At 39.8% G+C, this 144,179-nt stretch overlaps 3 protein-coding genes across 14 annotated transcripts in view; 2 read left to right on the plus strand and 1 right to left on the minus strand.

Moving 5' to 3' along the window:
- The first annotated feature begins 386 nt into the window (after positions 1–386).
- Positions 387–79,878, plus strand: LNX1 (ligand of numb-protein X 1). Of its 5 annotated transcripts, none has more exons than XM_015624380.2 (12): positions 387–538; positions 13,404–13,884; positions 45,115–45,356; positions 46,939–47,094; positions 52,714–52,869; positions 56,080–56,282; positions 57,868–58,239; positions 63,247–63,378; positions 69,029–69,206; positions 71,099–71,327; positions 78,019–78,177; positions 79,174–79,878. In XM_015624380.2, the coding sequence occupies exons 2-12, from the start codon at positions 13,499–13,501 to the stop codon at positions 79,307–79,309; spliced, it is 2,349 nt and encodes a 782-aa protein (XP_015479866.1). In that variant the 5' UTR covers positions 387–538; positions 13,404–13,498; the 3' UTR covers positions 79,310–79,878. The 5 variants fall into 5 exon arrangements, with proteins under 5 accessions (XP_015479866.1, XP_015479869.1, XP_015479867.1 ...); XM_015624381.2 differs by lacking the exon at positions 387–538 and adding an exon at positions 9,318–9,372; XM_015624383.2 differs by lacking the exon at positions 52,714–52,869 and having other exon boundaries at positions 388–538.
- Positions 79,879–80,762: 884 nt separating this feature from the next.
- Positions 80,763–119,223, minus strand: FIP1L1 (factor interacting with PAPOLA and CPSF1). 7 transcript variants are annotated; one of them, XM_015624387.3, is made up of 18 exons: positions 119,093–119,223; positions 118,366–118,405; positions 115,958–116,015; positions 113,210–113,310; positions 110,886–110,947; positions 110,560–110,667; positions 109,286–109,416; positions 108,943–109,011; positions 106,606–106,715; positions 99,716–99,809; positions 98,598–98,751; positions 93,222–93,248; positions 92,586–92,640; positions 91,524–91,579; positions 87,346–87,435; positions 86,171–86,390; positions 81,821–81,958; positions 80,763–81,085 (listed from the first exon to the last, which is right to left on the minus strand). In XM_015624387.3, the coding sequence occupies exons 1-18, from the start codon at positions 119,172–119,174 to the stop codon at positions 80,938–80,940; spliced, it is 1,743 nt and encodes a 580-aa protein (XP_015479873.1). In that variant the 5' UTR covers positions 119,175–119,223; the 3' UTR covers positions 80,763–80,937. The 7 variants fall into 7 exon arrangements, with proteins under 7 accessions (XP_015479873.1, XP_015479872.1, XP_015479875.1 ...); XM_015624386.3 differs by having other exon boundaries at positions 113,210–113,313; XM_015624389.3 differs by lacking the exon at positions 108,943–109,011.
- Positions 119,224–122,568: 3,345 nt separating this feature from the next.
- Positions 122,569–144,179, plus strand: part of SCFD2 (sec1 family domain containing 2) — a 187,357-nt gene continuing 165,746 nt past the window's right edge. For both annotated transcript variants that reach the window (XR_002001651.1, XM_015624487.1), the window contains exons 1-2: positions 122,569–123,324; positions 127,847–128,015. Coding sequence is in view for 1 of the 2 variants with exons in the window: in XM_015624487.1 (XP_015479973.1) it covers positions 122,589–123,324; positions 127,847–128,015 (905 nt within the window). In the remaining variant the exon portion in view is untranslated. The remainder of the gene's footprint in view (positions 123,325–127,846; positions 128,016–144,179) is intronic.

Raw genomic sequence — 144,179 nt, forward strand, 5'->3', positions numbered from 1 at the left:
CACCAAGTATACAGGAACGTGGTGAAGATTCAGATGCCAAACTATTGATCTAGGTTAGAACTTGTGGACCCTGTCTTCCTTTTCAAAGGGGAAAGCCAACATGGATCTTCTGCCTTGAAGCAATTTTTAGGATGGTCCACTTGTATTTGTTAAACTTGAGCTATGTTGATCGTCAGGTTAAAAGAAGAAAAGAAATGCAAGGAAGAACCTGACTGAAAATGAACTTTGGTATATGCCGGAAAGAAAAGTAAAAGCCTCAAATTACACTATTGTATGAGCAGCCTGCACACGCTTATCTGCCTACGGGAGACATGACCGGGAGGGTGTGGTCTTTTAAACCTTAAATTGCTCAGGTTTATGCAATTCAGCTTTTCTGTACCTTCTGTCATGCCACAGGCTTCGCCATCTGACACGGGCACCGGCCGCGGTCTGCCTGCAGCTGAGGGGAGAGTGCAGGCCCTGCCCGGGCCGGGCCTGCAGCTTGTACACCCGCACGACTCTGCCAGCAGCGCCTGAGAGACACGGCAAAGCCTCACGTGTGAGTTTGAAGGACTTGTATCTTTGTGCTGCTCCTACTTTTCCCCTTGAGCTTGGTGTGAGTTGTTCCAGAGGAGCAAAGGTGGAAAGAATGCTCTGGTGAGCAAACCAGCGCTGTTTAGTGGCAGGGGAGTGGGCCCAAACCTCAGCCCTAGAGTGCCATGCAGCCAGGCAGTGATAAATACACTGTGTCTGTCATTAGTGATTTAGCTTCCCCATAACCTATTGCAGAGATTGTTTTCATAATCTAACAGAAAAGGCTATATAACATACTTGTAGGTTGCTGTGCTTCTTGGTAGGCAGTGTTAAAATAATACATATATACATGCTGGTATGGAAAAACACTGCTTAGTTCAAAACCTTTTTGTTAGCTAGATGTGCTTAGGTTTGTCTTTCTGTTTCTAAGAGGTCTATTTCTTCAGTAAAGCGTGTTGAAATCCAAACAATTATTTGTGGAGAGGTGCCATTTGTACTGCAGCTGCTTTAGCCCATTGCTTTATTAATCCTCTGGAAACCCATTTCTTCCCCTCCCCCAGGTTTAAACCCACAAAGTCTCACTGCAGCTGCAGGAGGCAAATTGAGGCTACATTCACCACTGCTGTATCTTCCTGCTTGATTTTATGCATATAACTTCATCTGAGATGAGGAAAGAAAGAAAACTTGATTTTATTTTTATCTTCATGTTCTTCACACTTAAACTTAACACTCAGTTCTTTACTCAAAACATCTTTTAATTCAGTACAGGTATATGCAGCAGTTGCAAATCTGTGAATATATATGAATAGGCATAACTTCTTATAAGTTTTATTTTTTATAAGACTGATTTTCCTGTGAGAAGGTGTTTATTCACAGTGCCAACACACAACCTGGAACAGCAATGAGCATACGTGGACACCCTCACTCAGCAAAATGCATACTTAGAGTACTCAGTAGACACAAGGTCCAAGTACATAAATCAAAAGGACCTGTTCATGTGTTTAAACTTCTTAATGTTTTGGGCTGTTTTTAATGACCAGGGATGGATTGCTTGCATCAAGCTCTCAGCCACTTTTACTTCTGCCAAGGAAAAACACAATAACCAGAAAGGTGCATATTAGACTTGTATGTCATGTTTTTCTATGATGCCTGATAACTAGGAAAGGGTTCCTTCAACAGCAGGAAAAGCAAGATAACCTTAGGTGCTGGGCACCTTAGTACTGGGCACTGTGCAAGGCACTTGTTTTCCCACAGTCTTTTGTACAAATGGAGCTCCCACTGCCCAAAACACTTTCCATTTGCTCATTCAGGCTCATGCAGAACAACATAAAGGCAGTTTCAACACTCCATTGAAACAGCAGTGTCTCTTATCTGCTGCTGTTGGAAAAGCACAAATGCTGATCTGCAAATAAAAGCCAGGAATCACTGTCAGGAATTTGGAAAGCTGCTGATGTTGTATCCTCAATACTCCCATCTACTTTCCTAAAATTGAAAATTCCTCTTAAGGAAGTGATCTGTTACTAATTTGCTATTTTATTCTTCCACCCCAAACCTCAGAGGCTATGTGTATTTTCCAAAGATATAAATTGAATCAATCTGGGAAAACTTGTCTCATCATTGTCTTATCCTGCCCCCCCTGAAAATACTCTCCCATTGTTAATTTCTTTTACTTGTTTGTGATCCTGTAGAAGTGTCCTCCCCTTTGCTCACATGGGTTCTGCTTTTGTAAGGGTATTGCAAGCCCATGTGTTTGAACATTAACTGCATCAGGACTTTGTTGTAGCATAGAGTTAGAAAGAGGAATGTTCCTGGCTCCGAGTTGTGATCATCTACTAGAAAAGAAAATTGAATTGTCTTTTGGAAGAGGTTTGAAGGTGCTGGCATCTTCCCCTAGCATAGCTTCTCTTTAGTAAAATGGAAATAAATTTTGCACACAGGATGAGATGATAGATTAGCTCCATTTCACTGCAAACCAGGAAATCAGGCAACATTGTTTCCAGAAGGAAAGTAAATTAATACAGGCTTTCAAATGTAGAGAGTCTCCTCAATGCTGGCTGCTGGAGGGAAGCAGTCCAGTATTTCTGGAGATGTCAGCCCCATCTGCAGGGCTGGCTGCTGCCACCTGGCTCTTCTCACTGTTTGGGCAGATGGAGGCCTGGGGTTGATTTGGAGGGACTCTGTGGCCAGAGCCTTTTGAGGAGGTAATGACACCCCACTCTTGTAAAATGGCTGGACACTGGTGTCCTGCAATGCTGCCCAACCTAGCACTTGTTTGCAGTGCATGTCCAGTTCTGTCACAGAAATTAGAAGCTGGGATAGACAAATATGCAGCTGATCTTTCCAAGGCTTTCCCTAAAGGCTCAACCTGAATCTGCAAAAGCAATCATTACCTGAATCATGGGATTCAAGAGGATTCAGCATAGAAGACAAACTGTCACCTTCAATACCTGTTCAGGGGATGGTTAGTTGGCAGTCAGTGCTTTACTACAAGATAAACTTCTACCTGTCTGTCTGCTTATGGTAACCCTCCCATTTGACCCTCCAAATTATCTTTAATACACCCACTACATTTTTACTGAAACTAAGAGTCTCAATAAAATAAATGGGTTTTATGTGCAAGTAATTTCTTATTAACAAATGCTTCCTATTTCTCTGTCTGGATTGGTAAATCTTTCAGAAAATGGCTTGTTTGAAAGCAGATAAATTTTGATTGATTTTGGATATATATCCTGTTTACTTTTTGCTTGTCTTTACCCTAGCTTTTTGTTTTCCACGCTTACAGCTATGTGGTATAGATTGTGTTGAAATGCTGATGTTAAAAAAGTATAGGTGATGCTATTATCTTATTTTATTTTCTACTACAAAGCTGATTTTGGACTATATATTTAACAGTATCAGTTCTTACAGGATTTTACAAGTAGAACCCAATGCTGGAAAGTAAGGTTTTGGGTTCTCATAGTTTCAGTCTGAGAACTCATCTAATCACACTACTGCTATTTAAAAGAATGTTTCCATTTAGATCCAGACAAAAAGTGTCTGAGGCACTAAAGGAGGAACTTCAAAGAATTTAAAAATCCCCTTGCCTGCCTGCACACAGCAGATGACATCTGATTGTGAGAAAGGATGCAGGAAGCAGGACAGTTTGAGCATGTAATTCCTAATTGGTTTCTCATCACAGGACTAAATAGCACACAATTGGTCTTCACACCCACAGAACCGGTTCTGGAGGCAGATATTAATTCAGCCACAGACATAACTATCTTTCTCAGGCTGGTGTCACTCGTGTGTCCTGGCTGACAAAACCTTAGTAAGCCTCTTGTTGTTAAGGGGACTATTACAAGGCCATCAGCAACACATGCATGTTAATTAGCAGTGGGATTTGGGGGAGTTCCCATGAAGCCCCAATTAAAGCAGTGATGAATAAAGTCCAGTGAGTAGTACCATACTCAGGGATGTTGTTTCCCAGCACTGAGCAGATGAAGGCAGAACCAAGCTCTACAGGATGTGTTTTGGTGGCTGAGGGCTTGGTCACTATAATAAACAAAATTTACTTGCTGAGACTTTTGTTGGGCAGGGAGCTTAGTCATTATCCTGCTAGAAAAAAAAAAAAAAAGTGCCCTGGACAGAAACTACTGCACAGCCTCATCTAGAGAGATTTTCTTCCTCTCCTGCTTGAACACTTTAGGTTTACCCAGTCCTTTCCATTTTAAACAGAGTGATAAGCTCTACTGCACACTTAACTCCAAAATGAGCAATAGGGACTATCAGCAGATATAAATGGACACTGTCAGCACTATTTCATGAGAGGTGTGTTCAAGAGCCAAAATGTAACTTATGTTAGCCCCAGAAAATTGATAGTCAGTCCACAGTAACTGGGCTGCTGGGTTCAGCCTCTTCAGTGTCCATGTATCTCCCTCTTTCCAAGAGTACATTTTTCTTAAATGTGAAACTCAGTACTCAGCATTGCAAAAAATTTGTAAGGTCATCAAAATCTCTTCTCCTTGCCCACTGAAATTTCTTATTTATGGCTGCATATTGTGTGTTTGCCCATTTTTTGGAGGCTGCTCCTAGGCTGTACCACTCCCTTAAGTTGTTGAATTTTACCTGCTGACTACCTTTTCAGGGCTTGTGCCCCCCCTTTTCCAGGTCTCTGAATGGGACTGGCACCAGCAGCTGTGACCCTGGGACTGAGTGGCAATGAATTTCAGGTTGTGCTGTTCTAAACAGTAGGGTGCCACTGAACTGTTTCTTCAACAGGGACTGGTTTTTCTGCTTAGGATTTGTTTATTCAGTCATTTTTGTGGACCCAAGTAGCAGGAAGAGGAAAGAGTTAGATACAAGTATAATTTAATTTATAGACATTTATAGACCTATAATTTTAATTGTATTAAATATATAATATTTAATAATAATTTGAATTATTATATATAATATAATAATTACATCTAAATCATAGTACAGGAGTTGGGTGCAACATAAATAAACTTGAGATACAGATGATTAAATCCTTGCTCCACTGAATTTGCTTAATTTTTCCTTTGAGTGCAGTGGGGCAGAAATTTTAACCCAAGCCTATACTTCTATTGTTTAGACAAGTTACTCTCAGGAGCCAAGTGCTGCAAGTCGCTGCTGTCCCGCCCATAGGTGCATGTCCATAAAGCGGAGGATGCAATCCTAGAAGTCAGGAGTTTCCCTCAGATCAGATCTAAGAGCATCTCTGTGGTCACCTTGCTGCACAAGGACTCCTGTGGCAGAATCTGGGCACTGGCCCCACTGGCATGGGAGCAGCCAGCTGCCCCTTCCCCTGCTCAACTAACCATGTGGGTTGCTTCTAAAAAAAGGTCCCCACAGGGTGTTGTGAGAACTCATTAAGTAGCTTGCCAAGTATGAAGAAACTCCTGGATCAGAGAAGCAGTTGTAAAGGCACAGTGTAATTAAAGCACAGTTTACTTTATTATGTATTATTAGCAGGGTTATCCATCACATGTTCCGCACTTTGTAGTTATGAAATGTTATCTCGTGGTCACATGTGAGAAGATGCTGTGTGGTCTGAGGGTGGCAGGTACCATGGCCATGGGAGCCAGGTTGAGGTGTAAGGTTTCAGTGTCCTGAGGGGAAGAAGTCCTCTATTTCTCTTTTGCTCCCTCTTCATAAGCTCTTCCAACCCCTGGCATTGGGAGGGCAGAGAAGTAGCATCACCCACCTCCCCTGCTGACCCACATGGAGCCCTGGGAGAGGATTTCAAAGACAGATTAAGATTTACTGTGAGGCTGTATTAAGATTTTCACAATCCCATGCAATTTACTCTGCCTATTGTATTGTTATTTTGAAGTTAAGTAGGGCAGCCCGCACAGAGAACACATGGTCTGCAATCCCTGTCGCAGAGACACAGCAGACACACCTGCAGCAAGAACCAGGGATGCTCTCCCTTGTGTAGTTTGCGTGTTGTACCTGCTCCCAGCTTACCAGCATCTTAGAAGGCAGCTGGGGCACATGGTTTTCCAGCCACAAAAATACAGTTCTGCCATCTGCTCAAATGGCTGAAAGCAAGCTTGTGGTATTTGTGAGGCTGCCAGTCTTGGCAAAGTCAGACGGAGCAATCAGCCAAATCAGAGTGGAAGCGCACCTTTTGTTACATAACTAGCCATGTAATTTTATAATTTAGTATGTGAAATGCCGATGGCATTTATTATGTCAATTAGGATGAGCATATGTTTAGGAAGCCCTTGAGGAGTCAATCATAATTGCTCACATAGCCCTGCTTTGACCACATGATTGACTTCCTTTGAGCAGGTAGACTGTGCCTTTGGGACGCAGTTACCCACAGCCTGCCCATTTTGCTACAGCTCATCTTTGCACTTGGAGTCTGAGCTTGTAGTTCTGGCATAAGCTGTTGGTCCAAGTCTGGGTTTACTGAGCTTTGAAAAAAATCAAGAAACAGAAATTACTACCTTAACCATCTATTTGACAACTAGAGGCATGCCAGCAAAAAGTCTTCTTGGAAGTACTACTTTCTGCTAAGGTGAGTTCATTCCTAGGACATTTTCCTTATAGTAAGGAATACTTAACCTGACGGGTATGTACTGTCTTACTCAGATCTTCTCTTCTTTCAGATCTTGTCCAGCTGTTCCTAATATTGTCAGTACTTCTGGGATGATTTTTTTTTTTTCCTTTTAACATGCTGACTAAAGTTTTGTATCCATTAAATCATCAGAAAGCAAAATGCAGGTTTGCGTGGGCATATGAGAGAGAGACAAAAAAGCAGAATATATTTCCATACATTCCTAACAGGCATTTCAGCTACATAATTCCACAACAAAAAAGTTTTTCCAGCATTGCTTTATTCTTTAAATTCCGGCATAGCCACAGAGAAAATAATTTTTTTTCAAACAGTCTGGTTCTGGTTTTAGAAGTTATTTTGTGTGCAGGCACAGTGTGACATTGCTGTTGGGTCTCACAGCTTGAGCCACAACTTAAAAAGTTGGGGTTATTCACCTACTGTACTGTACCATTGGATTTTCCTATTCAGTTGGAAATGCCTTTCATCACTAAAGGCTCTGCAAAGTGCTTTGATTGTTATAAGCTCTGAGAAGGACTTTTTGACTAATAATAACTTTGAAAAACCAGCTGTCTTAAAACTGGGGCCAGACAGAGGAAAGGTTTTGGAGCTCCTGTTTGTTGTCTCAGAGACATTCTGTACTGATGTACTGAACTTTTAAATACAATTATTTTCCTCTAAGAGCCAGTTCCAACAGTCTTCCCTATTGTCTTAAAAGTCAAGCTGAATTCTTACCCGTTAAATTGGTATCTCTGGGATCTGCAACTCTCCTCTAGCTACTGGTTTTTTACCTGGAGGTATGCATCTTGCCTCTGCCCATAACAAATTTCCATCTAATTACACATCAGGCAGAAAGAAAATGTGATTCTTCTGTAGTCAGAATAGATTTTAAAATAAGTGGAAAGGTAGGAAAGAAAGAGAGAGTAGGACATAGTAAGAGGAATTCTGGTTAAAAGACATGATGATAAGATTTTGGGCACCTTAGTGTTTTGTAACCTTTCTTCAAACAAAGTCTCAAGTCTAGGCAAACTGACTCACCCCTTTGGCCTTTAGTGAAGCTATGCTAAGATTGGTGCAAATTATTACATGATATTTTATAGCCAGGTCTTTGAAATGTGAATCACTGTATTTTTGAATCTAAAATAATGTATAATACATATTATTGAAGTGTGCATCACTCTATAATGTTTTCCACAACTATTGTATAGTACCACCTTGAACAGTAAAGCCAGTGTAATCTATAAAAAACTTCAACTGGCAAGAAGGTGTTGGTACAAACCATGGTAACGGGAAATCTGGAGGCTGTTAGCAGGGAAGACAGTTTGATGAAAGGTAGGAATACAGTTAACATTTTACTAATGGTAAATAGTTTTCTAGAAGTATTCAACCTCATACTTCATTATAAAACCCTGAATATGAAATAATTGATGTGATCTTGCAACTCAGATTCTGGCAGGAGCAGTAAGGTCGCAGCTAACCCTGCATAACCAGAGGAGTTATGGATGTGGGCTTTTGCTTGAGAGGGTGAAGGAGGACCTCTGCTCCTTCCTAGCCATGAGTCACTATTCTCCCCAGTGTGGGTGAGCCACTAGATGGGGACAATGCCCACATCTAACCTGCCCACATCTAGCCAGCGGCAGCTAGGCTGAGGCTTCATTAAAGAGCTAATTCTGTAACTGTGAAAGCTGTCGAGCCTCCTAGAAATTTGATGTGGATATTTTTTAACATGAACAGGCAAGATGGCAGTCTCCAAGCCCTGAGCAAAGAAGCTGATTATCAAGAAAGGCAGGTATTGGCTGCAGCATGCTCACAGCTAGGGTGGTGAAAGGAAGGCCAGGTAAAAGCATCTCTGGAAGAGTAATGAGCTCCTACCCTAACCTGGAAGCTGTGAATGCTGCTGTTGCAGAGTGGTTTCCTTGCACACCTGCACACCCCCTTTGGCCATACGGTGCCTTACTGACCCACATAAATGGATGGCTGTGAGTCACCCAGAGATGCACATTTGTAGGAGATAACAACCCATGCCGGGACTCGGGGAAGAATGCAGAATGACTTTGCTATCATAATTTAGCTAAGAAGAGCACAACAGGTCTGTCAAGTAGAACCTCCATCTCCTACAGGTTGTACAGCAGAGAAACAGGGTGTGAAAATGTATCTGTTTTAATCAGCAGATACAGGATTTGTTATATACATGCTCTGAGTGTGTATAAAACAGGAGCATTAGTAAAAGGTATCCCTTAAACACATAGAGAAAACCAAGGTAAAACAAACCCCAAATCAACTAATATTTGTCAATCTTACTGTGCTATTTAGAATCCATTTTCTTTATACATGCTGGCCACCCTTACCATTGACTGAAGATTTCATTACCACCAAGTTGTACTGCTTCAGAGCTACTGGAGCTAAACTCCTCTTACTATTCTCCAGCTCATGTCTTTTGCTCCTCTGTTTTCCAGTAACTCCTGCTCATAGGCTTATCTTTCTCCATTTGTGATTTAAGCTGGTAGCTCTTCCTCCAGGCTCCACGTCACTGTTTCTCTGGCCTTTAGGCATCTGTTTTATTCTTTCTGTGATAGCCACTTCCTCAATATCTTTCATCACTTAATTATTTTTCTTTTAGCTTTTGTTACTCATTTTTTGCTACCTGGAGTTGCTCCCATTTTGTGCCATGCAACTTCCAAGTGCCACCTCCTGAACTGCTGGGTTAATATTTGACTGTGGCTGGGCAGAGGCAGTGGGGTTCTGCCACTCTGCTTGGCAAGCCCTCTTCCTTCTACACTGCTGCCAGTGTAACCGTGGTGGTAAGTCAGTATTTAAGCTTAAGATTGGTTAAATGCTTCACTGGAATGGGACAGCTATGGGCTTGCTATTGCAAGCCCCCAACAGAGATGAAAGGCATTCTCTTTACCTACTCTTTGTGTTTACTGCCCAGGCTTTTTGTGTGGGTTTCTTCTGTTCTCTTAAATGTTTCTGGTGACTGCAAATTCCTAAGCAGTGAAGCCCAGTAAGATGCAAACTCCTTCAAATCAGTGCAGTCTGTTGGGTAACTTTTTAAAATGTGTTATCATGAGAGTGGTTTACACTGTGGTCACAACCCTGGGGTTATTTTATGCCCTGATGTGACCATTGTCATTAAACTTGTGGATGAAAACTTGGCAATATGGATATCTGGATAGCAATGTTCTTCCTTCATCATTTGCACTGTGTTCTTGTGCTTCAGGTCTCTGCCTTGGACTGAAGCTTGGTTCACCAGTGTCACAACACTGTGACATTCTTACAAATCAGTACTTGATTTTCTTTATCCAAGCCAATATGTGCTAAGTGCTGTAAAACTATGCTAAGTCTGGGACCTGACTTGTTGAAAACTTCCTGCACAGCAGGGAAGTGGCAAATGCTGGTGATGTCTGCTTTGGCATGGCACCACCACCACCTCTAAAAGCTTCTCCTGCCAATAATCCCTGCAAGAACTACCCTCTGTCAATATCACTCTGACTACAAGAAGCATGAGACTGCCAAGGTGACATCCTTGTCCCACTGACGCTGCCAGTGGTGGCTAACACCAACTCAAATGAACATAGGGTTCATCCCCTCTGTTTTCCCATCTCTTCCTCCCTCAAGGATGGGGCTTGAAGAATAGAGGTTCATCCAGGAAATTATTACCCTTCCTATTTCCCTATGGTTTACCATCTACCTGTGCAGGTTTTCTTGCTCCAAGTGTATTTTTTCTTTTATTAATCTGTAATGGAAGGAGTAGAAATATGCACTAGTAATCAATAGGTCGAATTTAAATCCCTTCTCCCCTCTCTTCTACAGTGTTCAAGAATTAAGACTTCAAGCTTCCTAAAAGGACATGTTATTAATTATGTAACTATTATATGATAGCACATAAATGTTATAAATACAAGTGACTGCAAACATTGCAAAGAACATCTGCCTCTGACTGAATCTGTGTAACAGTTCCATCACGCACCCTCCATGCTAACTCTTTTGGTGCTATAATGAGAGATGGCACTCATTCCATTTCTTGATATGTCCAGCAGTTTATGAAGGTTCATGGGTGAATGTAGACCAGATTAGCCAGAAGGGACTGAGATTTGTTGGTTTTTTTTCCCATAATTTATATTATTATGTAGTCAAAATTTTCTAAATAATAGATGTCATAGGACTTGAATTTCAAATTCTAAAAATTCAGTGCCTGTTACTAATAAATGTGGATAGTTTTGCTTCCCTGTGCTGTAACAAGTATTTGTAATTTACATAGCCATTGTAAAATTCAGGTACAGCTCCTCACACCTGCCCTTTCCCACTAGCATTGCATTAGTAGTATGTCAGATTGATAAAGAGTATCTGTAACATGGGCAGGACAGTGAGACTTTGCCTCCTCTGGGGCTTCTTTCATCTTTTTTCTGCAGCAGAACATGGCCTTAGGGCAGTGGTGCCTCTCTTTCTCTGTTGTCTTTGCAAAAATAATTGCAGTAGCTTTGGAGCTGTAGTACTGTTTCCAGCTGTACCTAAATTGTATCAGGTGTCTTGTTGTGTTGTAAATGTGGAAGCAGAGGAGGGGAACTCTCAGGGTTAGAGCATGAGGTTGGGAGGGGGCAGCTCAGATGCCCATGTTCCTGTTCCTGGGGGCTGCTCTTTCCTCAGAGCAGAGCTTTGGCTTTAGCTTTCTTTTTAGGTTGGCTGAGGGGAGCTGTGTGTTGGGTCTCCTGCCAGCAAGAAGCAAGAAATCTGTCCTTGAGAACATCCATAAGGCAACAAAATGTTGAAGTTGGCTGTATTTTGGTGTGTGGTGCATGGGGCGAGCACCCACATGGAAGTACCTGTGTGTGGTGGTACAAGAGGACATAGCAGGCAAGTGGAGAAACAGCATGATATTGCCCACAGTCCTGGTTACCCCAGGTGCAAGGCATTCTGAAAATGTAAGAGAAAACAAAGTTTATAGCACAGTGCAATTTTTGTCATGCTTTATTGGTTTCTAATTCATTTTACATCTATTTTAAGAATCATGCAAGCTCCCAAGCCATGTGTTGCCATTCTTGCACGCTGTTGACTTGAGATGGGTTCCTTCCATGAGAGAGGGATGTGGAGAGCAGCTGGACACCCGCTCAAAGCCACCCCACCTCATCTAGAAGTTATCCAAGAGCTTCCTATAGGAGCCTCTCACAGTGCCCAAATAGTCTCCACCACAGGCACTGACAATTCTTTATTTCATCTTATTTTACTGTGTCTCACCTTAGTAGAATTAAATAATAATTCCTATATTAAGATTACATCTGCACTATGCAGATATGTTTGTTTCTTCACAAATAGCTTTGCATAAAGCTCTGGTGAATATCTTTACAAAAAGAAACATTTGGCCCATTTTGGCAGATTTTAAATGTTTGCAAGGGTTCTAACAGGCAATGATTTTAATTCCAGTGAAGCTACTGCTAATCAGGAGACAGAGCTTATGCAGAAGTCTCTCTTGCAAGCAAAAACAGGCACTTAACATAATTGCTTCATAAGAATAGGATCTAGCAAAACACTGAAGAGAATGTTTGACATTTAAACATCTGGTTAGTGTTAGTGGGGCTATTATTTTACCTTCATGTCAGAAAAACCTACCATGTTAAAGTTTAATTTCTCAGGTTTAGAGCCCATGAGCTTTGCATAAAAATAAGGGTTTATTTATATGAAAATATGCTCTGTCATAGTCAGATTTTTCTTATTATTCTTTCCCTCATTTGCCCTCAGACAAGGGTGTCTGAGGCTGACACATTGTCTAGGCAAATTAAGTCAAGCTGAAAGCAAGGGTACAGTGTTAAGGCAGAGCAGCAAATAAGATTTAAATTTTCAAGCAAGAGCAGTAATTTGGCCATTGCATATTTTATATCTTCATGTTTATTTTTCAGAGTGGTGTATCAAATTAAGCATAGAAGTAATGAGGCATTAGTGTTCCAACAATCAGTTGGGGTTCATCAAGTAAAAATTACAAATTACTCTTCGGTTTTGCTGCCACCCAGAGAGTTTATATGTTTAAAATACCAGCAGGCAGGTGTTGTGACCAGAGCTAATTGGGTTTGTAGTTAGGGACATACTGTGTTTCTGTATTACAAACTATAAAGGGAATAGGCCTTCTTTTGAGCAATACACTACTTAGCATTGTGCTGTGGACTTCGCTATGAGAGGTGTTTGGTTCTTTGCAGAGCAAATGAAGTTTTGAACTTATTATGCTGGCACAGATGCTTGACTGAAGGCAGGCAAGCTTTGAATGCAGGGGTCCAGGTCCATTGCTGCTGTAGTATAAGAATGGTCTACAGGGCCCCAAGCTCTAAATTCTCATGACCCAAATTTTCCTCCCTCTGGCTACACATACAGTGTTTGTATGCTTGTATATATTAGGTGAAGCTGCTGCTCTCCCTTGCTGCGCTGAACAAGCAACTTGGCCAGCAACCTTTGTTCTTACCTGTATTTCTGCACACAGTCTTGCAGTGTTAGCCCACACACAATGCTAGTTTTTTGGCAGAAGTAATGTGGCCACAAAATTGTCTGACTGGAACTGTATGCTAATTTAAGGTTTTCAGCCATTAAATACCTGTAGTACTTCTCCCTGTCTTGATATCTTTCTTTACAATGAGAGTATCTGTGTAAATTAAGCTAGATTTATGGTAAAATAAGTCCCTGCAGCTAATTATCTTTTTTTCCTGCCCCCTTCTTTGCTTTACTCTCCAATCCCAAAGACACAACCCTTTCCTAATACCTGATATACTGCTTCATATCCAGATACATACTTCAAGTATGGTACAAAAACACAACCCAGAACATAATCCTTTGCTTTTCCTCCCCACAGATCTGACAGCACAAAAGCCTTGCTACAGCTGTCACAAATAGCAAACACATTGTGTATTCCCACCTGCCCCCTTTTGAATTGCATCAATTCTGATTATGAGCCAGAAAGAAGAAGAAATGGAGGACAGTTCCCCGCCACTCTGTGTCACCTGCGGCCAAGCGCATTTACCGGAAGAAAACCACTTGTACAGCTACACCGAAGAAGTAGATGATGATCTGATATGCCACATTTGCCTGCAACCTTTGCTTCAGCCATTAGACACGCTCTGTGGTCACACCTTCTGCACAGCCTGCCTTACAAACTTCCTTGTGGAAAAAGACTTCTGCCCCATGGACCGCAAGCTTGTGATTCTCCAGACGTGCAGGAAGTCCAGCATACTAGTGAATAACCTCCTGGATAAGCTAATGGTTAGCTGCCCTTTCACAGAACACTGCTCAGAGGTCGTGCAACGTGGTCACCTTGAACAGCATTTCCAAACCCAGTAAGTTGTTGTTGACAGACCTTTCTGCACTCTATTTTTTTGAGTAGAGGAAAAATGTCTTCAATTACTGATCAAAGTAGACAGTTAACATAAAGAAAGAGTTGTTGTTTTCACTCACAATGAACACAGTATCATTAATTTAGAGCTGAATTTAGTCCATTTATAGTCCAAGATATAGGCTATATCTTACTCTTTTTTAGAACCAAATACATTAATGCATGTAAGGTACTTCATGCTGTTGTTAGCAGTTCTGGGTGAATACCTTGTGGCTAGCTGCACAATGACGGTGTCTATGTGGTCCGAAGAGATCTGCGTGTTTTGGGAAGCTGAGCTATTATAAATATTTTAATAGCACATTAAGGGTTTTATAATTGCCCTTTCTTCAAATCTGTTTTGAATCACAAATGACCTATATGAGAAGTAGAGCAGAAAATATTCTGGTTTGGTATTGGTCTTTGAACCTAAGTGCTCCTTTCCTCCAGGTGAGCACTTACCCAGGGCACCATGGGGCTCACAGAGAGACAGAGTCTGGAAGAGTCTGGCTGGACTCCCCCTCTAGCCTTATCCCTCCTGGTAGCCAGGATAACCCTCCACCCTGCCTCTGGGAGAGACCTCTCCAGGGAGTGGTTTGGTTCCCCTGCAATGAGAGAACTGAATGATTTTCTGTTTTGCGGAGTAAAGAATGTGCTGATGCTTTTGTCGTGCATGTTCTGCCTTTTGTAAGGAAGGGAGAGGGGTAAAGAGGTACTTCCAGGGCTGTGATTTCTGACAGCAGACTAACCCTTTGGCATAGTCTGTGTAACAATACTACAGGTCTAAGGAGAGATGGGGTCTCAGATGTGCCCTTCTCTGTTAGCTGTATCTGCTGCCCAGTGAAATTACTTCCCCTGAAGTTTGCAGGTGTAAATTGTGTTGCTAGGTGTGTACATCTGCATGTGCAATGTGAAGGAAGTCTTGAGCAGCCAGCGCAGGGCTCCAGACTGCTGCTGGGGGCACATTCCTGCACAGACATGGCAGTACTGAGGACCAGAGTATCGCTGGTGAGCCAGAGGGTGGAGGTTTGTTCACACACTGCACACTCCACAGTCTGTGAGCCAGCAACTGGAAATGGCTCAGTGGCCTGCCATTCAAATATGTCCTCTGGAGACCTCATTTCCTGAAGCACCTGGATTCTCACTAGGAATTTATTCACTTGAAGATATTCACAAAGTTATGGCATCCTAACCAACCATAAATGCGATGATTTTGTATTAGTAAATCAAAAGAACCCCCATAACTTTAGCAATGGGTTTATTGTTCCCTTGCAAAGGTCGTGAGACCACTTTTCACATGCTGGAGGTTTGGTGGTTTTGGATTTGGGTGCCCTTGTCCCCAGACTTCTGGACCTGGCTTTCCCTGTAAGGGTGCTTCTGGCTCGTGGTGCAAGAGGCAGTGGCAGCCGGCCCCAGCCCAGGCTAGCAGTGCTCTGGGAGTTCCACTGTGTGCAGCTAAGAGGACAAAGTAACAAAGTTACTCACAATTTTCTGTCTTAGGCCAGTACTTCTCTAACAGGCCTCTAATGTTAATTTCAACAGAAATGTAGGTAAGGGAACTGTCAGTCAGTCTTCTGTGTGCTGCTGTCACTGAAATTATGTTGCTCTACAGATTCCAACCACAAAATCATGAAACCCTAGTGCATATGCCCTTTGCTATATATATATCTAGGTGAATTTAATGTGATATAGACCTTCCTGTTGGTCTTCATTTTTTTTGACATTATGATGCTGTGACCATAAAATTAGCAGGACATCCTTTCCCAATTTACCCCCAATAAGTAAGCAAACTGGAATATTGGTTTTTACATGAAAGCCACACAGCTAGCACAACTTTTGATTTCTAGTGTTGATTCTCTTATGTGAATACATGCAAGTCACTCCAATGTCTTCGTTTCTTCTCCTTAAGGTGGTTGTAAAGGTACCCTTCACTACATATTTTACAGAATTCCAGTGCTATAAACAATGATTTGGTCCTGTAAAACCTGGCAGGTTTTATTCCAGCACTTACTGTTGAATGTCAGTGGCTTGGCCTGGATCTTCCCATCAAGGATCTTCAAGATCCTGTGCTTCTGGATTTCTTGCCCTGAGCCCAGGCAGAGATAGAAAGAACTATCTCGGTAACATATTCCCACTATCTCTTGCTGTTCCCTCTTCCCTGTGTTAGGTTCCCTGCACCAAGCTCCCAGGTTTGCAAACCTCAGGAGCAGAAGACTGGAGAGATGGAGTAGGGTCCTCCTACCGTAAAGCCTTTAAAGTAATGACGTACACAGCATTGCTACGTAGGCTGGACATTTTCTTCTTTGCTACTCATGACATGGATTTTCCTTCCTCCGAATGGATGGGAAGGCTGCTTTACCTTAAGGCCAAAGGGCAGAGACAGGAGAACTGGAAACAGGGAAGTTCTGCTGTTGGGGGTTTCAACTTTACAGGGGATAGGTACTGTAACCTCACTAGCATTCCCACTTGAGGGAAGAAATACTTGAGGGAGGGAACATTCCGAGTGATCCTTAAAGGTGGACTTCTACATCCTTGTGATTGCAGGCACTGCACAGTACCTTTATTTTTTTTTAAGCACAGCATTAATTAATTATCATCTAAGGTATCTTATGCCTCTGCCTAATCTAATTGTTGGAAATGGAGAAAGCTCTCTTGCCACCCCATCTCCAATTAATGGCAAAGAGAAAGATATTGTGCTCTGTCATGTCTGGGGACAGATTAAACAGACTGAGCTGATGCTGTTTTCTTTAACTCTGGTGAATCAATAGAGGGAAGGGGAAATGTGTGACTTTGCTAATAAAACAAATACAATAATAATCATAAATATTTGGTGTCTGCAGTGAAAACAGTTCAGAGCCCACGTGGTATCTCCACAGAACATTATTGTGTTCCCAGTGAATAAATTAAAGTAGACTGTACTAGGGTCACCAGGGTGGTCAGCAGTCCTCACATTACGTGCATTATTCAGGTTCAGACCAGTCCTGGTTCTGAGAGAGAAAACAAAAGTTTGCCCTGGTCAGAGATGAGGTCACTGATGGGACAAGGTGAGCTTGCTGTTTTATGCTTTGTAATTGATGAGAGAACTTTACCATTTTTTTAAAAATACCGGTTACCATGGAGCAGTCCACTGAAAGCATCCTTATTTAAAATGTTTGCTCTTGCATCCTTCAAAAGAAACCCTGAGAAGAGACATGTCCTTGGATTATTACATGATTTATGTTTGTACAAAAACATCTGACTGGATTTGGGGAATTCAGACTGAGATGCAAACAGCCAGCACTTGTCTGTGATCTTTTGCAGTGTTTTACTTTAAAAAGGTGTGGTCTTCTGATATCGCCTGCTACAAGACTCCACGGGGGGCATTTTTTTCCCCCCCTTGTCAGACAGCTACACCCTTCCACGATGCAGTTTAGCTCGTAACCCATCTGCTTGTGGGCAGTGATGTAAACATACCAGCTGCCTCTGAAGAACCACTCTGAATCCTGCAGGAGGCAGGTCTCTTCCCCGAGCATCGCTCTCCTCTGCAGCATAAGTCACTGTCTCGCCAACCACGCTGTGCTGTCCCTAAACCCTCACATCTACCCATCCGAGAGTCAGATCGAGTAATCCTCTTACAGGTCAATGATTTTTGCAGTGTAGCTTCGTTTAGGGGATTTAAGCTCGATTCATAATGTGCTACCATTGCGTTGAAATGGAAAGGCTTGCTTAGAAGGGGCTTGGCTGGCACGAAAGCTTCTCGTTGTGTGTCCCACCAGCACAGAGAGACGGTGGGAAGGAGGAAACCTAGCAGCAGTGCCAGCACTGCACTGAAAATGAAGGCTCTCCTGTTACTGGTCCTACCTTGGCTAAGTCCTGCAAACTACATAGACAATGTGGGCAACCTGCACTTCTTGTACTCCGAGCTGTGAGTACGCACAGTCGCGCCAGCGTCGTGCTCTCTGTCTGTCTGTCTCACCTGAGTGGAGGGAAGGGGCTCGCCATGAGCGTTTTGGGGGGTCTGTCTGTCTGTGTGTCTGTGCCTGTGCATACGTGCAAAGAAAATCCTGCAAGGTCTTGCCAACAGCTTCACACTGTGCTGCTTCCCATCCGGAGGGCTAATAATAGCAGTACGTCCCCATTGCTTTCTGCTCTGGAAGCAGCTGAGACGTACTGAGTGAAGCTGCTTTTATCCTTATCAACTTGTTTTTCTATGCCGATGTTTAAGGTGTTTGTTAGTTTGGGGTTTATTTCCATTTCCAAATCTGTGTTTTCCCTTTATTTCCTGTAAATAGCCTTGTGGGGAGCTGGGAATAGGGGAGGGCATCAGGATAGACACCCCCAGTAGAGAACTGTCTGTGTACATACATAATGTTCTGTGTGTAAAGCTGCATGCCTGTAGCAAAACGCTGAGAAGCCTTTCACCAGAAATAATTCACTTGAGACAGAAGAGAATTTTCCCGTATTTCTGTTTTTTGCCCACAGCAGAATGTTATTTTTTCTGTAAAGCAAATTTAACTGTAGCAATCCATTCATATATCTTTGTGTTTTTAAAAAACCCACCTCAAACGACCCCATAGCTGGTCTTTCCAACCCATAAAACAAATATTCTATGATATCTTCTGTAAATGTTATTGCTTTAATTTGTACTTGAATGTTATTGTACTAGTTAGTGGAGCTTTTATGACTAGAAATAGATATTTATTTCATTATGTTTTTGTTAATTATGTGTTTGTATTTTAACAATTGTAAACTTTCAAGATCTTCGTTGAGATAATGAATTAAGTGTCTAATTCTCTCAAAAGCGAAAAATGACTGTAATTATGCCTACAGTGGGAATGTTTTAGTAACAGTTGTGATTAGTACCAAAGAGACTAATTTTCAAATTATTTTGTCTCTACTGTCAGACAAAAATAGTAGTGTTTTGCAGAAACACAAAGTCCCCTTTTGAAATCCTTGTTTGATGTGCACGGCAACAATTAATAATTTAGTCACAGTGCATACAACAGCTTAGGATTTCTGTGTGCTGTAGGTGTTTTTAAACATTTAACAAATCTAGTGTTGAGGGTTGCAGCTATGTCCTCATTTTAATTTACTGGCATTTTGTTTAAGAATGTTAATTAAAAAGAAAAACAACAAAAAACCACAAACAACAAACAAACAAAAAACAGTTAAGCTAAGCAGGCTACAGGAGCAATCAAGCTCAAAACAGGGCAGATGAACACTTATAATGGAAACAATGGCATCTGGGACATCTAGTTTCCAGGAAAACAAACCAATGAGATTAATCAGAGCACAGGCACAGATGCAGCCTACTTGCTTTTCTTGGGGAATTTAGGTTCACTGATTCTCCCAGGATAAAGGGCTATGATGCACGGTAGCTATTCATCTCTTATTTATTTAGCCTTCTAACCCACAGAGATGTTAGTTGTGCTCAATGTCGGCAGTTGTTCTAATGGAGTGGGTGTGGGCTGGGGCTTGGACGTGCATCTTCAGTTGTCAGCAATGGGAGGTGCACATCCCCTCTCCAGTGCCCAGCCCTGGATGCTATCTGGCATCCTGCTGCCAGGAGCCAGTGCTTAGGGCCTCCCACACCCCTTCATCTCTGGCCAGGGCAACAGAAAGTGGGATTTACTGGGGCTGACACAATCCAAAAGAGCACCAGGCAGTTTGACCTTCTTTCAGGAATTTCTGCTTCTCCTCCACGTGTAGCCTCTGGATGCCGCTGGATGCTGCACAAGGCATTGATATACTGATCAGTGGGATGGATTCAAGGTCCTTTCTAAGAACAGCAGCTGAAAGAAAAGGACAAAAACTGTTTTCAGTCCTGTTTAATCAGTTTATACAAATGTTATGACCTACAGGTTGCTACTTCAGTTGCTTGGGCACTTGGACATTTTTAATGCAAAGTTTTATGAGAGAAATGGATAAGCCACTGGTGTCCAGGACAGCCTGACACCCAGGACCACAGGTTAACTGCCACAGAACTTTTGTGCCCCAAACAAGCAACTTCACAGATCTCTCCCCACAGCTGCCTGAAGAGTCCCTGCTGTGTTTGCCCTGATGGCTTGCACCATAGCTCTAAACTAGACCATAGTAGGCAGAAAGCATTTTTTTTCATTATCGCACCATCTTTGATTGCTGACAAGTACAAATACTGGCCTCAGTCAGGATTTGGTATTTTCTTGGCTGTCAGCCACCAGAGATACCAGCTGAGAAGGAAGAGTGGGATGATGGATTTGCTAGCAACACGGAAAGAACTGGAGGATAGTGGGGGATGCAGTCACCATCACTGGTGCTGCCACAAGAGGAAGAATAAGGGTGCTAGGATTCACACTGCCCTCTCTCTCACACAATCTGTCTCTTCCCTTCTACTCTGTTCAAAGGTTATGTTATTTGTATTGCATTGCTGAGGTTTGCTTTTGTTCCAGGGCATTTTTGTTCCTAAATGTGGAACGGGCTACTTGGGGAATAGGGATTACAGCATAGCACAAAACCCATCTGGAGAGGCAGGCCCTGGAGTCCAGCTAAGAAATAAACAGATTTTAGGAGAATTGAAGAGAAACGAAGCTGGGGAAAGGCTGTGCCAGACCTTTGCATTTCAGCTGGGTGCCACACAGGTAGGAAAGAGAGGTGTGTGGATGTCTTGTAGAGGCACTTTATGGGATAGATATTGGGTGCCACTATCTTTAGTTTTCAATTAGCAGTCTGATAATTACAGGTATTCCCAGGATGCAAATACATGTCCCCTGATGTTGTCATCTGCACTAAAACCACTTCCCTCGCTATCGTCTGTTGTTCTTCCCTTAGCAAAGATCTTGACACAGATGTTGTTCCCATCTTTGCTCTTTGCCAAATCATGAAAAGCAGCATGTGGTTAGTCCAGGTTCTCCCTCTTGAGGAGAAGCCCATGGAAACATCTGACAGAAGAACAAGAGAAATCTGTGAGATCTACCTTGAGGAATCTCTGGGAGATGGTCTGATGTAGCCATACCTGCCCAGTGTCTCTCACCATTGTAAGAGTCTGCATGGGAGTTGAGGAAACCCTACCCCAGGGTCCATGCCTTCTTCTTTATATACCCATAAAGGCTTTGAAAGGCATCTGCTCTCTTTCTTTCTTATCTAACATATCTTCGGAGAGGAAATATTTGCCCCAGCATTCTTTAGGGTTGAGGTATGTTATTCCCTCTGGTTAAAAATATGTTATGTGGATGGAGAAGCAGCTTGTGGTCACTCTTAGGAGGTTTTCCTGAGTGTGATGACCTGGTGGCACTGTGAACACCATTGCTATCTCTCTCACTTCATAGGATGAGCTGTGCAGCTGGGTATTTCTCAATAGCAGGATTTTCTGTACCTTTAGTTCAAAGAGCCACTTAGAAATAAAATCGAGGGGAAGGAGATTGCAAGACTAGGCAATAAATAACCTCACCTTGTCTCCCTAAGGACATCAAACACATGACAGCATGGAGTGGTTCTCAACCTTATCCCAATTCAGCACATGGCCATGCTGACTGAGCGAGTGCCCGGGATGGTGCTGGTCATTGCGTGTGCTCAGCACAGGTCGAGCGCTGGGGAGTCCTTGGCAGCCACTCTTGCTGGCACTCTTTCCCTCAAAGGATTAAAAGCTCCTGGCCCTAGGCCCTGCTGGTAATACATCAGCTAGATCTACCCCACTAATCTGCATCAAGCCATTGTTTTTTAAAAGTTTTTGTTTGTTAGGTGGAAATGCACAACCTACTCCCACGTGTGAAAAAAGTACGTATTTTTTTCTTACTCTTCTTGAGCTTTGCATGAAACAGTCAAAGGAATGTCACCAAATTAACTGGATCGAGTTTCCCAATATAACTTTTATACAATAACTACTCTCTTAAACTTCTAATCAGCATTTTGAGCTGGAATAACCAGTAAAATTTAGTGTCTCTGTTTATTCAACTTAAAAAGAAGAGATGCAGGTGCCAGCTGTCTTCTAGTGCCATTGAGCACATCTTTTTTATGATAAAAACCATGTGGTGCACTCTCCCATCCCCCTTACAGAGCTGAACTTAACTGTGCAGCTAACTTCTTTAATTTCTGTTCAACTCAGTAGGGAAACTTGTGTCTGGCTTCAAGTCTCTCCTTGTGAAATTAGCCACACAGAGGCTGGGGAGCGCAGGACATGCAATACTCATGACAAAATTGGTAAGCCTGGAGCACCTTTTGGGCTCGTGTTAGTCCACTGCAAAAGCCACATTTTGTGGCCTCCTTACTCTGTGCAAAACAATGTTTATGGAAATCTGTGTCAAAGCTAAACTGTGAGGCTAATTAAAGCTGAAAGTGCTGGAAAGCAAGGCTTGAATTGAAATACTCTTGAATGAAAATATAAATGAAATATTTAGGATATCTACATTAAATAGCCAGGACAAAGAGCACTGAGATAAAATTCAGAGGATCTTTTCCAGGGTGTTAGAATTGGATGTCTCTTGGAAAGTAGAACTGAGGTGAATTAAAACAAAAAGGCATAAGTGTGTCAAGGGCTACTACTAGCTTCACCCCTATGCTGCAGCTTCACAAAGGGGCCAGACGTGGAGTTGGTTTTCCTTCAGAATTCAGAGCTCTACCCCAAAATATCCTGCAAAGACCTACTAGTGTGCCTTTCTCAGCTTAGTCCTTCACTGCAGTTAGTCTAACCCCTCTCTTCCAGCTCTCTCCCTTGTCCTTCTGTCTTCTGCTTCACACCTCTTCTGGTCCTTACCTTTGTTTATTACCTTCCTCTTTTGTGGCTTGGTCCTGCCTCTGTTGTTCTCCTTTCTATTTCCAGCCTTTTATTTGCACAGGAAAGCTTGAAATGTTAGTATAAATAAGGCCAAATAGCCCCCAAGTAGAATCTCATGTAGGTGAACTGCAAATATGCTGTATTATTGTTAAAAGTACAAAAGTACAAAAACAATTGTAATCTTAACTCTTAGTATTGAAGTGCCCAAAATGAATTTTTTTAAATATTGTGTTGCATTCAAGAATGTTTTATGTTAGCATAGGAGTGCAGCAGAAAGTTGTCATTCAATTGACTGTAAATGTCTGGGTCTGGTAACTCCAGCCAAAGATTAATTGCACTCCTTTAGCAGCACAGTGGGGTCTGGGTTTCTGCCCCACATTCTTCCACCCTCTCACAGAAATGGTACCTTTCCCCACCAGCATAACCCTCCTGGCTTCTCTGCAGAGGTTGGAGTGTGCTGAGTTTTTGTGGTATGATTAAGAGTTACTGGTTAGAATATTTTTCCCCAGCCCTGTGATTCTAGGTGCAGAAATAAATTTGTCTAGGAGAGCTCCAGAAACCAAAAACCCATGAGAGCATTAAGAATTTGTTGGTTCTGCCTGGGAATTTTGTGTGTAAGGAAAATTTATTTATTTAAGGAATTTTAGTTATACACTGAGAAAGATCCTGCTTCATTTCCTTCTATGCATGCAAGAAAGTTACCTTTACTCCATTCATAGCTACCTACACACACTTGAGATCAGAATTGGACCTTTTATTCTTCTGGATTGTTTTCTCAAGGCTCTTCACACCTTTGGAAAAGGCTGACATTGGCCAGTGTCAATATCTACAAACACATTTTGTAGCCAAAAGGAAAGCCTGAGCCAGCCAAAAAAACACTAAAACCCTGCCAAGATGGAAAGGCAATGCAACAACTATGGTTGGCAGAAAGGTTTCTTTCCATGAATGACTTTTGTCTCGATTATGTTTGATTTTTCTGTAAGTTGCTCAAAAGAAGGGTGCTTACATGCCTGGCCCACCTAACAGGAGCACGGAGGGGTCAAACTTTTACCCCACTTGGAGGCTCACACTTACACAGGTAATCCACTTTGGAATGGGGACCAAAGAGGGCAAAGCACACAATGTCTGGTGGGGTAAGAGGAAGGAATGAGGTGGTGGGAGTTGCAGGAGGTCGGCGATTGCTCACAAGCAGCAGCCTCTCGTTTCTTGTTTGACATTAAGCCACACAGGCCGTATGCTGCAAGTTTGGCCGACCTCCGCATCTCTCTGACAATTAACCTAGTTTAACACTGGCACTGGCAGCATGACAAGGATATTTTTCCTTGAGCTATTTCTCTGACAAGTCTGCCAGAACTGGGCTGTCCTGCAACGTGAGGATAAGCACTGCTCTCGCAGAGCTCTTATGCCTGTCGTAGCTTAAATCCTGCTCTGAACACTGGTACTGAGATCAGCCTCAGCACTGCTTGTTACACTGCAGGGAAGTAGACAAGTAGGTCTGAGGGTCTTCTTGGATATCTTTAACACTCTTGACCTTTTGGGGGAATCTGCCTTCAAGGTTCCAGTCCACAGAGTAGCCAACTGCATTTCATGACCTTCTCCATGATAAGAGCTGTTGTTCAGGAACTAAAACTGATTTTCTGCATCTTGGCATGTGACAGCATGTTTGAACTGCCTCCCTGAGCCATGCAGTAACTGGGCATTCAGGGATGCCAACAAGCACAGGACACAAACCCAGAGGTTTTGTAGTAATATCACCAGCAAAGCTAGACTAATAACAGTCTGTGTGGCAGCATGCAGGTGACTGCTTGGGGCTTCCCATTTGAAAAGGAGGGTGCAGGCTGGTCCCTCTATGTTGAGCTGGTACCTCAGGGAGGTATGTGTTAGTCAATGACATGTCACATGTCATGGCTAAACCCTCACTACCACCGAAGAATTCCTGGTTTGGATCTGAACTCTGTTTTGGGATTAAGAAAGTGAACGGTTTTGTAAGATCTTAAAAAGCTGAATGAACCCCTTGGCCTCAGCCAAGTTGCAGCTGGTAAAGACTGCATTTCACCAGTGAATCCTTGGACTCTCCCTAGAACATGCTTTATCCATTCATTTAATTTATTGATTGACAACAGATTCTGAATACCGATCAAGGCAAGTTCAGCAGCAGCCCAGTGAAACAGCTGGAGATTTCAACAGATGCGAAAGTTTTGCACAAAGAAAAAATTCTGTAAATCATCCAAAATTTTTACATGTTGTACAATATTTCCTCCCCATATTAAAGAAAGTAGGCTGACTGTAACAGTGGGCAAGTCAAATCATATATTCGGGAAGTTTCTTTGTCATTTTGGTTGAATTTCTGCTGCCAGCATCCTCAAATTTTACTGATAAACTGTTGTTCTCAGCAGTGTGGGCAGACAACCAGATTTCTAACAATGACACATTGCCATTGGCTGTATCCGCTCCCATTCTCTCTTTTTATCAAGGCATTGGGCTGAGTATAGAAGATACCCGGCAGAGGAATAAGAAATCACCATTGACTCCTTTGTTTTAATGGTGTTGTCTTGCTCCATAATGTTGCCGTGACACATGGTATGAAGTAGGCTAAGACAAAATATTTGTAGTTTCTGGAGCCATCTTGATCTTTATTTGCTTTTCTACTAACTCACTGCATATTATTTACCTGAATAATGTAAAATAAGTGAATAAAATGCCTTTAGAGGTATAAATTTCAGCTACAAATTTCAATCATTAGTGCATTACACTGTAACTTGTTTTTCTCTCCTCATCTCTCTTGAAATCACGTTGGCAGGAAGCAACTGTTTTAGATCAGCAAGTCATTTCATGTGCATGTATTGTGAAGCTTACATTCTCTCTGTATTATGCATTGCAGTTCCATCACTCACTAGACAGAGTGCAATATATTTTTAATGTAGAATTTCAATAATTTAGCAACCTCTTAAATAGAAGGCAAGGAAAATCTGCTCCAAGGGTTGTATTCTCCTTTCTCCTCTGCAGAACTTAGTGAATGGATAAGATTAGTAGTCTCATGGCCTAGGTTTTTTTTTTTTTTATTAAGAGCAGTACTAATTTTGAAAGGATAATTCAGGTATTTTCTTTTCTCCTCCCATATGTGATAAGCATTACTGTTATATGTTATTTTAATATCCAGTTAGCACTGGTGTTATTCCACAGGTTTTAACTTTCCTTCTCATATAAAAGTAGTGGGATGGTTTCGTAGAAATGTCCACAGAGACCTCTTCTATTGTGGATTTTATAATTCAACAGTATGAAAGGTCAGAAAGCATCCCTTGTGGAGCAGGCTTTTATGGACATAGGCATGATTGACCAAATCTGTCCTGTGATCCATGGGAGGCCACTGGAAACAGAGAGTGTGCTGTGCTGCTGCTATGATATGAGGATGTGTAGGTTGATATGGATGAGCAAGGCTGCTTCAGTTGATATGTACGAACATCTCCTGCCAAGAGGCTAAATTACAGTCAGAAATAAGCGCTCTGTATGAAAAGCACATGTTGTAACTCAGCCCTTTGCCAGGAAGGTTTTGCAGTGGGAGCAGAAATCCCAGGAGTTTGTTGTGGCTTGCCCTTGTCAGCTCCCAAAGGAGCATCACCTCTGGTTCTGATTTAAACAATTGGCACATGTCTCCTTCAGGCATTACTACCTGGTTTGTTTTTACAGCAGCAAGATGGCACTGCTGGAGAAAGGATGAATAAGATTCTTTTTCAAATGCAGTGTGTATATACTGGTGTTTCTTTTTTTGTTCCTGGCACTGCTGTGCCTGAGGCTGTCATTGGGATCTGTTGAGGGGATTCAGAATTCAAAGTGCCAATTGCTACTGCATCGCTCCAACCCAGACTGTGACGGAAATAATAATAATGATATCAGTAAATCAGTTTAGCTATGCTGAGAAGACTCTTCTGTGGATGTCCAGTGGTATCTACTGCAACCCATGCCATAGTTGTTCCCCCCTGCTGCAGCTTGGACCCTGCCATTAGACTGTCAGAATCTTGTGCATCCCACACAGCCCCCAGTGTTGGGAGCATGCTGTGTTCTCAACATCTGCTTTCTACCTGCATTGTGCTGTCATAGGTCAAGAATACAGCCAAACAAATGTGCTTTCCTTGGTGCCATATCTGTAAATTTTCTCAGTGTCCATTTTTAGATGGCATTTAAATTTTGCATACCTTGAATTTTAGTGGATTGAATATGCGCAGTTTCTAGCAAACGTGCTGCTTTCAGTTTCTTCCCTCAGAGGAGATTAAATTCCAGTACATTTTTTGTTTTATTCTTCCAAGGCATGAATGTAATGAAGTTGGACAGTAATGGTTGCTGCATTTCACTTTTTTTCTGCTCTTTCCCCAGTAGCCTAAGTATCTGTAAGTTTGAAGGCACTTGCAGTTATGGTCTTTGAGTTCAAAATAAATCAGAAGAGAACAGACCAAAACAGGACACAGCATCTAATAAGATACACTGTATACATATAAACTTGCACATAATATATTGAGTTGAGAAAGCAAACAAATGCAGCCTTGTAGATCTGCCTTTTATATAATCTAGGCTCAAATAATAGAGAAGTGACCCAAGTAAACAAAAGAAATTCACGAGAGGAGGCCAAGACCAAGTAACCCCCTTCTGGAGCTGATGAACTGTAATCCATACCAGATACATGAAAAAAACCCATTTGCTCCTGTTCCATTTACCTCACAACAAAGTGTCGTGTCCTCTCCTCTCCTCTTCTCACCTTTCCTCACCAGCAAACACTAAGTTACATCCTTCATATTTTTGCTAACTCAGTATTTGCAGAGAGTTAACAGTCTTTTTCTCAGAGAGAAAATGCATTTCACAGATTTGTTTTTTTGTTAAGGGCTGCTAATTGTTGCTCAGATCTTCCTGTGCTACATGTCTCGTCTGTTTTTCAAATCTCCAGCAAACAGAGGTTGACAACCAACACAAAAAATACCATAGTGATTTTGTGCCCTGTGGTGCTTTACAACACCAAGAGAACTCACAGCTGACACTAAAAAGGGTTTAGCCTGTGATGAAAGTGTTTGATTTGTTTGCATGTTGGGTAAAAGAACAGTTTGCTCTTAAATAGGTGCTTGCTTATTTTTTTGCAGTGTTACGTAAACTCTCTGGACGCTACCTGCCAAGTAGGAATTGGCTGCTTCTGCCCTATTTATATTTTAAGAAAAGATGCAAGTTTGAGTCTTTAAATAGGTTATTCTGTAGGTTCTCTTGGCAAGACTTGAAAAACTCATTTAGTCTCTCTCATCACCAGTACCAAGCTGTGTTTTGGTTTCTTTAGCCATTTTCCATGTGGTTGCTCCTGGCTACACTAAAGCTTTGTCTTTCTCTTGCTTTCTCTCAATTCCTGTTTTATTTACACCTCTTCTCTTGCTTCTTGCCTCTCTCACACTTCTGCCCCACTAGGTTCAACTATACCAAAGGATCGAGATTATCAGGGAATTGTGTCTTTTAACACTGAACAGCATGACAGGAACATGTTTCTTCTGTCTGGTAAAAGAGAACTGGACTGTTTTGAAAACATTAGGTGCTCTTGGGTTGAACTGCAAATAGAGATCACCAACTGTAATTTCAAAACCACTTGAAGTTGGTAGGTTCAATCAATCCATTGATACATGTCTGCTGAAGCTGCACAAGCTGTGTCCCCATTGTTGTAGTGGTGGCAAGACCCTATCTGCATCCTTCTCTCATCAATGTAATAGTGAAATAATCAGTGAAGGAATGATTCATTTGAATGTCTTGCCTTGTTGAAGGAGAGGAAGAAGAAAAGAGAGAAACTGGCTGACTTGATCTTTCAAGGACCCTTTTGGTTGACTCCATTAGTGCTGAAAACACCAAGCCATGTGCCCTGTATTTATATACCTTGCACTGTTGCAGCACTGCAAAACTCTGAGCTGATTATGTTTCTTACTTTAAATTTATGGATTAATGCATGAGTAATGTATTGTCAATTTAAGCTGTAGAACTTCAGCAAAACATGTGGAGCTGAAGTCTAAAAGCAAGGAAATCCTTATGGGTTGACCAGATTTGCTAAGACTCCCTTTATACTACTTTCACTTCAGCAATCTTGGTTAATTCTAAACATTTATCTGTTAGACTAAACATAGGTTAAGGCAGGCCATGGAAATTGCTCAGCTGAAGAGCTGACATCTAATCACAGTTTTATCAATTGATCCTCTGCCTAGTTAAATTACCATCTGGACTGAAATTCTTAAAAGAGTTGCAAACTGCCCTACAAAACTCACTACAAATGGTGAGAATAAAACAAGCAAAAAAAAAAAAATGGTCATAAGTTTTCTCCCTGCATAATTCAGTTCCTCTTGCTTAGTTGATTTGTTTTGTTCCAGAACCTTGCTCTAGCTGTTCTGTCTGCTATTCCAGTACCCAGACAGAGGATGCTATGGAAGAAATTACGAAAACAGCCACGTCAACAGTTGATTTTTAACCTCAACTTAGTTTTATACAGGTATTACTCCACTGACTTCAACAAATTACTCTCTTGAATTTAATTTGAATTAATTTGGAAGAAAACAAGGTTTTGCATACAGAGGAAAAGTTCTTCTTTTCACACCTGTATGGCAGAGAGAAAGAATAGTAGAGATCCAAAAAATTTTTAAGAAAGGAGCATCTAACCACACTAATTCACACCATGCAGTTTTTAGCAGAAACAGCAATTTTAAAAAACAGACCATCCCTTGAGGGCATGTGGGTGAGTGAGTTGAAACAATATGAATAAAATGTCATGGATTCCAGCTTCTGCAATCTTTGTGACAGCCTCCCCCTCCCTCAAAAAATGCACACCCCTGTGTGGGAGCTTTGTAAAACCTCAGACTGCACTTCTCCTGTCCCTTGTGACAATGGTAGTTGTATGACAACAGATCTTAAAAACAGTGACTTTTCTCATGCTTTTTTGTTTTGGTTTGTTTTTTTTTTGGTGGTTTTTTTTTTTTTTGGGTGGTTTTTTTTTTTTGTTTTTTTTTGTGAAATTTATAGCCCTGCATTGGCGAACACAAATTCCATGACTTTAACACTGACCAGGAAGTCCCTTTGGAGAGGGATGTTTTCAGGAGAGTAGCAGGACTTGGGATAAAACAGTGACCCACTGTTGAACAGTCAGATCTGCAGCTGAAGGGCCAGGGAAGGGTCCTTGTTTGTCTCCAGCTCTTTGTAAGGCCCATGCATGCCACCACAGAAGGCTTCAAGGGGTTTAGGGGTGAACAGACTTGCTGCCTTACAAATTATTGAAGGAGCTGTACTGCATAGCTATAGGCTAAGGATTAATCCTGGTCCCTTCTCACCACCTCTCATTGACAGCAGTGATGGGGATGAAGTTGGAATCAGTTTGATGTATCCATTTCACCTCAGCGTGCCAGGCATAAGGAAGCAGAGAGCTCAGGTTTGGTGGTTTTTTTTTCTGTTGACTGAAGGGAAAGTCTGGGCTTACAATTTCTTCATTCAAAATCTTCAGTGTGATTTTTTTTCCTCATGTCCTGACAGTGCCTGAGAGTGGGGTGAGTGTGACACACCTTCCTCAGTCTGTCCCCATCCTCCTTCCTGGGGAGGCTGTGAGCACAAAGAACAGGAGACAGCACATGTCCATCTGAGACCTGCTTTGGTTTGCTGCATGGGCATACAGTGGCAGTATTCCAAAACAACCTTGAGATAGTGTTTTGTCTCTGAAGGTGTGTTACTTCCTGCAGGACCCAGGAACAAACAGAATTTTGCTGTTTTCTCTGGGGCAACTGGCCAAAGCAGGCAGACATAGGAAGAGAGGTGGAGTCATGGGTATTACCTGAAATCCTCCTGGGACATTCTGTAGACATGGCTGTGACTGGGCAGGAGAGGGCTCATATAAGATTATCTCAGCTGCAGCATCTACACTGAGACATGACTATGCTCTCCTTTGTCAGAGACAAGCAGAGAAACTGGATGCTAAGTAATTTTGTAATTTACATGCCTGTTTTTCAAGCAGTGTTTGCCATTTGGAAAGTTAGTCAGGCTTGGGCTTTTTGAGCAATGTTTTCAAGAAAAGATTATGACTGTCTGAAGCATTATTCTGGAACCACCTATTGTACTTTCTGACGATGACAGCTCCCTCGGCACCTTTTTCCCCCCTCTCTGACATTTCCAAAAAGAACAGCTGTGCTGCTTATGGTCCCTTGTGCCAGGGAAGCAGTTGTTGATGTTATCCTCCCCTCCCTTCTGGCTGCTTTGCAGAGAATGCTTCTTCCAGGTCTTCTAAAAAAAGTCACATTGAGGAGAAATTGTCCTCACCCTTGCAAGCCATTGGTGAGTTGTCAGGTCCAGGCTGAGCACAGAAGTTCAGGTGACTCATGATTCTGCATCTTTAGCAACATGTGGATGCAGTGACATATTTAGTAATACATGGATGTTTGAAGTCTTTAACTCTTTTGTGCTTTTAGAAGGTAAATGGGTGTTACTTTCATTCTCCTCCTTCCTTTTTGCGAGAGATGCTGAGGGAATAAAAGTGCTGTTCCTACAGTTAGGGCTTTGTGGCAATGCTTTTAACTCTTGCTGCTTTTTGTGCCATGGTAGTTTAAAGAGCCAAATGCTGTGTTGTGGGGGACATTGGAAAGAAATCCATAGTAAGCAAAAAGAACTTTTCATTATATATTAAACAAAGCAGACTTAGTAACTAGTTTTCAAGATGTGGCATACTGAGGGGTAGATCCTGTCAAAGAGACCCAGGGCTTGACCAATGAGGCATTTGGTGTCCAGAAGAAAGGGCGGTGAAGAAAGGGCAGGAATTATCCTAAAAAAGGTGGTTTGAACACACAGGGAAGTTAATCTGTAATAAAGTTAGGTGTGAAGTGACAATGCTGTTCTTAGTCTAGGATAGGTTCTCTGGTGAATACTCTTAAGCTGGAATGGGGATGTATCCAGGGAAGCTATTCTCAGATATGTGTGTCTACACATATAATATACATAGTGTGCCTGAGGCATCATTCCACAAGCACCACAGTAATCATGTACTTCCCTGTTGCAGACAACCCTTAGGAAGCAGCACCACCTCTGTAAACTGAATGTGGTTAACCTTTACAGAACACTTTGTGCTCCATTTTGGAAGGTCATCTTAATGCCAGTATCTAAGTACTCAGAAAATCCTGCAACATGGTGCTGTAGCATCTTCAATTAGCTTTTAAAGAAAAATAATTTTCCATGAGGCTGTTCTGTTTACTATCACTATTTGTTAGGTATTTATTTACCTTTCTTCTTCCTCATTTTCTCTCTGTATTGCACTCTTATAAACACACAGAGCTGAGTAACTGGCTTTGTCCTTCAACATTGCTTTGTCCATGCAAACTTGCTTCAGGGCAGTTAAGGAAGTTCTTTGGAAGATGAAGATAGGTAAACTGCCAGCTACTGGTCTAAAATGTGAAAAATTACTACAACAGAAACCCACATCACAATGTCTAATATAAATATTTAAATGCACTACAAATTTTGTTTAGTCTGTCTACCCATTTTTTTTAATCCTCATTGTCCATGTCAGGCTGAGGTGGATATTTTATAACCATTGGGAAATTTCTCATTGTATCTGTAAGACTATTCTCTATTATATGGCCCATCAAGCCATCTGCATTAACAGCATGCTGTGGTTATATTTGCATGAAGCAAGTAGGATTTATTCTACATATATCTCAGTCAGGGCTGAAAATATGTCCAATGCCCCCAGCATGGTGCTGTCCACTGGACACAAGTATACATGCCCAGCTGGAGATCCTGTCTTTTGATGATGATGATGGTTTGGGTCACCTTCAATGATGCCTCTGATGTGAAAATTAGCAAATGATGAGGCATGGCATGAGCATGCTGCTGGAAGTTAGATTGCCAGCTGCCTTCTGAAGGACCAGGGTCATCTCAGTTTGAAGAAGACAGATACAATTATCCCCATCTCAGAGCTGATAATGAAATGACATCATTTCCAATGCCACCTTGGTTTTCCTTCAGGGAGTCCATCATTACTGCTAACAAGACCTAAGTCTACTTAAATTGTGACGTTAACAAAATCACAGCCTGGGCTGGAACAGCCTCAGGCACAGAGGCTGTCTGAGTCACCCAGATGCCACAAACTGTCACAGAGAATTCATGGTTTGGATTCATTTCAGGACAGGCTGTCGCACAGCAGCCCCAACCCATTTTGTGGGAGCAGCAAGGTCAGGCAGGATGTTCCTTCTCCTAGGACAGCAAGAGCAAGGCCACTGTCCTGTATCACCCAGGGAAATATAATTGCAGCTGATGTTCAAGGTTCAGGATGCCAAACATGCTGTTCAGGTTTTCACACCATGTTCTAGGTGCCCAGCTGTACACATGATATTTATATTTTAAAACTGAAAGCCAGACCAGTCATTAGAGCTTGAATATTGAAATGTCCAAGGCTGCAGTGTTGTAAAAGGGAAACTGCAGCTTCCTAAAGAACAATTTGTATTTTTTTCATTCTGTTTCCAGTATTTTAGTTGGATGAATACAAAGTTAATGTGTTTTGTGGCAGGACAGGATGAAATGACTGCCTCTTATCCTGAAGGGGCTGAATAATTAAAGAAAATAAAAGCAGAGAGAAAACACCCAGTATCTGAGTGGGGCCTACAGGGAAGTCAGAGAGGGATTTTGTCAGGGACTCTAGTGATAGAACAAAGAGTAATGGGTCCAAATTGAAAGAAGAAAAACTTAGGTTAGATATAAGGTAGAAATTCTTTACTGTGATAATGGTGAGACGCTGGAACAGCATTTGCCCAGAGAGGTTGTAGATGTCAGCAATGTTCAAGGATAGGTTGGATGGATAAGACCTTGAGCAACCTGGTCAAGTGAAGGTCCCTGTCCATGGAAGGTGGGGCTGGGACTAGAAGGTCTTTTAGTTTCATTCCAGCCTAAACCGTTTTATGATCTTATTTATACAATGCAAAAATAGCATGAAATCTGAAAGAATAGAAGTGACTAAGAAAACCTAAAGAAACATATAACCTCTGTAAGCTAAGGAATATGATCTAGCAACAGCCTGAGAAAAAATTGTTTAAAGGAAGGTACAGAGAAAAACCTGTTTTCTCCTATTTTTTTTTCACAGTGAGTACAATTATTCACTGGAACAATATCCCAAGGGATATAGTAGACTTCCCATCGCTTAAGGTTTTCAAGATGCTTAAGGTTAATCATTTCAGATAAAAGTTTTATCACTTAAAGTTTTGAAGAGGATGCTAGATAATCTCATCTAGGCTTCCTCTCCCATGAGAGGTTGGACAACATGGTTTGTTGGGATCTCTTCCACCCTAGGCTTTCTATGATTTTATGGTACTTTTCTTTGTCAGGGTATGCATTTTGTGTTGTTGGTAATATGGTACCCACTTCTGAAGGCATCTTCTGCCATTAAGGGCTTTCAAAGTTGAATTATTGCTTACTCTAATTTTTGTTTTATTCCTTGATTCACCAGTTATATCCTGTGATCTGAGAAAACAATACACAATTTTCCAGATTGATTCTCAGCCTCTCTCTGAAGCCTCTGAGCCCAATTCTTCAGCTTCAGACTGAAGATAGGCTTGTGTCTAGATGGTATTGCCAGACTTTCCCCAAGATACTGGCTGGACTAACAAGAGAGTGCCTTTCCTGTGAATCTCTCTCAAATTCAACTAAGTCACAGCAGGCTCTGAAGCAAGACTCAGTTTCTCCTTCCCTGTGTGCCAGTTTTTCATTTGGATGCAGCACTGGTCTCCTTCTTTCCTAATTCACCTCTCTGGATAAGTTTCAGTGGGAGGGGCAGAAATCAGCTTTATCCCAACCTGAGCTTTAGTTGTTAAAGCACTCCTGGAAGCTGAGGTGTGAAGGTGTGAGCTCCTTCAGCCTGCTCTGCCAAGTGAGAAGTGACAGTGGTCTGCGTACAACAGGAGGGAAGCCACACCGCTGCTGTCTTGGGTGCTTTCCATGATACTCAACACAACACTGCCTGTAGGGGGCTGTGTGGGGAGAAGGGTGAGTGGATTGGCCTTTTCTCAGATTTGGGTAAAGGAATAAAGTATTTCTGATAGTTCTGTTATTAAAGTGTGTTCCAAAAAAAATTAAAAAAAAGAAATTTTCACAATTTTTTACAGCATAAGTGGGCATTTCCTACTATGTGAGCTTTCAGGAGACTATAAACAACATTCCAGCCATACTTGTGCTGTGGCTGGATTTGGATTTTCTGAAGCCCTTAAAGGTTTTTACAATGTGTGTTTATTTTAATGGATGGGTGAAATATCTCACTGAAATATCTCATATTCAACTGGGTGGAACCCATAAAACACAAGCAGTGAAGATTTCTGCATGCCAAATGAGTCTTGGGGGATTTGTTCTGAAAACTGGCTTGTGATGTCCCTCTGATCCACCCTCTTCTAATCATATGTGCAAAAGAGAAGACTGCAATGCAGTTTGCTTATAGGGCTGATTTGGGGCCCTTGTTAAAAATTAGACATTATCAATTAGATAGATATATCAATTAGATTTGATAAGAATATGGGAAACATTTGTGACATCTTAAGAAGCTACTTAGTTGTACTGGCAGAGAGAATTGTTGAAGACTCAAACAGGCATCTGAGAGGGATCTTTGTGGTTTTTTAACTCCTGAGGTGTGCTGAGATGTCCTTTCTCATGACCTTCCCTATGAGGAAGCAAGATATGTTTAGAGCGTGTACCAAGATGTGTTAGCATATAATTTAGATATCCATGCTGACCTAAAAGGGATCTTACGTGACTTTTGGGTCAGAGAGGTCAGAGACAAGTGCCACCAGAGGATGGCTGTTCACAGCATGCTCTGTGAATAAGATGGTATAAAGACAGCATTTATTATTTGCTGAATGTAGCTCCATTATTTCCTGTAATTTCAAATTCCAGTGGACAACGTAGTAGTAAACCCAAGCCTTGGGTTGAAAATGTCTTGAAACTGAACACAGTGTTCCCTTTTTATTATACCTAGAGACTTATGGGCATGTGTTACTTCTTTTTGCCAGCAGAAGCCTCACACCTGCTCTCAGTAGTGCTGGCTTGTTGAGTCTGTGACATAGCAGATACTGTAATTTATTTTATTTTAAGAATAAATGCAGGCTAAGTGTATGTAAATACAAAGTTTCTGTCTGTCAGGCTTTTCTGTCTGTAGCTGCAAGAATTCAGGTTAAGCTGATCCTGTCAGTCTTGTTAAAAAACCAACCCCACTTGTCCAATTGCAAACATATTTTGCTCACTGCATCATATGGTTTTTATAGCATAGGTGGGGACAGTAGGAGGGAAACACAATGCTGAGATATTGAGTTCCAGGAGACTAGTTATACCTGTTGAATATAATCCAGTGACCAAGAGACTGAACAATAAATGTGAAAAGCATATGAATAAACAGATTGAATGCTTATTCTTAACATTAATTACATGTGTACCTAGATAATTTGAAAAATGTAGTGTACTGGATTGTGTGGTACCATGAGAAAGAGCATTGCAGTGCCTCAAGAGTTCCTTTGTCTTCACGTTTGTTATTTTTATCACAGATAACCTGATTTTAGTAGCAATTTTCGAGCCTTTGTGTATATATGCTGTGATTTTCCTTAGCTCATTTTTTAGTTAATGTTCTAAATGAGGAATATTTTTAGTGATCCTGCTACAGCTTCATTGCATACTATCTCAATTCCTAATGTAAAAAGGTTGTATTATCACTATTTTATTAGTATGGAGCAAAATCAGTGGTCAAGATTGTTGGATGAGTGCTAGTTTATTGAGTGTCTTGGATGGACTTGAAAAGCAGATATGAAGTTTAGAGCTGCTCATGGCAGTTCTTATGTTGCTTTCTAAATATCCAACTGATACACATTACTAGAGATTGCTCCCTCATGCACAACTTCTGTAAATAAAAGAATGTACAAATATCACTAAGTACCTACATTTTCCATGAAGAAAAATATATTTCTAATTTGTGTTTACTCATTTTCTTTTGGAAAAATGTTCAAGTTTGACTCTTCTTTAAGTGGTAAAAGCTGATTTTTTTTTTTACCACTTTAACATCTTAAGTATGTTTTATAGGTAATGATACAATTCTGAAAGGTGATGAAAGTAGTTGGTAAAGTTTTCATCAAGCTCCACTTCTTCTAAAGTTGGGAGAAGTGTTTAGTGCTTTAGTACTTTAATACAGCACTTGGACAGGTTTAGTGGGTTTAAATCATATATTATTTGTTGAATGCTGTAAGTATTATTACATCAGTAAGGTTTACTGGCGCTCACCAGCTCAAAACTGCTAGTCCCATGTATCTTCTTTTTCTCTCTTATTTTGCTCTGAATCTCCTAACCAAGTGCTCATAGGTGCCCTGCTGTGTCAGTACCTGAGCACCTACCTGGAATTAGAGATAGTGTGCTACCTCTGTTTTCCTTGCTTGTGTCAGCTGGTGTGAGTAGATTGCATGAGATATGTAGATCACTCTTTGGGAGCTTCAGTCTTTAATTAAATTCTGTATAAATAAATACTGCTGTTGTTTTGTATCACACAAGATCACTCTGGTACTGTACATCTGGCCAGTATCTTCTCTGTGATGACAAATATTTGTTTAGGAGTAATGTTGGCAAATTTGTTTGTTTGTAATCTAGGAGTAAATAATGAATAATAGACTGACTGCAGTCTTCCACCCTGCTTAACTCCTCAATTTTGTAGCTCCAGGTCTACTTGTGCTCTACAAGCATTACATTTAAAGGCAATATTGAAATAAGTAGAGGCTCTAGATGCAATTCAAGGCTCATGTGAGCAGTGGGAATAGTCTGCTGATGCCTTTGTGCATTTGTTACTTGAACTCAAAGCATTTGTTACTTGAACAAAGACGAAAGTGGCATGGAAGGTGAAGCAAAAGCAATGTTCACAAAGTCAATTGTGAATACTGGCTTCTCTAAAGAAGTAGTTATGATAAGCAAAAACAAGGTGTGCTAACCTGTAAAAAAATGTTGAATTTCCAACCTGGGTGCAAACATGCCCAGTTCAGCTCTCTAGCAATTTACAACTCCATTCTCCTATGTGTAAATCACAAAATCTGTTGGATTGCTTTAAGATTAGAAGTTGAAATGATAATTCCACCTTGAAGAGAAATCAGTACAGTGGTGATTTCAAATCATCAGTGACAAAATAATGGCCTAAAAGAAGTGTCAGTAGAAAGAGAACATGATCTGGACCAACAGTTTGTACTTAGTCCCAACAATTACTGGGATCATTTCACAATAATTCAAGCCATGCTTTTTGTCTGTAATTGCAGGCAACTAATATTGTTTTCCAATTTCTTCTAATTCCCTGTTCCCATGACAGATGCTAATGGGACTTTTAAAAGGTTTCATAATAGAAGCTCAAGATGGTGGTTGAAATATAACTTTCTGAGTTTTAAAGAGAAGGGAGGAAAAGTCTTAAATATAATCTCATGTTAGACAATACTTTGCTAGCATACACATGAAATTTAAGCTCTCCATTATATTTAAGATTAAAAATGTGTTCCAAGTTCTTTCAACTCTCCTGAAAACTAGTAGGAAATATGGAGATTTCTTCCTTTTTTCAGTATGAGCAGTCAAATATGAAATAGGTATTTGTTTTTCATTGAATGCTTGTTTAGTTTTTGTCTTATATCCAGTCTTTGTCCATTGGTAGTTTTGGGAACTGTGGGGTCTGAACTCTGAACTGCAATTCTGTTCTTCATCAATGCAAAATACTTTCAAGGGCCTGAAACGTGATGACAAGCCATGCTTGTCCTCCTGCTCAGCAAACAAAACACAGAAATGGGAGTATGTCACTATAGCTGATGACTAAATTGTAATTATAAAGAATGCTCAATATTTTTTTTTCCTCACATGCTTAGGAAATCTTACCTTTTTAATCTATGAGAACTGTAACTCCTTTTTCTAGTGGTGGACCCAAATTCATACGGAGTAGCTGACATGGAAATATAAGTATACAGATACTCCTGTGCACGTTCCTTATATAATGCACAAATATATTTTGTTTGACAGCACCTTAGTGCAAAAGCATTGTGAAAATGACAGTCCTTCCCTGGGGTCAGATCTTTACAGACAGGACAAAACACAGTTTTAGGCTTTGCTAGTAAGGTAGTTTTCCAGAATGTTTTGAATTGTGATGTCTTCATTAATACAAAAAGTATGGAAAAAACCCTTAGGAAACTGTAATGGGAATATGCAGAAATTAAACTGAAGAAGATAAATATGTGAGAGGTTTTCCTATCTTGTGGGAAAGAAGTTAAGCTAAATAACTTTAGCTTAAAACAATAAATGTTATGAGGACCTTTATAAATATTTAGAGACTACTAATGCAGAAATACAGAACCACTAAATCTGTTACATGCTTTTACTATAGCAAAGGCCTCTGGCTGACAATAGAGAGCAAATAACATGAGAAAATCTCTCTGACAGCTGAACAGAGAAGCCATTTGCCTCAGCTTCTATCATAGCTATCTCTATGCTGACACCGAGAAGAGCAGTGTTTATGAAACAGGAAGGAATTGCTGATCCTCAGCCCTCCAGAGGCAGCAGGGATCATGCCACTGGCCCATGCTGCCCTCCCAGCCAGCCCTGATGCCCCAGGTGTCTGGAAGCTGTTTCTAAAAGGCTTTTGTTTACAGGGTTATTAAAGTGAAAGAGCAGTGGAAACTGGGACAATTTCCGTTTAAGTGAAAAATATACTTTTTTTCCCCCCAAACAAGATGTTGAGTCTCTGACACTGAGAGATCATCAGGGAGAGGATACCCAAGTACATCAGTGCAAGGGTACAGAGTGCACAGAACAGCAGTGGCAAGCACCTGGAAATATTGCTGGCATTATGAAATTCAAGTGCAGGTGCAGATGAACCTGTTTCTGGTTGCCTGCTTAGATATGGGTTTTGCAACCTGTCTTTCAGCAAATATTCACTGGAAACTGTAATCCAGAAGTTTAAGCTTTGCATTTTATATGGCTCATTCCCCTCTTTATCAGTACTGAGTAAGGTTTAATGTAGGCAGGACCTTCCTAGCCATAGCTGATGATTACAGCGGCTTGAAGATTGTTCTTGACATGAGACAGTTCTTTATAAAAAGCACATGCTTAAAAAAAAAATAAAAAAAATCAGGTACTTATAAAGCTTTTTTCCATATGCAACACTCACACAATAGTTAATCCTTGCAGGAGTTCAGAATTACCAAGGAAAAATAATTTCTGTGAGGTCCTCTGGTCCAGGATTGATTTCTCTATATAGAAGAAAAAGAAAAAAAGAGAAATTTCGTAAATAGGATCAGGATTCACAGAAACCAATTTTCTGAGCAAGGATGTTACAATGGCATCAGGTTTAAAGAACAGCAGGTGAGTGGTCACTTCACTGCCAAAGATATTGATGTCTCTGACATCTTAAGCACCAGTATGGTTGGACTGGATGGAAGATCATGTATTTGCTGCATTTTAGCTTTTATCTGTAACATTGGGATGCAGTGGGAGTTCAGGTACCTTGCTTCTTTTTGTATTTGACTCCCTTTCTTGGTGCACTCTTGGCTAAAGTGCGATGAGAAGAGTTGATGTTACCTCTGTCTGAGGACTGATCAAGTCACTTCGCTCCCTTGTGATGGAGTTTCAGAAAACTTTAGAGTTTAAGTGTTTGGCCTGAAATCCATGAGGATCCTAATGCACACACAATGTGAATGGTTCCTGTGGGGCAGGAATGGTCAGCACCTTCATGTGAGTCAGCCTCTCCATTTAAACCCCATCTCTCCTTTCTTCCCAGGCACAGCAGGCACCTCTCACCAGGGTCTCACAAGCAAGGTTGTCAGCACCACTTTATCCAGGATGCTCCTTGTTAATCAGCTTTGGTTTCTCCATCATTGTTTCCACTGGATTAGTTTATGGGTGCTAGAATGTTCAGGGAGTTTGTGTAACTGGGGTATGATACACACTGTTGATACTTTGGACCCCAGCTTGTGTCAAGACCAAATTACACAGGGATGAGAATGCTTGCAGTGAGACCATAGCTGAAACATACTTGTCTACCGTGATCAGGGTTAGCTTTGGAACAACAGTGATAGCCCATTATGCAGTATTTTCTTACAATGGGCAATCTTAAGTGCTTTGTATGCATTATTCTTAATTGTATTCCCACAATGTGTCCACTACTTCTGCACTAAAGCAAAACAGCTCCAAAACATAAGTGGCGCTGGAAGTGAGGTTGAGAAAACGCTACTTGAACTGGGCAGGGGAGGGTTCCTGCTGTGTTTATTTGTGTTGGGCCTGGGTCACAACCACTGTGACTCTTCAGATTCACTTTTTTCCCCTGTTTCATGCCCAGGCAGAGTCTGTGACATTGCACAGAAGGCAGGGCATTTTAAAGAACACATGAACACATAAGTCATAGAACAGTTTTTGTTGGAAGGAACCGTAAAGATCATCTAGTTCCAGTCCCCCTGCCATGGACAAACATATGCATATATTTTTTACCTGTGGAATTGTTTTATTTAGATCACTAGAAGAGAAGTGAAAAAATCCATGCAGTTGTCCTTTGTTATGTTTTGGCTTTACATTTTTTGCCTATGTCAGCCTGGGTAATTGAAGTCCTTGAGGTCAATCTTACTTTCAGTTCCTCCTTTGCTGTGCAAGTCGGGGATGCTGCAAGGAGAACTCTCTTTTCAAACCACTGTTCTAATTGAATTTCAAATGATGTGGATATGTTTCTGTTGGCCTTGAGTTTAACCGAAGGTTGTTTTCACAAATGGTAGGACCAAGTTAAGGCAGCCACAGGGTTTTGGATCCCCTTGCTCCAGTTCTTGGGGTGTGCTGCTCTTGAAGCCTGGAGTACAGCCTCCCTTGAATGTGAAACAGGGTGCAGGGCAAAGATTGCCCTGTGGCTGCCAGTGTTAATACCAGCCAGAATTGCAGCCCTGGGTGAAATTTCAGCAGCCACCACTGCTCTCAAACCATTCAGTGGTTAGGTCATAAAGCCAGAATTTTAGACAGTAGCTATCTCCTTCATAAAAAAGGCTGTGGAAACAGAAGAAACTATTTTCTCAGTTTCCTGTATGCACCTAATGACATTACTTTAATGGCATGAACTGTACAACACACACTATTCATGTCTGTTTATCTCTCTGAGGTTTGGCCTTCAAATTGTTTCAGTATCTTACGGCTGTACGGATGTACTCACTGTCCAGCACGACTGAGAAGGAACATAAATCTGCAGTTCACCTTGGCCTGCAGACAGTGTTGGGTTCACTTTCTGCCTGGCTATGTGAATCAGGTATCCCACTCTTCCAGCTGCAAATCAGGCATTGTGATTAATACTCAAAATGAGAGAGCTAATTACTACTGGCATGTAGCTGTTTTATGTTTCTCTCTTTTCTGGAAGCCAAATCTAACCATATGGAAAAATGTAGCTTAGACACTATAAATATGATTCCACTTAGACAGTCATCTCTTCTGTTTTCTGTTATCACAGCAGTGTCAGCACAAGCAAAACAATGAAAGTGAAGAGATGCTGTCGCAAATTTTATTACAAGTTTGAGGTCTTGGGGCTTTTTTTTTTTTCTTCTTCAAGGACACTGTGTTAATCTGAAGAAAGAGGGCTTGATTTGTGTTCATTTATGCCTGCCACAATTATTTAAGAAATAGCTTCAGTGATCATACTTGAAGAGCTCTGGTTCTTTAACTATTTCTGGCAGAGCTAGAAAGATATGCTTTGTGCTTTGTATCATGACAACTTGTCTTCTCCAATAAGCCACATTTTAAATTGTGTCAGTACTCTCTACATTCAAAGTAGCTGTCTTCTGTTCATTGCTGTTGGAATGAAGCTGTTGGCTGTGTGTCTGCAGTGCAGCCAGCAGCAGCAAGTGAGGATTTCCACAGAAAGTGAAGGCTGTAGCAGCAAATGACAGATGGGCACCAGGCAGTGATTGAATCCAAATAGCTAGGAATCTTGGGGCAGAGCCACTTCTGATTTTCATATTGATCTTCATAGAACCTACCAAATAAAAAAAATATTTGCATTGGAGAACCCATTCACAAGGCTGGTGTTCTAGTATCAGCCACTGAAACTTTACGGACATGGGAAAAGCACAGGCAAGTTAAATAAAATGAGGAGGAGTAGGAATATCTCTTATCATACTCTGAATCTCTGCGAGATTGTTGTAAAGCAGAGACTGTCTTCTGAGAACAGCAAAGAGTTCTCCCCAAAGCCACTTCTTTGTGTTGGGTTTTTAGACTATTTTTAAACTATTTTGTCAAGCATTCTTAGGCTGGATTAGCAAATATGACTTTACTGAAAGAGGGAGATGTCAAGGATGGGTTTCCAAAACACTGTGTTGAAGGAGTTTAGGTGAGGAGCAAGAGCGAAAGGCCTTTGTGCTTCTGCTTCCCATGAAATCTAAAGGAGAGCATCCTGCCATGGTTTAGGGTTCTAGGGGAGTGAAAAAATCTGGAAAGAAATAGAAAAATACCTGCTGCAATGGAGGCAGGGGAGCCCTTCCTTTCCTTTTCTTTACTGTTGCAGTCTTGCCTTGCAATGGATGTCTCAAAGAGGTTTCCATTGATCTTTTGAAGTAGTTGACTTTCTCTTCCATAAGAGTATTTTCTTCTGAGATGCCTCATTTTGTTTGTGAAAAGTTTCAGAAATAACTTCTGTTACAGCTTCCTATCCAAGCCTTAAAGCATATACATAGCCCTTACACAGTTGCATCAATATGACAGAGTTTGGTTTGGGCATGTTTCCCCACTTTAAGATAAAAGTTGTCAGAAGTAAGAATGAAGTAAACTATGGTAAACCATAATCTAGTGCTAAAAAAAGGTTCTAATTCAATTGTCTCATCAAAAGCTAGTATCATGATAGAAATTAAACCACTGCTCTGAAGTTGAGAACTCTATGACATCTCATATCATCTTTCTGTCTCAAGAGCTGCTTCCATAATCATTTCTCTTCCAAGTCTTCTGTTCAGTGTACTACTTCTTTTGACACTTAACCCACTAGCGTTGTGTACTGTATGTATTATGCATTGCCTTTTGTGCATGCCATATATTACAAAGAGCTTTCTATCCCTAAGGGTTTCTGCAGCTATTTCTGTGAGTTTGTCCTACAGGGCACTTTCATGAAAGTCATCAGTTAGCCTTCGCTGTGAAGAAAGGGATAATAGTAACTGAAAGTAGGCCAAGCTCATTAGATTATGATTAAAAGGCAGATTATTTTTTTTGTGCACTGAATGTGGTTCCAGTGGGTGGGCACTGGGCAGAAGTGGTGCTGGTGAAGTCACAGGTGCTGCATCCTTGGTCAGTCTGTATTTTCAGTTATTTTATAGCTTTAATTGAATACTGACTCATGAACACGACAGTGACCTTTAATTTCATTCAAGTGACTTTCTTTCCTGAGTCTTGAAAAAGAAATGCCATGTATGATCCTGCCTTTGCTGTCTAGGATGAATCTAAAGCAGACAGTTGGAAGCATAACTAAGTTTGTTTCAAAGCAGGCTTATAATTTGCCCCTTATAATGCTGTATCTTCAGCTCATTTGGGAGCATGTGTTTCTCCACTAGAAACAGGGGATTTTCCCCCAGAAGTAGTTTAGAACCTGCCTTGAGGTCCCCAGGCTGGTGAAGTCCCAGGCTGGCCCAAGGACCCTGGCATGAGGACCTGGTCCCAGCCCATTGGTGGGAGCTCTGTACTCCCTGCTTGACTCTGGTGAGGCTGCAGGGTCAGTGGGACCCCCTATCCCCACTTTCACCTCTTCCTCTGTCAAGGCAATGACCTGCCTATTTTAGTGTCTCAACTGAGCTGGAATAGCAGGGTTGGCAACTTCATCTCTGTGGCTGAATTTGAAAACAATTCATGAGATGCAGTTCGAGTAGTAAATCGTCTGTACAGGCGCTGTGTGGGGCCTGGGTTCCTGCAGCCCACGGGTGCTCAGCTCCCACCTGCAGCTCTCTCTTTACTGTTTGCTCTGGTCTCTTCAGACACAGTGCAGTGCTCCACATGTGGCTGCCTTGGTGGCTGGGAGAGTTTCTCAGGAGGTGGGACTGGGTAAGGTATGTTTTATTTCACTAGCAAACCCAGAAAAGCTGCAAGGCCTCACCCTCCTCTCCTTTGTCAATCAGAAGCAAGTAGGAAATTACAGATTGTAGCTTCTGTCTTAATTAGCGTCCTGCTATTCTTGTTCTCTTGCATCCACAGTAACTATTTATACACATAAGCCTACACACAAGCCTGAGGCTCCCTATTTTTCCTTGACCAGCAGTACTCTTCCTATGTAAGGTGGTAACTCACCTCTTTTGAAACACACACTGGCATTTTTCTCTCTTGTTAATCATCCATATTTCACTGGTCACCATGATCATCACAGGTTGTACTCCAAGTGATTCCTTGATTTCCATGAGTACGCAGTATTTAAACACAACTTGCTATCATGTCTCTCTTTCCCTCCTTTCTCCTTAGATGTAAAGGAGCATCCCACTATGGCCTTACCAAGGAACGGAAGAGGCGTTCCCAGGACTGCTCTCCGGACCACGGCTCCAGCTTAGCGGTAGCTGCCCTGGGCCCTGAGCTCTCAGCAGCTGCGGCCATCGCCTTAATGACAGATGAGCCAGGGCTGGTGAACCCGGCGTTCAGCCCCACCTCAGAGGACAGCCAGCTGGGGAGCAGCCCCGGAGACCTGCACCGCAGCAACCGGAACAGAAGTAAGAGCCAGCCACGGTGGCTTCGGAGCCTGGTAGCCCCTTGGAACATTTGTTTTTCTGTTAAATATATGTCACTGGAGGGTTAAAAAAATACAAATAAAGAAAAAGGGGTGGGGGAAGTGAAAGCTTTCATTTTACATGGTTTATCAAATTGTGCACTCGGTGACCCAATGGATTTGAGGTAAAAAAAAATGGCTTGGCCAGGGGCAGAATCAAGCTGAAGATGGACTAGCTGCACACTTGTAAACTGAAAATCTTTAGAAAGATTATTTAGGTAAGTCAGCTCAGTTGGAAGACTGAATGTTATGTGTGATGGGCTGGGGAGATGGTGTAGCTGAGTAATGTCTTCACTAAAACTTGGTGGCCCAAGTAACCCCCACAGACATGGGCACCTACCCAAAATCCTGTTTTGCATTTGCCAAGTATTTTCAGAAAAAAAAATCCTTAAGAATTTCCTTAGGAGCTTGGGAGACATGTGCCAGCTTCTTGGGAAGGTGCAGTTTGGAGGAACTGGTCCTGCTGAAATAGCAACAGTCAGGGACAAGCTGCATCAGGAAACTTTGCCTTGATCTTTCACCTTGTGACACTGCACCTGTCTCTGATGAGTGTCATGTGTGAAAAACATGGCCTGGCCAAAGCCAGAGTCAGAAGTGTTTATGGTGAGTTCAAAGCATGTATTTGAGGATTCTGAAGCTAAAATGGAACCTTGTGTGCTGCCAGTTGCATGTTGGGAAAAGGGATGAAGGGATAAAGAAAGACTAGGAAATGAGAAGCATTATCCTTTTGTTGTGCCAGGGTTTAGAGAGGTGAGGAAAGGAAGGGTGCAAGAAGAGAGCACCAGAATCTCAATAAATTCTGTCAGTTTTATTGAGTGTAGAGGCCACAGTCTGGTTTGAGGGAATGTTGTATTATTAGATTACAATATTTGGCTAGCATGCAGAGCTGGAACAGACAGAACAGCAACAGCCATGAAGATATCTTTAGCAGGATGGAAAAGAGCAACATTTTTTGAAAGTATTATGACTTTTGTTTTGTATTGCCATACCTGAGTCAGAATATGTGAATTTTTTGATCCCTCCCACCTGATAATATTTGAATTTTTTTACTTTAAATAGTTGGCAATTATTTGTGGCTTTAGAAGCATTGCAAGGTTTTGAGGCAGTTGTGGGGATTTTTTTCAAGAAGTTTTTAATGACTTGCAGCTATTTTTGGTCAAACGTGTAGCTTAGGAAGGGTGGTGCTTCTTCCTTTTATATGTATTTTTCACAGAATTGCTGCTGATTCTGTCTTATGGAGGACTATTCTTTCCAAGGCTACCACACTCACAGGAGATTTCTCCATGTGGTTGGCAAAACAGACAGGAAGGTGGCAATTTGAGGGTGTGGGGCTGAGTAGGGTGATTGTACCCACATTCAGGTGGGTGCAGCCTTGAAGTATCAGCAGGACTCAGGGGAAAAGGTGAAGTACTGGCAGCCCTGACATTGATGTTACATCCCATCATTTGCCAAAGACTGCAGAAATGCTGCGGTCCTAGACCAGAACTGCTGAACTGTATTGATTTCGTTTCTTCCTGCTGTTGCAGCTCGACACTTTGAACGTTCCACTATAAGAAGCAGATCTTTTAAAAAAATAAACAAGGCATTCAGTGTTCTTCGAAGGACAAAAAGTGGAAGTGCCGTTTCCAACCAGACTGACCGGGAGAGGGAGACTGTTGGAAACTCTGCTGCTGGAGACGAAGGTAATGTTTTGTTCATCTTGTGTTATCACTTAAAATGGGGTAGGGGGCTCTATCCACGTGGGAACTGGATATCCGTAACTGACGTGCCTTTCATCTGGTGAGCTGTGCATGATTAAAACAAACAGACCAGAAAACACAATCTTTCCTTATTTTCTTCTTTCAAAAGATGGTACTGACTGGCAGGCAAGAGTGTTGCTGGGGTGTGAGGGATCTCACATAGGGCTGTTCTGGTAACAGCCTGCATGCTATAGCCAGCCCTGTATCAAGCCCACGGGATGTGGGATTTGGGCATCTGGGATCTATTGCTGGAGCTGTCATTGATTTGCTCTGTAATTTTGTTCAAGTCTCTTCATTGGAATGTGCCTGTCCCTCTAAAGCAAATGGATAACAGTAATCATACTTTAGAGGAACTTAATGAGTTTTGGCTAATGTTTATGAAGCACTGGAAATTCCCAATAGGAGTATGGTATGAAAGTGCAAAGTACTGTAATTATTCCAGCATTTCTGTGGGCTCCTTTATTACCTCAGCCAGGCAGGTGATGAAGAATGCTGTGCTCTTAAACAGCAGGGAGAGGCAAGTTTTTCTGATGTATGTCAGGGATGAGGGGTCTGGCAGGTAATAACACTTAACATTTGGCATTCTCAAAGCAATAAGCAAATGTTACTAATCGGTTTGGACCATAATTATGAAACCAACAGTGGCATTCATGCATCAAGAGGAAGTGATGATAGAGTGGGAATCAATGCCTCAATCAAGTTCTTCACTAAGCTTATTATTATTCCTTTGCTTGATGCCTCATGTCTCTTCCCAGATCAAATATTCAGGATGCAGGCTTTAAGAATACAAAAGATCCAACTTCTTTTTGCTCTGTATTCAAGTTCTCATTGAAACACGCACAAAATAAGCACAAAAGGCTGCCAAGTGCTACTTTCAGGCATCATTTATGCCATTGTGAATAGTGGTGAATCAGAGAACCATGTTCAATATTCTGCTTTATTTGCTTATACCTTCAGGAGAGTTTCACTGTGTTACTCTGTTCTTGGTACTTATTCTCCTACTTCACATATTTGCTGATAGAGCTGAAAAAAAATCTGGTAATTCAAAATCATGAACCTTTTCCATAAAAGGAATGTGAATATACTCCTTGATCTGGAAACATAATGAATAATTGTACTATATTTTAAATAATTTTCAATAATTTTTATTATTAAAAATAATATTTTATTATTTTTCTCCGAGTAAAATTCTGCGTGTAAATTGTTTTTATCTCTGAGCAGGCAGATATATTTCTCATTCCAAAGCAGCTCTTCAAGCCACTGTAAGCAAAAGCTTGCCGTTTTTTAGAATGATTGAAATGCTCCATGCTTCAAGTTTATATTTTTCAAAAGACATCTCTTCAGGTTGACATACCAGACCACTTTCTACCTAGACATATAGCTGACATTAGTAATAGTTCCACAGAAAACTTGGCTTCATGTCCAGAGTCTGCGGATGATCTGGATGTCAACAGCACCCATCAAGTAGCCCAGTGCAATCCAGATGTTAACAGAAAAGTGTGAAGATGACACTGATCTTCACATTTCCAGCAAATGAAAAGCATTGTTGTCTCTGTAAGGGATGTATAATGGCAATCACTCCAGGGTCCCACTGACAGTGTCAGGATTGTCCTTCTCTCCTTGGCTCTGCTTGTGGTTTCATTCCTCTGCACCAAGCACGCCTGTAAACTTCCAAATGTATTCTGCTGCACTGGAAAAACCAGGTAGGCATGTAATTACTTAATAAGCAGTTACTCTTAAGCATGAGATCACAGAAGCTGGGTACCTAAATTACTTTATTAATTACATTTTCAAAGAATGCATTTTGATTACACAGTTCTGGAATTTGGTCTTTAAAAATATACAAGCAAGTAACTTGAAGCAATACAAATGCAACTTAAACAAGGATTTCTATTCAGTCCTTTGCAACAGGTGCTTTGTGTATGCCAACTCAAATGCCACTCAGTTTCTTCTTCTTGGAGGAAGAAATGAATGTACTTTTTGTAGAAATTATCACCATTCTGCCAGCTGGGGGTAGGTTTTCTTCCCCAGTTGTGTATGTTTTCTTCTTTTATTTATTTTTTCTAAACCTCAGCTGCTCTGAGCAGTCTGCAGCTAGCATTCTGATTAGACCTGTTAGTCTGTCTTTAGGAATTGCTGCCATATGCACTGCCCTGTGCTCACTAAAAGTCTTGTCTATTGAAGAAAAGGAGCCCTGCATGTGTCTTACTATTGCCACTCTCCTGGGAATGGGGGTGCACCTGTGGGGTGAATGATACAGCTCCTGACTTCAGAGGTCCCCACACACAGTGGGAAAGCTGCTGCTGCTGCTTTGCCCAAAGTTTCACAGGTTTGGGTCTGGGACCATCTGAGAACACAATTCAGCCATGATTCATTGCCCCAGAAGATCAGACAGCACCTCACCAACTCTCTGGAGACCACTTTTGCTCACCAGGTATAGTCAGTGCATGAGAGGAATAAAGCTGAGACTATACCAGCCTCACTATGAGCACAGAGTGATATAAGCCCCTTCTTGATGATAACCTCTTCTTAATAAAGGAGAGGTAAGATCATCTAGCAAAGCTCAATGTATAATTCATCTGACTCCAGTTTCCAGAATGCCCCATCTTAATTCACATGTCTCTGTTTAATATTTTTTTGCCTGTATTTTGGTCAAAGGAGCTCTGAGAATGAACACCATAACAAGTAGCCATGTATTAGCCGTCAGCAGCCCTTCATGCAGAGTGTGTAGGTGCCTTTAATCTGAAGCTGCTCTGTTTGTTGAGTCAGTGCTCAGTTGCAATATGACTGTGAGAGAATAAGACAAAATAAAAGTTTCTGATGAGGAAGAAAAAACATTCAAATTCTTAACTTGCAGCTGAATCTAGTACTGGTTTTGGAAAATTCTTTGACTCTCGAGGACATTGTGAAATATGATGTACAATATCAAACGTGTTTCTGTTATAACTACAGTAGAGAAATAGTTACAGTCTAATGCTATCTGATACCTGGAGCTGGAAGCCATCCTGAACTGTGGAGATTGCTTCACAATTTATGCTTATATCCTGTGCTTTGATTCGTCTAAACAATATTTTATGTTCTCAATTTGGATTTAAATGATTCAGGCTTTCTTTCTTTCTCTGTTTTTGTGACATTTTCAGTAGAGAATTGTTAAATGTCCAAATCAAAGGAAATGTTAGAGGTGAATGAAAAGTACACACACTAATGAGAAAATATTTTGGGGGAAAGAACTGTTAAGATTTTCTCATTTTTAATTCTTTGTTATTTGTAAAATCCCATGCAAAGAAATATTTGTCTGTAGGCAGTACCCAAGCTTGTGATATTTATCTGAGAGCAATTTCATTGACAGTATTTACAGCTACAAATAGCTTTCCAGGTCTAAAGTAGAAGTTTAGAAAGTTCAGAAAGTTTAAAAGAATGGAATCTTCATTATGAGATGTGAGGGAAGGTGACAGGGACATGCTTATGGCACTGATGCATTTAAGATGTAATATCTTCTGACGAGATCTACTAGTGTAAGTCACCTTGACAATCTACTTAAATGATAAAATATCTCCAAGCAAAGACTGCTCCAGCTTTGTTATTCTTATTTGTATCACCATGCTCTTAGTTTGGCTTTAGACTTTAGTTAGACTTTAGACTTTAGAACCTCAGTTCCAAGAAAGAATATATGTATATGTATGTATGCATAATATATACTTTTTACTCAAACTGATCTACAAATACGAGTTGTAAATCAGGTAATGGTTTAGGAGGAAATAATTTGCAGGTACAATTAAAAAAAACCTCCATGCAGTTTTAGAGTAAAAGAGCTGTGGTTTTGACTTTCAAAAACATTCATTAATTTCATTTTGCAGTCAAGCCATTGTAAAAGAAACTTAATTTAGGATTGCTTGGGGATGGCAAATGTTTTTCAAAGTCAAACTCAGTCTCGTAGTGGATGCAGTTTTACCATCTGTTATTGCTTTGCAGCAGTCAAGCAGGCACTGGCAGAACCACAGAACAGGCATCCCTCTTGTACTGCTCAGTGTGAACCCTGCTGTATTTTTGATAGGTAGGTAGGTAGATAGGTAGGTAGATAGGTAGGTAGGTAGATAGATAGATAGATAGATAGATAGATAGATAGATAGATAGATAGATAGATAGATAGATAGATAGATAGATAGATAGATATTATAAATACTTCAGTGTCTGGAAAAGTACATGAGGAAAAAGAATGTAAGTGAAACACAAAAGGTATCAACCATTTCATGGTATTAAGGCTTTCTATATGCAAACAAAAAGTAGCTTGTACAGGCCCAGGAGAAGACACTACAGCCCATCTTCTGTCTCAGGAAGGCTGCACTCCACAGAAATCCTGCACTGTTCCGTATTTTCTCATATTTGATTCAATTGCCATTCTGATTTCCCAAAACAGCTGTTACAGAACTTGTTCAAAGTACTCTGCTCTGGAATGATAAGCCAGGAAATTTCCCAAAGATGGGGACTGTCTCTGTAGCATTTCCTCTACTGCAGAGTGATAAATTTGCCTGCTGTAAATAAAAGTCACAATTCTTTAGAGACACAGTCAACTCAGCAACAGTTTCTTTTCTGTTCTTTTGAGACTCCTTTGGTGAGAGAAATGTCCAGAAGCAAGAAGAGATATTAGAACTGGCAACACCTTCTACCCGGCAACACCATTCTCCCTCTATTGGAGAAATTTCACTGGAGAGTTAATAGAAGGCATTAAATCAAAGTTATTGCAAACCTCTGGGAGAATGGCATGAAAATGAAAATCTGTTGGGAAGGAAAATTTTCAGAATAAAGTTCCTCACCAGTACAAGGGCATGTGACACTCACAGACACATGAATTTTCCAAGACTAGGTTACACAAGCTTAATTTAAATTCTGGTGTCCAGATGCTGGGAAGCATGAGTGTGTGTTCCTGCAGATGGTCCTATTTGTGGGGGTGAGCTGGCACATTAGTCAGGCTGCTTGATGTAAATGAGGACTTGCAACCACAGACACAAGTTTTGTTTACAGTGACCTTTGATTAATCTGGACTCAAGAGTCCCAGCAGACATTGCACATTGTCACACTGAATCCTGGGAATGAAGGCAGAACTTACTCTCATGGCAGCACTGTTGGAAGGAACATGATAAGCAGAAGTCAGCAGAAACCTGAGCACTGAAGGAACGCTACCATTAAATATTTTATACTGTGGGGAAAAAATAGTAAGCATACTTAAAATTTTGTAATACTCTGTCATGGCTACTATACTAACAAATGCTCAGTTTCCCACATTGTGCCAAGATAAGTGGAGTTCATGGTGAAAAACTGGTCTCTCCTATGTTGTTACCATAATGTGACGTATGAAAGTATTGATAAAATTGCACACTAATACTAAGAGAACACTGCTTGAGAAAAAAGCCCACACAGTCTTGCTGAATGCAGGTGCACCAATGCACCAACTAATGTAGTGGTCAAGAAATAAAAATAGAGATCCAAAACCACTACATTTCATGGATGTTTCTGCCAGGTTTAACCAAAATGCTTCAAGGTGACATTTTATTATATTGACAGATTCAGAATGCTCCATACAACCCCCCGTGACAAAAACACAACACTCTGTGGGAAAACCTGGAAGAATCACCAAAAACAAGACAGAAAGTTTCCTTCTTTCTAGATTCAGCAGCTCTTCGATATTTAAGGACTGGAAATATAAAATGGTAAAGAAAGGTATGCAATACTCCTGGGTTTTCCTGCTGTGGAAAACCTGACCAAAGAAAATGGAGAATTTTAAATAAGAGTGTAAGGGCTGGAAAATGGAATCTGTGAAAAATAATACTCCAGCCTCACAAAAGAACATATATATGTCTGAAAGGTAGAAGCCCTCAATTCAGTTGGAGTTCCTTCACTTGGGCTCCTGAGACCCTAGTCATTGTATGCAACAGGATTGCATGCTGAAGCAGGGTCTACCTTTTCTGGGTATGGTCTGTACATAAAAAATTCATTTGGAAGACATTGCTTTCTAGACATCATCATGAAATTTGCATGGTAAGTTTTCATCAAACTGCACACAACGTATGCAGACTTTTTGGTGAAAAAGCAACTATGAATTTTCTTATTTTAAAAAAGCATATTTGTGTACTTTATATATTTAGATTGCCAGACTTACTGTTAGTTTATCAAAATAGGCATTGGCCTTTTACTTACAAAAGTCTAGGTTATTGATAATACAAATGTCCATGCATGTGTCTGGCCTGAAAAGAAGAGGCAAATCTTCAATTAAGAGAGCAGAAATTAATGGATCATAGAGGAGTTATTTTGGTTGCTTAACCCATCTAAGGAGAAAATATTTCTGTTTATTATGTATATTTGATAAAGAACACAAATCAAATGAAGACAGGAAGTGAGGCAGTACAGCTTGCTAACTATGAAAGAGTGACATTAGAGACTTGCTGATCAGCAAAAGAAGTGTTTTGAAAATTTTGGGTTGTTGTAGACTGCATTTTCCAGAAGGAAGCTAGACATTAAAAAAATCCTCTAAAAGAATCTGCATAAAGTCATATTGAAAGTCAGCCAAGTAGCACTGCAAGGCTTAACAAACCAGGTAAGGCATTGTTCAAAATGCAAAGAAATCGCTTAATGTTCATATGTATGTAAAGATGTAGATAAGTCTTGTACAAGTGTAGAGACTTGTTTACTGCCATGCTTCCCTGATTTTGCTCTGGGATAAGTACAGGTTGAAATAACATGAGAGTGTCAATAGTTTTTCAGTCCACGATTCTCCATGGACAAGAAATGCAACTGGATAATTTCTTTAGAAGAGTTTTTAGAATGAGCTATGGTAAAATGAACATCAGTGTCAAAAAGCATAGTTTGTTAGGATGTGAAGGGAGCATCATAATAGAAGTAGGTCTATAATAGCACTGTTTCAGTAGTCTTCAATATATACATGTATATTAATATATTTGCATGCAGGGAAGATCTAGATGTCCTGATTTTCATTTGTATTTTTACATATAACTGCCCTTACAGCCACACCGAGCTGTGACATGTGCATGCTTATTCTGATGTGGGGATCAGGCTTTTATTGTCTGACTTTAAGCACCCCATGAGATGCCAGAGTTAATTGCCTCTTTTCTTACACAGCAGTGGGGAATGTTTGGCACCTCCAGGGGTGATTTGGCACAGGAATCTCTCTCTTTGGGTGCCTCTGCACTACAAATGAAGTCAGAGCAAGTAGATCACCAAACTGTGCATTTGAGGCCTGGATTGAGATCAAGTGAATACACCCTTCAGGCTAGAGAGAATAGAGAAAATTACAGCCTGAGCAAACGGTGTTTAGAAAATAGAGGAGCATGGGGGAAATGAAGCACCTTCCATTCCTGAGACATTAAAATTGCCTGCAAAACTGAAGTAAACATGTATCAGTACAGAAACTGTAATTACAAGAATAAATGGTTGAGTATTAGGTGGGTGAAGGCTGTGCAGTTATCTAGACAGACTTTTACTGCCTATCAAGTCTGTGTAAAACCACAAAGTCGAAGTCTGTGCCACTGGTAGGTGCTTTTTACAGACGTGGAGGAGGACAGCTTCCCACCCTGAAGACCATATGATCAAAGAAGTGGTAAGGGATGCAACGTGGTGTTTCTCAATATTTTTTTTTTCCCTGTTCTTTCTTTCCCTTTGCTCTCTCTCAAAAGGTTTTGGTGCCTTGTTGGTTTGTTGCCTGCTAATTCTGTAGTAGCAAATATTTATTCTATCTCAGATTCTGGTCTATTAAGTTTCATTTTACACTTAACCACTATTCATTAACACTGTACCTTCATTTCTAAAATAGGTATTGAAAACATTTTAGCAGTTAATTTTTTGACTTACAGGTTTGTCATATAACCACTGGATTGGACTTACATGCAAAAAGTTTAAATGCTTTCTCTCATCTTTGGGGGATTCAAAATAATTGAAGACTGCTATGCGTGGGCTGGAAAATTCACTGCTGCTTTTACTTCAGCTTTGCTCACTGCTGAATATGGATTAAAATTTTGAATTGACCTAGAAGGAAAGAAAGTATTAGTGACATGCTGTGAAATCAGATATGCCAGTTGAAAAGTAGGGTTTGGAAGACAATACTCTTATCGAGTGCATTATAAATACAAAAAGGACCCCTGCCCACCATTAGGCCCTCCTTCCCACAGCCAGATTGCCAGAGCCAGCAGAGATCTTTCCCTCCAGGTACTTTGAGCATACTGTGGTTTTAATAAAGTAAATAAATCTATCTTACATCACAGTAAGTGCCACTCATTCCTACTTCCTAGAGTTCAAGCGGTGATGAAAGGAGAGGGATCTAGTAGGGGAACTACTGTGTGCTTTGTTTTGTCAAAAAAATATTATCTTTCTGGTAGCTAAAGATAAATAGAAGGCTTCCTTGAATGTCACAAGACAAGAGCCCAGTCCTCCACTGTGACACCAAAAATGGAGAAAACAGGGAAGCCTGGGATGTTACCAGTGAGATAGGGTTTACAACCCAGCACAGCAGGGATGGATGTTTGTTGAGTTCCCATGCCCATCTGTTCTAGGGCCAGCAAGAAACTGTGACCTGGTTCTGAAGTGTCTGTGGTGACCAGAAATGTATTTTACATATATTTCCCTTAAAATACTGACATGTATAACTGTAAATACTTTTCATCTGTCTGGATTGCATCAAAGGTTTAAGGTCATATTTTTTTGGGGAAAAAGGAAGTTTAAATATATCAATTGTAAAAATATCCCTTCAAGTCCATTCAGCAAGCTTACCTATTCTTTCCTTCCCACTTGGTATAAATCATATCCATGCATAAAACCTAGCTTGACTAACTGGCAGGTACTTGAGGTCGTGCAGTGCATGTTTCAACAAAAAAAAAAAGCTGTGTTGTCAAATAAATACCTTACAATATCCATTTCCAGGTTTTCCCAGGTTGTATCACCTGATTCCAGATGGAGAAATAACCTGTATTAAGATCAGTCGTACTGATCCCCATGAAAATCTGGCCATCAGGATTGTGGGAGGCAGTGAGACCCCTTTGGTTCACATTATTATACAGCATATTTATCAAGATGGGGTAATTGCCAGAGATGGAAGATTGCTGCCTGGAGACATGATACTAAAGGTATGGTACTGTGGAGGTACAAGATAGAAAAAGCCTGATGAAGAATAAGATGGTTTAAGTTCATCCTGACGAGATTTGCAATGTTGCATGCAGAAAGACATTCTGAAGTCCAGAGCACAAGCTAATTAAAGAACTATGATTTCCTAGCTTTTGCTGACCCCAGTGTAGCTGAGGACACTTGAGGCATGCCAAGGTTGTGCCATGCCTTCTGCTTGTGGCCAGACAGACTTGGCCAAAGGGATTTCCCAGGATCACAATGTGGGCATACTTCACTCTAGTAGTGAATAAAAATGCTTCTGTATGGCAGCTCCCAGCAGCAACTGGATAAGTATCCACCACCCAGAAACCCAAGTGTTTCAGGGAGCCTTTTTGTCCTGGTGCCAGCACTGAGCAGAAGAGTTAATGGCACAGCTAAAACAAAGCTGTTCCTGCAAGGCACATCCAAACTGCACAATGAAGCTGTGACTGTAGCATGGATGGGCCCAGCCTAGCTCTTCCCAGCTGTGTCTGACTGCCCAGGATTTATAAAGCATTCCTGTGAATTTCAGCCCCATGCTGGTGCAGCTTATGCTGTTTGTGGTACCCAAGGTAGCAACTTAAAGCTACTTGAGCTGTGTCTCTCTGGGTGCAGTTGTCCCCACCAGATTGCAGCAGAACAACCCCATTGTGCCCTCACAGGCAATCTGCAAAAGCAAACACCAGCCAAATGCTTTTGTCCATGCTGGGGAGTATTTCTCTTACATTTTGGAGATGTTTCTTAATACTTAAATGGTTCAACCTGTGCAATGTAAAGCTACATGGAAATAACTTGTCTGACTCAGGATTTCTAGCCAGTGATGAAATACAATCTTGCAACTGGTTTTCATTTAGCAATATAAAGTGCAATGCCTAGTCACTCTTTCACATATGAGCATGATGGGATTGACTGGAAACTCTTTTTTCCTCTTTCTTTTCCTCAGCTAAATTTAAAAAGCGGTAGTTATACAGTTTTACTGTCATCCAAATTAAATCTTACCTGGAAAACACTGAGAAAAAATGAAAGTCTGATTCTCTGGTGTGGTAAATCAGCATAATTGTTAGTAAATATCCAGGGCATTTAAACTTCTACTTGAGGCTCTTTCCTTCTTTGTAATTAGAGAATCATAAGTGAAAAGAATTTTTTTTTTACTGTACCTAGAACAGCTGGGAGATAAAGAAGAAAAGACACAGCAGGAAAACAGTGGGAGTAAAAGGAAAGGCTGGCAAGGCAATTTGAAATCAGAAGCCTGTGGAATAAAACTAAGATATATGAAAGGATATTAAAGCTTGGGAAAGAGCAGTAAGAAAGATGAAAACTAACATGTATGTCTGGAGACTATCAGGGAGAAAGGGGAACAAAAAGGACAAAAGCTGTCTGTGCAGTGCATCCTTTCCTTGGAGAGAAGGTTGTTCTGCACTGCAAGAACATTTGGCCTTCTGTGTGACACAGTTTGGAATAGCACATGTCACTTCATATGAAGACATCTGTGTATATAGATCTGCCCTCCTCAGTGCCAGGGCAGAATAGACCATCTTTCAGCTGCTGATTTACACTTCTCACTTCCAGGTAAATGGCATGGACATCAAAAATGTGCCTCACAACTATGCCCTGTCAATCCTGAAGCAACCTTGCCACGTGCTCCGACTGACGGTGCTCCGAGAGCAGAGGTACCGATGCCGAAACAGCGGACTTTCCCTTGATGCTCACTGCATTAGGGATGACAGCTTCCATGTTGTGCTAAACAAGAGCAGCCCAGATGAGCAGCTGGGAATAAAGCTGGTCCGCAAGGCCGACGAGCCAGGGGTATTTATCTTCAACTTGCTGGAAGGTGGCATGGCTGCCCGTGATGGACAGCTGCAGGAGAACGACCGGGTGCTGGCCATCAACGGGCACGACCATCGCTATGGCAGCCCAGAGAGTGCAGCCCAGCTGATTCAGGTTAGTCACCCCCACTTTAACCACGAGGTCTGAACTGTGCAAAAACCAAGAAGTGTTTTTTCACCATCCATTGCAAAGCAGGGGTCAAACACGGAGTCTCTGTATTTGGAAGAGGGAAGGAGTCACGGTCGGGTGGGAAGTTAATCCTCTGAGAGCTCCTTGGCTTTACCGTGAGGATGAGTGTGAACATGGGCATGGACTCTCACAGAGGTGCCTGCTACCATCAGGTTTTGGAATGTGAAGATCAATGCAAACATCTATATACACTGATCATCACTGGAGTGATGCCAGCTGCCAGAAGGCATGCCAGCCTGCACCCTGGCAGCACGGGTTCCAGCAGAATCCGACTCCTCGGGCTCAGAAGGTATCACAGTGCTCTCTGGTTCAGCCCTGGAGCAAACCAGAGTAGCCTAAGGCAGTGGATGGCATGTTTCAGGATGATCACCCTCCCAGACTCAGTGATTTCCCATGGATGTGGTTTACAACTGAAGGTAGTCCACACCTTATAGATATTTCTTGCCTTAATCCAGTATATGGAAATCCAGAAGTTTTAGAAAAATGGCTGTAGTTTTTATTAATCTCTCTTCAGACTCATGTGGAGTACTAAATGGGTGCTAACACAGAACTGCCAGATGAAAAAAAAACCCATGCCTTTCTCAGCTACAGAATTGGTCAGCTTCTTCCTAATTTTCCTTTCACAACCAATTTGGGTTTTTTGTTTACAGACTATGTTTTTAGAAAACTTCAACATAAAAAGCAAAGCCAAGACTCTTTTGTTGCTTTTATCCTGTATTTATAGCTGTTATTATACTTGTGCAATTTTGAATTTAATTTGGAGGCATGTTGGAGGCATGTAGAATGTTCCCATATCGAAGGATTTCATAGGCTTCAATAACAAGATGTCAAATGAGGCCAGCTGCTTCTTTCTGACAGGTATAATCAGGGTAATATCAGTCAAACTGAAACAAACAAGTTAAATCCATGCATTTTGTAGAAAGGATTTCTCGGTTGGTTGGTTGGTTGTAGTTAGATTAGTTGGATAATAGATTGTAGCTAGATACAAACTACATAGATTTGTAGTTAGATAAGTTGGTTGTAGCCAGCTTTTATTGTGAAGTTTATAACATAGGTGAAGAAAATGTCATCCCCTTACATAATGCCAGTTGTTGAAATTCTGGTCCAGCATCTTTCTGGATTACCTTATGTAGCTCACTAACTGGGAACAGAAGGCAGAAGGGGGAAGGTTTAAATTCTGAGAGCAACGAGTCTGGAATGAAGAATTTTCTAAAAGAACTATTATTCTTGGAAAAGTTCTTTATAGCTACAAAACAAGGCATCAGTGCTTTATAAGCAAAAAACACATGAGATGAAGTGGAAAAAATTCCTAACATGAGTATTCGCATACAAGCATCCAAAAGCGCAACTAAAGCCCTTATTGGTCTCCAAAAAGTGGATGTTATTTATAATAATGCTTGAAATGCACACCAGTACCTGGGAATTTAAACAAGTCCATCAAAGGGGGAAACTCAGGTTTCCAAACATCCAGGATTACATTGCATTGATGTGAGCTCTATGAATCATGTTTGTCTTATGCAAAATTCCTGGAACCTGTGTCTTTTTTGTTATGTTTTTCATCAATTATTATTTGCCTTTTCTGTTTCCATGTCATGCCAGAGAAAAACCTTTATACTGAAGCCACAAGTGTTTTACATTTGCTTCTTACACGGAGGGCTATTTCACTGTGTCCTCTGATTTCTCAACAGCATCCTTCCTGCCTGTTGAGAGCTCAGCATGTCACTTGCAATGCACTGAGGCCTTCTAATTTTTGGTGGTGAAAACTACAAATATACCATCAGTTCCTTTAAAAACAGAACATTCATTAAAAGTGCAGTGACTTCTTATACCAAGCACAGCTGGAAGACTGTCAGATTTTCATGTAATCTGATTATTTTTGATTTTTAAATAATGAATAATGGAGACAAATCTGATTCTTGAGGCCTATAGAAACTATACACTAGCATATGTGAAGCAGTTGCTAATCAGTAGATTAGATGTCTGGCTGTTTATAAGGTCTAAGCTCTGTCACAAGAACTGAAATGAAGAAAATGTTTAAGTGCTAATTAGGAACATGCACACATCATAACACTTGGGAATTTGCTGCCTCCTGTTTGTCACATTATCTTAAGCCATGGCCTTGTGTCAGAAGTGGCACTTTTAATCTAAATAATGAGACATTCCACATCTGTTTTCCATGAGACTGACAAGAAAAGGAGCAAGGTAACAGATATGGGGTGCTCACGTGAGCATATCAAGCTACATGGGTTGAGTCAGACTTTACTGACCCTGGATGTTCACCCTCCTCCTCACCTCCTTCCCCCACCATAGTTTGGAGCAGCTGCTAGGAACAGGTGAGCAGCTCTTCTTCTCAACCACTGCCTCTGACAAGCAGGTTGTGATGTGGAGCATATCTGTGCTCCGTCATCCTTGTGAGAGATGGGGCAGATTCTGCCAGGAGCAGCGCTGCTGCCTCTTTCTAAAATGTACTTGCCTACTAGGTGCTCAGAAGTTGCCACTGTATCTCTGCCTTCCTGCTCAATTTGCCTTGGCTGTAACAGATTTTAATTCTGGTTGATTGTTTCAACTCTTACTTGCATTTGGTATCAAGGCTAACCTCCTTTCTTTAATTTTCACTTCGGCATAAAATACAGAGAAAGAATTGTGGGAAAAGGCACTGGTAAGAGGGAGGGAGAGATCAGAATGAATCAGCCATAAATAATCTGATCAGTAGTAACATTAATGGGTTTTCGTATGTAAATACAAAAGTTGTTCTTGTTGTTTGGATAACTTTCTAAACCACTCTAACTTCTGAGAAACTACTCAGATTGACTGGCCTGTAGACAAATGTGCCATTGCAACAGAGACTCTTGTTGAACTTTTGCTGGTTGTTCTATGAGAATTAATCATGTTTTACAACCTTTCTTTAAATAACCAGCTTTGAGGCTTACCATGTGGCAGCAGATGAATTTTAAAAAGAAGTTGTGTTAAGTTGAAACCGTTCATTTTAGAGAAAACTGTATTTTCATAGGGCCACGTGCCCTTGGGAGGTTTAATCTTATATTGTTCACTTTCACCTCAGTCATATTACAAACTAGGGACAAGGGTGGTTTCCTTTCTCCCAACATACAGAATTCTGCTTTTGGGTACCAGTTGAGTCCAGAGCCCATTAATTAATATTCAATAAAACCATATCTGTTAAAAATGCCTAGAAAGTTATTTTGAAATATGTGTATATGCACCAAATTATATATTATGAATCTGAAGACTTGAGTCAAAAAAATAGCATCTCCCAAGATATTGGGAAAGTAACAAAAATGTGCACATTTTTTACTTCACTGAAAATAGCGTGGCTTGAACATGTTTATTTCAAGCTTGAAGCTGGAGGTTTAGGAGAGGTAGATTGCTTTTTAACTTAAATTTTTGCAAAGCTTTTTTTAATTCTCAGCTACAGCTATTGAATTCAGCTCCACAAAGGGCAAACCAAGCTATAAAAACAAAATTCCCAGAAGCTTCCTCTGGCTTCTGTTAATTGTCTGTGGGAGATTTGATTTCAACAGCGCAACTGGATCCGGGTTTGGTTTTCAGCTGCGTTTTCAATGGCAGCTTTCCTTGGAGCTTCTCCCCAGCGAGCAGGGCACATCACCGTGCCAGCAAGGGAGCCCCCGGGGGCTGCGGTACCAAGCATTGCAGCTGCAGCCCCAGGGGCATCAGGCCTCCAGATGTGTTTGTGGGGGCTTCACACTAGATACTGAGCAGTTCCTCCGGTATAACATGAGAGCAAGTCCCTCTGCAGATTGGTCATTAAGAGCCCCTCCTTCCTGGCACAACAGCAGGGCCTTTAGCCTAGAGAGGAGATTCAAGGATTAATTTTTACATCTTCTGAGTATGCTTCCATAGCACTGAGGTTATTTCTACACTATTCTTCATTTCAGTTCAGTATATTGGTTTATGGTGGGCATCTGTGATCTGGCCAGGTAAACCCCACTCCCTCTCAGCTTTATTTTTGTATCACTGTTGTCTTGAACAGATTCATATGAGCCTCACTGAGGGGCAAATGAAGCCATTTGCTTCTAAGGAAACGGTGTCAATTCAATAAGACAGAAAAAACCCCTACCTGTACACAGAATTAACACTAATATCAGGCACACACAAAGAATCCCCTAAAAATAACAAGCAAACATTACCCCAGTAGAAGGTAATTGCAGCATCTCTCAGGCACACAAGTATTCTGACTGCATCGTGAAAAGAGGCCTAGAAGTTCTATGAGCTTGGGTTATTTCCTTTTGAAGCTGCTCTTCCTAGAGTGAGAGTTTGAGCTACTTTCCTTTCCTAAACCCCTGTCTGCTTATGCCCACCCTCTTTCCCTGTACTCTGCTACAATAGGATTTTTTTTCACAAAATAAAATCCCTTTTCTCCCTTTCTTTAAGCTTCCTTACATATGTTGTACCCATTGCATGCAGGTGGACTTAATTACATTGTTTATTCCCCACTTTCACTGGGCAAGGCATAAGCACATCCCTGGGTTCAGGGTTAATTGTATCTTTTTTAGTTTTCCCATGCATTGGGCTGCAATAGCTCTGGTTGTCTGTCTGTCTGTCTCTCTACCATGGCAGGCAAATTGCTGCTTTGCAGTGGTATACACAGGTATAGGTGAGAGCTGATCAGCACTCACTGTGGTGGATCGCTGCTTCCAGCCAAATTTGGGGCAGGTAGAAAGCATTTTTTAGAGTTAACACCAAATTTTCAAGAGAAATATTAAGTAGCTGGCAGTAAACTTTTATGAACTTCATTGACCTGAACTGATGCATCTGCTTTATGTCATAGCAACCTCATAAATTGGAAATCCAACCAACATTCAAGTGGTTCCCACATTGCACAGACACTGGGGCTGAGGTGCAGGGGTTTGTGGCACTGGGGCCATGGGATTCACACTGTGCCTCCTCCCACAGGCCAGCGAGAAGCAGGTCCACTTTGTGGTGTCGCGGCAGACCAGGCAGCAGACCCCTGACCTCCTGCAGGAGACCGGCTGGAGTTACAGTGCTGGCAGCTCTTCTCCCGCCGAGAGAAACAACCCCGGCAAGGTGAGGGCACTCGTGTGGTTTCTCTGCCATCCATGGGACAGGGGAATGGGAGGGCAGCTAGTGTTTCAGGTCTAAGGAGGTTAACTCTGGCTTCTGTGGCCAGAAAAACATGTCTTACTTGGCGATGGAAACACAAAAGCTGTGCTGCTCATTATTTATCCACTGGTTCTGCCCGGCGTGGGGAGGGAAAGAGAGGGCAATGGGCAGTGGTGGGGCAGGTGCTGATGTGCACACAGTATCCTGGCCACGGCCACAGATCTGACCAGCAGTGTGAACCAGCAAGGGACAATGAGCTCCAACGAAAAGAAAATTTTTTCTAAAGCTTCTCCATCTCTAGCATAGTCTTCAGACAAAAAGCTTTCATATGCTGGCCTGAAAGATTCCCATAAGCTACTTAAAAATTATGGTCATTATTGGGATGTTATTCATTTGTTAAAATGCCCATGCCCTGACCCAGCTGGCAGTTTGGCAGCAGACAGCAGCTCTGGTCTCCCTGGCTACTGGGAGAATAAGGACTTTCTGTGGAGCTTTAGACCCAAAGCATGTTAGTTCTGCTCTGGCAGTGCCTGGAACTTGCATGGTGGGGGTCTGCAAGGGCTGCCAGTGTGCAGCACGGCTGGACCCAACCCAGCACTGAGCAGCCATCCCACCCAGGTAAGGCTGTGGTTATCAAACTGTTCCCCAGCTGCCCCTCTGTGCCTGCTCAGAGAGCGTGTTTAGTGCATCTAGACTCACAGTATGCTCTTTGCATAAGGCAGAGAGATGCTGATGCTCAAACATACGAGGTTTTAAGTAGGAACCAACACAGCTAGAGTTTTGAAAATGTGTTTTCTGATCTTACTCAGTGATATTCTTTCCACTTTAGAGCAAGGCATGTCCTTGCAGGAGGAACTGAATTTATTTCACTAAATTTGAAGTCACATGTCTGGTTAATTTACATTAATCACCCTGAGTGTCACCACTTATGCAAACCCATGCAAGCCTGACCCTAGCCACTGGTGACAGGGGTGTATCAGGGAGGTGTGCAGGCAGGGCTTAAGTTCATCCTGCTTGATGGATAGGCAGTTGTGTCCTTAAAGGGACCTCTGGACCAAATATCAGGCACACAGCTGTCAGCCAGGAGGCAAGTCTAGCTCTGGATATTTAATATATTAAAATATTAAAATATACCCATTTTTGCAGGTCTTTTAAAACTACATTATTCAGTGGTTTTGTGTGTTAAAAATACTAGTATATATTTACCTATTATTAGTTTTCCTTTTCCACAAAGTCACAATCACAGCTCTTGCTATGAGGTGGGATCAGATTAGCAGGAGTTAAAGCAGAAAGCAGTCAGTGTTCAGTAGCTACTACCAAGTAGCAAGTAGTGCCCAACTAATCATGCATCTGCAAGGCGTTGCTTTCTAATGAAGCAATTATTTCCTTAGGAAGATATGTGTAGGACAGAATTAGCTTGTGCTGCTAGTGTATGCATCCTAGGGAAGATCCAAGCACCTGCTTAGTCTACCACGTTGGTCTTAGTAATTAATTGATACCACATGAGATTATTTGGGAGCAGGACTTGTCTCTCTGCCCTGAGATCCTCCTTTTCTCTTCCTGTACCAAGAGGTATTGGATGGGAGCTCTTGGCAAGTCCAACAATATTTTGGGTAACTGTGAGATAGAAGGCACAATGCTGGCTTTGTAATAGTCCTTTAAAGACTAATGAGTAAGTGCTGTAGATATGAATGAATCATCTCTTGCTGGATAGGCCACAGATTTTAGGGGGATTTCCACAGGAGATGAGTACTGCCTATGCACATGAGTAGGTGTACTGCTGTGGGCAGTGCCACCATTTGGGCACTTTCCAGGGAAGATCATAGCCAAAAAAAAAGAAAATTCTGAACTGTTCCTACCTCCCTTTAGCTTTGTGTGTATGTAGTAGAGGGCTTCTATCAGAGAAAATGGTCTGGCAATAGATCAGGAGTTCAGTACAGCTAGTAGACACAACGAGCTTCAGGCACTGTAGACATTTGCTCTGAAACAAACATTACTGGAGTTGCCCTTTTATAAGGCATGACTGTGACAGTTTAAATATTTCATGATATTTTGCTGAAGGCTTAACTGAACATAATTTGCAATTCAAGATCTTTAAACTGGCTTTGAAAGATTAAAAAATATTATTTACTTTAAATAGGCATTAGTGCAGGAGTAATGCTTGCAAGCCTAAGGCCTGTACAGTGTCCTAATACAGCACATGCTCCTGCCCAAAATCAAGGTAATGCTTGTTGGCTGGACTTCACTCTCAGGGGAGTCTCCTATCAGTGTGTGTTTTGATGAGTCTGCTACCCACTGCCATCAGTGGGATTGCTTTACTATGTGTGATTAATAGAGGATTGCTAGCTGCCTTGAATTCTGGTTAATTTTAAGGTGTTTTTTGTCCCCTGAGTCAGGAATGCTCTCTTTGAGGGAAACTGCTCTTGCTGTAGAGCATGTATGCATACATGAGCTGAAATCTGCTCTCAACCCTTGTCTGTATTCAGCATCAAGAATAAACTCTAGCTTCCAGCAGCTGTCTGGCTCGTGCAGTAGCTCAGGAACCGCTTTGGGCCAAGCTGTTGTCCTCAGGACAGCCAACCTCCATCTGCACATCATGAGGAGGTGCCTCTCTTTCAGGCCAGTGGTAACCAGCCAGCTTGCCCACAAGGCTCTGGATAAGAGGAGGATAGTCTCTTGTGATGATGATGTGAAGGATGTCCTTCTCTGGTGGCCATGCCAGGTGTATGGTGTGCCAAGAGATTGGTCCTGCCCAGGGTCTCATGGATCTGTTTTCCTCTGTACAGAGACTGGGGAAGCACAGCCCAGACTGTTCTGGCTGCTGCCTGGATTCAGAAAAGAGATGTCACAAACACTTTCTTGTGCAGCTGAGGTTGCGAAGCCAGGCTGTAACACATAAACAGGCCCGATTCAATTCCTTTGAAGTCAGTGGGAGCTTTGCCATTAATTAAATAACACTTGTTTTTAATTGAAATTGTTTTCTTACTTCTTTCAAATTAATTGCCTAATATTCAAAGCGAAGAAAATGTTTCTGGAACAGGCAATGTTTCCTGACCATATGAGCAGGTTAACCTTCAGGTGAAGTACATTTTCCAAACAGATGCAGCGATGTTTTTTGCCTGCAAGACACGTGTCATTGCTTTGATGTTGTGATAATCAGCTGTAAATATTTATTTTCCAGTAAATATACAGAAAAGAAGGAAAAAAATAAAAAAAAGGAGGAGATGAACTGTTATGTTTTTCTTCTCCTGACCTCCAAGGTCACTTCAAAATGACAGAGAAGGACAATTGTTTAGAAGAGAATGCACTGAAATGCAGTCACTGATAAACACTGCCTTTTAACTGGTTTACTTGCTATTGATTATACCTCCAAGAAAGTTCTACATGTGTTTACTAAAAAAGGCTTTGCTTTCCTTTCATCACTGCCTTTGTCTCAGTCAAGTCACCCCAAATCCTTTCTGTCTGCAGCCATGTAAAAAATGACATGGGAAAGAGTATCTTCAAAGGAAAACTGGTCCTTTGTGGTTCAGCATACAAGTACTGGTACTTCTATAATTCTTCACTGAAATGCAACACGGCAATTTGTTCCCAAGCACTACTTTGAAATCTTTCTCTCTGTGCTGATTCCTCAAAAAACTGTGATAAACCAGCTCTAATGGTTTTGCTGTCTGAGACTGGATGTATGCTGCATAAGTAACAGGACTGCTCTCTCGCTCAGAGCACAAATAGAATCCAAATTTCATATTTTGCTACAAAATTTCAGATTGTAATTTGTGAAAATTGGTAGTGCCCCTATCCCACATGTTTCAGGAAGTGGCCTCTTCCCAATGGAAAGGTATTGCTTTTCAAGGGAAAAAGGATATTTTTGCAAAACATAGATGAAACTATGATTAAAAATGATTAAGTTTAATTTGCATAAAGATGGAACTACTATGTTTAAAATATTTACACCTTAAAGCCAAAGATGAAAGGTTAAAATTATCTTGATCAGAATGTAAAATGTATCTGAAACAGAACATTTTCTGAAGGTTTTAAAATCTTCAGAAGTTCTTAGGTTTGTTTGCAAGCCATAAGCCAAATTATTCTGATATAGTGTCTGTGTTCAGCATGGACCAGGTCTAATATGTCCAAACTGTGCTGTCTGGTTTCCTCCTTGAGACTGAGAGAATTCCTCTTTCCACTGAGCTCTTTGCCTTTTTGTTTCTGGAGCTCTGTAGCAGCTACTGTTCATCTGCTCAAGCACGGAGAAATTCTTTGCTGAAGGTTCTTTTGCTAGAAGGTCCTGTGTTTTGTTGATAACATTGCATCAAAGAAATCTTGATGTGGAGTTAGTTCCACCAAACATCCCTCCAAAAAAAACCACGAAGCAAAGACATAGTCTGCCCTAGTCCCATAAAAATGTTCATGCTGTAGTCTTCCTTTGTCCATCATTGTCACACAGGGAGACCTTGTGGATTCATCTGCTCCATTTTCCATGCTGCTGGCCCAGGAACCAATGTAAAATGTCTTTGTGAGATGTCAGATTTCTAAGAAGAGATTAATGTGGCTTTAAATGAGTTTTACGGATTATTTTTGCATGTTACAAATGTGAGGTCATATTTTTGAATAAGAGTCTTTTAAATCTGCATTTGAAATGTAGAAATGTGCTATTATATATGAGCTTGGGGTGGATGATGCTCTTCCTGCAAGAGGGGCTGGGATTGTCAGGAGTTGATGTCAGGAGCACTGCTTATGAAATTCTTTAAGAAAGCAAAGCAATTAACATTTAAATCCGGGTTTTATTTGCATTTTGAACTCTTCTGTAAGAACTGAGTGCATGGTAAACATAACATTCAGTTCACAGGTTTTGTTGAAGCTTTCATTGCAGCGGTCCCCATCCTGAGTGCAGCTGTGGGTTTGTTTCACCCTCACTGGTGCACTAGTTATTGCATGAGCAGCTGTGTGTATTTAACTTTTCCTGTTCAGGGGCAGAAATAGAAGGACGACTCTCCTGAAAAGAAGGATGACCTTTCAAGCATAAGGACTAAGAGCACCCTGGAAACTGCTGGCTCTTCACTGTAAATGTCCTTCTCTTTTCCTGAACAGAAACACTTTTTCTTCAAGAGTATTTCCACCCATAACTTACACAGAAACACAGATATCTGGAAGACCAAATGACATATGTCTTTTCTAATATGTCCCCAATGGTTTAATTCCTCAAACCCAAAAGGACTATTTCTCACTAACTATACAGATGATGCTCAGACTGCAAGCAGCAAGATAAGAAGCACAACCTGATAGTCTGAGAGATGATGACCACTAGTGATATTATTATCAAGAACTTTTGTTTTTCTTTTAAAATCAAATTGCTTATTTACATTTCAAGGACCTGATTCTATTAGCCTTAGCACTAAAACAACTGGCTTTTGTGGGAGCAGTGCCTAACTTCAACTATTAAAGCACAGTTACCTTGCTGGTAGCTCTGACTGCAGATGCTTAAGCCCCCAAGGGAGTCCTGCCTGCCATCAGGCCAGGTGGCTGGGAAGGGTTTGGTGTTACTTCCATGAATATTTATTTTGATAGAAAATGCCAAAGCTGCCCATGCAATTTGTTGTTGCTATTTTCTCCATCACAGAGCACTCTTCACACTGTCACCTGTCATGAGAAGGTGGTGGCTGTCCGGAAAGATCACACAGAATCGCTGGGGATGACGGTGGCAGGTGGAGCATCTAACCGGGAATGGGATTTGCCTATCTATGTGATAAGTGTGGAACCCGGAGGAGTGATCAGCAGAGACAGCAGGATAAAAACAGGTAAAAAGATGGGATTTTGAAAGCCTACTTTAAATGGAGAGCTTCTTTTGAAAACAGAGGGATAGTGAAAGAGCTTCACATTTCTGAAGACATCTTCAGCAATCCTATAGATTTTGGGATGTGTCAGATTAGAGGGTCTCAAGTCAGCTGCCAGAAAAGGGATAATATGCAGCAGTAATCATCTCTGTGAAGTAGGCTGTAGGAATATTCTGGTAGGAAAAAAAAAGATAAATAGCTTTTCAGAGGAAAATTAGCTTGCACCACGATCTCCTAAATCTTGATACATTCATTGTGCGACCTTAATGTGCTTTTTAAGTCATTTTTTGTGCTTATTTGTCATTGCATTCATAAATTTGAATGAAATATACAGGAGCAAAATCCCCATTATATATGAAGCCACATTAGTGCTTATGGCTCAACATCATGTCTGGAAACATTGGCTTCCTAACCCCTAACTGCTACTGATGTAACAGTGATAAAGCTAATAGTCCCTTCTGCATGAATAAGCTTTTATAGCAAGATGAGGAACATTTTTTATCAGTTGGTTTCGTGGGAATAGCTGGGCAGCAGAGGAAAGATGAAACAGACAGGTTTCAGGATATTGTATCTTCAAGAACCAAGTCCCTCAGTAGCATGCATCCAGCAATGGCACAGCTCACTTACCCTTCATCCCCTATGTTCTCCTTCAGTCCAGTCACTGCCTGGAAGCTGGAGGGAAAACCTGAGTTTGAGGGAAGTGAAGGCACCCAAAAAAGGGGCAGAATCGATGCAACCCGGTCAGACCCCACAAGCCTGGGTCTCAGTGCCCAGCATTGACACACACTTCTTTGTGTCTGCTCAACAAAACTCACGTGAGAACACGACAACAGGAGCAAAACAGCAGGTTTCCCCTTTCCCCCTGCTGGGAAATGACTGCCTCTCAGTGGGATACACTTTCCAGAAAAATATTCATCATAAGGCAGCATGGAAAACTCTGCCTAGTTAATTTGATAAAATTAGAAACAAATGAATATGTGATGTTATAATAGTGCCAAAGGCCTCTGATTTAGAGCAGCTCTTAGGCTGTTGTCCTTCTCACTGGGGGCACGCCACAAGAAGAGGTTAATGTTCATAGTGCAGTGCCTGGACTGCCAGTGATACGTCCCTGCTTGGAGAAGCATCCAGGCCAAGCACAGAGGGCACTCAGGAAAGCCTTGGCATGGGAGCCTGCTATGAAGGGTAGCAGAGCACTTGGCACTATGGCTGCTTGCATGACATCAGGGAAGTCTTTATCGTTCTTCCTGTAGTAATTGAGGTCATCTTTGCATTCTTCTCTGTAGCTGATGTGCCTATATTATAAATAAGGCATACAGATAAATGGTTTGGCTTGCAGCCATTCAAACAGACATTAATATGAAAATAATAACATGTTATTCCACAAAAAAAAACTAGGAAGAGCCAGTTGGACAGGCAGTCCTCAACTAAGGGAGAACTGGGAGAAAAAACATCATTGAGCTGTCAGGTTTCAAGCTTAGGTTGGATACAAATGTTAGCTGGAAGTGGACTCCAGAGACCTGGACCAGTATTAGGCACCGGTACCAAAGCTTGTTGGTACAGCAGGACTCCAGCTGTTTGTTTAGCTCCAGATGTAGGACAGGATGTGAAAAGAAACCAGGACAAATCTTCTGTCCAGCCATGCAAAGCTTCTGTGTACAGGAATCGAGACCCTTCCCTCATGCCTGTGGCATGTGTACTAGCATACTCTTCACAGCCATGTTAAACAGCGGGATTAACAAAAAGCCTCATCCGGCATCCAGTTCTGGCCATGGATTTGACTCACTTGTTTGTGGAGGTGGGGAGGGGATCCTGGAAACACTTGCAGGGTTTTTTATCATCCATTTTATCGGTCTCAGGTGACATCCTCCTGAACGTGAATGGCATTGATCTGACGGGAGTTAGCCGGAGTGAGGCTGTCGCCCTGCTGAAGAACACCAACTCCTCAGTGGTGCTCAAAGCCCTGGAGATGAGAGCATGTGAAGCCCAGGAGGAGCGGGGTCACCTTCCACCCCCTGAAGAGACACAGGTGACCTCCGAGAGCAGCGAGTGGTCACCATCCTGGGTGATGTGGCTGGGGCTGCCACGGTAAGTCCACAGATTGCAACCTCTTGCTGAGGGGGAGTGGGAGGAAAGATTTGTATTTTCTGGCAATTCTTTCTTTTGGCTTGATTCATTGCACTGACATCTTAATTAAATCCAGGCTCTGTCACTGACTTGACTGTAAATACCTCCCTTTTGTTAATGGGTACGTGTACATGGCAAAATTGACATGCAGTTCCTCTTGCAAGGGAGGATAGGATACTGAATTGTTTCAATCTTGTAAATATATCTGGCACTTAGGGAGTGAAAGGAAGATCTTGGAGGGATACAGGAGCTTGCTGAACTGGAGCTCAACCACCCTGCAGAAGGCAGAGATACCCCTCCTACAACACTCAAGCTGCACAGCCTTTCCCCTTAGCCAAATCCAGCTGAATTGTTTGACTTTACCCAGATGTTGCAAAGTTTGTGCAGTTGGCCAGTATCTCCAAATCACCTCTTTTAACCCCACCCCCGCCTGAAAGAAGTCCATTTGTCATATACAGGAAGCAGCTGTGTTGTCATTTCAGCAAGGGTAGTAAGAGCCACATCGCCTGTCTCTAAGTTCTCAGTGTGCATGGTGTAATACCTAGAGCTTCTGCGACATTCCAGAAAGTAAGAAATGAGGAACATATTGGAAATCTGAATATGCAAAGCTGGGATCACAGAGCTGAAACTGATACTCAGTTTTAAGGAAGGAAGAATTTATCTTTTAAGATCCCCTTGACTGTACTCCTAACTCTGGCAGCAGTTCAGTGTCTCTCTTTTACAGGAGGGCAGGAAAAAACGGTCTGCAGAACAGGTGGGCTTTTCTCTAGGCACTGTTTCAGGACTCCTCTTCATTTCCTACTCTAGCATAACAGGTTTCCCTCTTTCTAGCTGAAGCCATTTTGAGCTCATTCACCTTGCAGCAAGATCTGCTGTGAGGGCCAGATATTTTTCAGGGGTTGATCTGCTGCAGATGACTGTATAATGTGCTGAAGCACTGTGAGAGCAGAAGGCAGGCTGTGTGTCTGCCACCCACAGGCAAAATGTTCCTCCTCTAGTGGAGAGGACTACATCTTTATACCTGTGAAAGAAAAGCAGTAAAAAGAAAATGCAATTAATGGATGCTCTTTAACTTGCTATCCTAGGGAATGGTAAATTTTCCTCACTCAGTCTCTCTGAAGACAGGCAGGCCCAGGGAGATCCTCATTCCTGCTAACTTCTGCACTCCTGAGCTTGACCAGCACCACAGTGAATGTACTAGAGCATGGGCAATGCTCCCAGTGAAGAGACAGCCACAGACTAGAGGTCTTATAGATGCTGCAATCTGCAGTGCTGAGTCTATCACCATCCATTGCTAGATGGACTGAAACAAACACACCCTGCCTATGTCACCTTCATTGGGCAGTGCTGAAAACCTGAACTGCCTGGTCATCATCTACTCACAGCTGCCTGAAGTTCCACTACCATAGCAAGGTAGAGGACATGAAGGACTGAGCTCCATAGTACTGCAGGCTTGCACCCAGAGTTCACATCGGTCAGTTCCGCTTTGCAGTTTGCCAATAAAATGGGTTTTCCCATTTTAGGAACAGTTTCTGAGCTCACTTTAGCCTTCCTCCTCTGAAGGCTGCATGTGTGAAGGCATTCCAACTCTTTTTGTCTGAAGGAAAATCAGCCCCAGTGTCAGCAAGGCTGAAAACAAGAGTTCATTGTAACTCTATCCCCAGCTGTGAGGCCGTGCACAGAGCACAGCATGGCCCTTCTCCTTCAAAGAGACATGGGGACATTGGTATGCTGAGTGGGGACACCGCTCTGAACATCAGACCAGTGCCTGGGACAGGGACCAATGCACATCAGATGGGACAGTAACAAAGGTGTTCTGTTTTCTTATTAGTAGCTGATTGGCTGAATGGGGGCACAGGAGGATCAGGTTTGGGCTTGCTCCCTAGGTATTAATAGACCCTTCAGCCTTCCCCAGCATAAGTGTGCTCACCCACTTACCACTCTGCTTCTCCAGAGCCCATATGAGATGTGTGAAAGTCCTTCAACAAGTTCTCTTACAAAGATGTGTGTCATGTTAACTCATTGTGCTCCAGGTTGAGCATTTAGCCTTTCTCTGGCTTTCAGTTTTCTCTTGGCAAGGATCACATCTCACTAGATCCCAAGATATTGTCAGCAGTCTCATGACATTTTCCAGGCTATTAGAGAAAATTATACTGTGTCTAAATACACATCTGACAGGTCAATCTTGGAAACAGTGCCTGAAGTGCAGTTATGGGACAAAATGTTGAGGAATCTCCTACTTTAATTAAAACTATTTACTTGAAGGACTGCTCCAAGACATGAGAGTAGAATGTTTGGTACAGCTAATAGAAAGGTAGAAATATCAAAATCATGATTGTGCAGGATCATGAAAAGTACTTGGGAAGATGGGTAGGAAGTGGCACACCTATGTAAGGCAAACTGAACATACAGATAAAGGCAGTAAAACTGGTAGGCCAGGAAAAGGCATGGTTTTAAAAAGAGGAGGCTGGATAGTAGATTATTTAAATTCTTGTGAGAAGGGAAAGATGTGGTTCAAGACAAGCCCTATCTGTTCACAGCAAGCAAGGTGAGGTGCTCAGAGGCAGCTACATCACACAACTTAGAGTGGGATGTTCAAGCTCAGGAAACTGAGGGGACAGTAGTGTCTTTCCTTCTTTGTTCCAAATCCATGAAATTTTGAGGAAAATCCTGTGAATGGTAGCATAAAATGTGCTGAGTTGAACTAATGCTACAGCATGTCTACAGATTTCTGTCCATGACCAGTGAAGTAGAAAACAGGCTAATATCAATAACAGTTACATGATTTACTGTAAATGCCTGATTTTTCCATACTAGAACAGAACTCTTTCTTTCCTAGGGACTGCATGCATATTACAGAGATGGGCACAGACAAAAGACATAAATATTGAGACTTAGGGAATTATATAATTTTTCTGGATGATGTTGACAGAAGCAGAATCAGACAAGTTATCTGATCCCCTTGCACTGGAACTCAAAGACTTGGAAAAGCCAGCTTGTTCATTTAACATATCTCACTTATATTTTGTCCTTTTCTTGAGAGATCTTAGAATTGAGTTTTCTCCCTTTTGTGTGGGTTAATAGTACATAAACAGCGCCTCTGTTCTTTCTGTAGTACAATCCAATACGTGGTGGTTATAAAATACGTGCACATGTGCATCTGACATCTGTCAAAACTTGGCCTGCACGCAAGCGGAGGGGCTGCGGGCTGGGCGGCGGGAGGAAACAGTGATGCAGGGCCTTAAGCATTCTCACCTAAAGACTTATTTCAGGGTAGCTAATTTAATTGTTTGTTGTTTAGGGAGACAGAACTCCTTTATTGGTAGAGGGACATGTTGTTGTGAAGCATGCACAAAGGAAATAATAGGGAACAGCTGGCAAAAAGCATTTCCCCAGATCTGTGATGCTGCTTCTACCCTTGCTTGTTTTCCCACTCTACTCACATTTTCTTCCCTCAGCTAGTACTCTAGAATACTTTTTAGATCATCCTGTCATAACATTTACAAACATTAGTACTTCACACAAGTACTTTTCTTCATCTGTAAAGCGAGATGAGGAGACAAGGTGGCCAAAGTCATTTTGCAAACCTGGGGTAGAACAAGATGGAAAACATGAAATTAGGACAGAAACACTTCCAAAGTAACTCAGTCCGGGCTGTAGGATGCTGGTGGAAGCAATTCTCAAATTGTATTTACTTGGCTGCCATCTGTGTACTGTAATGGGGAGGGAGGAGGGAGTTATCCTTTCCATAGCTGTTCCTGAAATCCTCCTGCAGTTTACTGGTTTTCATTCCTGGAGCATAAGGATACTTGTACTTTTTGAAAATCAGAAGGGAACTGTATATTTAACTAGTTAAAAACAGGCACTTTTAAATTCTTCATGCATCAGTAACTCATGCTTAGCTGTAGTATTGCTTAGGATGGGACCCTGTGGGTAGACACTGTATATCCCCAAATCTTGTATCTGAGGCAGGTTCACACATAAATTATTCCTTATCCTCATCTTCTGGAGTATTTAGCAATAAAAGCAGAAGACTGTGAGCTGCTCTTTTCCGAGGAGATGGGTCTCCTTAGACTGGCTGTTTAGTGGGTTACAGCAGTTTGACTGGGTCAAAACACCCGGACTGGGGCTTTGATTATCACAGAAATATAAGCTACTCAAACACACTAAGCCTCTTCATATGATTGTATTTTTTTTTCATTGGTACTTTGTAGCTTGTCTTCATGATTAAACACCCCTAAAAGAATGGAGTCCCTTTGGGCTGCTCTCTGCTTAGGCATTGAACTGTTTGGAGCAAGCGGTACCAGCATTACATACAGCTCAGCTTTGCCTGCCAGAATCCTTTTCACAGTTGTGACAGTGCTGACAAACAGATGGATGAATGCACTGCCATGCTTATACCTCTATCCCATAGGATGGAGATAAGAAAATGTCAAGTTAAAGGCATAAACACATCCTAGACTTTCCTATTCTTTCAAAAGTCAGTCTCTAGCCATGGCTGTTGTGATGGGTTGGACCTGCCTGCACCAACACCCACAGCAGGGTGAGTGAAAAGGGGAAGAGTGAGTAAATTCATTGCTCAAGACAGGGAAATCCCTCACTCATTATTGTTGTGGCCAAAACAGACTTGGCTTTCAGGACTGAAAACATTTAATTACCAATTTGGGTATTGGGAACCAAAGAAGACAAGCTTGTAAATGCTTGTGAAAAGGGAGTTTCCCAAACTGACCATCACACAGCACCTCTTCTCCTGACTTCCATGTCTCCACTGCCTTCTCGTCCACAGGTTACACCTAGTCCCTTTGGTGAGGCAAAAGGCAGCACAGGGGCCTGGGGTCACAAGAGTGGTTGCTCTCTCCTGTTCCTTGGTTTCCATGAGTTTGCTCTGGCAGAGAGAACAAGGCCAAAGCTATTATGCTGTGTCTATTTTACTTAAATTTATCATACATATTGACAGTAAATAGGTATTTATGCTTTCTGCACTGATGGAGATCATGCAACTAATAACCTTATAGACTGCATGTATAGAATGCACACAAGGCATGTTTGGCTTCACTGCCTTTTATCCTCATGTCTTTACCTGCTTGCCTACTACTTTTCTATGGCATTAGGTTTTAGCTGGTTACCTTTCAATGTCAGGAAATGTGCTCCTTATGGAAGTGAGTGTAGCACTGGGCAGCAGAGACCTCTGCCCCAAAATCAACACTGAATTATAACAGTAATGTCTGAATCCTGGCACTGTTTGGTCATGACCTTGATAAGTACCATTAAACATAGAGGGTTTAAGTGATTTTGCACGTTGAAGAAGTCCACAGACGGTAAAGCAATAATGCCTGGCTGCTGAGGAAGAAGCAAATGTCACCTGTTCCTTACATTAGCAACCAGTGAATTCTTGTGCAAATATTACATACCTACCATCCTGGAAGCAGGTGAATATTTGTAGGCCCTGGAGAACTAATCTAGTATTACTGGTGTGAAAGACAGCAAATGCACTATATAAAACATAATTATAAAAATGCTAGGCATACCAGTGTTTAAGATAAAAGCTATTTATCCTCCTATAGAAGTGTCAAGTGCTTCTTAGAAACCTAAAGACTCTGAATAGCACTTGTAATAGTTGCCTGCTGTAGGTCAGCCTACATTTTAATATTTGGAGTAGCAAATACATTTTTATTCATTCAGTAATTTCAGTCATTTCTGGGGACACCACTAATGCTAAGCTGGTCAAGTACTATGGGCAGAAATTTCTATCACCTACTCTCCAACAAATGGAATTAATTTGATTTAAAAAAAAAACCCAGAAATTAATGTACTTGGAGCATTAAGCAACATTTAGGTCTAATAACACTATACTTGTTTTCCCCTATTCCCCTGGTTTTGGAACCTAGGCTTTGATGAGCATAACATACAGTATCATAAAATACATTCAAAAGATAAATGGAGGGAGAAGCAGATTTCAGTCCTCTTACCACAGAATCTTATGTTAATCATTACAGTAAGGACAAGCTATCTTCTTGACAGCAGACTCAAAGCACTGAGTACTCCAAAGCACTGACTCACATGGCTAAGTTTCTCTCATCTTCCATGCTGTGACTTATCAGATTACTTAACAAGAAAAGCTTAGGATCCCTAATTCCACCAGTACCTGTCTTTGTGTCATCTGTCATTTTTGTAGTTCATTCCATTGGCCTTAAAATTATTTGACGTTGACATGCACCACAGTATTAAGTGCCTGAGCACTTTGACATAATTAATCACATACAGGCTTGTATCTGGAAGATAAACAAGTCATTGGGCTGTACAAGGTAGAAGAAATACAGGTTTTTGAATTGCTGATTTACAAACATTAAATCCAGGCTCAAGTGTTTTCTCCCTCATATCAATTAGATCATTTGAAAATATTTCTGCCCTATAAAAAAAAAACTTATTTAATACTTAATCCCAAGACTATTTGGGATAATTTGTTATCTGGTTGTAACAGGAAAGCAATACTACAGAGACAGAAATGTAGGTGCTTAATACAGTGAAAATATGGCACTACTTTAACTCTTAAAAACACTCTATGGGTGCATGAAAAGGCAGATTTATTATTAATGGTTCATCAGAATCTAAAGTTAACTGTAAGACATTTAATTAAACTGGTTTATTTCAGGTATTTGTACAGCTGCAAAGAAATTGTATTACGAAGAAATACATCTGGAAGTCTTGGCTTCAGCATCGTAGGAGGTTATGAAGAACATACTGGGAACAAACCATTCTTTATCAAATCCATTGTTGGGGGAACACCAGCATATAATGATGGCAGAATTAGGTAATAATTCCTATCTAAAAAAAAAGTAGCATTTAAGTAAGTTTTTCTTCTGGTTAACTTGTTTTTAAAATACATATTTTCATTCAGGTGTGGCAGGGATGGGGGTAGGACTCACTGATACAGAACTAACTCTAGGAGATCTGCAAACAGGACATAAATATCCTGAATAATAAGATCTGCCTTCATAGCAGAATGTTTTCAGAAGTCTAGCAATCCACTAGTATGTGAGTTAAAAGAGTCAATTTATCTCTGGGGTGGTACAAAGCATGCCAGCACAGAGGTTTCCCACATATCCAGTTCTAAACAGCCCAACCAATCGCCTTCCCCACAAACACCAATACACTTGAAGAGAGTAAATGCACAATCATGGCACAAACTTCCATCAATTAACAAGGCTTAAAATTACAGTTGTTCAGAACACAGATCATTCTAGTATCTAAAGAGGGCCTACAAAAAAGCTAGAAAGGGACTTTTTACAAGGGTATGTAGTGCTAGGACGAGGGACAATGGCTTTAAACTGGAAGTACGTTTAGACCAGAATCAATTATTTACATTTTAATTAAAAAGAAATTATTTCATGTGAACTGGAACAAGTTTCCCAGAGAAGCTGTGGATGCCTCCTCATTATTCAGGGACAGGTTGGCTGGGGCTTTGAGCAACCTGGTCTAGTATGTGTCCCTACCCAGAGCCAAGGGGTTTGGAATCTTTGAAGTCCCTTCAAACCCTTCTATGATTCTGTGATGATGAATGAACATCAGAAGAACAATATAATTTTTGCTTTCAAATATGTCTAATTAATTACAAATTTGTAAGAAACTCAAACAATTGAAATATTTTCACCTGCTTTATTCCCTTATTCATGAACAGTAGTCAGCCAGAGAAAGAACCATAATACTCATTTCTACCCCTTTCCCCAGCTTAAAGATGTGCTTTGGCATTTGAAAACATTTAAGATAAGAAGTCACTTTGATTGTTGTCTTGAATTTGTTTTTTCAGGTGCGGAGACATCCTCCTTGCTGTCAATGGCAGGAACACATCAGGAATGATGCATGCCTGCTTGGCAAGGATGCTCAAAGAACTAAAAGGAAAAATTACTCTCACAATTGTGTCGTGGCCTGGCACATTTTTATAAAACAAGTCTTCGTGGAAAGTATGACAAGTATCTTAACATGGGGAAAAAATTTAAAAAAGGAACATTAGTCTTGGTTTTTTTGGGGGGTCAAGTATGTATTTATAAAGAAAAGGTTTGTGAAATTTCAACCTGCATGTCAAGAAAAGTCAAGTTTAGGCCAAGCAGTGACACCTGTCAGAAAATCACTTGGAGTGATCCAAGCTACAGACTTAAGTCCTTCTTTCCCTGTGTTCTTAAGGATTTTTTGTTGTTTTTTTATACATATCTATATATCTATTTAATGCATTAAAATAATAATGAAATTTAAGGAGCAACAGCTTCTGCACACCCACTTTATTTTGATTTACAAAAAGAAAACCTCAAATAACTTATGGAAATATTTCTTGCAATTTTTCTAGTTGCAATAATCAGGTGAAGGTTTTTATCCAACACATTAATAGCACTTTGATTATGTGTACCTTTTCATGGTCAGCATGAAGCTGGTATTTTCAAGACTTTCAAGTACTGTTTGTTAGTCTGTAAAACTGTGAATGAAATTTCTAAAATAATTAAAAATAATTGTAACTGTGTACTTGTACAGACATTATTTTCATCCAAAACCAAATTACCTCGTTTCCCTGGTTTGTTCTGATGAATACTATTATTAATACTATTAAATCTGGGATTTTTATATAGAATATTACTTTTAAGGAAGTACACTGCACCCTGCTAATGCCATCAAATAAGTCTTTTGAATAGCAGTAAAATTTCTGTGGGATTGCCTTATCAATCACACTTGATACCGTTCTGCATGAAGTAAATCTAAAAATGATGGTGGTCTTATATGTCTTTTAAAATAGCCCTTTGTCTTTCTTTGCAAATCACTCATGTTCCACAGTCTTGTTTTTATCTCACAAGCTTGCAGTGGGAAGAGGATATGTTTGTTAATCTTTATCGTGTTAAGGGCAGCTGTTCCCCTAGAACAAAGACTAAAATGAACTCTCTCTTAAGCCACTGAAAAGCAGCAGGGATGCTTATCCAGCTTAATTCATCCTTATGCACCCACACAAACCAGACATAATTACCAAGTGTATCATCACCATGCTCAGTGTTCCATTCAACTAAGAACAATCAGCACCTTTCCCACTTTCCCTAGTTTTTTTTTGCTCCACATTATTACACAGCTTTTGAAGAGCCTGCAGTTCCTGTGTGTCCCTGTAGTAAAAGATGACCTTTCCAAATATGACTCCAAAAGCTTTGCTAAACCCACACTGTTCCAGATGTTGGGTATATAATAAAATGAATGCACACTGTTTCTAAAGTCAGTAAAAGAATGACCTTCCCGTCGGCTTATGAAAAAAGGAGACAATTTAATACAAAGAATTTAAGCCCTACTTATATTGTAAGAGCATAAGCCTCTAGCTGTAAGATGTTTTTTCACTGTTTCTTAAAAGACAAAGTCAGTCCAAGAATCTTAACATGAAAAATTCGTTCTTTTATTTTCAAAAAAAAACCAAAGTAACCTTTGATTTCAAACTAACAGAACAAGATTAAGAGCAAATTATTATAATTCCCAGAAAAATAACAAGATTTATAGTAATCTATTTCTGGCACTAATATATATGCAAGTAGGCAAAAATCACACAAGCCTATTCCACAGGGGCAGCTTCAGTGTTTTCCTGTTCAGGAGCAGGTTCACCACTGGCTTCTTTTCCTTCTTTGCTTCTTTTGGACTTCTTGTGTTTGTGCCTTCTGTGGCTATCCCCTTCTTCACTGTCATGACGACGTCTGCTGTTACTAATTAGAGAGAAAACATGCCTCAAACACTTGACACTTCAGGTCCTATTTAATTACAAATTACCAAAAAAACAGCTTCTGCATTCACATTTTAAAACTGGCATCTGATCCCAACTCAGTTTTTTGATGTCAGTGCACAACTGAATTTTTCCTGGAATGGAAGATACATCTATCCATCCTGTACTTTTTGTGGGGAAAATTGAATGATTTTTCACATTTGTAATCCATATTCTAATAGCAATACTTTTAGCAATGTCACGAACCTATTGGCATTCTTTAATAATTTGACATTCTTGTTGACCTCATTTTCTGGACTTAACTTTTATTTCTAACTTAAAATGGATCATGTACAACAATTTCTATCAGGTGACTCTGAGGATTATTTGACATACCGAGAATGACTGTTAAATTGTTCTGTTCATGCTGCTGAATGTCAGCTTCATTCCACCTCTTTCTGACTCACCATTTTTACCCTTCTTTCCCCAATGTCCTAGTTACTGTTCACATACCGACTGTCACATGCATCACTCAATACAAGGTTACCCAGGGTCAGTATTGCTTTTTGTCTGTTCACGTTTTATATGGCAGACTTGTTCCAAGTAGCACATTCAAGTGTTTACAGTCTTGCCACAAAAACTCCTGTTTGTTTGGGGTTCTTTTAAAAGTCTACTTTTTTTTTTATTTTTTTAAACTGGACAAGTCTTTCATATCCTATTAAAAAAAGAGAAATCAAACCTTCGAGATGACTTGTGTCGACTCTCTTCTTTCTCTCTGTGTCTCCTGTCTCTGTGTCTGTCTTCTTTCTCTCTACTTGTCCTATGGCGGTCATAGCCCCTCTCTGCGTAGTCTCTGTATCTGTAGCGTTCTTCATCACTGATTCACAAAGAAGAGATTTTCAGGACAGTAAGACCAAGGAGTGTAGCAATAACAAGCTAAATGACAGGAAAATCTTAATAATGCTTCTGGATGTCTACATGAGTTCCAGTGCTTAAAGGACAATAAAGTTCTTCATGTTACACACTAGACTTGTGCAGTTAATGCAATTTTGAAAGGAAACTGTTCTTTAAAAATGAAAGAAAAAAGAACACAACAGTGAAACATTAAGTTTGTATAGGAGTTACCAAGCTGTTAGCTTGAACCTGTATATAACTGGGAAGGAAATACAACCCTACATAAACTTCAGTAATGTTTTCAGGTCAGTGCTTGAAACATTCAACACTTAGCAGCACACTATTTGACTATTATACAATTTGGGTAAATTAAAATTAGATTTTGGTACAGTTATCTATTTCCTTACACCCACTTCAAGAAAAGGAAAAGCTAAGTACAAAGAGTAAAATATGCTAAATATTTTGGCTGCTTTTGAAATTAATTTTTCTTAGTGCTAGTCCTATCTCTACTTGCACTTCTCACTTGGATTGCCATGAAATGCTGCCCTGCCACAATGTTGGTAAAGACCCCTAAATATCATGACAAGATGTCATATATGTCTTGTCCATATTCTATGGACAAGAATTCAAAGGCTTTACTTAAAAACATTTTTTTGTATTTTTGACTTGATGAAAAGGGCAGTTCTAAGAGTTTACTGAAATCTAAATTGTTAGCCTACACCAATCAAATGCTACATTAGCATAGCTCAAAAAGGCATGATCATTTCATCATTTCTCAACTAAGAAAATCCTACCCAGCAGCATTTAACAGTGCAACTTCAATACAAACAAACTTAGTGTAATTATTTACATATCACATTAAGTCTTCTCTACCCGTACTTTGGGAGATCCCTACGAAGTCTTAAAGAAAGGCACAGTCTAACAGTCTTTCTAAAGTTAAACCAGTAACAATTTAGATACTGTTGACCTAACAAAAGGCAAGTGTTTTTGTTTCTGCCAACATTCACCATGAAAGAAACTATCTTCCTGAAGTCCCTGCAGCAGCAGAACAGACCAGACACATCATAGGGAGAACAGCTCAACTCCTCATGTCCTGGTGCAGTGAGAACTGAGATCAAACCCATTTTATCTGCCACAACTTGGATCCTCTGGCCATTTCCCAAGTGAGGATATTACATTAATGATTATTACAGTTATGCATGAAAACTCAGAGTGAGAAGGGGGAACACCTGAAGCAACAACACTAGTCTTTTTATGAAACCCTGTATGATTACATCATTAGGCAAATGTCAGAAATTAGTAATTTAAGACACTGTGGAGAAGCATTAACCGCTCCATAGAAAATTCTATTTTTCTAAGGGACACAAAAAATATTCACACATCAAAACCAGGAAAACTACAGCTACAAATACAGAACTCAAAACTATGATTTGCCACTGCGTGACACAACTTCATGGATTTAATAATGCATTTATAACCTCAGAGCTGAGAGTAAGCTGATTGAATCCTGCAAAGCACATTTGTCATCAAATGGCACAAAACCTGAGGTTCGAAGGCATGAGTAGAGGTCACCAGGACCAAACCCCAGCTAAAGCAGGGCCATCAGTACCAGCTGACTAGTACCATGTCCAGACAGCTTCAGGATATCTTCATGCATGGAGACTCCCCAGCCACTCTGTGCAACTGTATTTTCCTCCCATATCTGATATTGCTTACCAAAACTAGTATTTTGATGATCAGTATCTAACTAAAAAGTTAAAATCTGAATATCTACCACTAACTTCTGATAAGCTTGCCATGGGAAATTAGATGGCTACTTGTAGACTAAGGTTTTGTTTCAAAAATGAGATCCAAGGTCCTTAATAGTAACTCACACTCTACATTTGTTCTGTTACCCATTTATTTTAAAGCAGTCCAGAAAAGGTTAAAAATATTACTGATACTCCCTTTTAAACCTTATTTCGGCAAACTACTAAAGAACCATGACAGCTTGTAAGTGTGTCTAATGAAAATAAACAACCTCTCTAACTAAAGCAAAAAATCAGTTTGCAAGACCAGTGTGTTGGGAGCTTTCAGGAACACTCTAATGCTGCTCAGTGTTTCTGACCTTTATTGCACACTGATCATGGAGTCTCGTTCAGTTTGTTGACCACAGACACCAAATCCTGTAAAGCTGCAAGCCAAGCCAGCCAGACCCTCATCTGCTCTTCTGCACGAGATTACTAAATTCCAGGACCTTAGAAACACAGTTGCTGGATTTTGTGTTTTTTTATTGTTTTGGGGGTTTTTGTTTGTTTGTTTTTTTAATTTTTCAAATTGCTGAGGCATAACCACAAAGTAGTAACATATCAATCACATTCCAATGTCTACATTGTCACAAAACAAAACAAAAAAACAACAAAAAACCTCAAGCAAACAATATAAAGTCCCAACCTTTGCAGAAGGGAAACAGCCCAAAAATAATGGCATCTTCTTAAGGAGGCAGAGTGAGATGCATTGTAAAAATGTATACTTTTCTCTGAGGATAGCAGAGTAAAAGCAGAACAGAATAAAAAGACAGCTGAAAGTTCATTTTTAAACCACATTTTGGTTATAATAGAATAAGAATAATCCTATTTTCCTATAATTTTAAGAAATGCTGTAGCAAAAACACAGGCTATTCATATGGAAAACAACTGCTAAAAGCATTGAAAGCCATAATTTCTAAGCAGTAAAATGCTAAACCTGATGCTTACTACAAACCCCACCAAGACCCCTTGATCAAAGTTTAAACAAAGGGAATATAAATAAAAGCTATACATCTGTGCAGTCTTTAAAACAGTTCACATTCTCTTCCCCAAAGCTCCATTCATTCTATTTTCATAAGTGCACAGAATTGAAAATAAACCTTCTTAAGAAATATTATATCTGCATGGTCTTTCTTAAGCCTCTCCCACCTCTTCTGATTCCCAAACCAACTTATCCTAGTTAAGGGCCTCCCATTTTCTTACACAGCCATGTGGCAACAGCTTTGCTACAGATGGTGGATAATTTAGTCACATAAAAAAGTCGAGGCCTGCTCTTCCCCCTCCTTTACAGATAACTCTGGCAGCAGCACAGAGATTTCTTGAGGCCTGGAAGCTATTAAGGTTCATTTCAAGCACCCTTGAATGACCAGGGCTCTTTCTGGCCTTCAATCAAGCTGTCTGAAAAACAGATGTTTAGATAGATCTTCAGCCTATCTGACTCTGGAATGAAGCACATGCCCACAGGAGAGGACATCACCACACCAGCACATGTGGAAAATCCCCCAGCTTGCACCCAGTTTGGGTCTTCAGCTAACAATCATCATGCAAAAATGTCATCTCTCAACCACAGTAACGTTGACTTTCAGTGCTCTCATTCCCTTCAGCTTAAAACCATTAGTAAAAACAATCTGCCTAATAGCTAACATACATATTCTGCAAAAAATTTAAGCTTAACAGCAAACACTGAAAAAGTGTCAGCTATTTACCCCAAAAAGCTTAGTAGATAACAAGCAGGGGAAATTTAGAAAAGTCTGGCTAACCAATAGACCTCTGTTCTATGGAGCCACAGCGAGCTCAACATCAAATGCTTTGTACTTGAGCACATGAACCACGGAACAGTTGCAGCTTCATTTTTAAAGAAATTAGAAAGCTGAATAAAGTTATCTGACATAATTTTTGTCATCTACATCAAAATGAAAGTTCTTGACCTTGAAATAATAGTTTTAAAAAGGAGAGGAAATATTATTATCCAGCCATTTTAAACAACAATATTAACCATTTTAGCAGGTATTTAACACCATTAATTAAGGTCAAATGTTGCAACACGTCACTCTTAATCCCGAATTGGCAACAAAAGTTCATTTGGTACTTCTCTGTAGGTTTTTTCCTAGACCTACTGATGTCAAAAATAGATGGATATTTCAGACATTTTCAAGACTTAAATCACCCTTAACTTGTAAAGCACTATGATCAATTTGGATGTATACTGTCTTTTTTTTCCTGCTTCTGTTTTACATGTAGAAATTTAGGAATTATCGTTTCCAAGAGAAAAGGGTGAAGGTGAGGAAGCCATACGACCCAGCTCCTTAGAATATGCAGCAGAACACTAAACTTGAATGCTGAAGTACACTGTACAACAGAGACAAGGGTTTTAAGCAGTTACAGCACGTTTAGGACATTTCACTGACCTGTTGAACGCACTTGAAGACGGACTGTGATCTCGGTCCCTTTCCCTGTCTCTGGTACGGTCTCGATCCCTGTCTCGGTCCCGGTCACGATCCCGATCTCGGGATCTCTCTCTCTCACGTTCCCTGTCCTTCTCTCTTCGTGCATAGTAATCCCACTGTTTGCTGGTGTCCAGAAGACTAGACCATGAGGGTGCAGAACCTGCAGGGTGTGGAAAGGTGACTAAAGAAAGAGATGTAGTTATTAGAAAGGACAAAATCAAATACCATATGGAAACTTATGCATGAAAACATTTGTCAGTTTCCTCCAATGACATTTTTTAATCTTCCCCTTTCACGTTAGAGTTAATTCTAAGCAAACACTGCATATTTTCCATTATGATTACAAAAGCTTCTGGCACTCATTTAAATACTTCTTAAGAGGATGTACAAAACCAGGGTACATACCCCAAAGACTGTCTAAACACTTTTGGGGGGGAAAAAAAATAATTGTGCAAATACTTGCTCGAAGAATCTGATTCTATGCAGTCAAATGGCTTTATTTTGGGGGAACAACAGAACAAAAACAAGCAGAAAACAGAAGTGCCTTTGAAACTCAGGTGCTCTGAAAACACAGTTCAGAAAAAGGATGCTTCCAGCCTTGTATTTAAATGCTATTATTTTTATCTTTTGTACTTTAAAATCATTATATTTAAAATATAGTGCTAGCTATGAAGTTCTCACTTGCTAATTTATATTGCAATGTGCTCTGTCATACTTTTCTGACTACAGAGGTAAAAGGAGCTTTAGAAATAAATTCACTCTGGGGAGAAAAAATAATGCTCCCACTTGTGCTTTGTACAAGAACATTTATGAATGCTCAGCACAAACACTAATACCACTAAAATATAACAGTTTAAGAAAATGAGGCATAGTCTTAATCTAGAAGTGACATGTTAAGATGCTAAGAAGGAAGTCTTATCAGTGTCTCCCAACCTTTTTAGATAGCTAGAAATAAAGAGAAGGAACATGCTTCTCCACTGCTTTTTGCCAGCTTCAGTGTAATACAGAACTGCTACTTCTAATGCCCCAATTATTCTGTCCCGCCCTCCCTCGCCAGAAGTCCCGTGAACACATCCTGTAAAGGAAAAACAAGGGCTGAGTATTCAGCTGGAAACAGCACTCTCTAGTGGACTTACAGTACTGAGGACTTCTCCCTTTCTGCTTATCTGCCTTGCTAGCTTTCCTAACTTTCAATAAATCGTTTGTTTTGAGCTCCACTTCATCATCTATAATACGAGAACAATATTTACTTGACTTCATGGTGTCACAAAGAGATTAACAGAACAATTAACATCAATACTCACTGAACAATGTAAAGTGTGTTACTGGTGCTGTATTTAATACTGTTGAGTTATAAAACCAGTGGCCTCTGCTGACAGCTATGTTCAGACTGCCTTGCCTGTAACGTCTGGAGTATGCCTGCCCCAGAAAGCTTTGGCAGAAGCTTAAGAGAGGAGTTTGCCAAGCTTCCAGAGCAGAAATACAAAAGACCTTTACAGCAGGCAGTGAAGCAGGAAAAAACACTTCATTGTTAAAATACATTTGCAATGAAAAGTATTATAATTCCTTAAAAAAGCATTTTACAAGTTTTTGCCTCTAATAAAATGCTTGACACTGTTTAACTTCAGGTCTACAAGCAAAATTAAGGGTTAACAGAAAAAATGTCCTAATACAATATTATGCTGTTGATTATACTGCCAAGACCTGAAATTCATCGAAGGAAAGCAGCCAGAAATAGCAAAAAAACCCAGCTGGACTTAAAAGACTGCTAATTTCCTTGACTTGCCACTATGTCAACAACACATGTATGGTATATGAGACACTGGCTGCTAGCGTATTCTGATGTAAAGTTTAAACTTAAACTTAGCTTTAAATGTATACCAGTTATTAATGGTAATACAAACTTTACATTAAATTTTGGATACTTCATCACATCTTGAGTAATTCTCATCAGACAGAAGTATTTCTCCCCAGTAACATGAGATAAAACAGTAATTAGACACACTGCACATTTTTATATCTACATTTTCACCAGGAATTATTTACTGTACACAAGACGCTTACTTTCTAGTATCAACTGGTATTCCACTTTTACTTTTTTATTGAATGAAGGAATTTGTCATTTCTGTTATTTCTACATAGATTATTCCAATAATTTCTACAAGAAGAAAGACACTTCAAAAATTCAACTCTGATTTTATTTTTAAAACAGGAAGAGAGCTTTGAATAATTACTGGTTTTGGAGACACGAACCTTGTTTTGGATTGTTTAAAAACTTAAAGCTTCATGGCATAAGGCAAATTATTTAATGCTTGTTCCTTATGCCTCAAAAAATACTGACTCTCAGACTGTTTCTATAGTGTTAAATGTCTTGCAAGTTCCTAAGATATAAAGAACATTTAGAGCACAGACCAGAGAACTGCTTGAGGAAAAGCAAACAAGCATATGATAAAAGGCGCTTCAGTGGCTGATCAAATGCAGCTCAAGCAAAGCCAAAGATAAGATGACAAAGGTAGTGTGAATTGTGAAAGGATTTAAGTGCAAATTGATGAAACCATATTGATGTGGTGGAAGAGCACAAAAACAAAACAGACATTCTTGAAGTTGTAAGTTAAGATATTGTTTTACTACATAACCTTCCTAAAGGGTTTGCAATGGGAAACCCAACAGACCACATGGGAAGAGACACCAAAACATGAGCTAAGGAATTTGAATAGGCAGAAGAAGGGCTAGTAATCAATCTTAATCAAGACTGGTACTTTCTGCAATGTGTTCCATTTGCACATCTTCCCCAGCAATTTTGACAAAGCTAGGAAATGTACAGACTGTCAAAGAAGACAACAGGTTGGAGATTCAGCACTATGATCCAAAGCAATTATTAAATAAATACACTTATTTAAATGACTGTAAATCCGTACCCTGCTGTACTGTGGAGCTCTCAATGTCTCCCAAGTTCTGATTCACAGAGGACTGCTAAACACTGACCAGTGATCACATTGCACAGCGGGGACTGTGAGAGTATGATGCTGACTAGGAAAACATCTCTTTTAAGAGATGATCAACAGTGATAAAACGCCATGGAGTCCCTACAGATTCAAAAATCCCTGACACAGACAGCTTTGAGACAGACAATTGTATTGTGCAGCAAATACAAAAGCTTTTGCTGCAACAGGGATACCAGATTTGTTGGAAGTACACTGGGAAGACAGGAGTGGACTCTGCTCCTTGGTCTCCATAATCATATAAAGGCAAACAATTTTTTAATCATGCTCAAGAAATTCAAATACAATGTTGGCATGATCATGCTAACAGTCATCCTTTAAAACTGGTGCTGCAACACAAGCATGCCATCACCTCTAAAGGTCAACATAAAACTTGGAAATATTCTTATATCCCTGACAATACTTGACAGAATAGAAAATTCTAACAGAAGAGACACCAAAGTGAAAAACATTCTACACTGGAGACTAGGTAATAGATGACACATACATACATTAATATGTCTTAGTAAGACTGCTTTCCTTCTGATGCTCTGCATGGCTTTAGCTGTACATCGCAGCTTTTACCTTTTTGCTAAAACACAATTAAATTACTGCTAAAAAAGAAGTCTGTGTAAAGCCAATGTTTATGAATTCTTTTTCAATAATGCTTAAAATCATAGCAAGCTTCCAATGCATGAAAGCAAACAATAACTGATGAGGATCCTTACAATGTCAACAAAGTACTGCTTATTACTCCATGAACTGCTACAACTTCAAGAAATTGCAAGTCATTACAAAATGTCATTTGTATATCCATGCTTAAGATTTGGATCATTTGGGAAATAGATTTGCTGAATATCTGATCTATGCTGAACATCACATCCTCAGAAACAGACAAAACCTTCCCTACAATTTCTCCTCTCACCAGCTAGGGTTCAAGGGAACAAGGAGCAAGGCAATAGAATTTAGCTGAAAGAAAAGGCACTAGGTATGAGGCTGGATGGCAGATGTACTGAAGGCAGAGGTAGTGACTGGCAACGTGCAAGGTCCTGCATCTGGGTGGGGCAGTCCTCAATGTCAGTACAAACTGGTGATGAACTGATTCAAAGCAAACCTTATATGAGCCCACAGTGTGAGTCTGCAGCTCAGGAAGCCACCTGTATCCTGGCTGGATCAAAAGGAAGAGTGCCCAGCAGGTTGAGGGAGGTGGTTCTTTGTGTGCCCTTGTGAGACTACACTTGGAGTATTGCATCCAGCTCTTGGGACCCAGTACAACAAAGATATGTTAGAGCAAGTCCAGAGGAGGGCCACAGAAAATTATCAGAGGGCTGGAACATCTCTCCTATGATGTTTAGGTTGTTCACCCTGGAGAAGAGAAGGCTCTAGGCACACCTTATTGTAGATTTTCAATACTGCAAAGGGACTTAGGAGAAAGCTGGAGAGAGACTTTTTGACAGAGCCTGTAGCAACAGGACAATGGTCTGTGGTTTTACTCCGAGAAATGGTAGGTTTAGATTGGACATAAGGGAGAAATTCTTTATGATGATGGTGGTGGAGCACAGGTTGCCCAGAGAAGTTGTGGATGCCCCACCATTAGAAGTGTTCAAAGCCAGGTTGGACAGGACTCAAAGCAAACTCATCTAGTGAAAGGTACTCTTGCTCATGGCAGGAAGGCTTGAAATAGATAATCTTTGATGATTCCCTCCAACCCAAATACTTTATCTTCTTATTTTCTACTTCAGATCAAGAAGCAGAGCTGTGCTAGGTAACAGTTCTAAACTCAGCATACATTCTGTGGATGCCCATTTGGTGGCACATGACAAAGCTTTTATTTTAGTTCACTCTTATTGCACTTTTACTGGAAAAAACATGCAATAGGATAGCTGAAGGTTATAGTGTCTTAGAAAAATGCTTTTTCAGGGGAGAGGTACATCATCAGGATTTCTGAATGATTTGTCTTAGTAATTAAAATTCTGATGATATCTCAACAGTAATTGTTCTGCTTTTAAATTCTTGAAAAATTCTCCCTGACTTGCAGTCCATATTATGGTATATAATGCTTCAAAATCACAGTTCTGCAAAAGCAGCAGGAAAATATGTCTAGTATATAAATTAATAAGCAAAACAATAGTATTTACCAACAGTGATTATATTTGCAACAGCATGTATCTATTTACAATGGTCAGCAATGAGCTTTCATAATGAAATACTGATAGGACCTACTTAGTCTTCTAGCTAAAATCCTCATATATGTATCAAACAATCTGATATCACTTATCAATTGATAATCAATCTGGTCAAAATTTCCAAAGCCAGCAAGCTTGCTTACTTACCACTGCCATATGAAAATGCACGAACGGAACGACCATCATAGCCAGAAGAATGTCCACTGTAGAAAATACACAAAAAACCAGTTTCAGGATATTAAAGATAAATGTTAAAAATCAGCTTTAGCAACAAAGCTACCTCCTGCAATAAATAGATACATTTATACATAATATATATATTGTATACAATATATATAATCAGAAGCAGAACTCATTCACAGCAACTGTCAGTACAAAGTAATAAACATACTTTCATGCACATGATACATTAGGATAGGATAGGATTCTCAATTAAATCATATGAAGATTTTCTCAGAGATTTTCCATCATCCTCCTGTATCATGTATTTTAACAGAATTTTCAATTTCAAAGGAACAGATCTTCCTTCAGTGAGATCCAGAGGACTGACAAGGGCTTGTACCATCTTAAGTGAGTTTTGTATATGACCTACTTTTGGCCTCCAGCAAAATACACATATTACTCAAAGACTGTGCTAGCCAACCTTTTCCCTCCTTTAATATATTTATATCTATATATATATGTATGCTTATAAATAAAAATATAAATGCATATAAAAAACTGTATTGAAAAAGTACAGTTAGGCCTGTTACAGCTGAACACTTAGAATAGAATAGAAATAACAATTTGGATTCTGTGGAACTCTGGCACTTCTTATAGTTTACGAGGGCTTGAAACTGTGTTAAAATTTTTGTGTACATAGCTGGAAAGTATACAGTTCACATAAATAAGCCTTCAAACTACTAAAGAATACTTTAACAATCAACCCCTTAGGTCTTGGCATTGATTTACCATCAAAACTCTAATTAATTTGATATTTTGATACTGTGTCATAACTAAACTAGGAAGTGGCCAAGTAACCTACTCAAAGAATATGTTGAGATGTGAGACTAGTAACATTTCTGTAAAGCTACTGTAAAAATCTGAAGCTGTCTCCCCTTTCCCAATTGCAAATTCATTAAAGACTGGGCAATGCAAGAGAGCTTATTCATTTATTTCAGTTACAGAATACTGATAGATTATTTAGCAAGATTTCAAACAGATAATCACCTGTCTATTGTGGGTATGAGGGAAGGTGGAGGACCGCCAGGTGGTGGTGGAAAACCTGTAACAATAAATTAGGTAAGGAGGGGAGAAAGTAGAAATCTATCACCCATAAACACATAAAAGAACTAGGCTAAGCATATAATGGCAAACAAATTCCAGAGAGAACACAGAGAGAACAATCAAGAACTGTTTCCATGTAAATGGGTTTTTATTTTGTAAGACTAAGAACTACTTTTCAGCTTGAAAAAGGCAAAACATTAAACATGACTTATCAGTGCTTCAAATTATAAACTTTATCATTCTTAAAAATATGGTGATGTAGAAGTATGGGCAAATTCAAACCATACTTAATAAGCAACAGTCAAAACTATTCACTGCATAGCTGGGAAAAAATGATTTTAAAGAAGGAAATATACATCCGAGTATAGACGAATATAGAAAACAGGTTGATTAGGTCCACTCAACAGCATTTTCACACAATTTCTCTTCTTCTTGGCATCAAAATAACTGAGCTTACATATACATACATAGTTGACTATACAAAATCCTTTATCTATATAATTGAAAAGAAGTTGGTAAGCTGCACATCAGTCAAGTTTTCATCTCTTAAATGTGGAAAAAAAATCTAAGTAAATTTACCTGGTGGTGGCACTGTTATTGGTATACCTAAAAAGACAACAAATATCAGTTATAGAAATAGTTTATTACCTGCAGATCTAAACCAGATTGAGCTTTCACTACCTACAAGATCAAGAAGAATGACAACACATTTTCTGTGTCCTCAGATCAAGACGTCACATTAATATTGATTGTTAAAATTTTATACAAGCCTTGTGAAATCTAGCTTTTTATTTAAATTCCTATACTTTAAGATCTTACTTATTTAGAAGCAAAAATAGTGATGAATGACTCTGGGTCTCAAGGTTTGAATTAAATTCATAATCCTAAAACACTTAGTACACAGAAGGAAAGCAACATCCTATAGACTACATTTGCTTTATTTTACATTCCATGGCTGGATGGAAGGAAATGCAATTGGCCTCTGACCTTCAACAGCTTGGCACTGGAAACAGTAGGTCTGCATGAACAAAGTATTCAGGCAGCAGCAAGCAATACAGATGTCTGAGTCAGTGCTATGACACTGCAGTTCATCATTCAGTAGCTAAGTGGAGGGAAAAAGATTGTTTTGTTCTCTGTTTTCTTGTAACTATCTGAGAAAGGAGCATCCTTTAACAGAAATGTGCAATAATTACTCTAACCTGATTTTCAGATTTAGCTAAGCTATGAATCTAACTAAAAAGTTAGATTATTAAAAAGTTATGGATCTAAATAAAAGCTGACAAAATTGTTCCCAACTAAATTACCTGACCTAATAAAATATACTGCCTCAACATATAAACCTATCTTACTGATTATGAAAGGAATGATTATAAGGTAAAAATAACTTATCTTGTCATGCTTTGCAAAGAACTAGCTTTACCTGAACTGAACACATAACACTGCTACATAGTAAACTGGGCTAAAACAATACTGTTTTAGCAGAAAATAGACTTCACCAGGCATAAAGCACTTTCAGTTTTCAACAATTCTGCTTCCATTAAAAAGTATGTAAATTCAATCTGACAGTTTATAGCAAAACTTTGGGGAAGGAGAGAACAGAAAATTCTGGCAAGTGCTTTCATCAGTGTTGACATAGCTGCATAAACATTCACAGAGTACAGTACTGGTCACTGCATGACAAAATTTACATATATCTCATTAGTTCAACATTAAAATTAAGACTATTGTATGGCAGCAGCATTTTACTAAATCTAAGTATTTATAATGCCTAGAAATGCCAGCTGCTCCCAGACTGCCTTGATAGAAGGACAGAATGAAGGAATATGCAAGCAGATGAACAGTGATCAATATCAAAGCTCACTAATTGTGATTTCTCTGACATGAATTCCTAACAGTATTAATCCTATAGGTTTAAACACATGATGAAATATAATTGAAATTTCCGTCTAGTCTGGAAGATTTAAAATCTGATCTCTTAGCTGAAATGTAAATCAGGAGACAGTGAACTCCAACAGCCAAATTTCTAAACTGCATGAGCCATTTTCTCTTCATCAGCACACAAGCTTTCCAAGAGACAGTTGGAATGTTGTTAAAAACACAAATTTTATTGTGTTTTATCACACAATAAAATTTTTGACAGTGTAACATTTAAAAGACCAAACACTCCTGATGAAAATTCCTGAAAGAAAATCAAGATTAAGAACTCAAACTGTTGCACAGCCAAAATGTTTACCATTAATCTGTTTGGGTTAATTGTTCTAATTAAGAGATCATTCATGAGCCTAAAACATAGAAAAAATATATACAATATATAAATGTTAAGCATGTATCTATTATATACTACAGCAATGTTAAGAACTTAAGCTAGAAAAATACCAGAAGTTCTCTTAAAGTGATTTATTAGCTCCACCTTATACTAAAAAGGATTTCAATTGCTGCACTAAAACCAGTATATTGCTAGCACTGCACATGGCACCCAGCACTATCCAGAGAATTGCCTAGAAATCCATCAGCTAACTCCTCTTTACAAAAAGGAAAAACTTTGTATTAAACAATTAATATATTCCTCATTTTCAAGAATGTTATCTTGTGCAGAATTAAAAGTAAAAATATCACCACAAGACCAAAAACCAAATGAAAAATTTCATTTAACAACCATTCCAACAAAATTAAGACAGACTGAATACAACTAATATCCAAAGACCAAATGTCCAAATAATTTTAATGAATTTGTTAATGCAGGGTATTACACCAAAAAAATACATAAGCAGTTTTCCCCACAAAAGCCTTTGAGAACTTTTAAAGAGTTATGATAAATGCTTATATAATTTTAAAACAGCTAATTTAAATAATTTAATTATAATTTTATAATATTTTATAATTTATATATAATTATAAAATAATTTAATCTAATTTAAATAATAAAGCTAATTTACTTGATGGTATCACAAAGGAAGAAAGATTCTACATGCCAAATTGACAAAAGATCTAAAAAGATCTAAAATGTTTTTCCTCACCTTCCTCACTAATACACAAATACCACACAAAACAAGACAAAAAAATAATAAGCTTCAGTTAATGGAAAATAAATAATTTCTCAACTCATCACTCCTTTGCCTTCTAAGTGTATGAAAATATACTTGTAGTGTCATCAGCCAATTAATACTTCTGAGAAAAAGCACTGAAATATTTTATCATTTCTTGCAGTGAAGAGACTACATTGTACCAGTGGAAGAAGGTGGCTTAGTGTAGACCTTGTCATGTCCCTACAACACTGTTGTGCTGCCATAAAGATAATTCCAGCCTAAACCTAAATACCCAGACTTGTGTGTCTAAAGCAACCCAAATGTCATTAGTGCACCATTTTACCTAACACGCTCAAAATTGCCTTCAGAACATCATATACCATCCTACTAGTCCAGAGCTGGTAAGTATTTACAGAAAATCAAGTATGTTTTACTAAAGGAAAGCAATGCCACACGTGCTCTGCTTAGGGAGTAAGGAATCACACATGAACAACATAGCCAGAATTTAACAACATACTGTAAATTAGCTGAACTGTGTAACAGCCCTAAGGAATATAATATAACTCAACTTGGTTCTCTTGCCACAGACTAAATTAGGTCAGATTCTCTGTATCAAAAGACAAAAAGTAAATACTTAGGATACTGAGGCTGAGCAGTTACTTACCAAATCCTGGTATACATTGCAAAGCTATGCAACAAGTTCAGTATTTCAGAGAAATTGCTTTTTTCTTAAATCACATATACATGCTACATTTTTAACTACAGACTTAAACCAAAGTGCATAAACCAAATTTTAAAGCCTGGGTAACAAGCATACAAGTTTTGCTTTAGATGAAAATTACTCCAGCATAGCAATAAAGCTAGCAAATAAAAAATAGCACATATTTTGCTACAGCCAGTCACCTCCTAGGACTATTTGAGAATTTTCTACATTTGGTTCTTTGAATTGTTCCAGGACTTGTTCCTCAAAAAAGATTTGAATCACAAGAGTGAATGAATACAGAAAAGAAACCTAACTTCAAAGCAAGATCCTTTTTCAAAGGCGCTTTTGGAGGATGTTTTATATTTGGAATACTTAAATTTTCTGGCAAGTAGTCCCAGTTTAATATTGGGTAAGTATAGTTTTTTTACTCCTCCTCCTCTAGTGAACCTAGGAGGGATGGCAGAACCTATTTTTGGAACAGCTTTGATGATAAAGAGCTGGCAACAGCACAATTAAAACACAGGCCTGAGGAAACTAAATCCACAGCTCTTAATCGTTATTTTCAAATCTACTCGAAGCACGAAAGGATGTTCCAGAAGTCTTTCTGAACAAGCCTGTGTCATAAACCTGCCTGTAAACCATGAGACTAAAGCCAAACCTGCTGGTTTGATCTGCAACACATGTGGATTTCCTTCACCTTTAACAACTCAACAGGTGAGGGGTTTCATAGGAAGAGTCCAGTACCTGTATGTGACATCCCACACCAAGTGCATCTGGGATGTCTGTGAAGATGGTTTTCATGTTTTTAATAATATACAACTTAAAACAACTTTTCTGAACCCAATTACAATTAAAATAATTACTTTCTAAAATACTGCAATGAATTACATATATTGTTTTATCAGAAAGGTTTAAATAAAGCTTAAAACAGCAGCAAACATTATTGTCACATCTATCCCCTTTCTGTCCTTCCCCTTCCCCAGTAAGGAAATATCACAAAATCACCAGAGCACTATCATAATCTCACTTCAGAGACTATTTTTTATATATATGAAAAAAAAAGTAAAAAGGAAGATGGAAGAGAATTATTTGATTTTTAAATCTCTTCTCCTCAATTTTCTAGGTGCTATGATTTTTGAGTATAACCATCACTGAGGAAAGCCAGAGCTTGCCAGGCAGAATGAGTTAAGTTTAAAAATTAGGAGGGGCAATTGAAGAAGCAACTTCTGTGAGGATTTAAACCCTATAAAAGCTCATACTAGTTGCACTCAAATGTTACTTCTTTACTTCTACATAAGAAAATTAACAGAGAAACTTTTAAAAGATTCCCTCTGCAAGCAGAATAGCAAAGAAACTGTTCAGCATGATTTTCAGAATAAGTCAAGCAAAATAATTAAAGGAACAGGAGAAAATAAGGAAAGAGGCTCCACCTTAAATCGGTATCTTCTGTAGACAAATGCTTCTTTCCTACTCAAATACGCCAAAAAGGTTCTCCATCTATTTTAATTTCTCACTGACCATTCTTGTTAGTTTCTTGCCAAATCCTTTTGAACTTAATGTCTTAAAATGACAAGTACAGGTCACTGCACCACTTGTGCAAATGCCCATGACACTTCTAGTAAATTTCCATATATGTCAAATTTCAATAAATGTCAGGAAATGTCAGTAAATTTCAAAACAGATCAATAATGGGATGAGCTCTGAAAGAGCTTTGATTCCTCTAAGATTCACCAACACAAAACACTGGAAGAAAACATCAAAGACTAATAAGACTCCTAACTTAAAGAAAGGATACAGAGCAAATGCAATATTTTTCAGACTTTTGGGAATTCATACATGCTGTGAGAGAAAAGGGGGATTAGAATTTCTCCTACTTCCTTGACCTTAGACATCAGAGAATCCAATTTGTGACACATTCATTGTATGCCATACTTTTAGTCCAAAACTTTGTAGAATGATTCGTTAACATGTACCTCTCAATTGCATTAACAATTACTGAATTACAGAAAACAGCTTCTCACTTCAAACATTTTCAAGAACACAAGAACCAGCAGTATTTATTAACTGGGATTATGCTTACTGAGAAAGTAAAAACAAGTTTCTGGGTTTGCCTTACAGATACATTTAAGAAAAGAGCAGAACATGAAATTCTAGACAATGCACCTCAAGAATCTGATGTTAACAAATCTCTTGTTATGCATGTCCTATGTAGTGCAGGATATTTACCTGGTGGGGGAATCAGAGGTGGAGCAGTACTGACAGTTGGAGGGGGTGGGAGGAAAGGAGGTGGTGGAAGGTGAGTGGGTGGGGCTCCTGGAGGGAAAAATGGAGGTGGCTTGGTAAAGCTGTCTACTTCAGGATTAGAGCGCTCTGAAAGAACCTGTAAAATAGCAAACTCTAGTTACAATTGATCTGTGAAAAGGGTAGAAGACAGGCTTCCTCTCTTTCAGTTACTTAAATAGGAAAGTATCACTTCACACCTAAAGACCCATATTCAGATGGTGTAAGTTCTACCTGCATACCTACGTTCCGCGTCTCATATTTGCCAAGTACATTTAAAGGTCTAAGAACACCTTAAACTAGCATAATGGAAGATATTTAAAAATAAATATGAAAATCATGAAAACCCAAGACTATAAATTACTTAAATGCTCTGAGATCTGATGAAAAACAAACGGCAGTATTGTCAATATCAACACAATACCTTACTATTTTCACTGTTTAACCTCAACCTAAGTTGGCATGGAAAGGCAACCTGAGTACCAATCAACCCTGATCCTTCTCTCTGATTCTTCAAGAGAGAAGTGTATTCTCTCCATGCAGATTTAGTTGCATTCTCAGGATAATAAAAGTCTAGACTAAAACCAAAGACTAATCTTGCAATTTATGGTAAAGCACTATAATATAATTTAAAAAAAACTACTACCTTCACACCTTATTTTTAAAAGGCTGAATTTCTCAAACTGCATACAAAGGGGCTTTCACTTCCAGCATTAATGTCTGGCAGGTATAGGGGGACAAATGGGCAGTTTAAATATTTATCTTTTCACTCCATAAACAAAACACAATCCCAAACAGATCTAGCAGAGCCAATGCTGTCTCCTGGATTTTAAGTCTGCAACATTGCTCATTTCTTTTCAGTAAGAGGTACACCAAAACATTCCTCTTCTGAAGTTTATCAAATTTCATCTTAATATATTTCAGTAACTGCCAAAACTTTATTCCTGGACTTAAAGCTACTTCTGTATTACTCATTCATATACACTGATGCTTTAGTCAGAAGCTACTGGGAAAGCAAAAATATATTTTAGTCAAAAATAGAACAAAAAACTACAGCATAAAACCTGTATGTTGCTGTTTTCATTAGCACGCCGTCGTCCTTCCACCCTGCTGATAGTGATGGTCTGTCCAATCACATCTATTGTGCCAGATATCCGCCTGCAACACAGGACAAACCAGAATCAACAAGCAGAATCAGAAAGAGGGGGAAGAAAAAAGAAAAAGAGAAAGAAGAAAGCCTTATGGACTTATTTTAAATGTCAAAAGTTCTTTCTTCTGTAGAAAACATGGAAGACTGAAGAACATTAAAGGTGATGCATTTGCTGAACTATGCAAGAGTATAGAATTAAACAATGTAGCAAAAAATAGTTCTTTGATAAGCAAAGACAAAAGCTGACTATACAAGTCTCCTTCCTCCCCATAAATAACAGTATTTCTGCTCCTCTGTTACAAAAAAACCAAAATCCAAACAAACAAAAAGATCACAAAACTTCAGAAAGAAAATGATATATTAAGCAGAAGTGTCACAAAAATCTAATATAAAATTGCTATAAGCTATTAATTAGAAGTAATTTCTAAATTGCATGAAACCATAATGAAGGATTCCATGGAAGATCAAACAAAGGTAAGCCAGAAGAAAAAAAATACCAGCATAAAACATAAACACTAAAATTCCAAGTATAATCAATCTCTCAAAATCTTCAGTAAATTAACCTTAAGGAAATATACTGACAGAAGTACTCCAGGCACCAGATCAGGAAATATGACCAGTATCTGAATGTCACCCAGTAAAACTAAAGCCTGATATTTGTGACAACAGGAATCACTAGTCTGAAGAGAGGAATAATCTAAAGTATAGTGAAATTTCTTGTTTGCAGCCCTAAAATGCTAGCAATCAGGGTTTATAGAAAATGTACATAACAAAACCTATCTGCTAAGAGTTATAAAAATCAGGTTGGACTAAGACCTTGAGCAACCTGGTCTAGGGGGAGATGTCCCTGCACATGGCAGGGGAGGTTGGGCTAGATGATTCTTAAGGTCCATTCCAACCCCAGGAATTCTATGATTCTACATGCTCTGCAGGCCACTTTTGATTTCTAAAAGAGGTTAAAAAGTAGGATTCAGCTAGGTCAACTTTGTTAGAAAATGAGGTACAAAACTACAGTGCTTATGGTTAACAGAAACAAAGGTACAAAATCTGTGTCTCACCTATAAGTGAAACCACAGTAGATAAAACTGATAATATTTACCAAGAACATGATATATAACAGTAAAAGACTGGAAAAAAACCTTCCTGAAATTTCTACAGAAACAAATCCACACAAAGAAAAAAATATTTCTAGTTTCAGAAAACAAGTTATTGTCTTTTTTGCATCTAGTGTACTACTAACCACACGAATTCAAATACTAGGGAGATCAACTGTAAATTAGAATTACAGGCTCAAGAGCTCTGCCAGACTGATAACTTGGACTCCAATTGCTCAGATACCTAGATTCCAATGCAACTGAAAAAGATACAGCAGACACTAGAGCATGAAGGAACAGTTGGATGTCCCAGAGATAATCTGAAGTTCCTTAGAAGACTGCATACTGAGGATGATAGAAATGCCTGCTCTCTGAGCTTTTCAGTATCTGTGTTTAGAGCTTCCTCCTGAATGTTAAAGCAATTTTATTAAGCACAACAGTTTAGAGTTAAAAAGAAAACAAAAAAAAACAATGCAACGGTACAAGAGTCTGAGAAAATATCTTCAAAATAACAGAGTATATACTATACAGCAATACATACTACACAACAATAACAGAAGTTTAAAAAGTTCTCTGGTCTTCTAATACCCCACCCTTAGAAGTCAGATTGTTCTGATAATGAACACCCACTTTTCTAAACTTCCCCAGCGGTCTTGCATGGCCTTCCAACACTGCTACACTGGATTATTATTTTGCTTTAAGTAACTAAATTGAGAACATAGGTATTATAAAACAGTTGTTAAAACAACTGTTCTCACCATCTCAGTCTTCACTGACAGTGCATTTGGTTTTAGAGTTCTAAGACACTTGTTCTCCTCCATTACTGATATCCTCTCTTAATTATCTAAACAATATCCTAAAAACTCATTTTATCTAGCTTTAGTCCTTGTGTGTAACAGCTGACACTCTTCTACAGCAAAAAGCCCCTGCCCGGCTCGCTCCACTAATTTACAGGGCTTCCACTTGGGAGTGATGTGCACAGCAGAATTAGACTTTTCCTCTATTCTACTGTTTGCACACTGCCAGCAATTCTTAGAATCAGCACTGAAAACACACACAGTGACACCAGTGCAAGACTACTGGGCATTAAAGCAATACATGCCTCAATCATATTACAATAATATTAATTTTGGTTTGGGAAGCAGCCTAAACACACCATTGCAATATCAAATTAAGCAAACCTAGACTACCAATTAGCTGGTTCCTAGACTTCAATTTTACAGAAATAAAGAGTTTTACTTATTTTTTTAGATTCTGAAGAGTATATCTGTACTCACTCAATCTCACTGAGATTACACTTTATTATTTAAATAATGCTGTATAATGTTATGTCCACTGTTCTTCCCAACAACTGCTAAGACATTATTTTTTCATAATGGTGGATGAGTTCAGGAATTTGTCATCACACCTTGAACTTGACAAATTTTCTTTTTCCAAGATTGCAATAATGATTTCATTGAGAATTCCACTAAAAGAGCTTGAAATTGAACAAGAGAAAGCACAGATTCAGCTGCAAATGAAGCAGCATATGAAACCTCGAATCACATGTGAAGTCACACGCACATTAAGCCACAGCAAGCTGGCGCAAGGAGAAATCTCCAAGACTCCCTAGACATTATCTAGAGTCGTGATAAGTAGCAGGCAATACTCAGTTTCTGTCTCAGTGCTGTAAGCAAAGAAAAGGAAGGGCTTGGTTTGTCCCTTACATGATCGAGGCACCTGGGATACAGATGCATTCCCAATGGATCCTCTGAAACATAAAAAGGCAATCCACATGTGTGGGATGCACATGATCCCAACAGCAGAGTTCATACAAAGTGTAGCTTGAAAAGAACATTCCAGCAACTCTGAGTTATCTCACTCTAATTAGAGAATGGTAATTTATGAGCTATTTGCACTAAGAATACCACTTCCATGGAGATTAATTCAGAAAGATAATCTCATTTGGCAAGCTGAGCTTAGATTCTACAGAGCAAAGAGAAAGAGGGGAAAAAGAAGAAGAAAATAAAGAAGGCAAACCCAGTTACTTTTCAAGATCATTACTACAGATAAAATAAATAACCTGCTTTTTGGAACACCCCTATATGACTCTCCAGAATCAGACAAACTACAGGATACCACATTTGTTTAGTGGATTTATAGTATAGTCAAATATGTATAGAATTACAACATGCTTCAATATTTATTCTCTTCTTCCTTGTTTTGCTTATGTATTTTATGTTTTATTTTCCTCCTCTTGAGGACAGCCTCAACTCTGCTAAGCTCACCACTAACTGATATGAAAAAGAACCAAATAGATTTACTAAAGAAACCACTTGTATAAAAACCCAATTTTTTTTCAAAATAACCTCTGAGTTTCCATCACTTAGTCTTGCAAGGCTGAAACAGGTATTTCTTCATAGAAATGAAAGATTAGAATTCCATTTTCTATAAAAAATCTGTTTACAGAAAGCCCTAAGCACAGATAAAGCTGCTAAACAGCCCACTGCACTGATGGGCTAATTTCTCTGAAAGCAAAACCCATTTAAATGTAATGTACACTTTAGTAGCTGTAAAAGCATAAATGGAGGTTAAAAAACCAAACAACTTCTGCCAGAAAAAAGTTTTGTGATGGACAGCTGTATTAGTTAATAGGTATTACTTGAATAAGAAAATACAAGCTTTTGCTGCCAACTTATAAATGAAACCTACGCTTATTTCTTTACTACTAAAGAAAAACTATCTCCCAGTCCTTGAAAAATGACATACGGAAAGGCACAGGTCTGAAAACAAGATACTTCTATGAAGTAGTTGGTTAGGACACATTTGAAATATGTCAAACTCCTCTTCATGGTCTAGAAAGCATTGTAGTCAAAAGAGGCTCCTTCAGGTTTTTACTATGACTATGCACACAATAAACCTTTAACTCTCTCTGGAGAACAAATATTTTATTTTATACCATACTGTTGGTAGATGATGTCCATTTGCTAAACTACTTCCATTATGATCTAACTCCTCCTTCAGGGTTATGCAACACTTTACACTACTAAACAGCCTTAGTATCACAGAATCAAGGCAAGAAATTCAGGTGTCATTTCTAAACATCTAATATCTCAGCTATGATTAAGTCAGCCGTCATTCAAGCAAAATTTCCCAGAGATATGCTTTTGAACAAGCCCTTGAATTACTCATTTAGGATGCAATTCTAGTGAATTAGCAACATTTATTTGCTGGTGAGCAATAATACTCTTCCTATTCTACCAGCTACAGCTTCCATATTGGTAACAAGCAATATTATTGCTTAGACCTCAGAGGTTTTTTGAGACAATTTGCAATCACATGCAAACATAAACTGGACTCAAATCAAAAAGGTAAAAAACACAAGCACAAAATTACTTTAATGTTTGTTTACAAACAAAATAAAAAAAAGTAAACATCACTATCTGTCCCCAGACTGGCAACTGAAGAGCTATATGTAATGGAATGTCTGTGTGTAAAATCATCCATGAAGCAATATTACAGCCCTGACTAGTAAGTGAGGAACTAAAACATTAAATGTGCATCATAGCCTGAATCGGTTTTCCCCTTTAGCTTAGTTCCCATGATTGGTCCCTTCTATATTGTTCCTACCACTTCTTGATGCCTGAACTCGCTTTTCTGGAGGCAGTGTTTGTGACTGAGAAGAGCTTCTGCTTTTTCTGGTAAGGTAAATGACCTAGGTCTTTCTGTTTTCTCACTGATGCCCACACCAATGCTGCTATACCAAATTGCATCAGTTTTCTCTCCCCTTCACAAAATATATCAACTACCGCTAGAAGCCAAGAGAAGTTTTAGTGCTACATGAGAAATGCTTCCAGCAATTTCTCAACAAGGCTACTGCAAATGCCACATGGCATAAAGGCAATTATTTTAAATTATCAAAGAGCTGTATTGCTGAAAAATTTCTGCCTACCTAAAATAAAGTCTTTAACTGAAGAAAGAAATTAGTCCAACCCCATAAAACACTGCCTGTTTATACAGAAATTAATAATAGAGGCTCTTATAAACAGAAAATAGTAGATGCATTATGGAAAAGTCATTAAAGTAGAAGTATATATAATCTACACAACTAATATATATTCACTCACTGAGGTACTCTCTGACTTCTGAGCATACACTATATCTGACCACTTGGTAGAAATACCTCTCTTTACAAAAGAATCTATTTTAAGTAAGTGTATCTATAGGAGCAGGTATGAAATAAGGGAAGAAGTCAGTTTTGTCATTGTAACAACTTATAATTACAGTATTCATACTAAATAGATACAAAACAATCTAGTCTACCAGCCGGAATGCATGAGCGATACAATTGTCAATGTGATGTGTCACAAAGTGATACATCAAAATAAATGTCACACAGTGACACACCCATCACAACTGAAAATTTCACACAATGCATTTTTTCTACAAATTTAAACTTGACTACATTTTAATATCCTGGTTGTTAATTACTTCCAAAAGTAGTTTAGAGGTTTTATGTCCACCACTGAGATGAACAAAGAATTGAAATCTTCTAACAAAACCTATGCTAGATATAGGTTTGGAATCCTTACCCTGAGAACAATATATTCCAGATTGAGAACACTGTTACAACATCATATATTAAAAGCAATTCAGAAAAGAAAATTAAAAAACTAGCTACAGAGATTAGCATAAAGTTTGGAAGACTCTACTCATATCTTTAACAAAGAAAAAAACAGAACTAAAATCTACTAAACACAGAGCAGCATAATCTGATAGCTCAGAGAAAAATATAGGCTACCAGAAGGAATATTCTAGAAGTGAAAGAAAAGTGCAGGCAGGGGTATGATTGACTTCCCCCTCCCAAGAAAAATACATTTGGGTGTTGAACTGACTCTTACAGGATGGAGTAATTGAACACAAGTGCCTCTAAATTAGTCAAGGAACTTAGGGATGCAGTGCTAAGTCATAGCTCCTAATCTTGAATGGTTGACAGTGAAAGTGTACAATGTACAACCTGTTCTACCTTTCTTACCACTGTTTGTAGCATGATGGTAATACAAGGGCTTTTAATTGGCACAGAACCAAAATTTCTAAACAGGACTGCTAAATAACTAAAGTAAAGCAGAAGCATGGATTCATCCTAAACCAAGTGCCAGATATCAAACAGAGGTGGCTTAGATATAAAAGGCAGAATTTACTAAAGCCTGGGTCTGGGAGAAGGAACTTAGTAAGGAAATAATTTCTCTATTTTTAAAGGAAATATAATAAAATATTCATATATGGAGAAACCGAAGCTGCCTTGCAGAAAGAGACTAGGTCCCATGAATTCTTCCACTTGTTAAAGTCATAGCTGTCAGATCCCATTGTTTAACTGAAAAAATCAGTTAGTTAATACTCCTAAGGACCCTAACCAGAAATATTACGATGGCAGATTTAATTATACACAGAAAACAAAGTGTCATAAATCAACAACTGGATTTTTGTAACTGTCTTGTTACTTGGTCTTGCTGTTTTTTCTCCCCTTTTTTCTACTTTTTCCCAAATAGCCAAGAATGTAGCTAGCACAGTATTCATGTGGGATTATGCTAAATGTGATTAGAATATCTCTACCCTTCTTTTTTATGTTTAATAGAAACATACTTTCATTTTTTGTTCCTACAAAAATTGTAAACTTCAGACATAGGGGTAACAGCAGGAGTTTTTTGGTCATGAGTTACAGCTAACTGACCTGTTTGCTGGAATTCCTGATTTGAATAAGGCAGGAGGAGATGTGAAATCAGGTTTGGTCGACTGCACTGCCAACTCTTTCTCCAAATTTCCAGTTCTGCCCTGCTGTACCTTCAAAATAATGTTTCATTATTAGTTTACCCTTCCAAGTGTAGTAGCTCCAAAACTCAACATATAGCCAACACAAAAAGAAAGTCCACCTTTATTAAGAATTTCAGAAACTGTCACCTCTGCACAGCTAGCAAAATAATGTGTTTTGTATTGATGTATTACTTGTGAACTGTGTTTAATATATATAAGGATCAATATGCCAGAGAATGAATTGCTACAGAAGATCAGACAGTTTAAATATTTATTTTCCAAGCATTTCATTTGTATGTCAACAGACCAAACTGATTTTCTTGAAGAATTTCCTGTATGAAAAAAAAATACATCTTAATTTTTTAAAGAACGAAACTTATTGAGAAAAAATCTTCTTAATCTTAGCAGAGATATCTAACAAGACTCTTATGCACTACCAACAAACCATGAGACAAGAAACTTGAATGGATTCTCCATCTGCCTCACTGATTGTGAGATCTAGTAACCACTTAATTTCTGAGTCATACCAGGAAGTCATCTCATACCATGGGTTATACAAACTTTTTCATTAGTTCAGACTGAATACTTCAGAAACACCCTGCTGTGGCTGAAGTACAGCAAAATTCCAGACACTTCTTTCATTAAAGCTATGCAAAACCTTTGGTGCAAAAACATCAAGTATTGTTTTACTTCAGCAGCAGCTACAAGTGAAAGAAAAACCTACATGAGTTAGCATTAAGGACAAATATATAATGATTCAATTTTCAAAATCACTCCCACTGTACCAGCTACACAGCTGCATTAATCTATGCAGCTAATTCACTCATGCTGTAACATTGTATAAGCTGTTTTCTCACAGTTTGTAGACAAGTGAACTACTGTGTTTCTGCAGAACCTCACTTGTAAACATAGGCACATCTTTCCCAAATCCATAAAAACGCACATAAACAGTTAAAATTCATTAAAAATGGAATGAATGTTTCCTATCCAGAAAAATGAGGGGGAAAAGGTCTAAGTATTTATCTGAAAAATACTTCTACAAATTAATGAGCAATTGGAAAATGTAGGGGACGTTCCTGCCAGTTGCAGGAGATTAATATAAATTACATGTAAATATAAATTACATGAGACTGTTTCAAAAGAGAAGGAAAATTAAATTAATAATTAAGTGTAAACTTTTAAAACATGACAAACTCTTACAATACAATTATTACCTGTACTGTTTGATCACCAGAGTCAGTACTGAGCTGGAAATAGGGCAAGTTTTGGGGTTGGACTATTTATCCTTTTTCTTTCAGAATATTTCAGAACATTACAGTCAATTGCAAATTTTAACTCCCACTGTCTGCTATTTCTGCTGTCCCACAGCACAATTATAATGATAACTAAGAAAGGTATAAAGCCCCAGAAACCTTCTGATCCATTCTTGTGAGAATAAAATCAAAATAACTGAATATCCTCAAGTAGCATATAAGAGAAAACAAAAACACCCGTCTGCAATTAACTGTTTTGTATCTGCAATTGACAGGAATACACAAAAGAAAGAAACCATTCCAAGTTGCTTCAAAGACAGTTCAAGAACAAAAATGACTACATATTAGGAATAGGTAAAATAAATAACCTTTGTGTTATAATTTCAAGTTTAGGATCAAACAAGTAAATGAGAAACTGAAAAAATGAGAAGATAACAAAAAAGTTGAATCCTTAAGATAAATGCTGTCATGTAGGTCTTTCTATTCTCTGAAAACCAGCATTTCTGAATGGAAAAATTATTATACATAACTTGATTTATTGTCAGCTAACCCCAGAAGGATAACACAAAAATATGGAAGATCGATTTTCATATCGGAGCTGTCAAGGATAACTGCTACAAAACATTGTAGTAAGAGCTACAATGCCACAGGAAAAACAAACATGTCTACAAAAGCTTCCCCACCACATCTGCACAAATTATTTAATCTGCACAAACAAATGCATTACAACTAGAAATAAACCATCACATCAAGAAAAAAACATTTCATTGGGAAATTTGTTAGTTCACCAGGCCACTAACTCACATGTTTGCAGAAGAGTGACGAACAAAGCAACACTTTTTAATCCGCATTTTGTGACATATAAAGAAAGTCACTGATGTAAGATGAGAGTATGAAATAATGGCTGTGTCCATATCAGTTGTTCTTCTAATCAGTCTCTGCTGACATGGGAAGCAATACTCAAAAAAAACGAGAGCAACCAACAAAATTTTACTAAAATTCACCTTAAAAAGATGGTATCTGCCATCGAGAATCTCTGCACTTGGTCTTACTTCCATAGCTTTGTCTTCAGCCTAAGTTAAATAACACATTGCCCATTAAGATACCACACAACTCTTAAATGATGGGCCACAGTCTCAGTAAAGGAACAGATGCAATCTAGCTGTAGCTCTCTGTCACACTATCCACACAATTGCCAGTGAAGCAACACAGTAGCAATCGAGGTTCAGGGAAGGGAGTCAGGTGCAAACTCTAACAAATGTACTGAACTGGGCAGAACAAGCTTACGACACACAAGCAGCTTTACAGGGAAAAAAACATGTACAATACAAAAAAAGCACTATTTACCGTAATTTTATTTGTGGTTGAGGTAACTGGCAAAATTTCAAGACCCATTCGTATTCTCTTTTGTTTTTCACAGTAAGCTTTCCAGGTATCCTCATTGAAGCCATAGTTAAAATAATCGGAGAGATCAGCCCCTTTAAGTAGTGAAGCATATGTTTTTTAGGACATTACAAAGTTCATCTTTTCTCCACTAAATATATATTCATCTCTACTTAGAGCATCAACACTGATTAGCTACTGATCTAAAAAACCACAACTGAAATGCACAATTCATCAACAGACAGAGTATTCACGGCTAAGATCGTAAAACCATTAAAATTTAGTCAGAAACAGTAACTTGCCTAGCATCATGAAGCGGGGACCAAGGGTAGTGAATGTCATGGGATATTATAATCCCAATACCTTTACAACAAGATAAATATAAGATCTATATATTTGCTTTATGTTCAGTAAAGAACCGCTCCCTTTTGTTTTGCTTGTTCTGTATTTGACTTCTCACTTTGTTTTGGCGCCTGGTTTCCTCTGATGCCATGAAGTATTTTTAGTGTAAGAGAGAACAGTTGTAACTCAAATGCACAGAATATATTTAATACGGCTAACATTTCAAACACCAGATAATCATCAAAGGCTTCTTTTTTTTCCATTTTGTAGACACTATTTGTATTACCAAAGCAATATACAAACACTAGAAAAAACCTATATGCAGCAGCAAGATGTACTTGGTACTAAAAAACCGAATCAATGCTGGTATAATTAGAAAAGTCTGGACAAATTACTTGAGCCAATGAGACAAAATAAAGAGGAGACTCATGGAAAGTCCATGCAGCAAGTCCCAGTTTCTTATTCAAATCTTATGGATGTCTGTGCGTAAACACAACCCAGCACAGGCAGCTACGTTTCAAGATTCGTCATGCTGAAACCTGCCAGAACTATTTTCCATTTTGCTTTATATTGTTTTCCATGGCACAGAGCAATGGCAGTAATCTCCACAGAAACACAGATTTCTAAGGAGAGTTCAGGATACACATATATTTAAAAAATGGCCTGTCTCCTTCTCCTGACATGTGATGAGGATCTATGCTAAGAAACACTGCACACCCCAGCACTCTGTGGCACACCAGGCAGCAACAACAACTAACATAGCTGCTTCTTCCAAATGATGCTGTACAGTACCTCAGAGGGATAGGTAAGATGACATCTACATGCAGTCAACAGGAATCACTATAAAAATAATGTACTGAACACCTATGTATGAGTTAACATAAACCAGACATTACCTGGCTTTCTCCAAGGTTTATCTTCAAAAGAATCTAAATCTACTTCCAGAAGTGGCACACCATTAATACTCCCTGGTGCATCTAGATCCAGTCCTTTAACTTTTGCACCTGTGAATAGAAGTTGAAGTTAGAGCCTTCTGTCTCTACCAAATGGAATTTGATGAGTAGCATTACACTTAGAATAATAATAAATAAATAAATAAAAGCCAGACAAATTTATCAACAAGTTTTAAAAACAAAAATCACTTCCTTAATTGAAAACAATCCAGGTTCTTATTTTTCAACTTTTTTTAAAATATTTAATATTACTATGTAAATTTTCTTACCAGAAGATCCATAAGCTCGTCCTCCTGCCTTAATATTGAGATTCACAGGTGCTGCTCCATAACTTCAAGAAATTCACAAAAAATGAATTAGACAAAGAAAACTTTTAAACCAGAAGAAAACACAAAACAAGAGATAGCTAGATCCAGAAACATATTGGACCCAGGCTCAATCACCATCCTGAATCTCTAGCTTTCCAAGCTGGTAACTGTAAAAGTAAAGAGATCAGCCTAGGAGGAAGAGAGAGTACCTTTCTATGCTCAGTAGCAACTTCTCCAACTAATAAACAGTAGTGAAGCAAGTCCCAGTCACTCCTCATGAGTTGAAAGGATAAAGACCTTGATAGAAACAAGAATGGACAGAACCAGAAGAAGAGAGAGAAAGGAAAAATGCAGTTCATTTAGGGATACAGATGACAGTCTGGGGATTAGAGTAAAAACAAAATAAATTAAAAAAAAAAGGAAGGCTTTAGATGGATAATTTTCTCTTTTCATAATCATTCCATTTAATCTGTACAGAAGTGGAAAATACAAGCATTACTCTAAAATGATTGAAGTGCTGTTTCAATGTACTTCTAGTAATCATCCATCCTAGTGACCAACAGAAAAGCATGTAACTTTTCACTTTCTAAAATACTTGAGAGCTTTCTTCATAAATATGCACTCAGAAACCTAAATACTGAATAGATTTAACTACCTTAGGAATTACAGTATTGTTCATTTGTAACATTAAGAGCTAGCTCTCCCTACCATTTTTGTGTAATGTAACTTATCCTCACAGGTGAGCTATACACATCGTGAGATTAGCATATAATTAGAAGGCCAGGGTATAGTTTACAGTATCCATTTCTGTGCAGTTCTAGCTTTCTTTCAGGTGCTACAACAGCATAAAACTGACACAAAACATTAAACCTTCTGATATGCCACACTGTATTTGTGCATGATTATATCAAACCAATTCATTGGGTTTTTAACCGCAGTTGACTTCTGTATGAAAAATGATTTAATCCTATGGAACAGACTTGTTCTATTGCAGTTAAAATGTACAGCAATGTTCTGTTTGTTTTAGTTTTCTGCCCTTCCATGAACTTTCTGTCCAATTTGCCCAGAAAATAAGATTTTTCAGAAGATAGGCATTTCTATATAAAACTTTCTACTCCAATTAGGTTTAGGATCATCTACTCATTGTTTCCTGCATACATGGAAAGAGCATTGGCAAATCCACTGAGAATATAAATCTAGTTTTGCTTTAGTACTACAAAATTTGAAGTCACTGCCTAGACCACAAGAATACTGCAAGCATTGAAAGCAGAATAAAGAACTGAAAGAAATGGCTCTTTTTCTATTAGACTGATTTGCACAGTATTTTAGAATATGAAATACTCCAAAAAAGTTTAAAAATACTGTTTCAAACAGGCGTAAATACCTGTATTCTAAAGTTAAAAACACAATGATATACATAGGTCAGCTTACCTGCAGACCTGTTATACTTTGAATAAGAAATGGCACCCTAGTAACTCTGGTTTTAATAAGCACAAAAATATTACGATTGCCAAGAAAAACAAGTAAACCATGTCCCTTAGAAAATTTCCATGAAGTGAAAAATATTATTTCATAATTTTGGGTAAAATTAGCACTATACAAAAGTGTTCAGGGGAAAAACAAGTCCCTTTTCAAGACCAAAAGGTATATGGGGCAATAACAGTAGCAAGATCAGTACAAATGCCTAAACCATGATCTTGAGAAATAATCTCCAGAGACTCACAGCTCAGTTCTTAAGTACATTAAAATCTTGTTTGAGAACATCAATAGGGATTGAAACGAGAGGTCTAATTAGAACACTACAAACAGGATGAGGGACAAAGACTTCTCATGTTCTTGCCATTCTATCCTTTGCAACTAAAATGTCACTGTCACAGTTAACAACCCCAAAAATGCTATATAACATAACCGTTCCCTAATAAAAAAGAACTCACTCCTTTACAAATTTCATACAATTATTTCTCAAAATCTGAAAACACAATTTAAACTCATACAAAACTCTTCTTTGTCTTCCACTAATTTTATTTCACTTGTTTTCAAGCCACTGTACCATTAAAAACATTGTTAAAGAGCTGAAAAAATTCTTAATTGACAATAATTGCGCATACAATCTGACATTTTTGGCAAGCATTAAATGGCAAATATGTGGAAAAGATAAAAAAAATATTTATATATAAATATATAAATATTAAAAAGGTAAGTAAATGGCAAGTATTAAAGAGACTGCATTAATAGTTAAATATAATCTCAAAAGTTTCCCCAGTTAATGTCTGTAAATAACTTACCTAAACTGTGGCGCTCCTGTCTTAATATCCCCTATGGTGACTTGAACATCATCTTCGTCATCATCACTATCACTATCACTGTCATCCTCGGCCTCTGCCGTCTTCTATAAAAGAAAAAATCATTGCTTAGACAAAAGCACTTACATTCACAATGGAAACACAATCCAGACAAAACTACTCAATCTAGAAATCTTTGACAGAAGAAAATTCTCCCCTTCCTAGACATTAGAATTGAGTAGCATTAACAGTAAATTTAGGAGGTTACAAGTATCTGAAACATCTGGACGAAAAAAGAGAAGTGTCTTCAATATTAGGTTCAGTTTCTCCAGCATAAAAGAGCTTCCGCTATCTAGTATCCTTTTTCCCTCTAGCTAGGTCATACACACTGGCTCTATTCTTACCTTGTCATTCAGGAAAGAAATAAAAGATATGCAAGAGTAGCTTCTTGCCATCATCAATTATATATTCAGCATAACTCAGGTAAATGTTTTTTTCAGTTGATGATGAACACTGGAGAAATCTATTTAGCTCCTAACATAAGTAAGCTACATAAAATACTTAAAACATTTCAGCAACAGACAGAAAAATCAGATACAAGAGTATGCTGTAGGCTGTATGATAGACTGAGCTTTTTAGACTACAGACTAGCACTAGAACTAAACATTTCCCTCCTAAGTGGTAATGATTAATTCAGACCATTTTATTTGTAGATCTGTATTTTTCCTCACAATGAACATCACTCTCCTTTTTCTATGCAGAATTCAATAACCATGTATTAACCAGTCAGCTCTTCACAGTTAGGCCTTCATCTTACTATCTCAATTAACTTTGTATCATCAGAAAGCTTGTGATTCCACAACTTAGTTCTTTTCCAAGTAAACACATTAAACAGCACAGGTTAAGCACAAAATTCCAGAGAATCCTCCCTGGAGGTGACTTTACTATGAGAACATAACTTGGATTTCTACCCTTTGTTTTCTATCTATTACAAATCAGCTAAAATCAGTTATCCATGTATGACTTATTCTGTAACTGCATAGTTTTGTAAAATCCTTTGGTGAGGAGCTTCTTCAGAAACTTTGGGAAATCCAAGTGAACTTTTCCAGCCAAATCACCCTTATTTACATCTTGGAATCCTTCAGCAAGAGGCTGGACACATTGAAGCCAAGCTGATTCTGCCCTGGTAGCCTGCAGTTATCTATGCACAGCTGACTTCTAGCCTTTGTCCACTATATCATCTATTACATTGCCTGGTACATTAAAAAATCACCAAAAATCATCAGCTCCTTAGATGATCAGATGTTGGAACGCAGTTCATCCTCACTACACAACATAAATTCAATGTCATAATGATGAAGAGTCTATGCTTGGGGTAGGGAAGACAGGACAAGTCTAGATCAGTATGGATACTGAGTAAATGACACATGAAGACAGTCTTTCAAATCGGTATAGCTGAAAAGTGCAAATTCATCATTCACCAGGCAACCCACACAGACACCATTAAAAAGGCATCAAAGAAGGAAATAAAACTTTGTCTGGACAATGTACCTTTCCAACCAAAACTCACTTCACTTATAATCAATGATTTCTTAGTTCTCTCCTCAGAGAAATATTCACCTGTTCCTATTCCACCAACCTGAATGACACCCATTTTTCTAAGTTACTGCTGAAGGTTCATGGACACCATTTACCATGAAGTTCTCAATTTTGTGGAGATATTCTAATGCTAACCTAACAATGCCAGGCTTTATATAGAAAAAAAAATAAAAAACCATGCAAGTACAAGAAAATTGACCCTATAAGGATTTCCAGAAATACAAACACCTTTGATGCACTTTAAGTAGCTTTTCAGTTTAAACAACTGAAATAAGTTAAAAAATTTTAGTAACTTTTTCCCTAATTTTAAATACACTGTAATGCCTGTCATAAATAAAGTGTCATAAATAAAGTGTTAGTGTTACGGAAAAAAAAGTACTTCACTAAGAGGCCAGTCCTTGAAACGTGCACAAATATCTCAGTAATGGTTTCTGCATTTCTGCATCACTTAAAGTTATTTCTTGGAAGATATAAGCTTGTCCCACTGAAGCAAAACTACAATTTTCTCATAGGACTTCTCATACTTAATTTTTTCCCATTGACAGTAACCTGAATCCTTTAACCAACACAACAACTGTAAACTTAATTTCTTGGTCCTTTCCTTCATCATACTAACACTGATGTTATCAGACATAATAAACATTGAAGACTACTACAGACAAGTGTTATGTTGCCTCTGAAAGGCATGTGTAATCATCTCCTGGTTCACACTTTCACATAGTTCTGCAAATGGTGCTTGTCTATCACATTCAAAAAAAGAAAAAGGATCAGAGGACATTATTTTCTTATCACTGAGAAAAAACAGACCATCATTTTGGAAAGGATGTCTTTAAGAAAAGAGAGGTGTCTTCTAGCACCATCTTTCTGTCCACCCAAAAACACCTGGAGTAGTATTCATTTATTTTCTGTAAGTTACACTTAAAAAGTGGACTGGAGCTGTAAATTTGATTTCCTAACTTAGTAATTTCTACAGTTTCGGCAGATCACAAACACATTTTAGAAAAAAAAAAGGTGTACATCCTTTTTTTTATTAAATAATATAAATAGATATTAAATCATTTAAATATAAGTCCTAGTCAAATTATGAATTCCCAGTAAGTCATTGAATCAAAACATATGTAAACAGTATTTCAAAAACATGTTTAAAACTACCGTTTTCACAACTCCATTTTCTGCAGCTTCCTCTTCACTTCCAGGTGGGGGTGGAGCACTTAAACAAAAACAAACAGGAAAAGATGAAACTAGGTATTTATGCACATGTTATTTCACAGGTATCAGCTAATGATGAAAAGAAAAAGCTTTGCTACATCATTCCAGATGAAAAGCCAAAGCTTCAGGTGTCTTCTGTATTAATTAAAAAACAAAGTTGACTTACTAAAAACAATCTAGATGAATATAGCTTTATACTAGCAATATTTAGCTATCATAAATCATACTAACTGGATGTTTGTAGAATAGTCAGACGTAATGAGGCATTACACTTTGATCTTCTTTTGAAATCAAACTGAAATACTTTGTAACATATGAAGGGAGAATAAGTTGTTTGGGTTTTTTCTGCAGACTGACAGTTTTCAAAAACATAATGGAAAAAAACATTCAAACACCCACAGGTAATGTTTCACTGAAACAGAATTCCCACATCAGCATTGTGAGATTTTATTCTACTGTAAGGAATAGTTACAATTCAATGACTAAATCAATTATATTTTAAATGTAGACTGAGAACTGTAAAAAATTTAAAACTACTGGTCCATCTAAAAGGATGAGTACTGTGACATCCATGCAAATGAGCTGTCTCACTGAGCCTACCTTCTACTGTTTCCTGCACAGCAATATTTTAACTTGCACAGTCCCATTAGCTCTTAGGATGGTGCACAACAAATAGCAGAGTAAGCAGGGAGACATCTATAAACAAAATTCTTTCACTGAAAAGGTATTTCTGAAACAGAGTGCGCAATTGCCAATTTTATTGAATAGAGTGATTCTAACCCCATACTCTGTTGCCAACACTCCCGTGAGTGTTGCACCCAATACAGCCCAGCTATTGCCTCGGGATTCAGGCTTGATCATTTTGCTTCATCACCTGGTAAAATGACAGAATAGGTACAGAACCTGAATAACACCACACCATTTCTGTATGTACAAACAATGCCAAAACTGAGAGGCCAGAGACCAAAACTTTTAACAGCTGAACTGTCCCCCTACTTCCACAGTTCCAAACACAACTCCTAAGATGCGTAAGTTAATATTTGTTATGCATTTTGTCCAAAACTATGCATTGAGAGAGCCAAATGCCAAGCTAGACACTATTGACGAGAAACTGGAGTATGCTGTCTCTAAAGATCATTTTGGCCTCCATGCAAATAATTTTCTTAAATAACAGCAATAGTGACAAAGATGCCAGGTCAAGAAAAGGTAACTGAAAATAAGGAATCAACTGATATGGAATAGCTTCTAAATAAAGAGCAAGTAAATAACTAGAAAGCAAATAAATAACTTTGTCCTGGAAGAGATGGGATTCGAGACAAATGCAGGTCTAAAAATCTATTAAGTGACATGGAAAAAGTGAAAGAAAACAACTGTTTCTTATTCTACAGAAATATTTGGAATCACATAATTACACTTTATAGCTGCTTCACAATGATATCATATGTAGTCATGTGGTGGAGGTCATTACTGCTTTGTCATTCTGTGCTTGTCAAAAGTTGACATGAGTTCAAAAGAGCAACTGAGCAATCTTACAAACAAGCAGCCCACCAAGGCTAACTAAATGCAAGAGTTCTCACTGAATAAATGGAAACATCTATAGAAAATAACAATGTATGCTTTCATATATTGATTTTCCCTTTATTTGTTTAATATATCTTGACAATCAATACTTTCTGTATTTTACCAAGTATGAGAATTTCCTTCATTCAGCACAAGTGACTACCCTTTTCCAGTCAGTCTTCATTACTAATCTCCATTAACTTTGTTAGATTTTCAAGGGAGCATCTTCGTGCTCTCATAGAGCTCTTTGTAACTCAAGCAGGCTCCCCGCAAATACTTCCAAAGCTTTCCTAAGTTTCTCTTTCAAATACTGTCTCACTGGTAAAAAAACAACAAACCAAAAGCCTAAGAAGATGTGATCTTCTTAGATGTACATCAAACTATCCAGTACTCTTCCACTGCTTCTTTGTATTCTTGTTTCTGTCATTACACTGCAAACTCTTTGGGAGACAGGATGTTTTTCAGTTGCTAAATTATCTCAAACAAGTTGTGATCCATCATTAAGACCACAAAGCACAATGATTACAAAAATAAAAGACCTGTGGACATTTTGTGAGGGGTTACTGCTGTCCATACAGTTAAACTAACTTTCATACTTAAGCAACCCAATTTCACAGGTACAGCTATTTCACAGAAAAACGAAGTACAAGAATACTATCTTAAGGACATTTTCAAAGACAGCAGAGTGTGTTCAGGTGCTATCAACTTTCAATGAGCTGGGAAGAAGAATGTAGTGAACATAGGTTTTGTGCATCCATGCTACATGGCTTCCATGTTGTCAAGATACTCACCCAGATTTTTCTTCCTCTGGTCTCTCTGTTTCATTTTCATCTACCATAAGAGAAAAGAAACACAATATTTAAGAATAAAATCCATAGGGTATCAACTGTGACAGATTATCTTGGCAGGTAGAATATTAGGCAAGTCTTCAGATTACTATTGGACATGTTTGTAACATTTCAATTGTGAAATCAGTTGAGCAGACCCCTGAGCGCTCGCAGTGCCCTGCACTGACAGGTCCACCACATGGGCAAGGTTTAGTTTATGTTTCATTAATATCTGAACGTAAAGATAGTCCCTAAAGTTGTAAAAAAAGTTAATACATAAAAGGTTAAGCCTTGTTTCAGTACTTCAACGCCGGGAACTCGGGCAGGAGAGCACCAGGGAGAGCTCGGTCCCTCCAGGGCTGCCTGTGGGGCAGGGACACCACGCGGGGCTCTCGCCGCTGAGGCCCTGCACGCCTCGGCCTGCGCGGCCCGGGCTGAGGGCCCGCGATACCGGCAGCGGAGACCGGGGAGGGGAAGGGGCCGGGAGCCGTCGCCACCGGGGGACTGGCCGGGAGGAGTGAAGGGGCTGCGCAGCCACGGGGGCGGCGGGACTGGGGGACCTTGTTCAGCGGCCCGCCGAGGCGACGCACGCCGCGGCCTGCGCACCCCCGCACGGCCCCCCCGCGGCGGCGGCGCCGGCCCGGCCCGCTGGGGAGGCGGGCTGGGCACGGGGGTCGGGGAAGGTCCGTACCGCCATAGAGCCACTCCTCCTCCTCGTCCCCGGCGGCCCCATCGGCGTCCGCCGACAGCCGCTCCGCCTCGCCGGTAGACATGGCCGCCTCCCGCGGGACGCGCGGGCCCGGCCCCGGCAGCGCCTCCCGCCGCCGGGCCGCCCCGCCGCGCCGCCCCCGAGCTCCCCCGGCGCCTCGGGCCGCGGCCAGGCGATGCACGGGCGGGCGGCTGCGAACGCCCAACGCGGCCTCTCGCGGAGGATCCGCCGCCGCCGCCGCCCGGCGCTTCCCCTCCCCCCCGCGTGAGTGACACGCACAGGAAGCGGGCCCGGCCCGGCCCCGCGGCGCCCCGGGCACGGGCTGCGGGGGGCGGCCCGGCCGGGCCCGGCCCCGGGACTGCCCTCCCGCAGAGCCGGCCGGGCACCGTCCGTGCGCTGCCACTCACCGCGGCTGAGCTTTCGCCGCTCTCCCGAGGCGCGCTGCCAGAGCCGCCTTCCCTTCCTCTCGCTGCCCTTTGCTCTCGGTGGTCCTTGTGCTCTCCGGAGTCCCTGGACGCCCGTCCGTCCATTCAGCAGGGTTCACCGGCAGCATGGCCATCTCCTCGAGAACATCCTTGTTGAAGATCTGCTTCTCCAGAAGCAGATCTTGGCTAAACGCACATACACTCCAGTGCCGTGCATCTACTGGCGGCTGATGGCAGCTGCCGGGGGAGCGTAACCACGGGGTAAACACGCCGCTGCTTCTGCTAGCACTGTCCCTCGGCTCAGGGACTGTCCCCGCTGGACGTAGTATTTTAGGTTTAAAACTCTCCATAGATTTTTTTCTTCCTCCCCAAATTTCCTGATTTTGTTTTTAGGTACGGTAGAGTTTAACATTCATAGTGTGCTGTGAGTGTTCCAAAGTGTTTCTGTGTTCAAAGTGTTTCTATGTTCAAAGTGTTTCTATGAATTTCATTAATTCTGTTTTAAAAGCGGTGGGGAGTAGTGAGCTAATTTTCCTGGTGATTTGCTCACTTTACCTCTGTGAATGCTAGACAACAATTGCAAGATGCATTAGAAAATTTAAGTACTGACAACTGACCAAACAAGTTTCAAACAGTTGTGTGAACAAATGGAGCTTGTGGTGTTTCAGGATGTATGTGAAAACTAAATTAGGGCCCTGCTTTTCACAGCTTGGGAAAAATCAGACAAGAGGACTTCACTGTAACATAAACACAACTCTCAGTGGGGGGAACTTATTTGAATTGCCTACATAGAGAAGCTTATTTGAAAGTTTCATATATGGCATGACATTTCAATGAAGTTCACATGAACAACCAACCTGCTCAAAATCTTTTTTTATTTAAAATTAAATGTCTGAGTATTGTGTACAGATAATGAATTGTGTGATGTAGTTGGATAGGTTTGTCTTGCTATGTAATTTTTTATACAAATAGTTGTGCAATCAGCAAAGGCATTTTTCACTATTTTGAGACACTTGTTGCTCATAAGACAAATGTGTATGTGTAGTACCTCTTCATAGATCAGTGTCTGAATTTTTGTTGCAGCTTGTTTACTTTGCCATTTAAGACAATTCTGGCTAATATGAAATGACACAGCAGAATGTGAGTAGTTTCCTTTGGCTGCAGACATAGAAGAAAGAAAGAAAGAAGAAGAAAGAAAACCATGTTTGAGAAAATCCAACAAATAGAAACCAAGAGTAGGCTAAGAACAAAAAATGTTTTAAAATATTTTAATGCAGATCCTCCAGGCAGTTTTCCTTGTACAAACCTTTAAGGAGAAATCACACAGAGCTGGTGGTGATGGAAAAATCCACTTTGAATGGTTGTGGCTTGTAAAAACTCTTTCTTCTAAGACTTAGAGTAGCTGAAAGGCTGAAGACAGAATGCATCTTTGCAAGCTGCATTGCCATCTTTGCTCACAGGTTACACCCCAGAAACCCACAAAAAGATACCAGTTTATGGGAACCAGTTCTGACACAGTAGTTGTCACCTTGCACAAGGGATAAAATAAGCTGTAAAAACTACTTAGATCATTTTGTTTCATAATTTAACCATTGTGCTTTAAACTGATTATCTTCATTTAGTTTTCTGGCAAATAATTTTTTCTTTCAACACTGGCATATGCAGAACTAGTTGCAATCTATACAGTATTAATAAAGTAAAAAACTATTCACTTTCTTAAAAATATCTGATGTTTTGACAATAATATCTGAAAAAAACCCTCAACCTTTTAAAGGAGGGCAGCTCACCTCCCCTCCCCTTTTTAATGGTTTTAAAGGTTCAGAACCCATTTTAAATTGTTGGGCAAACCATTATTTATCTAGGTTTTGTCTGTGGCACTCACCTATAAAGCAAAAACTCAGAGATACATAATCTCTGAGGTAATTCAGTCTGAGAGAAGGATAGTTCTACTTGTTTATAAACTCTTGGGCCCGGTGGTTAACTATCCCCCATCCTTTCTTAGCGCTCATTTTTCAAATCAAAATAGTCAAGAAGAGTATTAACTTACATATTTTTCTAGCATCATGAACCTATATGCCCTAAAGTTAAAATAACAGATTGGTGCTAGAACAGCACAAAGATGGGGAAGAATGCATCTGAGTAGAAATGTCAGTGGAGAACACTGAAAGGAAAGGATCTGACTTAATTGCTGGAAATCTAGTGAATTCAGCATTACTCATGTTTTTCATGTTTTCCTGAAAACAATTGAATCTGTAAGAGACATGAGAACACCAGTTCAGAGGGAGGGTGAAGAAATTAAGTATTTTATCTCTTTATTAATGCTGATAATCCTGCTATGTCAGAAAAAGTACCTTCCTCACTGTGTGCCAAGGAGGTTGTCCAAGTGAATAGTGTAGAACACAGATTTGCAGTTGGGCAATCCATTATCTGGAGAGGAGAAACTGCTGATGCTTGTTGTGGCGTTTTTTCTCGTTAGCTTTGAAACTGATTTCGAGATCAAGAGCTTTTAAGAGGGGAAAATGGAATTAAACTGATTTGTCATACATCTCTAACTGTACAGAGAAAAGTCGCATTTACTGAGGAAGATTACGCCGTCTTGCCAGCTCATCCACCAAAGCCTTTTGCTAATAAATCACAATAGTAGGGTAAGGAGCAGTGATGAAAGTTTCGCCTCTCGGGTGCTGTACATTTAAAGTGCCGGGGAAGCAGCTGGTCCCGCGGTGTCACCCAGGCAGGCCGCGGCACAGGCGGGACAGTGACACTGCGGGACGGTGGCATGGAGGGGCGGTGGCACTGCGGGGCGGTGGCATGGCGGGGCGGTGACACTGCGGGACGGTGACACTGAGGGGCGGTGACACAGGCAGGACGGTGGCACTGCGGGGCGGTGGCACTGCGGGGCGGTGACACAGCCGGGGACCCTCAGCAGCCGCAGCGCCCACCGAGGCCCGCGAGCGCCCCGCCCCTCCGGCTCGCAGCCAACCCGCGCCCGCTACGTCATCGCGCGGCGCCGGCGGCGCGCCCGGCACGTGCGGTGTGTTGTGGCTGTCACCGCCATGGCGGGGCCGGAGGTGCTGCGGCAGCTGAGCCGCCGAGCCTGGGAGCCCGCGCTGGCCCGGGCTCGCCGTGCCGCCGTGCTCATGGACGCGCCCTCCGCCGAGGCTCTGCACTGGGTCGGCGGGGCGGGCGAACTGCTGGCGGCCGGGGCGCTGGCTGTCAGCGCGCTGTCCGCCGAGGCGGCGGTGCCGGCGGGGGCGGCCTGCGTCGTGTTCGTTCTGAGCAGGACGCTGCGGGGCGGCGCGGCGGCCGCGGTGCGCGGCGTGCTGGAGCAGGGCACCGTGCGGCACTACGTGCTGGTGTGCGGCGGCGAGGCGGAGGGCGGCGGGGCGGCCGAACTGGAGGAGACCTTGCGGCGGTGGACGGGCGAGGGCGGCCGCGTCGAGGTGGTGCTGCGGGACCCGCCGCTCCTGGCACCCGTCTCGGCGGAGCTCTGCCTGCTGCCCGCCCTGGCAGCGCTCCTCCCGCCGCTGCCCGGCCCCGGCGGCCCCGGCCCCGCAGAGGTCGGGCTGGGTGCGCTGCCCGCCGAGCTGCGGGCGGCGGTGCGGGCCCTGGTAGGTGACCTCGACTCTCTCTTCACCGGCCTGGGCCTGCGGGAGGAGAGCTTTGCTGTGGGAGCCCTTAGCAGAGTCATCGCCGCTGAGCTGGCAAGCTACACTCCAGCCAGAAACAGGAGAAGGACAGCCACCAACAAGGCCTCTGTCATCTTCGTGGACAGGACGTTGGACCTCGCTGGTAAGAAATCCTCAGCTGGTGTGGGCTGTCATTCTAAGGTATGTCATCCATACCAAACTCATCGGGAGGGTGTCAGATAGTGGGAGCTCTGGTGACCTGGTGTTACCAAGAATCCATATTCCACTTTGTACTGCACTCCTCCCATTGCTATATCCAGTTCTGGGTCCTGTGTGGGATTACTCTTGAGATCTGGTCTGTTAGAGTACACTTGCTCAGTGTTCAGTGGTTACCAGGCAGTCATAGTAGAACTCTGGGCTTCTTCTGAAGCTTGGAGAAACACGGCTGGGTTCAAAGCAGAAGTCACTGGAAGTTCCACATCATCCTGCTCCAGTATGAAAACTTGGTGTTCAGAATTCTGCTGGTGATACTCAATATCCTCCTTTCTGACCCAAGACAGCTATTACTATGCAGAATATGTGTACTGTAATCTTCTGTCCCAGTGTCAGTTTCATGCTTCCTGGATTAAAAGCCACTGCTCTCAAGCATCCAGATCATCCGTTACTCACATTATCCAGTTGTTTGTAAAAGTACCTTACAGGCTGCTTCCATGACCCCAAATGCTGTGCCAATACCCCTAATGCCAGGTGCATTCTTTCATGCAGAAATAGCTGAAATGTTTTGGTTAAGTGGTGGTCCCTGGTGGTCAGTGACCCCAAAGTCATACTTAGCTGCCCAATGAACTGGTGCTGGTTTCCAAATTAAGAGGAACGTTGACATAACTGAGCTGGTTACTCTCCTGTTCTTCTTGGTTTGTGTTTAGCGTGATCCTACAGAAAAAGCGGCGTGCGGTTCTGTTCCACAGGCTAGTGGTTTGAAGAGTAATCACTGTATTAAGCCACCAGGTGTGCAAACAGTTCTTCATCTGGCAACACTGGGAGCACGTTTAGCCCTGTGGCCACGATGGTTGCTTACACACCCTTGTAGCCCAGTGGATCATAGAAATTAAGAGTAAAGTAGAAGGCTCTGCTGTAAATCCAAAGGTTTATTTCTAGCACTTCCATTTTGCTGCAAACTATAAATCTTAATTGTACCTGTTTGCCGCCATGAGGGGTGAAGGAAACTCTGCATGTTTCAGACTCAGCCTTATGGATTGTTGTGAGGTATCTAGTATATCTACTTGTCACTCATATCTTTATATCTGTCTAAGCAGATACACATCTCTGTGTAACCCTTAGCCATATCTATATGCCTGAAGGTGTTTCTGTACATATGTGTGTTGATAAAGGAATGACTGCATTTGGTATCCCAGTCGTACATACTTCCTGCTGGCATGCATGGGCCTAGTTCTGTTTGTAGTCAGTAATTCAGGTCTTAATTTTTTGCCACCACGTGTCATGTAGCAAGTACTTGGTACAGTGTTGCACCCTGCAGCCTGTCTGTCTGAATTTTCCTCAGTATTTTTTTTCCTTCCATGATTTTGCCATTGTGTATCCTTAAACTGCTGTGGGGTTCATAGCTGTCAACAATGTGTTAAAGAGCACCTAAGGATCCAGACAGTTAATGCTGTGCTGAGGTTGGGAAGATTGATCAGAAGACTGCAGGAAAGTGGACTTGGATAAGGAGCCTTAAAATGAAATTACGAGAAGAGTGTTGGTTTGGGGTGGGAATGGGGAAAGGATTTATTTATGAGCTCAGATAGTGGGAAGTGTGGAATCTTGTACTTCAGTAGGAGAAGGTTTTTTAGAGATAACATCAGGGCTGTAGTGACCAGCATTGGAAGGAAACATCAAAGCTTATGGAGTAAGAATGAGAAGTTACAATATTTGGTTTTTTAAGATTCTATTCTCAGTATCCATAAATGAAATTAGGATCCCTGCATACAACCATTCTTTTGTTACCAACAAATGTCTCTGGAATTCATAGGTAATTTCATTGAATTATTCCTATGTGTTGGATGTGATGCTTGTCCTATACAGCACAGACTGAAGGAAGAAAAATCTAGTGCATTCTAGAGGTAAAACTCAATATGAACCTGAATTTAGCACCACACAATGAGATTTGTTTCATTGGTTTGCTAAAAACTGTACATTAAAAAATTCACAGGGTTAGCAGGGGGTGTAGCTAATGAGTTCCTGGCTGCTGTTAAAGAATTGGTAGGTTGACTTTGCAAGTTGTATTGGCTACAACTTGTATCAAATGTCACCTATTTCAGTTTGTAAGTTATAATGTAAAGAAAAAAATTAAATTAGAACAGCATGATGCATAAGAGTTCTTGTATCCTAAAAGCTAGATGTTAGCTTGGCATGGAAACTCGTATTTTGCAGTGGTCAGATAACTTGTCACATGAACGCTCAATCTGTCTGTACTTTGGCAGCATTCAAACCCATCACTTGTGCCTTAAACACTGGTGCTCATGAGAAGCTGCTGAGCAGTCTGTTGACTGTCCTCAGAAGTGGTGAGTAGAGAGGATCACAACTAGTCCCATGCGCCCTGCTGAAGTCAGTGCAGTTTGAAAGTGACTCCCTATGATTTCCTGTCCTGGTCTTGTGAAGTTTAACAGTCTTTTCAGGCTTGGTTGATTTATGCAGTTGATTAGGGTGACAGTGACTTTTAAAACCTCCACCAGATATTTTGTGATTGATTTGATGAGGCATGCCAAAAGCCAGTAGCATCAATGGACCAGTGGAAACCTCCAAGAGGTAACAGTTATGGGAAAGAGAGATGGCACTGGCTGTTCATGGAGTCAGCTCAAGTACTGAGTCTTCCCCGTATGCCAAGAAGAGAGGAGGGATGTTAATTATGTGGGTTTATTTGCATTTGAGGTGTTTCTAGTGTCTTGTCTAGCTAAATGCTGCTCGCATGCAGCGTGTGTGGAGAGATGCTTCCAGTACACGGGGTGGAGGTTCAGAAGATTACTGTTGGTTTTCCCTGTGTAACTTTGCAAGTGTTGCAGTGTGCCTTACATATGATTGACTTGGTAAGAAGAATGTAGGGATTTTTGAGAATAAGATAAGTTAGGGAGTCACAAAGATAACCTAGCTCATTCCATCTGCACTTTACTGGTCTAACTCTGGCTGAGAATGGTAGAAAAGAAAGTTGCTGTCATTCTGTAATTCTGTAATTGTTGTTGTCTTTGGTGGAACAAATGGGTAATAATCCAGCCAAGTGGTCAGATATCCACACTGCAGTATTACCCTGTGCTGGACACATGTGCCTTCTTTGCTTTCTGTGGATAAAGGCATTGCCAGCACAGAATTTGACTTCACTTTTCTCTTCCTTTTTCATCCTTCCTTCTCAATTTCCTTTGCAATACAGAATAGTGGATAAACCATGGAAAACCATGGCTTACAACCTGGATACCTGTCTGCTATAGAATTGGAGACACTCTTCTGCTTCTGCTATCCAAGAACACTTAATAATCTGACCTTGGCAATTTACTTCATGTAAGGTCCTTGTTTGGATTTGTGGAGCATGTGAAGCTAATTCAGCTGTTGAAACAGATCTCTGGAAATGATGAAAACATAAGAGCGGATAGCTGCTACACAGAAAGACTTAGATGGAGTGGGAACATAGCCTGAGAGAACTTTTTCCTGCCTCTCAGTGGTGCTTCAAAAGTTCCCGTTTTTCTGTGGTTAAAGCTAGGACAACAAAACTAAGTTCAGCACTGCTGTCCAGCCCTGTGCTGATGGCTGAACCATAGCCTAAGTGGCAGACTACAAATACCCTCAAATATCTTGTTCCTGACCTGAAGGTAATAAGGTTTCTGGTCCCTCTCTTGACTTTTTTATCTGTAGTGTGTGTCATGTTTTTCTGCTTTGACTTGGCTCACAGCCCTAGTATTTTTTAAGTTGGTTGTAGAGCCTGTGTTGAGAGTTCATGAATAGAAAGAAAAGCATGTGTGTTTGAAATCAGGAAAATTGAAGAATACATGCCAGCTGGAGTCTGGAATTTCTCTTGGAATCCAGTCAAATTGACATTTCATACTTTGTAACATGGGTTGGTTTAGTTATTTCATTTTTGTTTCACCTGAGCTGCCCTCAGTTCATATAAAAGTGATGATCTTGATTGTGGCATGCTATTGGTAATTGTTTATTTTAATATTAGACTGGCCTGCCTGGATGACTATTTATGCAACTTGTATAAAGTCCTTTTAAGCACAGCCCTATTAATTTATATAGAAAAGTACAGTATGCATGGGAGTGTATATATAAATATTTCCTTGCTTTTTCAATAACCATTACAAATATTATTTAACAACTTCCTTAGGGAAAAAAAAATGTTTTTCATGTCTAAGTGTAAAACCAGTGAATATCTAACAGCTGTAAAACTAAGTCTAATTTGTGCTTTTTAAATTAATCTTTCTGAAATGTTGTGCTTCTAACTTTACACATTCTAGAAATTAATTTTACTTTTGTAGAAAAATATTTTTGAAAAGCTAAATGTAGTTGTGATGTTAAGAGTACCAGTGTCCTCCCCAAAACATGGTTATTTTCTTTTAAATTCCTTGTGTTTGTTTGTTTTTCTAGTTATGCACCTGATAGGTTTTTTTTAGGCTTTATTTTTTTTTTTTTTTTTTCCTTAGGAGCAGTTGGCCATCATGGTGACAATCTTGCAGAGAAGATTCTTTCTGTGCTTCCTAAACTTCCTGGCCACAAGACCGATGTGATGGTTAACATGGTGGAACTAACAGCACTGCAGACTACAGATGAAACTTGCAGTATTATAGCACCTGGCTGCTTAGCACAACCAAAGTAAACATTCTTCTCTTCTTTCTTTTTTTTTATTTTTAGTTTTTTAATGTTGAATGTGATTGTTATCTGTCTGTGAAAAAATTAACAGAGAACAAGTCTTTATAAAAAAACAACAAAAGAAAGCAGTCAAGTTTACAGCAAAACCCCATCTGGTCGTAATTCTGCTGGAATGTAATAGTCTATATGTGTACATTAAGTGAGTAGGCCAGATAAGACTTCCAAAAGTGGGAGAATCTCAAGACCTTTTAGATTTGGGTTGTTTAAATTGTTGTAGATTACTGTAGCAAAAATCAGTACAGATTAACACCAATAATTCTCCTTGTGACATTTCTTTTTCTGCCTAATAGGTCTTGCAAACAGGTAGGTCTCAATGGTGACTTCCTTTTCTCATAAGCCTCTTCATAAAGTAGCTGGATGCTGAATTTTTGTTAGAGTACCTTTTAATTTAAGGTTTTATCCCTGTTTTCAAACACAATACCTGTGGAGAAGGATAAGGCATAAATTCAGGTATACAGACAGTTTCATGAGGGCCTGAGTTTTGCTTAAACAAGAGCAACCTAAAAGCACTAACTTCAGATAATTGTACTTAGCTATATATAATGTGTAGCTAAGACTTTACAATCAAACTGTGTCAGATTTGATGTTTCACTTTCTAAATTTAGTTGTCCAAATGAAAACCTTCCTGCAGCTCCTGTTACTATGCAAAAACAAGGAAACATACCAGGTGCTGGTTTCACTCCACAAGAAAAATTTTTCTCAGCAGTGCTCTAGAAATTAATACAGTGCAAAGGGGATTAAAAGTTCTTTCTCCTTTACTATAATGCTGTCCTCATATATTAGATTTTTTTGAGATGGGCTATTTAATATAATTTATATTCTTCTCTTTTGACTTGTATTGTGATTCTACACCTGCACTGTATCCTTTTTCTTCCCTCCCCCCAACAAAGATTTCACAGATTTCCACCGTTAGCAACATATGGTCTTTGTTTTCTGAGAGCCTTTGTCACCTTCCATCTCTCACACTGCTGTAACCGGGTCCAGTTCCTAGGTTTTACGTTGCATACCCCTCTTCTTCCCTAGAAGTTGGAGAGGAAATGTTTCCTCATAGAGGAGGACTCAGTTTTAACTTGCTGCCAGGGTGAATGGCTTATATAAAATTTGGTCTGGTTTGCTTCTTGCTGTCTGCTTTCCTGCTGATTCCTGAAGAAGTGAGATGTCCTTAAAGATCTGTCTACATAGCAAAATGAAGAGGTTATTGTCCATAGTAGAATTTAGTGGTAGCTTTTTGTGCTAACTTTGAGTAGCTACCAGGAATAAAGAAAATACTGTCAGTGTGGACTAGTAAAAAAAAAAAATAGATATTTACTACCCTGAGATTGTTGGCCTGTGCTACCACTCTATTGTTTTTCACATTATTGACATTGAGAAGACTAAAGGTAGTGCTGGTATGCCTTCCCATGACTAAATTATGACTTCAGTCATGTATTCATGTTTTTAATAACAGCTGACAGAATTGTGCTATGTTCTAAGGTGGCTAGTAGTATATATACACATCATGATTTGTTTGCCTGTTTTCTGGCTGATGGGAAGATACCCTCTGTTAACAGTAATTAGTCTTAACTTATTTTGCAAAGTCTCATATGGACACAGCTGGTTAAAGAACAGCAGGATATGGCTACAAGATACAAGTGTGGGAAAGTTGGATGACAGTAGCTAATACCTGGTACCAAGGCAGTGGTGCCATTAACACACTGGTCTATAACAGCTCCTCCAAAATACCTTCCCTCTGTACCTCATGGTACAGAATCTGTTACACTGGAAATACTTAGGAACAGATCAGTCAAATATTTTAAACGGTCTTAATCTTGCCTTGCAGCACAGCAAAGGGACAAGATGACCTCTGAAAATCTCTCATTATCACTGTTCACAACTGAAGAAGAGTTGTGGGCCTTAGAAGAGTCTCCAAACTCCAAGTGACACTGTGATGTTTAATCTGTTTTTCACTTCTTCTCCAACTATATAATGATCAAGAATAGTTCCTAGTTTAAAATAGACACTTCCAAACTAGCTTAAGGCAGTTGATGAAGAGTGCTTGAAACTATAACAGTGGCTGAATGTGTTGCTGAAGGTGGTAGTTTCCATTCTGGTCGACAGGACTGTTTTCAGTGTTGGTTTAGACATTTATCATCTTTGCTAGTGTAAAATGGTTGTTTTTCTGAAGCACTGAAATGGATTAAAAATTCCCTCTGGTAAGTTTCTGTGTCAATTCCATAGTGAATTGCTTAGGATGCTCTCAGTTCCTCATCAACTTGGTTGTTGTCCTTGGTAGCTGCCTCAGAAGTGTTTCTTATAATTGAAAACTTAAGTCGTCATTTGTATTTGTAAATGATGCATGGCAAGGAGCATTCCTCTTGTAAATTTTCTGTTTACTCTGGTGAGTGAAAGTGCCAGCCCTTTCCCCAGAGACAGGACCAGTGACTTCAGTTACACCCAAATTAAATGCGTGGGAGTTCTTTCACATGAAATTTTGTGATCAGACTGTGGCATTTCAGACCCACATATTCAGAATATTTTTCAAATGTTTTCATTGTTTTTTCTCAAGTAATATTTGAGCATGCTGTAGTGAAGGGGGAGAGAGAGTCTGGTCCTTGCATACAGCTTGCTATATTTAACTTCTCTTACAGCATGCCACTCCAGCAGAAACATCTGGGCTCAGTTACAGAGTTAGCAAACAGAATTAATGAATAATTTATGGTTGGTGTGGTGAAATAAAGCAGGGCTCTTTTTTCAAATATAAGGAAATAATGGGCTTCTTTAAAGATTTAGATGAAAATGTAAATGCCATATGCTGCTTGATTTACTGTACTTTGAAGGTGCCCTCTTTGTGAGGAAGGGAATTTCTTCAAAAAACCCACAAACAATTCTACAGTTCTTGATTTTTTTAGTCTTATTAGCCTCAAAAATCTCATGGAGTAGTTGTTTGCCCTACTGTAATCACTGACATGTTGCTGTTCCAGTGTGGATGATAGTAGAGTTATAATCTTTCAGAATTGTGTCAAAGTATTTTATTCATTTTTATTTACAGATGAATGTACATAACAGAAGGGAAACAGTTCATACCTAAAGACATCCACTCTTGATCAGAACTGCTGGTGTCCAATCCAGAAAAGTAGTACCCTCCCTGTCCTTTCAAACAAATGATGAATAATAGAAGTGAAATTATAGTGAAAGCTTAGTGGTAGGGATGATTTGAAAAAATTGATTACAGTACTCTTGCTGGTCTTTGTATTTTGATGACCCATACAGTGTTTGTAGAGGAATTCTTCCAAATTTCGGCTTCTGATTTTAAGCATGCAGGTAGCGGCTTCTAGGGGTTGTCTGTTCGGAAGAACGTCAAGCTCTGTGTTTGTGCGCAATCCATCCTGTACATTTGATAACTTTTGGCCACATTGCTTCTCAGAGCACTCATCTTGTGCTTATAAGATTTTTATTTTTTTTTTTAGCATGTTGAATCTCTTGCTGTCAGTAATTAGTTTATCTTGATGGAGGTTTATCTTTTCTGCCTTGTGTGAGCTGGGAGCTGAGGTGCATGAAGCCCCTGTGGCTTCCAAAAACCCCAACTGAGGGGTCAATGCCTGAATTCTGGTCACAGGCCTGTGGTGTGTGAGAAGTAAAGATATATATGACACTGTGGACAACTATGTTTACTCTTTTTTGATAACATTTTTTTTTCTTAGTCAGGAACGTATTTGATATGGTCTCCTATTTTGCTGAATAGACTGAATATTTAGTTTGTTTATGCACATTTCAAGAACTTGCTGAATAGAGGTTTCTTGCTTGTTTTTTCACTCTTGCTTCCTTTCTCCAATGTTTGAAGATTGTAGGCTTCCTAGAATTCAGTATGGTGTTAAAATCTTTCTAAAAGTCCCAATTTATATTTAAAATATATATATATTTAATGCAATCTGCAAAGAACCATTGGACTCTTACAACAACCATTTTTCCATAAAGATGAAATAATGTAACACAGTTTATGTTTGGGCTGCTATGCCTAAAGCAATTCAATAAGCAATATGGCCGATAACTTTTGACAGAGCAGGTGGAGCTACTAAATCATCTGTACTTGCTTTTGGGGGAGAAATAACAAGTTGAGAATGAAGTGACCATGTTGATGGGTGTAATGCAGAAAACATTTTTATGCAGGCCAGATGTTTGAATCACAGCATCCACAAACAGATATACCTTTCTTTAAGTCTTGTATAAGGAATGGAAAGGAAGATGTGCTGGGGAGTGGGCTAAAAATTAGGACATTTCTGGAGATGGAATGATAAAATTTCAGTGTCTCATGTTAGTAGCAGTTGAAAATACATACTTCTCCCAATCATTCTTAGTTCTGAAGCTGCTATTCCCATTTTGGACTGATCAGTACTTTTTACAAATGCTAGAATTGGGATGGAGAAGAAAGCCCCGCTCCAGCTGCATTTTTGCTTTTGGGTGTGATGTGATGATTCAGTGCTCCTCTGGTACTGGTGGGACTTGGACAACCCCAAATGTGAGGGAAGGCCATGAAGTGAGGGGACTTGTATTTCAGTGCTGATTCTGCTTTCAGCTTGCAGCATGATCTCAGGTCACTTGATTCCTTTCTGCCTCTGATTCCTCTTGTAGTCCTTGTCCAAGGAATTTGTTTTCTAAACCAGTAAAACAGGGAGTTTCTTAAGATACACATTTTCATACCGAAGGCAGAAAAATCCTAGGGATTCTGATCTCTGGGGGTGCAAGTAACAGTGCAGATGAGTGCAAGGGGAGCTAAGGTGTGAGGACTATTGAACACAGGATCTGTTTGTCCTTTCTTTGGTACTGTGTCCTTCCCACTCCTACTCACAGTGCTTTGTTGCCCTGGGCGGGGAGGCAGTTTTGAGTTGTTTTCACCTGGCCCCCTTTCCTGGGAACTGATGGAGCAGCAGTTCCAGTGATCTCTGTGTAACACACTCTGCAATATTCTTTGAACAGTCACATATATGATGTCAATTTCAAATGAAAGATTTTTTTTGTGTGTGTATGGCAAAGAAAAGGGCAACAAGAATTAAAACTGAAGAGGAGATTAAAGTCTCCCTTTAATCTGGGAAATAAACTTTTATTGAATCATTTATTTTATTCTCTTGGAGTTTTTTAAGTTTTATTGTTTTTTTAATCAGGGAACAAGTATCTGAATGATATTGATGTTTGTTGTTTTTTTTAAACAGTATGGCTCTTGGATATTTTTGGTATTTTAAACATTTTAAAAAAATATTTCCTTTACATCAGCTGTAGATATTAATTAGGAAAAAATCCACAACTTTTTTTTTGCATACATACATTTTTAGAAGGTAATTTGGGACAGTGTTATTCTTGAATGAGCTGGAAATTTATGGCATAAATTAAAGCAATTTTCCTTTCTGGAATGTTAATATTAAAGGGGAAACATTGCTATTGCAGTAAGAAAATCCAGATGTCATGACTATATTGCTTCATATCCACTGCGAGTCTTGCAGAGGAGGAAGGGTAACCCAAAACAAAGGACGGCAAGGCTCTTTTAGACGGGGAGAGAGACAGCTTCGTGCTAAAAACTGCTTTTGGATCTGGTCCGGTTTGTTGGTGGTGGCGCAGCAGCAGCGGGGTGCTCCCTGCCCGTCCCTGCTGCTGGGGTGTTCCTCCAGCGTTTCTTCTGCTGGACACTTCCCCCTGCTGGAAGCTTCACGATCCTGCTCTCCCGGGACCCAGCCTCCTGTCTCTACTGAACTCTGCTCCTAAAGATTGTTTGAAACCTAAACTCAACGCCCCCAAGACAAGACAAAAAAAAACCCAAACCAGCTCAAAAGAAGCCACCATCCATGGTACAGCTGTTTCCTATCTGCCTTTCTGAACAAGGTGAGCAGCACTTTGGGGAGAGAAGGAAGTTTTAACTGCAGAGTTTATGAAAAGCAGCCATCCCATTGAATTAAATAAAACTCTGAAACTTTCCTTTCACCAATAACAGGTGAAATTACAGCCTGGCCCTGTGCTTCCAGGACTCCTGTTGTGCTACTAAGGTCCATTTTCAGGACAGTTGTGCTTTAGAGGGTTTTAGACGTTGGTGCCTTTTGTCTTTTCAGCAGTCCAGCCAGGAGATGCTTCACAGAGTGGTAGATTGAGCAGTAGGAATGCCACAAACACAGCATTCTTTCCTCTCCCCTCGTGCTCCTGGACTGGCAGCCTTCCTGATCACCACTTTATTGTAGTCATACAGGCTTTGTGCACAGTCCTGAACTGAGGCCTATTTAGAGTTTCCTCATTGTTTGAAATTTCTCAGGGCATCTTCTTTTTGGAAATTAGAGCCCTGGCTGGATCAGCTTCTGGGATTTGTCAGTCAAGACAAGCTTTCCAGGAGATGCTTTCTGCTCAATTTCAAACCAGCCTGAGTCAAATGAACGTAATTGACTGTTGTCACAGGATCAGATGAACAAGCTGATAAGATTTATTATATTTTACAATAAATGTGTATATTTGCCCGGATCCCTTCAACATGGGACCTCCTTGAAATGGAAAAAATGAAGGGGTGAGAGGGCTGTGCTGAGAGTGGAAAATTCTGGAAAGAGGTCAGGACCTTCAGCTTGCCTGTGCTATGTAACACACAGCATTGCTAGATGAACTTGCTGCCGCTCTGCAGAACCCCAGTTTGCTGCAGTAGTGAGTCTGTTGAGGTAAAGAACAGAGGAATTTCATGAGGGTTCTTTGTCCAACTATTCTCCTGCCTAATAGGTGCCACGTTTTTGTCAATTGTCTGTTATGACAGGGCTCAGAAGCCTTATAAGGTGTCTTCTAGATAAGAGGAAGTTTGAAGCTTGATAATGGATGAATTGGGCTGACAGGCTCTTGGCATCAGCTGGGTGGCTCTTCCTTATCTATGCCTCTCAACCCACCAAAAAGAACTTCTGGGGGTTATGGGAAGCTGGACTGCTCAAGACTTCTTGTACTTTAGAGAACCTCTAACTGCCCTCTTTGCCTAGGCTTAGTCAGGCTTAGTAATGAAAGTGTTCAGATGGAATTCAGGCTGTGTTTCCTGGGCCCGCTGACACTATCATAGCAGTCCTCAGAGTACAAAGATCAAGAGGTTTGAGATGCTCTTGCCTGTAGAATCAGTTTGGTGAAAATGGCAAAATCAGAACCCTTCATACTTAATTTTTTGAAGACATATTTTTAATTCTGAAGAAAAAAGGCTCCCTGTATTTATATTATTCTCCATATTCTCTCCCTCTATTTGAGTTCTGCCAATAAGTCCCAAGTCTTTGACTGTCCTTGGAAAGAAAAAATTAATTTGATTCTTACCCTGAAGTTGTCCAGCCAACTTCATGTGATCAACACATCTGAGTACTTGCATTGTCACCTGGTTATCAGAGCAAGGTAGCTTAATGCCTATAAGGAATTCAGTGAGTACAAACCCTCATATATCTTCTAGCTGTTCCCTGGTTACCACTGTGCTCTGTTCTGCAGGCTCATTCCTTGCAAGATATAAAGAAGGACAAATCTCTTTCTGATGACCTATCAGAAAGAGTAACTACTGTCTGCAGTCAGGACAGAAAGGAAAGATCTTTATGCTGCTTAGAGGCAATTCTTTTTTTGTCTCTGTGTATTTGTATCTGCATTTCTTTTAAAACTGACATCACTTTTTTGTTCCCCTAATGGTTTTGTTTATGATTTTGTGAGTTTCTTTTTTCCCCTGTTTGCAAAGTGCTTTTCTCTTGGTGTGGCCACAGTGCATTTTCCTGCAGATGTATTCAGAGTGTAATAGTAGCATAAAGACTGTGTCTGTTTAAGTAGACTTTATGGCTCTCTAAAACGAGCTCTGATCTTTCTTGTGTTATAGTACAATCTCCTGGAGACTATTGCTTTGGCTGATGTTGTGAGATTTTTCTAAGACTAGGTCTTACTCTGCTTGGCCATCTGCCTTCAAGCTTGCCTCCTGAATGACCTCAACAGCGAGGTTTTAAAGTGCAGTGATATGCGTTGGCCTTATTACATACTGTGGAGTTACTCATTTGCTGTTCAGCCATAGTACCAGAACAGAGTGACTGAGTGACCTGGAGGAGTGTTTTAGTTTATCATTCTTATGCTGTAAAGTAAGCCTGCTATGTCTTACAATGGAGAGAAATGTGCTGTAATAGACTGATGAAAAGAGCTAATGACAGCTGCTCATTTGGATGACGAAGTAATGTTTGGGAAGGAAACAAAATTATCTGTTGGCAAGAGGTCTGATTGCAAGTTTTGACTAAATGATTTGGGTTATTTCATGACTCCAGACTTAATATGAATCAGGAGTCAAAGTTTACACAGGCTTCAGTTTATGTGAAGTGAGCTATTTACCTGTCAGAATTTGAAGTTCCTTTTACTTTGGAAAGTAGACAGAATCTTGCACAGATAAATACTCTAATTTTATACAGATAAACACATACACAACTATTGATTTTAATTTAATTGAGCCAAAAATACAACATTCTTTAATGCTATTTAGCATGGCTAAATAATATTTAGCATGGCTTCTGTTATTTAGATGGCAGATCTTTGGAATCTAATTCATGATGCCTAGGTGTAGTGTTTACCTGTGTGTATGTGTTTCTTTTTCCTGAAGTGTTGTTACAGGATGCTGAAATGGGTATTGCTACTTTATAACTGTTCACAGTTTCAAAAGTGGTTGTGAATATTGATCAAGCCAAGTCAGTTCTTATGCCCTGATGCGCTGCAACCCTGTAGCAGTCTTTCTGCAGCTTCTAGATGACTGTGCTCCACCAAGTACCACTTAATTTCCACAGGTTGTGAATATATATTTTTAAATGATCTTCAACTGGAAAAGATTTCCAACCTCTTTGGGAGAGAAAAAGCTTTATGACCTTACTTAATTCTCTGCACAACTCTATTACTTATTTAAATAAGTAACAAGAAAAATCCATATCAGGTCATTTTCACTAACTGGAAACAGCCACAGAACACATGCTGAATGTATAACACTGCATGTGGCTGCCTAAGCTCCAGTTACCCCTTTAAAAAAAAGGGAAATTAACCTCAACAAAAAAAAAAGCTGCTGTTCTTACTGATGATGGGAATGGGTCATGGCTTCAGACATTCTTTGACAGGTCAGAAAATGCCATCAATGGGACTTGGCTTGCTGGTAAGGAGAGTATGTGGAGGAGGAGGGAATTAGACAGTGGCAAACACACTGATTATAGAAACCTGTTTTAGGAGTGTGGCCGCTGCCACATAGGAGGAGGATGCAGAGTTAATATTGAATGACTAAAAAAAGTGACCAAAAATCCAGAGATTTTGGATTAGGACAAAATTCTGCTCTCATCACTCATTCTATGGCAGGCAGAAGTGTATCAGGAAGGGGCTATGAGAAGATACCCAGAGCACAGGGTAAATATATTCAATGTGGACAGAAGTCCTTATCTGTTTCTCGTGACAGATGAACCAGAGTATGGAAATGGTTATAAAAATGAAAGCCTGAGGCTGGAGCTTTCTTCTTTCTGAATAGCTGTCAGTTTGGTTTTGAAGACTAGAATTGTCCATATTAGGTTTGCATTAGATCTGAGGGAAGCTAGGGCTCTAGGTTTGCAGTGAAACTATGACAAATATGCTACTTTGAAGTAAGAAAGTGGAATAATGAAGATATGCAGAACCCAGCCCTTGAGTTGATCTAAGCTTCACCAACATACTAGCAAAGAATCTGGCATGGTCAAACATCTCTTCTTTAAGATGTAAAGACTGCTTCAGATTTTTTTTTTTATTTATTTATTTTGAATCTCAAAGTATCTACTTGAATACTTGTTCTCAACTCATAAGAAAAGTTAAGAGTTTGACTCATAACTAGATATACTATAAAACTTACTAAGCAGTGATTCTTGTGGTAACTGAGTCATTTATGCAAAGAGTTGTCTTTCCATCTGTGAAGAAGATGTATTTTTGTACATTAAGCCCTCAAAATGGCTTAGTCAAGAGGTTGCATTGATGACTGCAGGCTTTGGGCAAGCAAATGAGGGAGGGAGGTCAAAGGAGACTACCAAAAATTGTCCTTGTAAATCAAAAACATTGAGGAGAAGGAATTCCTGGCATTCCATGGTATCTGGGTTTATTTTCTTACATTTCTCTAATAAGAAAAACACACGTCAGATGTGTTCTTGGTAAATGTTTTCACTTGTCTCATCTATCTCTGCTGCCAAACGTGACCCAAAATACATTGGTCTTGCATGCCCTGAGGACATCTACTGGATAGCTAAGCAGCGCATCTGTAAAAGTGGACTTGGCACTCGAGTGCAATCCCTAAATGTAGATTCAGTTGTCAGCACCTCATTACTAGCTGCTCTTTCCCTGGAATCATTTTTATTAAAATAACCTTATGCAATAGCTTTAAAATGTAGAGCAGAATGCTCTAAAGTAACCTATTGTGTTACATGTAATATTCTCAAGCAATGTGTTTGTTGTAAGGATCAGACTTTATATTTAGTATAATTCATTGCTTTGTCCAAAACTGAAATTAAAATCCCTGACAAGTAACTCTTTAATATACACATTTTAAAGAGATGCTTGCCAAGAATTTTGCTGTACCTTGTAGTGCACAAAATCCTACTCAGAAGCTTTCAATTAACTTGATTCATGCAGTAACTCAGTCTGGCATTCTGTATAAGTGGTCCTGCAGCTTGTAGGAATGAAACATTTTGCTGAAACATTTTGTTGGACTAAAAGGCAGTGAGTTGAAACTCAGATGGGGTTAAGTGATGGTTACGAGTAGAAAGTTTTAAGAAATTATTTGTATGCACTTTTTTCCTGCAGAGTTTGGCCACTGTTAGAGGAGCAAGAGTGAATTTTGGGGTAATGCTGGCCTGTTTTATTACAGTGCGCAAGAGGGCTGAGAGGCCTGTGATATATCTGGGAAGCTTTTCAGCATCAATCCTTCCCTTTACCTTGTGAAAAATAAGATATATCCAGATCTGCTAACTGCAAAACAGGGTGGATCGGGTCACGATAAGCAATTCTGACAGAAAGAATTTCACTTTTCAGTGATTTTTTTCATTTGTCTTGAAGGAAGCAAACTAGCCTCAGTGTTCATCTGGATGTCAGTTGTTTTGTTTCTGGCAGTCCTCCAATTGCTGTGGTGTGCTTGGTTGTTTATTTGGACCAGTCTGCATTTAATTGTTGCCCTGGGGTCTAAAGATCAGGTGTCACTTCTGAGTGGTGATGGACAGCTGGGATAACAGTTTTAGGGTTATTTTTTGGTTGGGTTTTTGTTTGTTTGGCTTTTAACTCTACTTGACAATGAATCCTATTAGCTGTTCCAGGCTATGCATTTTACCTTTCTATTCTTTCTACAGGAGACCCTTTTGAGAAATCAAAATTCCAAGGAATGTATTATGAGGGGAGGGGCAGGGGGATGGTGTGCAAGAGAAGAACAGGAAGGAACACTTCTAGACCTGGTCCCATGCTGAATCAATACAGAGAAACTTAGTCCTGAATACCTGTCAAGAAGTGACAACACTGCCATATATTTGGTTGGAACTGAAACTTGTTTTTCCAAGTTCAAGTATGATGCATCGTTATTGTTATCCACAAAGTGCCTCAGTATTACTGTAATTGTTTAAGATCTCTTTAGTACTACTTAATAATGGAAAAGTTTTAGAGGAGCTAAATGTTGTGTTGCCTGTCATAAGGGCTCCTCTGCAGAGATGAGTGCTGTGAAGCTATTGCAGAAGGGAGGAAAACTTACTTGCTGGTTAATAGATAAAAATTCTAAGTGTGTATTATGTATTTTTAAATAACATAATTTTAAAAAGGAATAGCTAAGGGTTAGAGGAAGGATAGAGTTAAACTGTTTTGAAATGTCCTGACCACATCTTAGAGCTAGGATGCTTTACTCAGTGGATAGTTAATCTGCTTTTCTCTTTTCACAGAACATGTTCAAAATTATGTCTGTATACAAGATGGAGCTTAGTGGGATTTAATATTTCAAGGATTAGTAAGACCTAGAGATCAGCTGGCGTCTATGAAAACCAGTCCTACTTTCCTGAGATGTGTCTTGTTTGTTCTCCATTACCTTCAAAGTAAGCTGCTAGCTCCCTCTGCTTCAGCTGTCAGCAAACAGGGTTAAAATTATCCAACCTTGTTAAGTACACTTGCTGTAGATCAAAAAGAATAAGCCTTAAAAAAAGATTAATAAAATCCCTCTTTTCTTGATATACTCTCAGTAAAGTTTTTGAGATAATCCAACTTTTGAAAGAAGCACACTGAAATTCATATATTTTAAGACTTTCAGAGGCATTTGTTGCAGGGTAATGATCATGCAAGATTACAGACTTCAGAGGTTCTTGAAGTCAATAAATAACTGTCATAAAAGGACTTCAGGCAAGGATGATGATCTATTTCTTGTTGATACAATTGCCAGGCATGGCTTCTGTTTCAGGCTGTGTGACTAATGCTTCCCTTCCATTCATGCTTCAGCCTGGCGAGCAGTGACAACTTTGCATGGGTTCCTTTTCCTACACTCCTTACCTTCCAAACATACCTTTGTTTCCTCAAGACTTGCCTCAGGGTAACATCTTCCAGAATAAGCATGATGACAAAAAATTGCAGTTTCCACAGTAAATGTACAGTAGTCATGTAATGGTGTGAAACATTGGTTTTGTAGAATGTGAGTAGAGCTGGCTTCAGAAATTTATTTAGGTTGAACCTCTTCCTTCACCAGCCATTTCATGCTGGTGCTGTTGTTTCTTCCAATAGTTCACCAGAGTTGCCTTACTTGTTTAGAATAATTTTCTTTCTACCAAAACATTTGATAGCTGATGCAGAAATTATCCTGTAGCAGTATCAGCTGCCATATGAATTTGGAAAGCTAAATCAGCTTGCTTACATGACTTCCAGTGTGTGTGCGTGTGAGCTAGTGTTATATTTAATTCAGAATTTTCCAAAGGGAGCTTTGGAACAGTCAGTAACCTAAATCCAGTCATTTTGTAATTTGCAGGCAACAGGGCTTTATGGAATTAAGCACTAGCTTTCCTTTTCACAGGGTACTTTGGGAAGATGAAGAGTCCTGATTCAAGCAGTTTCTCCCTGCAGTATCAGCCTCTTCTCTTTAGTCAGTTTATTTTACAGATTTGATCTACTGCACTTGGATGCCACAGCACATGTAGGGCATGACAATTTGTATTTTCTTCTGATGTCAAAATAGTGATTATCTGGTTTATCTGCATGTATAGCTTTGTTAGTGTTGGCATGTGTCATTTGCAGAAGGATAGCTATGAGAGGAAAGGGAGTCCAGGAATTGCAGAGATTTTGTGTGATGTTTAGTCCACAAACAGATCCCTCTTGATCTTGAGAGGTGTTGTATTTGTAAGGCTTTTGTGTGTTCTCAGTACTGCTGGTCACAAGCTTATACATGTAACATGTCACTGCTGTAGCTTAACAACAACAATCAATGCAGACTTAGGTTAGACAGTTCATGTAGCTTGTGACAGTGGTAAGATATTTACACAATATTACAATTTCAGGCCTGTATTTTTATTCCATTTCTGGACTGTTTGATAACTATTTTTTTTACTCATTTTGTTCTGATTGCATAGCATTTTCTAGAAAGACAGAGTTTGTTAATTTTAAAAATTACTAACTAACAGGAATTGCTAGTGTTCTGTAAATCCTCCAAATTTAACTCTGGCTTAACAAGGAGTGTATCTTCCTATCTTTTCTACTACCAAGGAAAAGAATTTTTAAAAAGTGTAGTTTAAGGAAACTGCCTTAACGTTTCACAATATATAACTAGCTGAATATTCCATATTATATTGCTTCCTTATGTTTCACCTTTTGTTGACCTTCAAGTTTACAGGTTCAAGTGGATATTAATGATCTTGGGAATAGCTAGAATAAACAGAACTCAAAAGAGATGAGAACCCATACCTCCCCAAGCTGTTTGTTGGACTGTGTGGTTTTGGTTTTTAACACAGGAAAATGCTGTATTGTCCATCTATAATCAGCTGAAACATTGTAGAAATGCTGTCTGGCTAGAGGATTACTGTGACCAAACCATTTGACAAATATATATATATAAATATATAAAATTCTACATGAAAAGAAAGCAAGCTCTGGATGTTTTATAAGAATTTTTTTACTAACTGTTCTAATATTAATCTGGAACAGAAATTCTCTGTTACTAGTCTATATAAATGGAATAGAATAAGAGGATTTCTTAATCAATTTTCAGGTACTCTGTATATACCTGTGCATGTGTGTGTTTGTGCTGACTTGTATTATGGTAAAATACAGTGCAGGGATTATCTTTCTGCTGTCTTGGTTTAATGCACACTGGTGTCGTTGGTTTACACTATACTTCTTTGATATTGGAAGCAGCAATGAGTGAAGTTGCATTACTTTTTAATAACATCATTCATGCACAGCTGCATTGTCTCATGTATGTGGTTATTAGCAAGTTGTTTTGTGTCATGCTAAAGTGTGTATGTTAAACTTTTTGGCTTTCTGAAGCCAAAATACTTATTGCATGTATATCACAGCATGTATATATATATATACACACAAATACATCTAAATTTAGATCCACATGAAACAAGACTGTGATTAAAATGCTTGTCCCTACAAGTTTACATGATGCTTGGATTGAGGAAATGTTTGATAAAACTGAAGATGGTGGGTTTGGCAAGACATGAACATGCTTCAGATGGTGGTTGACCACACTCATCAGACTTGTGTACATATTTTAATTTATAAGTATGGCCATCTGTAAAGTAGATATATGAATGAGCCAAATAGAGTTAAGTTTCTTTTATTTTTTTTATTTAAGGAAAAAAGAAAGGGAAAACATAGAATGCTATGTTATCATTTAGTTTTGTTAGGAGGTTTTGTTTCCCTTCTTTTTAATCAATTCCTGATATGAACTGAATCCTTGGCAACCTTTTAATAATTATTTATTAAATTTTATTGTAATTCAGTTTATCCGTGAGACCAAAAATATGTCAAATATTAAGAGTCTGATTTACTTTCCATTATCTATAAAGGAAGGAAAAGGAATTCATCCCAAAACAAAGAGCTGTAGGTAAACAGAGAAGTTTTGTGACATTTTGGGGTTGCTCTGTTGGTTGTGTTTATAAGTACCTCCTGAAATGTTTATTTTTCAGTTCTCCCATGCTCTGCTGATAACAGGGAGCACATTTCTTCCTGGTTTGGGGTATAATGTTCATGGTTTTCTCTGAACATAGTGGTTTATAGAAACTGTTTTGTTTGTACAAAACAGCAGATTCACAACTTAAAATTGTGATGATGTTTGCAAACAGGTTTGATATCACTCTTTTCACAATTTTTGTTTGTCTGAAATAAACTTCTGATTTTTTTGTGTTCTCAACATATTATAGACCTTGCTACTATGTTTGTGAAAATCCTGTCCCATACTTCCATATGCTTCTTCATAAGAGAAACGGAAATTTGTTCTCTCATTATGTTCAATAAAAAATTCAAAGAACACTTTCCCATTACTATTGGTCTTAGTCACGGGTTGTGTCTGGTGAATCTTATTTTCTCTTCTCTTAATGGTAAGCAAGAATTTGTTTTATCTTCCCATGTCTGCAAATGATTGCCAAATTAAAATTTACTTGACTGGCCTTTCCCTGAAGTGTAAGTATCTGTAGCAATGCCTTTATGAGGTTAAATATAATGGCTTGAATATAATAACTCATGTACAGTAACTGTTCCTTGTCTTATTGGTGTGTTTTAACCAACTTTCCCCTGGTGCACTCCACAACATACCCTTCTTTTGTGAGCCAGAGCTTTCATAGAGTAACCCTTGTGCTTTGCCTGTTGGGGTTTTTTATAGCCATGTTGAGTCAGCTGTAGACAAAACCAGTAAAAAAGAAAAATTGGGCTGTATCCTGTGGAACTGCCTGGCAGCACCTCCCAGCTGTCAAGGAGTAGGCAAAGTTCTTTGCTCCTGGTTTGGTTTGCATGTGATTCTTCATGCTGGGTCAGTATTGTTGACACAAGGAGACCCATGCCAAAATAAAAATAGGGGAGGAGGCAAAATATTAAGAAATTTTTGACATCTAGTGGCAAATCTTGCCTTTTTATGAGTGAATGTACTGTATTAGTCAAGTGAATACTGTACTT

The sequence above is a fragment of the Parus major genome, chromosome 4, assembly GCF_001522545.3.
Source record: "Parus major isolate Abel chromosome 4, Parus_major1.1, whole genome shotgun sequence".
Taxonomy (NCBI): domain Eukaryota; kingdom Metazoa; phylum Chordata; class Aves; order Passeriformes; family Paridae; genus Parus; species Parus major.

Coding starts and splice junctions, on each gene's coding strand:
- LNX1 (XM_015624380.2), top strand. CDS start 13,499: ATGAGCCAGAAAGAAGAAGAAATGGAGGACAGTTCCCCGCCACTCTGT. Junction 45,357..46,938: donor CCGCAGCAACCGGAACAGAA/GTAAGAGCCAGC, acceptor CTGCTGTTGCAG/CTCGACACTTTGAACGTTCC. Junction 78,178..79,173: donor TATAATGATGGCAGAATTAG/GTAATAATTCCT, acceptor TTGTTTTTTCAG/GTGCGGAGACATCCTCCTTG.
- FIP1L1 (XM_015624386.3), bottom strand. CDS start 119,174: ATGTCTACCGGCGAGGCGGAGCGGCTGTCGGCGGACGCCGATGGGGCC. Junction 87,436..91,523: donor TGCATTTTCATATGGCAGTG/GTAAGTAAGCAA, acceptor CTCGTATTATAG/ATGATGAAGTGGAGCTCAAA. Junction 81,086..81,820: donor CGACACAAGTCATCTCGAAG/GTTTGATTTCTC, acceptor CTCTCTAATTAG/TAACAGCAGACGTCGTCATG.